The 141,403-nt window shown below is 36.7% G+C and overlaps 30 protein-coding genes and 2 non-coding genes across 32 annotated transcripts in view; 14 read left to right on the plus strand and 18 right to left on the minus strand.

Annotated features, from left to right (window-relative positions):
• PKNH_1469400 (conserved Plasmodium protein, unknown function) overlaps nt 1-1,556 on the minus strand; it is a gene marked incomplete at both ends in the record, with an annotated part of 2,220 nt that extends 664 nt beyond the window's left edge. Inside the window, one exon of the mRNA XM_002262533.1 lies at nt 1-1,556. This exon is cut by the window's left edge and continues 664 nt beyond it. Within this exon, the coding sequence (XP_002262569.1) occupies nt 1-1,556 (1,556 nt within the window).
• A 4,221-nt stretch (nt 1,557-5,777) lies between these two features.
• On the minus strand, nt 5,778-14,435 carry PKNH_1469500 (uncharacterized protein; the record flags this gene model as incomplete). The annotated part of the gene is made up of 5 exons (XM_002262534.1): nt 5,778-6,129; nt 6,778-6,880; nt 7,074-7,190; nt 7,363-7,442; nt 7,540-14,435. 5 exons carry the CDS (start codon nt 14,433-14,435, stop codon nt 5,778-5,780), a joined length of 7,548 nt encoding a protein of 2,515 aa, XP_002262570.1.
• A 2,141-nt stretch (nt 14,436-16,576) lies between these two features.
• Nucleotides 16,577-17,254, minus strand: PKNH_1469600 (AP2 domain transcription factor AP2-O4, putative; the record flags this gene model as incomplete). The annotated part of the gene is made up of 1 exon (XM_002262535.1): nt 16,577-17,254. The coding sequence occupies one exon, from the start codon at nt 17,252-17,254 to the stop codon at nt 16,577-16,579; it is 678 nt and encodes a 225-aa protein (XP_002262571.1).
• A 1,182-nt stretch (nt 17,255-18,436) lies between these two features.
• On the plus strand, nt 18,437-20,901 carry PKNH_1469700 (KIR protein; the record flags this gene model as incomplete). Its single annotated transcript, XM_002262537.1, has 4 exons — nt 18,437-18,445; nt 18,691-19,398; nt 19,601-20,413; nt 20,539-20,901. 4 exons carry the CDS (start codon nt 18,437-18,439, stop codon nt 20,899-20,901), a joined length of 1,893 nt encoding a protein of 630 aa, XP_002262573.1.
• Nucleotides 20,902-24,012: 3,111 nt separating this feature from the next.
• Nucleotides 24,013-26,522, minus strand: PKNH_1469800 (KIR protein; the record flags this gene model as incomplete). The annotated part of the gene is made up of 4 exons (XM_002262538.1): nt 24,013-24,354; nt 24,595-25,428; nt 25,568-26,332; nt 26,520-26,522. 4 exons carry the CDS (start codon nt 26,520-26,522, stop codon nt 24,013-24,015), a joined length of 1,944 nt encoding a protein of 647 aa, XP_002262574.1.
• A 3,331-nt stretch (nt 26,523-29,853) lies between these two features.
• Nucleotides 29,854-31,413, minus strand: PKNH_1469900 (ribosomal RNA small subunit methyltransferase A2, putative; the record flags this gene model as incomplete). Its single annotated transcript, XM_002262539.1, has 1 exon — nt 29,854-31,413. One exon carries the CDS (start codon nt 31,411-31,413, stop codon nt 29,854-29,856), a length of 1,560 nt encoding a protein of 519 aa, XP_002262575.1.
• A 1,051-nt stretch (nt 31,414-32,464) lies between these two features.
• PKNH_1470000 (rRNA-processing protein FCF2, putative) lies at nt 32,465-32,986 on the plus strand (the record flags this gene model as incomplete). Its single annotated transcript, XM_002262540.1, has 1 exon — nt 32,465-32,986. The coding sequence occupies one exon, from the start codon at nt 32,465-32,467 to the stop codon at nt 32,984-32,986; it is 522 nt and encodes a 173-aa protein (XP_002262576.1).
• Nucleotides 32,987-33,572: 586 nt separating this feature from the next.
• On the minus strand, nt 33,573-41,288 carry PKNH_1470100 (osmiophilic body protein G377, putative; the record flags this gene model as incomplete). The annotated part of the gene is made up of 1 exon (XM_002262541.1): nt 33,573-41,288. The coding sequence occupies one exon, from the start codon at nt 41,286-41,288 to the stop codon at nt 33,573-33,575; it is 7,716 nt and encodes a 2,571-aa protein (XP_002262577.1).
• Nucleotides 41,289-44,994: 3,706 nt separating this feature from the next.
• PKNH_1470200 (uncharacterized protein) lies at nt 44,995-48,789 on the plus strand (the record flags this gene model as incomplete). The annotated part of the gene is made up of 6 exons (XM_002262542.1): nt 44,995-47,134; nt 47,267-47,466; nt 47,584-47,731; nt 47,891-48,002; nt 48,197-48,365; nt 48,529-48,789. 6 exons carry the CDS (start codon nt 44,995-44,997, stop codon nt 48,787-48,789), a joined length of 3,030 nt encoding a protein of 1,009 aa, XP_002262578.1.
• A 1,904-nt stretch (nt 48,790-50,693) lies between these two features.
• On the plus strand, nt 50,694-51,728 carry PKNH_1470300 (vacuolar protein sorting-associated protein 26, putative; the record flags this gene model as incomplete). The annotated part of the gene is made up of 2 exons (XM_002262543.2): nt 50,694-50,696; nt 50,838-51,728. The coding sequence occupies 2 exons, from the start codon at nt 50,694-50,696 to the stop codon at nt 51,726-51,728; spliced, it is 894 nt and encodes a 297-aa protein (XP_002262579.2).
• Nucleotides 51,729-52,931: 1,203 nt separating this feature from the next.
• On the plus strand, nt 52,932-54,881 carry PKNH_1470400 (conserved Plasmodium protein, unknown function; the record flags this gene model as incomplete). The annotated part of the gene is made up of 1 exon (XM_002262544.1): nt 52,932-54,881. The coding sequence occupies one exon, from the start codon at nt 52,932-52,934 to the stop codon at nt 54,879-54,881; it is 1,950 nt and encodes a 649-aa protein (XP_002262580.1).
• Nucleotides 54,882-55,944: 1,063 nt separating this feature from the next.
• PKNH_1470500 (AP-3 complex subunit sigma, putative) lies at nt 55,945-57,299 on the plus strand (the record flags this gene model as incomplete). Its single annotated transcript, XM_002262545.1, has 6 exons — nt 55,945-56,013; nt 56,179-56,306; nt 56,504-56,579; nt 56,728-56,799; nt 56,982-57,015; nt 57,205-57,299. The coding sequence occupies 6 exons, from the start codon at nt 55,945-55,947 to the stop codon at nt 57,297-57,299; spliced, it is 474 nt and encodes a 157-aa protein (XP_002262581.1).
• A 935-nt stretch (nt 57,300-58,234) lies between these two features.
• On the minus strand, nt 58,235-59,665 carry PKNH_1470600 (translation initiation factor eIF-2B subunit beta, putative; the record flags this gene model as incomplete). Its single annotated transcript, XM_002262546.1, has 1 exon — nt 58,235-59,665. The coding sequence occupies one exon, from the start codon at nt 59,663-59,665 to the stop codon at nt 58,235-58,237; it is 1,431 nt and encodes a 476-aa protein (XP_002262582.1).
• A 2,303-nt stretch (nt 59,666-61,968) lies between these two features.
• On the plus strand, nt 61,969-62,653 carry PKNH_1470700 (transcription initiation factor IIA subunit 2, putative; the record flags this gene model as incomplete). The annotated part of the gene is made up of 2 exons (XM_002262547.1): nt 61,969-62,106; nt 62,261-62,653. 2 exons carry the CDS (start codon nt 61,969-61,971, stop codon nt 62,651-62,653), a joined length of 531 nt encoding a protein of 176 aa, XP_002262583.1.
• A 1,711-nt stretch (nt 62,654-64,364) lies between these two features.
• On the plus strand, nt 64,365-69,124 carry PKNH_1470800 (DNA repair protein rhp16, putative; the record flags this gene model as incomplete). Its single annotated transcript, XM_002262548.1, has 2 exons — nt 64,365-64,551; nt 64,728-69,124. 2 exons carry the CDS (start codon nt 64,365-64,367, stop codon nt 69,122-69,124), a joined length of 4,584 nt encoding a protein of 1,527 aa, XP_002262584.1.
• A 271-nt stretch (nt 69,125-69,395) lies between these two features.
• Nucleotides 69,396-72,077, minus strand: PKNH_1470900 (conserved protein, unknown function; the record flags this gene model as incomplete). The annotated part of the gene is made up of 1 exon (XM_002262549.1): nt 69,396-72,077. The coding sequence occupies one exon, from the start codon at nt 72,075-72,077 to the stop codon at nt 69,396-69,398; it is 2,682 nt and encodes an 893-aa protein (XP_002262585.1).
• Nucleotides 72,078-73,400: 1,323 nt separating this feature from the next.
• Nucleotides 73,401-75,162, minus strand: PKNH_1471000 (uncharacterized protein; the record flags this gene model as incomplete). Its single annotated transcript, XM_002262550.2, has 8 exons — nt 73,401-73,457; nt 73,669-73,747; nt 73,869-73,907; nt 74,124-74,203; nt 74,299-74,358; nt 74,517-74,598; nt 74,818-74,919; nt 75,110-75,162. The coding sequence occupies 8 exons, from the start codon at nt 75,160-75,162 to the stop codon at nt 73,401-73,403; spliced, it is 552 nt and encodes a 183-aa protein (XP_002262586.2).
• Nucleotides 75,163-77,260: 2,098 nt separating this feature from the next.
• On the plus strand, nt 77,261-78,244 carry PKNH_1471100 (uncharacterized protein; the record flags this gene model as incomplete). Its single annotated transcript, XM_002262551.1, has 3 exons — nt 77,261-77,477; nt 77,887-77,933; nt 78,101-78,244. 3 exons carry the CDS (start codon nt 77,261-77,263, stop codon nt 78,242-78,244), a joined length of 408 nt encoding a protein of 135 aa, XP_002262587.1.
• A 1,341-nt stretch (nt 78,245-79,585) lies between these two features.
• Nucleotides 79,586-81,618, plus strand: PKNH_1471200 (coronin, putative; the record flags this gene model as incomplete). Its single annotated transcript, XM_002262552.1, has 3 exons — nt 79,586-79,619; nt 79,785-79,876; nt 80,062-81,618. 3 exons carry the CDS (start codon nt 79,586-79,588, stop codon nt 81,616-81,618), a joined length of 1,683 nt encoding a protein of 560 aa, XP_002262588.1.
• A 1,157-nt stretch (nt 81,619-82,775) lies between these two features.
• On the minus strand, nt 82,776-84,354 carry PKNH_1471300 (thymidylate kinase, putative; the record flags this gene model as incomplete). The annotated part of the gene is made up of 7 exons (XM_002262553.1): nt 82,776-82,856; nt 82,999-83,108; nt 83,269-83,377; nt 83,497-83,587; nt 83,807-83,915; nt 84,051-84,133; nt 84,278-84,354. The coding sequence occupies 7 exons, from the start codon at nt 84,352-84,354 to the stop codon at nt 82,776-82,778; spliced, it is 660 nt and encodes a 219-aa protein (XP_002262589.1).
• Nucleotides 84,355-85,582: 1,228 nt separating this feature from the next.
• Nucleotides 85,583-86,950, minus strand: PKNH_1471400 (conserved Plasmodium protein, unknown function; the record flags this gene model as incomplete). Its single annotated transcript, XM_002262554.1, has 1 exon — nt 85,583-86,950. One exon carries the CDS (start codon nt 86,948-86,950, stop codon nt 85,583-85,585), a length of 1,368 nt encoding a protein of 455 aa, XP_002262590.1.
• Nucleotides 86,951-88,574: 1,624 nt separating this feature from the next.
• PKNH_1471500 (DEAD/DEAH box helicase (fragment)) lies at nt 88,575-90,917 on the plus strand (the record flags this gene model as incomplete). The annotated part of the gene is made up of 1 exon (XM_002262555.2): nt 88,575-90,917. The coding sequence occupies one exon, from the start codon at nt 88,575-88,577 to the stop codon at nt 90,915-90,917; it is 2,343 nt and encodes a 780-aa protein (XP_002262591.2).
• Nucleotides 90,918-93,089: 2,172 nt separating this feature from the next.
• PKNH_1471600 (conserved Plasmodium protein, unknown function) lies at nt 93,090-95,111 on the plus strand (the record flags this gene model as incomplete). Its single annotated transcript, XM_002262556.1, has 1 exon — nt 93,090-95,111. The coding sequence occupies one exon, from the start codon at nt 93,090-93,092 to the stop codon at nt 95,109-95,111; it is 2,022 nt and encodes a 673-aa protein (XP_002262592.1).
• Nucleotides 95,112-96,009: 898 nt separating this feature from the next.
• On the minus strand, nt 96,010-98,150 carry PKNH_1471700 (tryptophan--tRNA ligase, putative; the record flags this gene model as incomplete). The annotated part of the gene is made up of 3 exons (XM_039113716.1): nt 96,010-96,036; nt 96,162-97,724; nt 97,896-98,150. 3 exons carry the CDS (start codon nt 98,148-98,150, stop codon nt 96,010-96,012), a joined length of 1,845 nt encoding a protein of 614 aa, XP_038970083.1.
• A 1,120-nt stretch (nt 98,151-99,270) lies between these two features.
• PKNH_1471800 (conserved Plasmodium protein, unknown function) lies at nt 99,271-101,391 on the minus strand (the record flags this gene model as incomplete). The annotated part of the gene is made up of 1 exon (XM_002262558.1): nt 99,271-101,391. One exon carries the CDS (start codon nt 101,389-101,391, stop codon nt 99,271-99,273), a length of 2,121 nt encoding a protein of 706 aa, XP_002262594.1.
• A 1,840-nt stretch (nt 101,392-103,231) lies between these two features.
• Nucleotides 103,232-103,304, plus strand: PKNH_1471900. The gene has a single exon. It is a non-coding gene; the product is annotated as a tRNA-Val (tRNA).
• Nucleotides 103,305-105,452: 2,148 nt separating this feature from the next.
• Nucleotides 105,453-105,524, minus strand: PKNH_1472000. The gene has a single exon. It is a non-coding gene; the product is annotated as a tRNA-Gln (tRNA).
• A 1,198-nt stretch (nt 105,525-106,722) lies between these two features.
• Nucleotides 106,723-114,984, minus strand: PKNH_1472100 (rhoptry neck protein 3, putative; the record flags this gene model as incomplete). Its single annotated transcript, XM_002262559.1, has 8 exons — nt 106,723-110,976; nt 111,135-112,379; nt 112,569-112,816; nt 112,945-113,346; nt 113,511-113,633; nt 113,867-113,998; nt 114,205-114,372; nt 114,861-114,984. 8 exons carry the CDS (start codon nt 114,982-114,984, stop codon nt 106,723-106,725), a joined length of 6,696 nt encoding a protein of 2,231 aa, XP_002262595.1.
• Nucleotides 114,985-119,452: 4,468 nt separating this feature from the next.
• Nucleotides 119,453-119,851, minus strand: PKNH_1472200 (conserved Plasmodium protein, unknown function; the record flags this gene model as incomplete). Its single annotated transcript, XM_039113717.1, has 2 exons — nt 119,453-119,491; nt 119,672-119,851. 2 exons carry the CDS (start codon nt 119,849-119,851, stop codon nt 119,453-119,455), a joined length of 219 nt encoding a protein of 72 aa, XP_038970084.1.
• Nucleotides 119,852-126,034: 6,183 nt separating this feature from the next.
• On the plus strand, nt 126,035-134,587 carry PKNH_1472300 (reticulocyte binding protein (fragment); the record flags this gene model as incomplete). Its single annotated transcript, XM_002262561.2, has 2 exons — nt 126,035-126,089; nt 126,276-134,587. The coding sequence occupies 2 exons, from the start codon at nt 126,035-126,037 to the stop codon at nt 134,585-134,587; spliced, it is 8,367 nt and encodes a 2,788-aa protein (XP_002262597.2).
• Nucleotides 134,588-135,630: 1,043 nt separating this feature from the next.
• PKNH_1472400 (tryptophan-rich antigen) lies at nt 135,631-137,973 on the minus strand (the record flags this gene model as incomplete). The annotated part of the gene is made up of 2 exons (XM_002262562.2): nt 135,631-137,655; nt 137,800-137,973. The coding sequence occupies 2 exons, from the start codon at nt 137,971-137,973 to the stop codon at nt 135,631-135,633; spliced, it is 2,199 nt and encodes a 732-aa protein (XP_002262598.2).
• A 2,732-nt stretch (nt 137,974-140,705) lies between these two features.
• The window catches only part of PKNH_1472500 (tryptophan-rich antigen), a gene marked incomplete at both ends in the record, with an annotated part of 1,257 nt that continues 559 nt past the window's right edge, over nt 140,706-141,403 (minus strand). The window contains one exon of the mRNA XM_039113719.1: nt 140,706-141,403. This exon is cut by the window's right edge and continues 127 nt beyond it. Within this exon, the coding sequence (XP_038970085.1) occupies nt 140,706-141,403 (698 nt within the window).

The following is a 141,403-nucleotide window of genomic DNA, read 5'->3' on the forward strand; positions in this document are numbered from 1 at the left end:
GGCGTGGCAGAGACGCTCCCCTGGGCAGTACCGCAATTTGAAACGCTCAACGTGTTGTGGTTTATAATGTTGTTAAAAACACTAACTGCATTATAGTTTGTTAAATTTGTCTCGATCGGTCTGTTCTGCATAGGGTTCATTTTGTTCTCATACAAGTTAGCATACTTTATTCTTATGTTATTGGAATTGCTGTTGTACATGGGCATGAAATTGTTAGCGCTTCGAGTGTTTGATGGTGTTTGGTCCACCAAAGTCTTTTGTCTTAATAGTTTATTACACAGAACCTGAGCAGAATAAACCACTTTAGAAATTCTTTCGATGTTAATTTCTGTGTGGTCCATTACGTAATTTCCTTTGGATGCCCTGATTAGGGCTTTTTGCATCCACGAGATGTACTTTATTAGCTCTATTATCATGGAAATAATTTCGTCTGGGTTCTTCGCATCATGTTCATTGTGGCTAGCTGCGCACGTTTCAGTGGCACTCACGTAACAACTTCTCTTGAGGAAGGAAGCGTTGGCTCCGCTCCCGTTACTGGGGCTATTGGTATTCTTGGAGTTGTATGAACAAATGCGCTGCTGATGGTGGTACTGTCCCGCACTGTTTTCATCCATGGCAGAGGAGCTTGGGCTGAGGCATCCGTTGTGGGGTGTACCAGCAATCGTGGACTTACCTCCGAGGTTCGCCTCACCACTGTGTATGCGAGCGCTATCTCCGGTGTTGTTGCTTACGAAGTTGTTGTTCTCCATTTCGTTGTTGCCTGCTAAAGTGGATGAGCCATTTGGAGTTGCCATTGATGATGCATTCGGTGGTCCGTTTATGCCACCATTTGAAGGACCATCCCCTCCTCCTGAACTGTTCGTGATACAACGGGCGTTACTGGCATTGGAGGCGTCGTTGCAAAGAGGGGTACTCTTCCTCCCCGCGCGAGAGGGGTTAAGAGTAGTGGCCATTTCAGCCACAGCGGAGGTTGTACAAGACGAATCGTTAGTGGTGTTGGAAGACACGGCAAGGAACATCTGTTGCTCCTCCTTAACATTATTCACCCGCTTCATTTTGTTAATTAGGTTCTTCGGTTTCACTCTACAGGTGTCACACCTTACCTTCCTGAGGAATCCTTCTATTGAAAACTTCGTGGCCTTCCTCTTCTTGCGACAAATTTTGCATGTCATTTCAATACCGTCTGCTACACGTAAAGCTTCTGCCTTGGATGTTGTCACAGACACTACAGTGGTTTTCAACATAATGAGAGTATCAGATAAATTATTTTCATCCCCTGGAAAAAATGCATGTATTTTTTTTATTTCTCCTTTTAGATTGTATATTTTGAACACATCTCCGAAGAGCATGTAAGAATTCTGGGTGACATAGTAGCGTTTGGTTTTTACAACGACAGCTCTGTAGTTCACAAAGTAAACGGATTCCACTTGGTTGGTGATAACTGTGGAGGGAGGGGGGAGGTGTACCCCGGGAGTTGTCTTGTCACCTTTGTACAGGGAGTATTTTTCGTACTTATCTTCATCCGAGGGGGTCTGCTCATCCTTGGCCCTCTTCATTTTGAGGCATCCGTGGGGTAAGGGGTTGCGCGGTTTCTTTAGCGGGAAATTTTGGATTGGCGGGAAGGCGAAAAAAGCTGAAAAGGTCGCACTTTTTTGGAGTTGCCTGAAGTGGCGAATGGGCTGAAAAGGTAGACTGGTTGGCCTTTGTGAAAGGTGAAATTAACAAAGCGAACCTTCCGGCGGAAATTGTTGATAGATTAAACATACATTTGCGTGTGTATGTGTGTAGGAGGGGCCATACGTGATTGGGGGGGGTAGGTGTCTGTCCTTTTTTTTTTTTTTTTTTTTTTTCTCTCTCCTTTGCTTTGTTCAAATGTTGAGGAGAGTGAAGAATTCCATTGAGGGGTGTTCACCACAAGGGAAAACTTCCTATGCACTTTTATGTTTGCTCTAGAGTTGGTTGCACACGCAGTAGCATTTATGGAGCAATCCCTTTCTGACGCTATGCACCTATGGGGTAGTCCGCTTGTCCGGGTTCCCTTTTTATTCACAAACGCCCCAAGTGGTTTGTCTGGTAGAGTGGACAGGAATGTACCTTGTCATACGGGAAGATAAACTTAGAGGACAGGACATCCTGTGTAACACGTGTGATAGTAGGAAGATCACACAACTCTACATACACGAAACATGGGCATAAAAAAAAAAAAAAAAAATTATAATATAGTCGAGTGGACACTCCAAAATATACGATCTTATATTAAAACAAGCAGAAACGTATTCATGTATTCATGGCTGTGCCTTCATTGCTCAGGGAGAGTGAAGTGGAAACAATGCCAGAAATATGGGGGAATAAAAGGGGGACTCGCGGGGTCCACGAAATTAAAGTGAGGTGTAAAAAGGAAAATAAAACAAACAAAAAAAAAAAAAAAAATATAATAATAAAAGGAAAAAAATAATAGTAATAAAAAAAAAAATAATAATATTAATGAAGAAAAAAAAAAAAAAAAAAAATGAAAAGAGAAGGCGCAGAATAATACTAAGAGGAGATGCAAAAAAAACGCAACGGAAAATGCGTAGACACGCCTTTCTTTCAGAGTACACCTTGTAAGCGGTACATCCGAAAATCACGACTGTGCAGGAAAAGACTAAAAGGCAATCGGAAGCTTATTTGGAACGACATTCATTTGGAACACTCCACATACGCATCAGTAACGTTCTGTACGTAAGGAATTTCCATGTACACATAGGGGGGGGAGGGGATTTCCCAATATACCACTTTTTTTTTTTTTTTCTTTTTGTGTATATTTTTCTACACAGATTTACGCATCAGAAGTTGCCTTTTTCGCTCTCCTGCAAAGTACAGATGTTTTCATTAGGCCACTTCCCCCCGCGGTGATCTAAAGGAGATGAAAGCGGGTGAGGGGGCACGGAAATGTGCATACTGTATAGGGATGCCTCAAAACGGAGCTTAAAAAAATTTTGCCCTTCTATTCGGCATATTCTGTAAATCTGTGTGGTTACACATATAACACAATTCATCCCCACCACCCCTTCTGGCGGCTCTGGTGCACCACAGATCCGTCGCGTAATGCAGGATGAAAATTTCGCTTTAAAAAAAAAAAAAAAAAAAAAAAAATGAAATCTCAAAGGCCTCCTTAACAGGCATAGCAAAGTAATGTATTAAAATGATAACGTTGAAGTTGTAAGAAGCAGGGTATTCAGTGCAGTCTGTAGGAATGTGCATCGAGGCCGCGAGTAGGAACCTACATGATTGCAGCTGAACATGCAGGCGCCTATGCGCACTTTTGTAAAGGTGCATGAACACTTTTCCTACACCATCGCGGGGTCGTCCCCTTCAAGCATCATTTTGCACATGACAAAAAAAAAAAAAAAAAAAAAAGGGAAAAAATAGGAAAACATTAAGGGGGAAAAAAAAAGAAAAGATATAAGCTAAAACAACGGATTGACAGAAACTTCTGGGTTATTCCAGAGGTAGCCTCTTCATAACGCCACACCAAGCATGGCCGTTGATTGACAAAAAGCACACAAAGAACAGTTATAAAAAAAAAAAAAAAAAAGAAAAAAAGGGACAAAGGAGAAGGGGGGAAATATATATATTACGCTAAAGAATGGATATATGAAGTATGCGCCTTTTCTTGTTTCTGTGTACAGTCGGGAATACACACATCACGTGTACAAGACGATCGTATGGGAGTAGGGGCGAGGAATAAAAGCCATCCCCGGTGAGTTTGCGTGACATTTCCGTAGTTACAGACGGAGGGACAAATAGTACATACACGTTCTCACTACTGCACGATTTCCCAGTTTCTCGGTTGCACATCCACGCGAACGCAGGAAAATTCTGCCAAGCATGTACTCTACTACTTCAGTGTTAGCAACTTGCGTTATCCTTTTTCTAATTTTTTTTTTTTTTTTTTTTTTTTTTTTTTTAAATGTAACATTGTGATATATTTTTACGAGCTGTAAGGATTGTGCAAAAATATTTTAGTGAACATTTTGTGTGATGCGTTTAAATGGAAGATTGGGTTGCGGGTTCGAGGGGTAGATTAGGTTGTGGGATCGAGCAGGAAATTAGTTTGCCCGTTCGAACGATAAAATCGTATGACACATGCACGCAACGCGCGTGCGTTACACATTCGAGAGATACATCTGTGCGGCATATTTCAGTACAGAAGGATTCTCCAGTAGAACCCGTCGATTGTGCAGAAGTCGCCCCCCTCTAAACACACTTGGTATGCATATAAATGATTCACTTGTTAACTCGAAAATGAGTGCAGCAATTGGAATCATATATGCTTATTCCATTTTTAAATTTCAGGCCTCAAAAAAGGCACTGTGTGGTTGGGAGCGATATATCTGTTTAGTGTAATTTTTTTTTTTTTTTTTTTTTTTTTTTTTTGGCAAAATGATGCCGTTTCGACATTTTTTTTTATCGGAAATGGGAAAAAAAAAAAAAAAATCAGAAAAGGGGAAACCTTTTTTGTTTTTTCCCGCAGTGAAGTATGTCTCCAAGGATTTCATCGAATCGATGGGGGCAATAGCAAAAAGCAACGGAAAATAAAGCAAATAAAATAAAACCAAGCACAGAATTAAAAAAGCTCGTGCACGAAATGTCGTGTAAGACCATTTGCCCCAATCGTTGGCTTCCGCTGCAGCAATTTTGTCCGTGGGGGGGGAGGTTTATTTATTATTATTTTACTTTTTTTATATATATTTTTTTTTTATTTTCGCTGTGGAAAGTGGGATGCTCCTTCCCCCAAAACAGGTGCATGTGCTTCTTTTGCAAACAAATGGGTGCGTAAGGAGTTGTGAAAATATATACACATACCAATTCGTGCAGAATAAATTGCCACGTCGATCTGCTAAATTCTGCGCGTTTCGCAGAAAGGCCATGTGTCGTGAATAATCGAATCGTCTAAAGTGCGCAAGTGGTGCGTAACAATTTCGCATGCGGTTTGGCATCCCGTTTGTCTCCCACCTTGCACTTGTAAGTTGCTTTAACAGGCCTCCCCTTTTTGTGGTGAACAAAGTGTCCACTGAGTCGCCCCTTTTTTACATGTCCTTCTGAGGAAGATGTATTTATTTTAATCAAATGGGGCGGAAGAGGGGTCGCCAAAGAGGATGCCAGAGGGTGTGGCCTTTTCGTTCTTTTCTTTGCGCAGCTTTGCATGTGTAATGATGTGACACAATGTGAAGTCTTAATTAACCCCACTTAACCTTAACGTCGCTTAATTTTTTCCCACTTCGTACAAGAGGATTTTCCCCCCTTTCAATAAGCATCATTTAGCTTTTGCACGAGTGAATTTTTTTTTCAAAATAGTGAGGAGGAGTGAACTGCGAAATGGAAAAATTGTCAATAGTGCCCTTTCGTAACAGTTACACTTCACTTTGGGGAGGTGTTCCACTTGGGGAATTTTCCAATTGTAAAGGGCCTTTCTTCCTCATTTTTTTTTTTTTTTTACCATTTGAGTTTTTTTTTTTTTCTCATACTTTGGCTGTTTTTTTTTTTTTTTTTTTTTTATGAACAAGACAGGTAAAAGTGTTAAAAAAAAAAAAAAAAAAATACCAACGAATGGAAAGAACACACACGTATTTAAGAAAAAATCGCTGTTCGCTTTGCAACTAAGTTTTACAAAAAATGCGCCTTAAAAAGCAGCTTGAAATTATGTTCAAAGATGGGTAACTTAATATAGAAAACGAAACATGTAGAAAAATGGTTCTCCTAACATGGGCCTTTGTGTGGGAACAAAGAGGCCCCTATCTTCGCGAGAAGGTGTTCGAATTTCTGTTCGTTTTCATATGACCATGATGCACATTTGGAAAAATCTGATTTTGGGACATGTCATGCATAGGTGGAGGAATGTACGAACGCGTACCCATAAAGTTTTGGGGCATAGTATAATTCATACCCTCATTGTGCATAGGGCGATTGTCCATTCTCATATTTTTATTCATCATATTTTTGTCATTCATATGAACTAATGAGGAGGGATGTGGGGGCGGATAGGAATTTGCATTGCTTTGCATGCCGCCGAAAATATCTCTTCGTTTGTTCATGTCGTTATTTATGTTAAGGCTGTTTGGGTTAATTGAAGACAGGGGCATGATGCTGCGGAGGGGACAGGAAAGTGTACAAGGCGTCATATGTATATGTGCACATGTACGAATGGGCACAAGCATGAACGCACCTACGTACGTATGGATTTTGCGTATGCATGTGCGCAGCGCTAGTAACGGTTGACCCCTGTTCGAAGCACCCTTGTATCAACAGAACCCCCTGAGTTGCCACATGTCGCAATTCCGAGCTTCCCTCTCATGCATAAGGCGCATATGCTTTCGAACATAAACACGACGTTGTCTACTGTAACATTTTCTCCTTTTAATTATTCGGCATATATCGTATTCAATTTGTTCATAATTTATTATACCAATTAAAAAAAAAGAAAGAAAAAATATTAAAAATTCTTTTGTTCGTTCTGCATACACAAGCACGTAAATATATTTTTTTTTTTTTCCTTTCAACCCCTAAGCTAAGAAACAGGCGTACACACGCAGCAAGGGCAACCGTACAGCTCTCCACACAAACGCATAATTACACACACAGAAGGTGATTAACAATTCATCGGACTGAGGACTGAATACAGCACGCATAATGCCTAGCGATATAGTAGGCATAAAAGTGCGTCATCCTTATGTAGAGTAAGTTGTTAATCAACAAAATTGTTAGAAAAATGGAAATCTATTTCTCATGAAGTACTTATTCGGATCCTGTGATGAAGGAATTTTGTTGTTAAATGGGTTGTCCTTCATGTAGGGCTTCGGAGGCATGCTCATGGAGTGTTGCAAAACGGGGTACATGTCTGCGTGGGATGGTGAAACGGATGCAGTGATGTGATAGCTATTCAATTTCGTAATTGAAAGAGAAAGCGGTATAGAAGGGTAACTTTCTACAAATGCACCTTCTTGAAGATCACCTAGCGAATCAGCTCAGCTAGCTATTCATGGTGCAACAATTCGGCTATACGAAACTAGGGATCCCCATTTATTCCTTACTTGTATTGTACATGTTCTTCGTCATGGGAACGAAGTTGGTGTTCGAGTTCATGTGTACTGGGTTGGATGTGTTGAAGGGGTTCATGGTAACGTTTCCTTCTGGGTTTATCGCGGGCGCTGCGTGAAGGTAGTAAATTAGTGCACAGGCGAGTGTGTAGAGGGGGATGTACGCACGGACAGGGTGCAAAAAGTGAAGGATATATGCTAAGGAGAAAGTATGAATGATAAAGCCGAACACGCTAATCGTGCTAATCTCGCTGATCGCGCATAAGGGGGGGGGGGCGCCTACCGCTTGTCTTGGACGAGCTGCCTTTACTTTCCTGGGTTTTTCCCTCGGATTCCTCTTTTTTTTCCTTCTCAGCCGCTTTTCTGCAGGTGGGGGGGGATGATAATGGTGAAAGGTGAACGTACAGTGCATGGAATTAATGCTCATTAACAGACACTAGACGATATACGTCACACTTACCGGCTCCTCTCCATGATGGTCTTCAAGCTGTTGACCGAGATAGCGATATCTTTCCACCCACGGTTCTGCGCAAAGGAGTGCAGATTCTGTAGGTACTTCCTTATAGAATTCTTCACTTTGTTTGAGTAGGGAAAGGAATGAAGAACGCGAAATAGGAAGATGACAACCGATTTTGAATTAATCCATGACTTCTGATAGTTGTCATTTTCGAAGAGAAGAGAAACAAGGAGCTTCTCCCATTTGGCGACCTTTCCAATGATGCAGGAATGTTCGATAGTAATTTTTGACTCGAAGTTCAGTGTGCTACTAAAGCATGGGTTTTCTTCTGAGACGAGTTTAAAATGTTTTGGATCATGACATAGCTGGTAGACGTAGGAAAACAACTCATTAAAAAAGAGCCCAATATTTAGAGCTTCCTTCTCCGTGCAGGCATTTATTATTGGCATGAGCATTTTAATGCATACATAGGTGAGGAGGCAGAAATTGAAAAGAGGTGTTCGGAACTCTAATAACAAGAGTATGAATTTGGAACAGAAGAGAGAATCCTTTTCATTGTTTAATATTCTCGGGGCGATGAGACATTTAACAAAAGCTGTGAAAGTGGTCAGGTCAATTTGTTGTGGGTTAACCCAGTGGTCCACTACATGTGATAAGTGTTTTTTTATTTTTTCTGTGTGTGCAATGTGATACTGGTACTCCGTGTTGATGATTCCTCTTCTGGAACGGAGCTTCTTCAACTTCTTGTGAATCCATTTGTAGTCTTCATTTTTTTTATTGTCCTCATGATGCTTCTCTAGCTTCTTTATGTAGGAATCATACTTCTCTATCACCTTTTGATATTGTTTGTGGGGTACGTAGATATCTGTGATGCTTAGTCTCCAGTAGGTCAGATAAAAGTCGATATTAATTCCGTTGAGGTTTTCTATGCTTAGGTATCTCTGCACTATTGGCATGATGGCTTGTTTCCACTTTTCCTCGTTGGAGTGGTGGAAGGTGGGATCATCATACAAGTGGGGGCGTCGCTCCCCTTGGCTAGACTTGCAATTATCCGTATCGTTTGTGTTAGCGGGGTCGTTTCCATTAGCACGATCGTCTACATTGGGGGGATCATCTGTATTAGAGGGACCACTTGCACATGGAAGAGTACCTTTTCCGCGTGCCAAAGGGGAAGATGACCTGCGCTGTTTCTTTGTAGTCCCCTTTTCATCGAAGAAAGGGAAGGCAAATCTTATGATATGGAAGGATTGCGAAATGTTAAAGTAGGAAAAAATTAAGGTGATGCTTGGAATGTAGGTTAAATAGAGGTAGGGTTCTGTGTTGGTTTGGAGGAAATTGATAAATTGTAGGAGAACTGCATCGACTTTATCGACCAAGGAGGAGAGGTTTCTTAAGTTATTGGTATTACTATCGAATAGGTATTCGTATTTCAATTTAGACAAAGTACATAAGAAGAGGTATACAACATTAGGGTTGGAGAGATTCTTCGTTGCATTTTCAATACAATGTCTTTGTAGCTTCTCATCATCCATCTCAGCTTTTTCTATATTTTCATATTCTACGTTGTTCATATTATAATTGAAATTTTCTTCCAGAATCATTATTTCTTTTTTCAGTACCTTGAGTCCACACTGCGCATTTAGTTGGTCCTCATTCAGCTCCTGTACATCTACGGATGCACTTGTCCCTCCGTAAATCTCAATCAGCTTCTGTAGGTAGTCTATATCAAAAATATATCCGCTCATAACATCTGGGTACTTTACATTCATTGCGCTTAGGATGCTTACCTTGAATTCTTCACTATACTGCAATGGTTGTTTCCCTTCATTTGGTTCATCTTTTACATATCCTTCTGCGCAACTGGAAATAAACCCCTCGTTGCCCTTCTGTTTTTCCATCCTATTTCTAAGGAAAAGTTGCTCCGAGATGTGCAGCTCCGAAAATAGCCTCTTCACGGTGGAGATGATAAGTGGATAGAAATCCACAAAAGGATGTTTAGACAAAAACTTGGCACTGACTAGCGAAAGGTTGATTAATTTCTTCGGTTTGAAAACAGAGTCGTCAAACAAATCTGAACTATTCATACTGTATTGTTTGCTTAATTGATAGTTCCTTACATTTAGCATTTGTTGTCTCTCCACAATTTTAAAAAGAAATATATCACTAGAAAAACTGTGTATATCTTTAATCGACTCGGACAGGGTTATAATCATATTGTTATCGAAGAGTTCACATTGCTGTAAAATAACGTCAGATGAAATGAAGGGGTTTCTATTTATTACCCCTGTTAGCTCCTTTAGGATGTTCTGCACTTTGTTGCTGTATCTATCCTTCAGTATATCTGATGTAATTCTTTTGATAATTTTTCTCAATTTGTTTTTGGCTAGCTCGAAGTTTATACTGGAGAGAACAATAGCGGCCTTATCGTTTGGCAAGAGAGGAGCAGATGTGGTTGTATTTCCTTCTACGTTGGCGTCATCCGTGTCTGGCTTCACATCTATCGCCAGCTTGGAGAGAACTTTGTGGTACTTCTTCACCTTGCTGTAAAATTTGGTGTAGAGTTTGTAGCGCCTTGACACAGGGATGAGTCGTAGTACGTTCCATATATCCTCATTCAGATGGGTTCCCTCGACACCATTTCCTTCGTTGCTTCCGATATCCCCTCCTTCTTCGTCTTCATTTATTGGACATAAGAAAAAAAAACGAATAAATAGCTTATCAAAGTTCCTATGTAGCTCTTCCCCTCGATTCACTTTCCTCCTCACGTAGGCCTTCACTATTAGTAGTAGCCTCCTCACCAGCGATTTGTAAAGGTAACCAAAATAGCCCAGATATTTCACATACTGCAATGTTCTGTTGAAAAAATCCTCCACGTTTTTTATTTTCTTCATGTAGTTGTTGGATCGATTGGACGAGAAGAAGTTAAGAAAGTTATCGAAATTCGTCGCTGGGTCTGCACTGCTCATCGGTTCCATTTTAACAGATGCATCCACCTTGGTAACCAACGCCTGGTTGTCCTGCACCCCTCCTTCATTCTTCCCATTCGGTGCAAAGTCGAGCGAATCCGCCTCGGATGAATCCTCAGATGGTGGGGCGGTAGAGCATAGAAGGAGATGCTTCCTCAAAGGGCGAAACAGGGTCGATGAACGATTGCACTTATTTGAGTTGCTTATCTTCTTCATAATTCCATTTTCTTTCTGGTAAAGGGAGTGACTATCAAAGTTGGTCTCATCACTCTTGACATTCCTTCCCCTGGTGTTGTCCCTGCCACGATAAATAACGCTTTTTAGAATTTGCTTCATTTTTTTTTTCTTCTTTTCAATTTTGTTTTCATTTCTGAACAGGTTTTGTAAGTGTGTCTTGTTCCGGTTCAGAACTTTGATGCACTGGTAGCTGTAAAGCTTCTTGGTGTCGAGATGAATTTTGCAGAAGAAACAGGGTCCATCGTTGTGATCATTTTTAGTAGTAGCACTCTCGTTGTCAGAGGTGCCATCCTGAGGGGAGGTAGGTTCTACTTCATTTAACTTGGTCGTCTTGCGCATATTAGGCACTGGTCGAGATTTTTGTTTTGATCCATTGGTTGTTTGTGTCTCCCTAAAAGATTCGTTATTAAGATATGCCTTCTCGAATGATGTTATTGAGTGCCCAATGAGCCTTGACATAGACAAACTGACGTAGTAGTTGAGGAAGGGATTGCACTGGTAGCTAGCCATATGTTCCAGTAACGTAGCGACATAGCTCCATGCATTTAAATTTATCAGAGATGATAGAAATAGAAACTTGGGATTTCTAATAAAAAAAAGTCGACCTAGTAGAAAGAAATAATTATCATCCTCAAGGAAGAGGTAGTCATATGAATTGGTGTGGGACAAATTCTTCGAGTTTGTCATTTCGTTCCTCAGTTGCACTTCCCTGTCGATGTAATTTTTTACGAAATTTTCTCCACTATTGGATTTGTTGTGAATCATGTCAAAAATGAAAAATTCAATTGGGTCCTTATTCTGAAGATCGGCAATTTGTTCGTTTTTTTTTTTTATGTCGACACTCTTGTAATGCAGGAGATAGTGCACAACGCGGTCGTGCACATTTTCTGGCTTCCCTTCTTCGAAGATTTTTGACAGGCTGCTCCGGGATATGTCAGGAGTGGTAAACGTGTTCGTTGTGTTTGATGAAGTTCCACCTTTGGAGTTCTTTCCCCCTTTGAGGATCGCTCCATCCGTGATGATGTTAGAGCTGCAATTGCTCCCACCATGTGAAGTGACAACCTCCCCCATATTTTCATTTGAGTGCGAATTGCCCTTCTGCAGGGAACCACCAGAGGGTTGGTTATTATTTCCGGAGCTGTTACTGTAACTATGATCCATGGGATTTCCATGTCGGGTAGAAGACCGATCAGAAGTTCTTATTTTCTGATTGTACTTGCGCACTTTATTGTACAGAAGGTGCAGCTCGCTTATATCCATGGGTAGGTGAGGGATAAAAAAAGGAGTCAACCTCTCGGAAGTGGGTTTCTCATAATCTACACAGAGCTTTCTATAGAGCTCTTCAAATGCAGTTTTCAAGAGCTCATCATTTGGGAGTATGTGCTCATAGAAGGTGTTAAAATTGAGTAGGTCATTTAGAATTAAAATGGAACACATCTTGAAGTAGTTTGGAGTGAAGAAATTTTTTTTATTCAAAAAAAAATGATCTAGGAATCTGCTCGAGTCTGAATTGCTTCTTCCCATGTCTTCTTCACTTCGATGGAGATATTTTAATTTTTGTAATTCCTTCTGTTCCTCCTCCTTGATGTAATTATTCTTTATTTTCAACTCAAGGAGAATAATATCTGTGATGGTTTCCTTTGTGTATAGGAAGAAAAGAGGTAGTAATTGTTTCGGGCTATCCACATACTGTTCATAGAAGAAAATGAGTATGGAGAGTACCCTGCGTGGGCACAAGTTGTGAAGCCCCGCGATGGTAAAAATTTTATTTTTTAATTTGATCAAGTCTGTACAGTAGTAACAGTTCAGGTGTCTTTGCCATGACCTTCTTATGCTTTTTCTCAAGGTGTGTTTCCTCTGGGTGAGTTCTTTTTTTGCTTTTGGGAAGGTGATGTGTTCCTCACAGGGGGGCAGTTCTCCATGAGTAAACTGCTCGGCATTCGCTTCTGGTTCAGCTTGAGTGGGAGGCTCTTCCGCTTCAGGAGTGCACAACGTTGAGCGGGAAACATCACCAGGCGAGTGCCCCTCACTGTGGTCTGCGGAAGGTGGACTCTTCCCCTTCAGTTTTAGATCACTACTCTGGATAATTTGTCCTCTACCCTCCTCTTTCGTTTTTTCAATAATCCTCCTGCCGCGAAGTTTATATTTTAAGGAAAGTTCCGAAATAATTTTTTTTTTCCTTAACTTGTCTCTTTGTTTATTACTAGCAGATTCACCCGATGAACAGTCTCTCCTATGGGTGGAAAAGAAGGTTTCCAGGAGGAAAATAATTTTTGAGTAGCCATTTACATTTTCCCTTAATAAATTGTAAACCCATATGCTGTACATATTTTTGGTTCTCATTTTTGTAACCAGTTTGTACAGTTCTTTGTTGAAGATGGTGAGCTTATCGAAATTCCTACACTCTATATATGTGGTGGCTTCTTTGTATGTTATAATCTTTTTGGCCTGCAGTAGCATGAGGCATTTGGAGATGATATCCTTGTACTTGGCATAGTTTGCGCATTTGTGCTCTTTCATCTGTTCAACGACCTCGATCAGATAGTGGAGGCTGTTGAGGATAAGTTCTTTCACATGTCCCGCCAAATTCTCTTCGAGTAGTTGGTTTTCCTCGCATTTCTCTGACTTGTTAATCATCACTCCGTTTTTATTATCCCCCGTGGTGACCACCTCCAATAACTTCCCAAAGGTATCCCGGTGAACAGCAGCCAAATCTTGAGAAATAAAATTGACTGCACAATCCACCGTCACGGTACCTTTTAGGACGCACAAGAAGAGGTCGAAGTAAAATATACACAAATTGCTCTTCACCTTTTCAACGTAGAAATTTACAAGCTCAACTACTCCTCCCTGTTTAGTTGGAAGAGATGTTTGATGTTGGAAGTTATTATTTGTGAAGTTTCCTCCATGGTAGATTCCACTGGAAAGGAGGATCGAGTGGTCTTGTATTTTCCCCTGATTCCTCCTAAAAGATTCTACGTACATTTGTCTATACACGTTGAAGTAATTTTTATCTTTAATTTCGTCCAGAAAATTGCTGAATATTCCTTTTAAATCACACTGTTCCTTTAAGGGGATTTTAAATTGCAGGTCTTCTGCAGTTAGGAATTTAAAATCTTCTTCCACTTTTATAAATTCATTTTCTCTCCCTCCATGGGTGTGTGTATCTGTCGACTTCATTGTCACTTGGGCAGGTGGTGGACTGTCCCTACAGAGGTGAGAATCGTCCTTATGCTTCTTCTTCCCCTTGGTGACATCGCAGTTATCGATGTTCTCACTAACATCTGCGTTACCTTCGTTGTTGCCACCATCTCGTTTTTCACTTGCGTTGTCCTTTTCGTCTCCGCTTAGGCTTTCCTTCTTCGATGGTTCTTCTGATTTCGCATTTCGTTTTCTCTTCCGAACTCCTTTGCTTGATCCATGTGTGTGCGTTTCAGGTATGTCGATAATTTCTTCATGAGCATTTTCATCAACGGAGTGGTCTTGTGGTTTCCCTGTCGGCACACCTTCACTTCCATTTTGATCCTTCCGTCTGATGCATAAATCCGCTTGATAACTTTTCACTTCCTCCAAGATCGATAGCAGTATTCCTTCGTAGGATTGCTTAACCTTTGGAAAGTTATTCGCAACGTCATCTTCCTTGAACTCATTCAAAAGGCACACTTGATAATTGAAGAGGAGATCTATTTCCTCCATTTTTGGAAATGTTTCCGTTGATGGGTTGTAGTCACAAGGAGGAACTGGAGGGGGGGAGGGGATGCCAATGATTACTGGCGGAAAATGGGGATCAGGCGAAATTTACATGGGGTTCCTCATTCGTTTCTATATGGGCTGTTAAAATTGGCAGTTGAATTGGCGGGTACTTTTAAGTGGCGTCCCCTCCGACAGTTCGTATGCGCTACGTTCTGCTGCGTCCCGCCACGTACCGCTACGTTCCCCTACGTTCCCCTACGTTCTTGGTTTCACGAATGAATCGTGATGTTATGGTTGCTCTGCGTGCTTCGAAGTGGAGTGCTGGGAGGGTGTTACAAATTAACATAACAAACAGGAGCTGCAAAAACGCTCCACAAACCCGTGCGTGAATGCGCAGAATCCGCAACACGTATTTACGTACTTCCCTGGGAGAACGTGTACGCGTTCGCCTTCATATGGAAAATCGTAACTCATAAAAAAAAAAAAAAAAAAAAAAAAAAAGCCAAATTTATTAATTAAAAATGAAGAAAGGAAAAATAAAAATAAAAAAAATTCCAAATATCTGTATGTACTTATGAGTTTGAAAAGGAAAGGCAAAATACCGAACTGTTGCGCATTTATTTTTGATATACCAGGGAGGCGTATCGTGCGTTTTCTGTTTTGCGCGGGAGTAGTTTTGGCGTTTTTTGTAGGTGGCCGTGTGGAACGGGTCGCCAAAAGTGCAGTGGGGTTTCTCCACGTGCAAGAATATTCCCCTCATGGAGTGCGTGTATGCCCAAAAGGTATGAACATCACTACGGCTACCTGGTGCGTATACTTAAACTGAGCAGCCCAAATGGAAACCGTGTGAAAGTGGTAAAGCGGCGTTGACTTAATACGGAAAAATTTTAACGAGCCAAGGAACAAGAGAAAAAAGGAAGAAATTTTTAATTTGTATGTAGTGTGCTAATGTATGTTTTTGCCATAACAATTTGTTTCGTTTTGGTCTGCTTAGCCGACAGGGTGGAAATGGAATGAGGGCATAACACCTTGGATCAATGTCCCTACGTATGCAGTTATCCACTACTTGCACGTGACATTTGTCCACCGGTCCGTGTGGACACCTGCTGCGCTACGGATAAGGCGGTTTTATTCATGCACGGAAAAATGGAACAGCCATAAAATGTTGTACGGATTTTGGCTAACCATCCGTGAGGCGTAAAATCAACTCTTCATCCGTTCACACAGACGAGACGCTTTGCACCCTGAGAAGTGCGTTTCGTCTGTGTTGTATTACGGATAGAGGAGGAAGAAGTTCATGAGGAGGGTGCTGTTTTGGAAGGTTCCCTCCCAAATGTTGCTTACAACAGGTCCGAAAGTGTAAAGGGCAGCACGAAAAAGAAGAAAAAAGAAAGAAGGTATATAGGAATAAAGCGCGAGTAAAAATATATTTTCTACGCCCGTTGGATCTCTTTTTTCCTTTCTTCCTTTCTTCCTTTTTTTGCCAATTTTTTGGGCCCATTTTTGGGGGAGGGGGGCGACATCATATTTGTGAACAGCACTACTCAAAAATGCATAAACCCCCTATTCAACACAAATTTCATCACCATTTTTTTTTTTTTTTTTTCCAACACTTGTTTCCTCTATTTTTTTATGCTCATTTTTTTTTTTTTTTTGCAACAATTTTGTGTGAAAGCTTATTGGTAATGTGTGCCAATTGTTCTTTTTTTTTATTGCCTTTGCGCGTTTTCCATTGTTATATCTTTTTTTTTTTTTTTTTTTTTTTTTTTTTTTTTTTTTTCGCCGAGCCCTGGGGGGGACACCTCTTTACGAAATGTTTGCAAAGGGGGCTCCCATCAAATGAGGACGAATAGGAACAGGAAGAAAGGGAAGAAGGTACATTCCAGTGTGTACAGGAAAAATCAAAAGAATACAGAACTCTGCAATGGCTTAACTGATTTGAAAAAACATCAGCCTGAAACTCGTAACTATTCGCCAAATCGTTCATAGGAATGTACCACTTACGAATGGAACTACACACGTTTTATTCTGGGTATAGGCCCTGGTGTTCGCTCCATATATGGAGAAGAGTGTCTGTGAGTGTGTATACATCTCTATGTCATTTCCATACACACAAGACCCAGGTAAGGAAAAAGGAGCCCTCATCATATTACTCCTCCTTCCGAATTTTCCTTAATATATTTACTCGCTAATGTAGCAATGGCACTATAGTTTAAGTCTGTGATATTTTCTGTTTCCTCAATTTGAGATAAAATGGAATTGACTTGTTGCACAGAGGATGATCTGATGATTCTGGAAATGATGGCCAGATTTTTGGCTTTGATTATTCCATGCTCTGATATTTTAAAAGGAACTTTGAATTGTTTCTTCTGTTGCGTTTCCCACCAATTGGCTACATAGGAGCCTTGATAAAAATACACATCAGTGGGTAAATTTTCTGAATTCCTATAGGATGGTTTTACTTTTTTCCTTTCGAGACTTGTTCTTCTGATCGATGTTCGTTTCGATTTTTGTTCGTTCTCCTTACTTGGGGAGTTATTGCTCAGTGAGGGGAGTTGGTTGGGGGGATTGATTAGTTGGTCCACTTGGTGAGTTGGTTTAGTTGGCCGATTAGTTGCTTCGTCCATTTGTTCAGTTGTTCCGTCCGGTTTTCCGCTCAACATATCCGTTTGATCACCTAGCTGTTCCATTGGGACGTTAACCTGGTGGGTTAACCCGCCTGTTACGCCCTTTGGGGTTTGTCCATTGTGAAGAGGAACGTTCCCCATTCCTTTCCCTTTGGGTATGACCTTTCCGTTTGTCACGCCCCTTCCGTTTGACATGTTTCTTCCGTTGGGCAACACCTTATTGGGTGCAACCACCCCAGTTGGAGTTCCTATTCCATCTGGAGGGGCCTTCCTACTTAGAGGTCTTCCCCTCTTTTTCACTTGCACCGCAGCTTGAACAATGCTTCCCTCTAGACTTCTCCAACATTTAAATCACAACCCCTAAAAAGTATACCAATCATCCATCAACACTGAACCCTAAAATCTGAACCCTAAACCCTAAACCCATGAACCTTGAACCCTAAACCCTGAACCCTAAACCCTGAACCCTAAACCCTAAACCCTGAACCCTGAACCCTAAACCCTAAACCCTAAACCCTAAACCGTCAACCCTAAACACTGAACTCTGAAAACTAAACCCTGGTCCATAAACCCTTAACCCTTAACCCTAAACCCTGAACCCTAAACCCTGAACCCTAAACCCTGAACCCTGAACTCTAAACCCTAAACCCTAAACCCTAAACCCTGAACCCTAAACCCTAAACCCTGAACCCTAAACCCTAAACCGTAAACCCTAAACCCTGAACCCTAAACCCTAAACCGTAAACCCTAAACCCTGAACCCTAAACCCTGAACCCTAAACTATATTAGGAATGAGCGCAAGTATTTTTATTTGTGAATAGTAATTTAACATATATCTCTTTGGATAATGCACATTTTTTTGTTTTTGTGCTTGTGTTGTTAGTTTACAAATATGTTTCATAAATATTTAAGATTGTACGCATTGCCAGGAATGAGGGGGGTGGGGGTGCAGATGTATTTCTTTTTTTTTATCTTTAAATTATGCAATATTGTTATTAGCGATTTTTAATCAGCAGTTTCTGTCTCCTTAAGGAATTATTGTATAATATATGTGCTCAAATTTTTATAAGGGATAAATTGCGATACCTTTATATACATGGCTATCTGATATATATATATTACCTTATCGTTGCTTAGGAAAAGGAAAATTGAACAAAACGTATTCATATTATTGGGGGGAGTGAGAATTATAGGAATACCACATATACTTTTTTTTTATGCATAATCATTACAGAAGGAGAGGGGCGGTTGGTGGGGGGGACTAAAATTCTTATATATACTAATTCTGTATGAATGAAGATAAAGGAAGGAAAACATACTTTATTTAGCATATATTTGTTACATATATAATGAAATATATACATCTGTCCATAAATAATGTCGACGGTAATGAGCATATTAAAGGGGTGCTCCTTTTCCTTCCACTTTTTTTAACATAACGGTGGAGCATATATATATATACGTATATATAGTACCTTATGCACGTAGTATAATATAGAATAATGGGAATGTGGGAGATTCATGTATTTATGTCTTTATATATATATATATATATATATATGTACATATGTATATATATGTATATATGTGGATATAGATATTTCACCATCCGTGAATTATATATTTTGTAGGCACCAAATTTGAAGAACTTACCTTCCAAGAAGGAATTCTACAATAAATTCTGGACTGGTAAGTATGAGGGCAGTTATAGGAATTCTTGTGCTCCGGGATGGGAGGATAAATTGAAGGGTAAATTAAGTGATTACCGTGGACTTTCCGCTGTAATTAGTAAAATAATTGATGCTTACTGTTACGTATCCAAAGTGAAGGGGGAGGGATCCGATCCTGATATTCCATGCCTTTTTTTTTATTACTGGTTGGGGAATATGGTCCCCAAGGATGCAAATACATATAAATTGTCCGACGTCCTGGGTGCAATTTACCAGGCGCTCGAGGATACTGACTATAGTCCTAAATGTAAAATTATTTACGAAGATGTTGACAGAATCAATTTCGAGCTAAGGAGGAGGATACATGATTTTGCTTATAACTATAAGACTATACAAGGACTTGTAGAGAAATGTGAATCTGCAGAAGCTAAGGAATATTTGCGATTTCTACAAAGAGTTAGTGGAGCATGTAGAATTGTGGGGGTAGACTGTCCAGAGGGGGGGGTACATGGAAATGGTACATATTGTGACGATTATAATAAAAAATATAAGGAATATTGTGAAACAGAACTGAGGGAACTGCAAGAACAATTGAAGACTTGTCTCAAACCAAATCCAAATCCAAACCAAGCAGGAAGTAGTGGTTCTTTGAGTGATGCTCAACAAGAGGTAACCGTTTTAGCAGATGTGATTAGTGGTGGGGAAGAATAATATAGGTTCCATACTTTCCCCATTTAGCATGCATACACGCTTGAATTAATGTGTGTTTCGCCATTGAATGAATTATTTATGTACACATATAACATTTTACCATTTATGATAATACAGTGAAAACATAAAAACGTACTCATCTTTATAATTGCATTTGTAGGGAGATGATTTGGGCTGGTTACCTTCCAAAAAAGTGTATACTGAAATTGTCCGTATTACTGACCCCTGTGGGGACGATGGTAGCCTCATTTCTGGAGTGGAAGAGGCAGTGAAGGCACACCGTGAAGTGAAGGAGGAGGCTAATAGTATTGCAAAATATATCTGCTACTCACTTGGAAAAAAAGACACCTTATCGGGGGGTGATCCATCTTTATACTATGTATATTATCACGTGGGGAATACGTATTCTAGCTATTTCAAGAAAGATGATTCATCATTCTGGAAATTCATGGGTACAGTCAGTCAACAGTTAGGGGAATTGCCCGTTGATAAAGAGAATAAGTGTAAAATTGAGCTTAGCCACATTGACACGAAGGATTTCATATGGGAGAAAAGAATGTATGATTATTATAAAGACTATGAAACTATAAAGGAAAAATTACAGTACGGTGAATCCCCCTGTAGTACAGAATTGGACCAATACTTGACAGAGGCGGCCATAGGATATAAGCTTATACATAGATACTGCAATGGAAAAACTGAAGGTAAGGAGAAGGCATTTTGTGACAAATTTAAAACAAAATATGATGAACACAAACCTGAGGAACTCCTAGGAGAAAAGTGTATATCAAATCTGGAGGATGAAATTTCAGCATACGCCGAAAATTCAGGAATAATTTACAACGGAGAATCAGGGGAAGACACAGCATCTGCAGAAATCGCCTCCATTTTCTCTTTTGCAAGAGACGGCCCCATTGCCTCCTCCGGATTGGCTGCAGTTGGATTACCTGCCATTGCATATCTTTTATATAAAGTAAGTGGATAAAATTACAACAACCCGTAATATGTACCATATATACTCTATATATCATATATATATGTATATATACACATATATATATGTATGTACATACGCCATCAACACCCTCCTTATCATAGTACACTTCCTTACCTTCCTGGTTACGTGAACAATTTGGTGGAAGGAGTAACAACATCAGCAGGAGTCAAAGGAGGGCGAGAAGATCCACTGGTCCTAATTTTAGTAATTTTACAGAAGACGTTTCTACCGAAGTGCCAACGGAATATTCATCATACCTGTCGACACTATACCCACTGGAAGAATCCATAGAAAATAATTCTACTACATATTATGAAGAACCGCCGCAACCATCACCCAGACGGCGTGGGCAACAACAAGGACAACGAAGAAGACGAGGACCGCCACCACCCAGAGGAAGGCAAAGAGCAAACAATGAATATAGATATGTAAGTGGCCAAAATATTAGTTATTATCGCATGTGACATCGCATATTTCGAATGTAATACACATCGTATGTAACATATATGAATGTGTAATATTTCCCTTTCCTTTCCTCTCCCTACCGAAGGAAGGGGGAAAGGAATTTATAAATAATCATGCACACAATTTATATTCAGTGTGTAAGGAGGGAGAATGGTATTTCTTTCTTCCTTTATTCTGTTTCTTTTTTTTTTTTTTATTTCATTATTCCTTTACTTCTCTTAAATATTATGAATTAATTCAAAATTATATTTTTCTCTTTTTTTTTGTTCGTTGAATTATTAATTTTTTTTTCGTAATATTTCAATTAATGGTTTCTCCTTTATTTATTTCTATTTTTTTTCCTTTTTTCTGCAACATTTTTTTTTTCCGTGTAATTTCACTTCATGCTCATGTCCAAATAACCGTTGCAGTTCGCGGAACAGCAACAGATGTGCCTTATCTCGTTTGCACTTTTCTGCTGCGCGGTGTGTGTCATTTACGCGATACGCGTTGTACAATCGACATAAAACTGTGCAATACATTTTTTTACGTATTTATCATTTTAACTGGTTCCCATTTAATTGGTTCCCATTTAATTGGTTCACATTTAATTGGTTCACATTTAATTGGTTCCCATTTAATTGGTTCCCATTTAATTGGTTCCCATTTAATTGGTTCACACTTAATTGGTTCACATTTAATTGGTTCCCATTTAACTGGTTGACATTTAACTGGTTCACATTTAACTGGTTCACATTTAACTGGTTGACATTTAGCTGTGTTCACATTTAACTGGTTAACATTTAACTGGTTGACATTTAACTGTGTTCGCACATTTTATGCAGTTTTCATCTAAAACTGTGCAATACATTTTTTACGGAGTTATCATTTTAACTGGTTGACATTTAACTGGTTGACATTTAACTGGTTCCCATTTAACTGCTTGACATTTAACTGGTTGATATTTAAATGGTTTACATTTAATTGTGTTCGCACATTTTATGCAGTTTACCATCTAAAACTGTGCAATACAATTTTTACGTAGTTTCCATTTAACTGGTTCCCATTTAAAACTGTGTTCGCACATTTTATGCAGTTTTTCATCTAAAACGTTGTTAACATTTTACGCAGTTATCATTTTAATTGGTTGACATTTAAAACTGCGTTCGCACATTTAATGCAGTTTTCATCTAAAACTGTAAAATACATTTCACATAGTTTCCATTTAACTGGTTCCCATTTAACTGTGTTCGTACAATTTTCTAGGCAGTTTTCATTTAAAACTGTTGATACATTTTACGTAGTTTCCATTTTATCTGGTTCACATTTAACGGTGTTCACATTTAAAACTGCGTTCGCACATTTAATGCAGTTTTTCATCTAAAACTGTGCAATACATTTTTTTACGGAGTTATCATTTTAACTGGTTGACATTTAACTGGTTGACATTTAACTGGTTGACATTTAACTGGTTGACATTTAACTGGTTGACATTTAACTGGTTGACATTTAACTGGTTGACATTTAACTGGTTGACATTTAACTGGTTGACATTTAACTGGTTGACATTTAACTGGTTGACATTTAACTGGTTGACATTTAACTGGTTGACATTTAACTGGTTGACATTTAACTGGTTGACATTTAACTGGTTGACATTTAACTGGTTGACATTTAACTGGTTGACATTTAACTGGTTGACATTTAACTGGTTGACATTTAACTGGTTGATATTTAATTGTGTTCGCACATTTTATGCAGTTTTTCATCTAAAACTGTGCAATACATTTTTTACGGAGTTATCATTCAAAATGGTGTTTACATTTAACTGGTTGACATTTAACTGGTTGACATTTAAAACTGCGTTCGCACATTTAATGCAGTTTTTCATCTAAAACTATGCATACACTTTTTTACGGAGTTATCATTTTAACTGGTTCACATTTAACGATGTTTACATTTAATTGTCTTCACATTTAACTAGTTGACATCTAACTGGTTGACATTTAACTGCTTTACATTTAACTGTGTTCGCACATTTTATGCAGTTTTCATCTACTAAAACTGTCAACACAATTCAGAGTTTTCATTTTACGCAGTTTTCATCTAAAACTGTGTTTACATTTTACGTAGTTATCATTTAAAGCGGTGTTCACACTTAAAACTGTGTTCGCACATTTAATGCAGTTTTCATCTAAAACTGTGAAATACATTTTTTACGGAGTTATCATTCAAAATGGTGTTCACTTTTAACTGTGTTCACATTTAACTGGTTCACATTTAATTGTGTTCACATTTAACGGTGTTCACATTTAACTGTGTTCACACTTTACTGTGTTCGCACATATTATGCAGTTTTTCATCTGAAACTGTGCAATACATTTTTTTACGGAGTTACCATTTAAAATGGTGTTCGCACATTTTACGTAATTATCATTTTAACTAGTTTCCATTTAAATGGTTCCCATTTAAAACTGCGTTCGCACATTTAATGCAGTTTTCATCTACTAAAAGTGTCAACACAATTCAGAGTTTTCATTTTACGCAGTTTTCATCTAAAACTGTGTTTGCATTTTACGTAGTTATTATTTTAATTGGTTCACATTTAACTGTGTTCACATTTAACTAGTTCACATTTAACTGGTTCACATTTAATTAGTTCACATTTAACTAGTTGACATCTAACTGGTTGACATTTAATTGTCTTCACATTTAACGGTGTTCACATTTAAAAGTGTGTTTGCACATTTTATGCAGTTTTTTATTTAAAACGGTGTTCGTACATTCAGTATTAAATGCTTTCTCACCACGCCGATGCTCTGCACACGGCCGGCGTGCAACGCTGTTCATACACTTTGTCGTGGCATTTCCCTTCCGTCTTTTACCTCCTCCTCCCAGCGTCATCGAAATGCAACATACGATGTGTTCCAACATAGAATGTATTAGAATGTAGTGTGTGTTATTATATGCAGTATGTGATCGCACATTGCACAATATGTTTCTGTTACATATATACACATATATATTGGACGTCAAAAATACAAATACGTGTGCACTTTATTTGCACAATATGTATACATGTACATATATATGTATATACATATATATACATATATATGTATATGTATGTGTTATATGTTTTGATAACGTATATTTCGATTTTCTTGTGTATTATATGGTTTCCTAGATGGTGGTGATGATCGTCGTCGTCCTCCATCACCATCCTCATAGATGGTAGAAATATCGGTGGAGCTACCACTTAAAGTGGACGATTCCCCACCACCACCGAGGGTGGTGGAACCGTCGTCCCCTAGTGTGGATGAACCGTCTCCCATTGTGGAAGAATCATTGTCTGTGGAAGTGTCGTCAAAGTGTTGGCGTCCAATGGTAGATCTTCTTCCCCTACTCCTTCCTCCTGTATTATTGCTGCCACCAAAGAGGGATTTTTTTATTCCATCAAATAGGGAAGTATACTGGAAAAAAAAAAAAAAAAAAAAAAAGGGAAGAACATATGTATATACTTATATGTATATGTATATGTATATATGTATGTATATGTATATATGTATATGTATATATGTACATGTATATATGTATATGTATATGTAACATATGTGTATATATGTAGAGGTATGTATATATATGTATATATGTATATATGTATATATGTATATATGTATATATGTATAGGTATTATAATGTAATGTATTTACTTTGTATAAAAAGAAACCGATTGCTGGTAATCCAACTGTTGCCAATGTACTACCAGCTACAACACCAGGTGTGACAGAATTGGTGTCGTTAGCAGTAGAGGAAGATGTAGTGTCTAGTGTGTCCGGTTTGGAGTGACTATTGCATTGTTCTGATGATGGTAGTGGTGTCCTTGCCACTTTACAATGAGATTTTCCATCATCCTCACCTCCATTAGTACAATCTCCATATATTTCTTTAAATTTTGCACACCACTCATTATTAGTGCTTTTCTTATCTGCCGATGGACATTTTTGGTTCATATAATTATATGCTTCATGTGCTTGAAGGAAGTACTTATAGTATGGATCATCACACTTTGAGGCAACGTCCTCACCGATCTGCTGTAAGCGAGTTTTCATATCATCTTTGTTTTCGTAATAATCGAATAAAATTTTACTGTGAAAAAAATAATTTCTTCCCTTAATTGGAAAGCGAAAAGAACAACCATGTTCAGTTTCACTGCGTCCCACAGCAACTTTAATTTTTTCCATAATTTCTTTGAATGTTTGTTTATTTGTACTACTCCAGAACATTTTTCCTACCCAAAAATAGAAAAAATCACAATACTCCTCCGTGAGCTTCCTAGTTTGGTTGTCCTTCCCCTTTTCCCCATATACGTGGCACAAGGCCTTCGAAATTTGCACCGCATGGTCCTTAATCTTATCATCATCCTCTAATACAGCCTTGATTTGATTGGGCCAAGACCAATCTTCCCCATTACATTTGCTCATGCCTTCATCAAACAATTTGTAGTAGTCTTTCCTGGAAGGTAATGTACTCAAAGGTCCGTCTACCTAAAAAATTTGGATAATTAAAAAACAATGTGCAATATATATATATATTTGTTCTTTATGCATGTCCACAGCGGAAAGGCAATGTAGAAGGAAGGGGGGAAAAAAGAAAAAAGAAAGAAGAAGATGTTTTTATTCTTACCTCTATTTCTTCTATGTTCAATAGGGGGTTGTCCTCATCATAATCATCGTCGTCTTCTTCCGATTCTGATTCTTCTTTTTTTGCTTCGACCTTTTTAGATGATGCGTCAGTACAAGTTAATTCTGAAAAATTCTTATACTTTGTACTCAGCTTATTTTTTCTATATTTATCATCAAATTCCTGACAATACGTATACCCTGACAAACTTCCGCACTTCTTACATAACCATTCATATGCAGTTTGAGCTGCAGTAAGATTTGTGTTATAGTTGGTATAGGTGGAAGAGTAGTCATTACAATTTCCTTTTTTCCCTGCCTCGAGAGCTTTAATATTATATTCAAAATCGTGCAGATCTTTGGCATGTTTGAAAATTTCCAAGTCATTATTATCATAGTAGAAAAGCTTGCACTTGTGCTTAGAACTTAAACTGCTCAGCTGCATGTAAATTGCACTCATAGAAGTCCCAAATGGGATCCCGCTAGGCAATTTGCCCCTTATTTGACTGCCCAACCAAAAATAAAAAAATTTACAAGGGTCATAATAATCCAAGTTACTCTCACCCATCATACAGGAGTTATAATAGTTCTTCACAATTATAGGGGCCAACGTTTGATCAATACTCGGCCATAGATTTAATGAGCTCTTCACATTCTGTATTACTGATTGGTTACAATCCGGTCTCTCACCTGATCCCGTAATACAAGTATTGGGTTCCTCAAATGGAGCATACACCTCTTCCGAAGGCAACCTACTAGAACCTCCTTCCTAAAAATATAATGAACAAAGCAAAAAAATATATATGAGTGTATGTCCACCATGATTTTCCAATATTATTACTTAAGAAAACAAAAAAAATGCTACACCCAAAATATTTATTTATTCTAAATAAAGGCATAACTACCGCATTCTACTGTAACAACCCTTACACACCCGCCCCTAAAAAATTTTTTACCATTTTTGTTATCTCTGGACACACTGCTTCTTTCTTCCTATTTTTTTTTTCTTTTTTCTTTTTCCCTTGTCGAGTTCCCCTCGTCTGACTTCCTTTGTCCGGGTGGTCTAGTTTCCGGTTCCCACTATCCGTTTGGTATAGTTTCCGGTTCCCACTATCCGTTTGGTATAGTTTCCGGTTCCCACTATCCGTTTGGTATAGTTTCCGGTTCCCACTATCCGTTTGGTATAGTTTCCGGTTCAAGCTTATCCGGTTGACTTAATTTCCTGTTTGACGGGGTATCCGGTTTCCCTTGTCGGGTTTCCGTGCCATCCGGATTGCCTCACTGTCTGCAAGAAGCTTTTCCTTCTATACCCCCTTTACTCAACTAAAGCTAACCCCCGAAACTTATTCCAACACCCCAAAAACCTTACTCTAACACCCCTAGAACCTTATTTTAATACCCCTACAACCTTTATTCTAACACTCGTACAACCTTTATTCTAACACCTCTACAACCTTATTCCTATACCCTGAACCTCATTCCAGTACCCTGAACCCTAAACCCGGAACCCTAAAACCCTAAACCTTGAACCCTGTAAAATTAATCCCTATGCTCTGAATCACCTTCTTTTCATCCCTTACTCTTCCTTCTTTTCTATATTAAAACATTCTTCTCCTTTTTTCCTTTAAACATTCTTTTCCTTTCACCTTAAACATTCTTGCTACTTTCTTTTCCCTCTCTAAAAGCCTTCCTACTTTTTCCTCTCTTAAGAAACCTTCTTTCTTCTTTTCCCCTTTAAAACAAGTAAAAAAAAGAAAAGATTCTTTCTCCTCCAGGAAGTATGCTAAAGTATCAAGCCATATTATTGTTGTTCTAAAAAACCGAAGAAAGAACGATCTTCCTTTCCCCCTTTGAAAACCTTCTTTCCTTTCTTCCTGAAAACATTCTTTCTTCTTTCTTCATTAAGAAACCTCTTTTCCTTCCCTTAAAACCTTCCTTTACTTCACTTTAGACCTTCTTTTTCCTTTTTCCTTAAAGGTTGTTTTCCATTTCCCACTTAAACCGTTTTTCCTTCCTTTCCTCTTCTTCTATTTAAAGAAAGAAAAACATTCTCTTCCCTTAAAAAAAAAAAAAAAGTAATTTCCACCTCATCCCTTTCTCAAGAGGAAAAATTGAAAATTATATTATTCGACAAAGAATGGAAAAGCATCGCCAACACCCTACCTAAAAAAAAAAATGAAATCTATATTTCACATAAATATAGAACATGTATCATCTAATTGCACTTATTGAATAATTCACTCTTACATACCCGAACTCCCTTTCCCCCGCCCCCTACCTACATTCTTATATTATTCCCTATTTCTATTTCATTAACCCCATTCCCTTTCAATCTTTGTTTTCTTTTACCCTTTTTTCATTTATCATTATTTCCTTTCCTACAATATGATATTCTCCCCATCAACTTAAATTAAAAATTATAAATTAATCTACCTCACCATAAAAAAATATAACCACATTCCAAAGAGATCTTATTCGAAGTGGCCAATACCTAATTGACCCAGGGTTCACGGTTTAAGGTTCTGGTGTATAGGAGTACGTTTTTAGGGTTTAGGGTTCAGGGTTTAGGTTTTAGGTTTCAGTTTTATGGTTCATGGTTTAGGATTAAGGGTTTAGGGTTCAGGGTTTAGGGTTTAGGGTTCACGGTTTAGGGTTCATGGTTTAGGGTTCAGGTTTTAGGGTTTGGGGTTCAGGGTTTGGGGTTCAGGGTTTAGGGTTTAGGGTTTAGGGTTTAGCGTTTAGGGTTTAGGGTTTCGGATTCTGTGTTTAGGGTTCAGGGTTTAGGGTACATGGTTTAGGGTTCAGGCTTCAGTTCTAGGGTTCGGGGTTTAGGGTTCAGGGGTTAGGGTTCAAGGTTCATGGGTTTAGGGTTTAAGGTTCATGGGCTTAGGGTTTAGGGTTTATGGTTTAGGGCTTAGGGTTTAGGGTTTAGGGTTCAGGGTTTAGGGTTCAGGTTTTAGGGTTCAGGTTTCAGGGGTTTAGAGTTGAGGATTTAGGTTTAGGTTTCAGGGTTCAGGGTTTAGGGTTTCAGGGTTTTAGGGTTTAGGGTTTCAGTGTTTTAAGGTTTAGGGTTTCAGGGTTTACTCTTTAGGGTTCAAGGTTTAGGGTTTAGGATTTAGGGTTCAGGGTTCAGGGTTCAGGGTTCAGGGTTTCAGGGTTTAGGGCTTAGGGGTTTAGGGTTTAGGGTTCAGAATTTAGTGCTTATGGTTCATGCGTTTAGAGTTTTGGCTTGAGGGTTGAGGGTTTAGGATTTAGGGTTTAGGTTTTATGGTTTCAGGTTTCAGGGGGTTAGGGTTTAGGGTTCAGTGTTTAGGGTTCAGTGTTTAGGGTTCAGTTTTTAGGGTTCAGGTTTTAGGGTTCAGGGTTTAGGTTCAGGGTTTAGGTTCAGGGTTTAGGTTCAGGGTTTAGGTTCAGGGTTTAGGGTTACGGTGAATGTAGGATCATGTCTTAGGGGTTAGGTTTTCAGGGTTTAGGGTTATGGTTAAAGTAGGATGATGGATTAGGGTTCAGGTTTTCAGGGTTTAGGGTTCAGTGGTTTAGGGTTTAGGGTTTCAGGGATTAGGGTTTAGAGTTTAGGGTTCAGGGTTTAGATATAAGGTTTTAAGGGGTGTTAGAATAAGGTTTTAGGGGAGTTGGAATGAGGTCGTAGGGGTGTTGAAATTAAGGTTTCAGGGTTGTTGGAACTAAGGTTTCAGTAGTTAGCATTAACACCTTTAAGGGGGGGGGGGAGAGAAGGAAAAATTCCTCGCAGACAGAAACCGGATACTACACGAAAACCCCCGATGAATGCCGTAGGCATTCTTTCTGAAGGGAAAACCTTTCGCATGGAAACCAAAAGCGGATACTATAGGCTAACTGGATGGTACAGAAAACGAATATTGGGGAAAATTGTAAAGTACACACCACAACCCGATTACCAAAAAAGAAAAAAGTAAAAATAAACAAAAAAAATGAAACAACCAAAAAATAGGTCCCTCTTTTTGGATAAGGAGGCGTATTTGGAAATAAAGGGAAAATAAATGAATAAAATAAAAAAAGAAATCCCTATGTGATCGAGTTGAGATGTACAGATATTTTATTTTTATATGTATCATATGAAAATGGGGCAACTTGTAAAGGCCCCTGAACATGCAAGGGTGTGTATCTGTCAAATTGGGTGAGAAAAACAAAAAAAAAAAAAAAAAAAGGTCTGGAAAGGGAAAAAAAAAATATAAAATGTGAACTAGAGGGTTGTATGTCCACTCACACATTTCTTTGCCTGGGTCAATGGCATTGCACCCTAATGAGCGATCAATCGCCGTGCTTCTTCTTGCGCCATACCTTGGTCTGCATAGTGGGGTCGAAGGGGTAGGAGCTAAGGGGAAATAAAAAGTTCGTGAGTTCAACAAATTGCAAGGGAGTTAACTGCTGTGGTCTCAAATCGCAAAAAGATGAAGGAAGTTGAAGATTCCCTTCGGTGGAATATTTCGCAAGGAGCCTTTTCAAACTGGACTTAAGTTTCTTCCTCCTCTGCTGAAACGAGTGCCGTAGAATTTCTTTTAGAAAAAGTAAATTACAGTTAAGGTTGGAATGTTTGAAAATAATTTTCATCACAGCTGCTTCTACCTTGGGAACGGGATAAAAGGCAGAGCTCGGAATTTTAAAAAGCAAGTATGGATTTGTGTACAAATTAAAAAGTATACTTAGTATGGAATAATTCTTTTCATTTGGCTTGGAGATAATTCTTTGGCCAACCTCGTACTGAATGGTAACGATTGCTTGTTCGATATAATGATGGTAATCGAGCAGGCAAAACAATATTTGGGAGGTTATGTAGAAGGGTAAGTTACCTATTACGGTTAACTTGGTTCCTTTACTTTTGGAGAGGTCCTTATAATTAATTTGCAATACATCATCGTGGATGAAGTCAAAGCCCGGCATGGTTCTGCTCAGAACGGACAAAGCTCGACTATCTATTTCTACCGCCGTCATTTTCTTATATTTTGCGAAAAGGAATTTACTTATTTGTCCTAGTCCACACCCCAACTCGATGATTCCCTTCCCCTGATCCCTCACGCTTTGGAAGGAACACGTTTTGTTTGCGCTGCGCGTGGTGGACCCATCCGAATTCGCAGGGTAATTATCCTGCATGGTGATTGGGTTATCCGTGTTCGCGGTATTCCCATCCTCCTTAGCAACTCCCCCGTTGCTGTCGTCCCTTGTGCCGTGCTCTGTTCGATTCTTCGGTCCTTTACACTTCTTCTTCCCCTTCCCCTTCGCCTTCTTCGTGCCCCCCCCCTGGTTACTGCCAACCCGATTGTCCTTCATATAGAACTCATCTGCATCCAGCTCAATGGCGCTGATCATTTTTTGTATGATATTTTCATCTTTTAAATAATTTTGCCCTAAACTTCTCTTTGGCTTGAATTCCCTCGATGGTATTTTAGTTCTGAGGATGTTCCGATCTTCATCCGGCTGTTGCAGGGGGTATATGGTTATCCCTTCGAAGGTTCTACCGATGAATTTGTTTTCTCCCTCATTATGACTATCCCCCATATGAGGGGAGTTGTCTTGCAGTTCTTCATTTGGACTGTGTTCTTTGCAAAAGGGGGGGTTATATGGTGTAGAATTGTTTTCACGTTTACCCCGATAGGGTTGCCCCTTTTTACATTGTAAACGGTGCGATGGCCACGCCGTGTGAATATACTGAATCGGGATTTGTCTGTTTTTCCGCGTGGTACTTGCGGTTGCGAAACCGCAACGTGGTTTGAGCAGGTGCGTCAATGCATGGTTAATCTCTTTAAAAAGGAAACATTTAATTCTGAAGAAAATGAAAATGCAAATGGTTAGTCTAACTCCCCCCTTATTCATTCATCCGTCCGTTCGTCTATCCGTTCATGTTTTTTTTTTTTTTTTTTCTACTTCCTTTTTTTATGTATTTTCCGCTTTGCCTTCGCACGGTATGAACGCGGGGGCTGTTCTGTTATGCACCTATCTGGGCTTCGTCCTAATCTCCTTCTGAGGTGGATCACAGCCACTAGGTTAATCAGCCAGTAGTCACCGCGCACTGTGCGAAAATGGAATTCCCCAATTTGGGAGCTAATTTTTTAAGACCTGGTGCTAAGTGAGGGCATTTTAAAAAACGCTTTTACCCTTCCAAAATGGGCGTGGAAGGAAAAAAAAAAAAAAATCCCATCAGATGAGTATGTGTTTTCTTCTTTTGGCGATTAACAAATAAAGCGTCGGTAAAATATATTCAAGGGGGAATTTTATTTTCTCTAGATAGCTTATAAAATTGTGTGGGTTTTCCGAAAAAAATGCAGAGGGTATATATAATTTAACCGCGCGGTGCATATGTGACGTAACAGTGACCCGCATAGGTACGTGGCCCCTTGAAAATTGGCGCATACTATACTTTGCCTGTTCGCCTCCGTAGTGCGATGTTCTATATTATTGTGAAGGAAAAAAAAATGCGACTGGTAAAAGGGGAAAGTGCGGAGATTCCACCGTTTTGAATTTGCTAAAATTAGTACCCCGCTTCTTCCTTCTTTTTTTTGGCGCTATATTTTGCGAGCAATTTTAACTACAGCTTCTTCGCGATTTTTTGATCACCATATAGTAGCATTTCACATGCTTGCTCAGAGAAATATGAAACCAAAAAAAAAAAAAAAAAAAAAGAAAAAGAAAGAAACATAACAAAACAAAGCAAAGGGCAACAAACAATTTGAAGCAACTTTTCCAAACGAAGACGCTTAGTCCACAGACTCGTTGACGCATTGGTGAGTAATTCTGAATAAAAAGAGGAGTCACCTCCTTCCAGCTGAGGTGGACCCCGTGACTCCTCCACCTTGTGCGCTTTTAAGGGGGATCCTTGGCATTGACTACAAAAGGAACAACGCTGCACGTAAGGAGAACAAAACAAATGGCGCAGGCAGAGATTGAGAACAGCTTCACCATTTTGCAACCGGTGGAGGCGGAGCCCATGTCCGTCCTAGATCACGTAAATGACATGATCGCCAAGAAGAAGATGGAGAAGAGGAACAAAAAGGAACAACTAAATGAGTGGGGGAATATGAAGAAGAAGGAAAAAACGGACGAGTTAAAGCTACAGTGGAAATTAATACAACATGAAAATTTAGCCGAAAGGAGTGAATACCATAAAGTTAAAAAGGATGAAAAGATGCCCGAGTTTTTTCAAGTCGCTACATTAATTAATGGGGACCATAAGATAAAAGTGGGAGCTGGACAGGAATCGCAGTCGCTACATACGTCCAACAGGCGCAAGAAGAAATGCCTATCAGCCCTTCAACAATTGGAGAGAGACAAGGATATGAAGGAGTGGTGCGTGAAGAGGTACACGAAAATTCAGAGGGAGAAGAATATCGGTGGGAAATCCTTCGTACGGAAACAGCGAAGGCAGCTTCTAAAAATGAAGAAGTCGTAACTGGGCTGACTTCGCATAGTTCTGCACCACGCAGGGATGCCAAGTAGGATAATTTTTCCAGGTCATTTGGATATCCCCGGGGTGAAAACCTCTCGTATAACGCATCAGCACATGTTAATTTTTTTTTTTTTTTTTTTTTTTGTGGTTATGCCTCATTTGGCGAGACTTCTTTCGTTGCTCATTTTGTTCCTTTTTTTTTTTTGTCTTCCTACCTATTATGGGAATTTTTACGCGTCCAATTTTTTTTTTTTTTTTTTTTTTTTTTTTTTTTTTCCCTTAGCGAAACTGTTAATATTAAAATTGTTATTTTGTTTTTTCACCTTTTGGTGCTGTCCTTTTTTTTTGTTGCATGTGTGGGGATGCAGAAAAGGTTGCGTTTTAAGGGGTAGGTGTAGAAGATGGTATATGGTTACAGTGGTAGGAGGTGGTAAAAACGAGTGAAGGAAGAGGAGAGTGCTGTTGTTGTAAAGCGGGAGGGGAGACGAGCAAAAAATGGTACAAAAAAATGTGCGAGCATGGCTCAAAAAAGTTGCAAAGTGTCGCTATAATCATCGCGTCCCCGCCTTTACGGCTATACCGATCCCGGTTAAATTTCATACAGATCAACACCGAAGTTCTTGAGTGTGTCGACGAAAATTTGGATTACCCCCTGTGTGGTGACGCGCTCGGTGAAATTGGGGTGTGTAATGGCGTTGATGATGTTCACGTGCTTGTCCACGAAAACGTACAACTCAGAGAGGGAGGGGAAGTAGGTCTTGAACTTGTCAATATTTTTGATGAAGTCCATGAAGTACTTAAAAGACATATTATTTTGTAGGAACAATTGCGTAACGTGGCTGTTCAGATAAAACTTGATATTTTGAAATCGGAAAGAAGAGGCTTCCGCATTGTTTGTGTCCATGAAATTTGCTATAGTTCCACTGATAACGCCGTAGGAGGAATTAACTGAATCCGATGGTTCTTTCACTTTTCGAACTTGCTCGAAGAGTGGCTGTAAATTGTTAACTATATCATCCACATTTATGTAAAAGTCCTTGTAACCCATATTAAAAATGTATGACGATGGCATCTTGGACATAACTTTTCGCATGACAAATTTTGATATTTCTGTGATGAAGTATCTGATTTTGAAAGATTCTACTTTCAGTTGATTCTGGTCCATCTTTCCACTCTCTGGTATGAATTCTTTAATAAAGTCAAAGAAAAGATCCTCCTCATTTATGTGGTAATCCAAGTTTATTTGGTTGTTCTGTACTGTCTGCGGGAGTTGCACAAAAGGGGTTTGCAGAATATTCAACATTTTTTGCTCAGGGGAAAATTCCTCCTCACTGTAGTTTCCAAAATTTTGGCAGAGAACCGTATCATCATAGTAGTAAAAGTTGAAAAGACAAGGGAAGAGCTGCGAGAGGAATTCTATATACTTCTGGTACTTGCGTGCAAGCTCTGTGTGCAGGTCCTCCTGTACATGTTCGTTCTTGAATTTAAAGGGAGCAACATAATAATCGAGAAGAACCTTTATAAATAGAAAGTACAAATCGTGGATAGGCTGCGTTACATGCATTTTCTGAAATGTATCATAAAGATATTTGTAAATTTTCAGATAATAAAGATCATCTGCTGTTTTTGTAATTTTGGTTTTTAGGATATCAAATTTTGGGAAGACAAGTTTTTTTGTGTTCATGAAATTTTTAAATTTTTCATTCACTTCATCAAAACTTATTTGTTCTTTTATGAGCGTTTGTAGTAGCATTTTAAATGATTGTTCATCTATGAGATCTGCCAAATGAAGATTCTCTTGGTAGTTACTTTTTTTATTAACATGATCATATTTGACCCTCCTGTTGAAGATAATTTTGGCGTCCTTAAATTTCGGGTCTTCCTGAATCATGGATTGATAGTTTCCATCCGTAACATTTTTATTTTTTGTGAAGAAATAATTCAATTTGAAGAAAGACTCGATTTTGTTTTCCTTTTCCGATTCGAAGGAGCTACTATCATTTTCCAGGAAGGACTGAATGTGGTGAAACAAATCCACTATCAAGTTTTCCGTTATTTCGGAGAAGTCCGTTTCGAAGAAGTTAACAATGTAAGAACGTAAATAGTGTGGGAGGGAATTCACAAACTGGTGGAAGATCTTTAGTGCATCTAACTTGAATGGTCTGGTATACGACAATAGGTTCGCGGGGGCATATCGTTCTAGGTATGGTTTGGAGTTCGTACAATATAGAAGGAAATTTAACTTATTTAATATGTTATGGAAGAGAGAAATCAATTCAATATCGCTCTTCTCAATTAAATGTTCTATCTGGATATCAAAGTAGGACACTGTATGGTAAGACATTCTGGCGAGGAAGGAATAGGCCAATTTGGAGAGCATGGTCCGAGTGTTATCATCAAATACACTGTGTGAGAAGTATTTTTCGACAACAGAACTCACCTTTTCGTAGGTAAAGAACTCCTTATTATCGGGATGTAATAAGTATCTCCATAAGTATACTAATGAATGGGTACGTCCATATTGAAAATGTCCAATTTTCTCATGGAAGAGTTTTATCAATTGGGTGTCACTTGTGATGGAAAAGATATCCTTAAAATCGAAGGTGGAAAATTTGTCGAGACAAGACAAGTCTGCTTTTATGACATGCTCATGCAGCATATTTCGGAGGTCCGGATTTACAAAATAAAAAAATAGTGTCATTAGTGTGCCGAAATTAATCCTTTGGGTACTATATGAAGTAATTCTTAACACTTCCATTTCTTGTTGATTGTACTTATGCTCATGATAATATTTGGACTTGAAATGCTCTGGACTATATGTAGCTACTTTAGCCAAGATATAATTCATGAAATCGCTAATCCCTTTCTTTATTCCGCTTAAAAGTTCTGTTGAAAAATTAGTATTTTCCTTTTTAAATGCTTCGTACAAAATTTTGTTTCCATCCAAGCTTTGCTGAACCCCTAGAAGGAACTCGTGCAGCTTTGGGTTGTAGGATAATGTTGGGAATGCATCACTGGGCCTCAGAAAGCGCAAGACGTGTTTCTTTATTTCTTCCTTAATTTCTACTTTCTTGTAATAACTTTTTAAAATGCTCAGGTAAGTCATCACTCTGGATTTCTTGTCCTTTCTCTGTATGTCGTCCATATTCACCTGCACCCCGAGAAGATCTAAAAAGGTTATAATGTAGATGCTGAGCGTGTCTTCCTTCACGAAGAAAACATTCGAATTGTCTAAAATTATTTCACTCAGGGTTATGATGTCCCGCACGTTAATCGCATTGGGTGTAGCCTTCAGATATTTTAGTACTTCCAAAATGGCATCGTAACTGATGTTACTTTGTTTTAGGTATTCCGCCGCTGTTTGTAGGATGGCGGGTAGATGCTCCTCTGCACTGGTTCCTCCCTCGACGTTTGCTCCTCCTTTTGACATGAACCCCAAGTGGGTCAGGTAATTCTTAACACTGCCTTGAGTGATGTGTCCATCTGGAGTTAATAACTTTAATTGCTTCAGCTCCTCTTTATCGAAGAGGGTTATGGGTGAGTCCTTCACTTCCACGATGTTATACACCTTCACATGCATGTACTCCTTGAGGGAATCCAACTTTCCGGTTCGAACCAGTTTTTCCTTTACAATTTTATCCACAACATATACATCCTTTATTTCTTTCAACTTGTATGGATAGGTCTGCTCTTTCTTCACGACGCGCAGATACTTTTTTTTGTCCGCGGCTTCGCCCCATGCAAATCCCCATGAGCCATCCCATATATCTCCTCCGTATTGAAGAAGGACCGGATGTTCCAAAGCAAGATCGGCCTTATTTTTTATGAATTCTGGTAACAATAAACTGGACTTCTTCTGCCCATCGTAGGAGTTATTATATACCATCTCCGTTCTTTCAATGTATTTTTTTAGGATGGCTAGATACCATAAGACTTTATCTGATGTGTACTTGTAATGTATGCCGAAGTGTAATGCTTTATTCTGTGTGTCAGTGAGTACCTTACCTAGGGAGTTCAAGGAAAGATAACTTTTCACCAAGGATGTGTGTGCTTGTTCGCTTTGCATGTCTTCATTTTTAATTCCCTTATTTTGAAAAAAATCCGGACTCGTCAAAATGTAACTGAAATCTTCTATATGTATTCCGTTGCGTAGAGAATGGATCATATTTTTCAAATGGGCAATGTTCCTCTTAAGGTAGGTTAGAGCTTCTGTTTGCTTGAGCCCTCCTTGGTTCTTCACCAACTTTCTGTATTTTTTTAACTCCACTCGGAAGCTTTCCAATTTCTGTGCAAACATCTCAGAATTTTTATGCACTTGGGCTGAGAATTTTTCATCAATATTTTTTTCATCAGTGGGTAACTGCAAGTAGTCATATGGGTTGATGATGTGGTATTTGTAGAAGAGCACGTCTTTATTGAAAGTCTTAATAAGGTTGGTTAGTGCATTATTTTCGATTTCCGTTTCCATCATAATTTCGATCAAAAAATTCTCTAAATTCTTTTTATCTGTTTTTTGTATAAGTTCTGGGAGGAGGAATTTTATCGTTTCTGGGGGATCTTTTTCGCTATCACTCACGATGAAGTTTAGATCCTTCATGAATATGTCTCTCCTGATGTACAGTTTTTCCAATTTATGTTCTTCATTCTCTATGTCAGTAACTACCTCCTTCAGTTTCTCTTTATTTTTGTCATTCATCGTGTTGATATCTGCTTTTTCCTCCATTTTGTAGAGCTTCTCACCTATTTGTATGTCCAATTCGATGTGCTTCTTCTTCGTTTTGAGTGAATGGAGGAGAATCCTGGTTTCATGGATGTCGTAATTTATTTGGTCCAAATCGTTAAGTAGATCTTTAGTGATACTTTCAATTCTTATGTACTCTCCTGCGTCTTTGTTCGAAAGGGGAACCAGCGCATCGGTGTGCAGGTTGCTATCTTTGTACTCCTTGGCTACTTCGAAACGGAAGAGTCTAAATCGTTTTTCCAAATAGTCTATCGCATCCATCTTTATTAGGACCTGTTCGTACTTCTCTGAAATGGATTGAAAGTGGGTTATAAGACTCGCCGCATCAGTTTTATTCTTTTCGATTGTCGCTTTTAGCTTGGTAATATCGGCATTAAGTTGATCTTTTTTGCTCTTCCCCTCTGCAGTTTCGTCCGCATTGTATTTGGCTAAGGTGCTTTCCAGAAGTTTCAAATCATTTGGGTAATTGGTATTTTGTCTGACGATTTGGAAAACCTTTTTCTTCATTTTCAGTTTTTCATTTTTTATAGACTCCAAATCTATTTGTACTTCCACGTGCGCTATGTTAAAAAGCTCTGCGTAAATTTCATCAATTTTCTTGAGGGCTTCTTGGCGAATTATTTGAAGCTCTTTTCTAATTTCCACGTCTATCTCTTCGTAGTGTAGTTTGATATGCTTCCTGAATGCTATATCCATGTTCTTAGAAATTACTCTCCTAGCCGTAATGTAATCTTTTTTGTAAGACTCTTTTTTCGTCATATAAATATCGGTGAAGGTTTTTGTGTATGCTGCCTCATCGTAACTAGGTGCTAGATCCTGCATGATTCTGATAGAGTACTTGAGAGCTTCTCTTAATTTTTTCAACATTATTTTTTTTCTCGACCCAAGAGATTTTCTAAATTTTCCATAGAATCCTTTTTCACATTGTTCCATAAGATCATTTTGGTACTTCTTAAAATTTTGCATTATAAGTCCTGCGGTAATGTTATATTGTCCGTCTTCATTTTTCGCCATAATTTTCTCCAGACATGTATCTAACTCTGACTTATACTCCAGGATGTTTTTTTTTCTACTTTCTTCGTTCTTCACTTTGGTGCTTAATTCTTCGAACAGCTTCTGGTTGGCTTCTATTACTTCATCTTTCAACTCAGCATAATCAGGGACGCCTTTTCTCGCCAACGTTTTGTAGACTTGGTTCAGTTTTGCTTCAATCTCTGCTACTACTTGGAACCCAGAATCAACACCTTTTTCATACTCTTTTTTCATTTGATCATATAATGCATTCAATGAGGTGCTGTAATAAAATGAGTCTGGGGGTTTGGTAATTTCTGCGTGTGCGTTATAAGTGCCATCTTTTATGGATGCTTCTATACGTCGTCTTGCAGATTCCCTCTCTTGTTCACGACTTGCTTGATAATCCTTTTCAAATTTAGCATCGTCATCTGGTTCCGTTTTTGCTTCTTCTGCTTCCAACGCCTGGGTTTCCAATTCGTGTTTCTTATCCGTTTCTGCGATTTTTTCTTGTTCCTCTTTTTTTATCCTTTCCTCCTCATCGTGCTTCTTTTGTGCATATTCCTTTCTTTCTTTTATGAGTTCTGTTTCTACTATTTGTCTCAGTTCATTGTATTTGTTTTTTTCCCGTGCGTATACATCTGCGTGGTTCTCATCTGCGGTGGCTTCCTCCTGTGCTTCCTTTGCTTCTTTGGACTCTTCATCGTCTTCGTCATCGGGTACGTCATCATCCTCATCGTCATCCTCATTGCTCTCTTCTCCCATGCCGCTTATTTTGTCTTCGCTGAGAACACGTCCACGGGGTTTCTCTTCCACTTGGGCCATGGATAAGAGGGACGAGGGCCACACAGAGCTACTCGAACCCTGGGGGAAGAGCGCCAAGACTTCGTTGAGAAATTTGTCCAGCGTATCTACCTTCTTAGATTCCTTATGCTCCAGTAGGATCTGTTTCATCTTGATGTCTCCTTGGAAAAAGTTTATAATCATGTGGTAAGTGTTGTAAAAGAGAGATAGTCCATATTTCATAGTTAAGAAATCATAGGTGCTCCCGAAATTGGGATAGATTTTCTGAACCCATGGTGTAAGGGCTAGCACCTGGTCTAGATTCTGAGCATTCGGGAGGTCACCGTGGGAGTTGCTAATTCGGTAGAAATTTTTAAATATGTCTCTGTAAATAGACTCTACGAAGAATAGAAGATCGTTGTTCTCCATAAATAACAGGTAGCTATTTCTGGTTTTGGTGGGATAACTGGGCATTAGGTATATATTAACCTTTTGGAGAAGGTAGGCAAAGATGGTAGCTCCGATCCGTGGGGAAATGTCGACCCCTGTGATGTTTACAAGGTTTGTCACGAAATCTACTATATCATTTTCAGTGCAATTGAGGATGAAATTTCTGGAAAAAAGATGATGAATTAATTTAAGATCTAGAACCCGTAGATTCGATTCCGCGAGGAAATCTTTTATCGCCTTCTCTATTTTGTAGACACTTAATTTGTCCTTGGCAGTAGATGCGTACTTGATGCTAGAGGTGACATTTTTAAAAGTACCCCTGTCTTTATTGTTATTATTGGAGAGGAAGAAAAAGTCGTTCATGAACACATCTAAAGAAAAAGAGCCCACGTCGTAAGTATAATCGTAGAAGCTGAATCCAGACACAAGAATATAATTCTTTAACGTGTCATGAATATTTTTGTAAGCTTGCTTAATGAATAGAAGCAAATCTGTCTTGGGGATGTTATTTATTTTGTAAATTTTTTCGACTCCTATTTCTTCATCCTTCCTAAAAAGTATATGTAAGGCAGTTAGGAAGGAGGAGTAATCTTTCGTGTCTACATTGTGGACAATTTTGGGACTTTTCTCTTCAGATGTAATTCCCAAATCATCACCATAAGATGAAGGTTTACTGTAGAATCGTTCATAACCGATCTGGATGTTTTTACACATATCCTTATTTTCCTTATACTGGATAATTTCTTTGACCTTATACACTGTGCTATTTTCCCCTCCAAATAAGTACACATTTTTGTTTTTTTCCTTATCTTCACTGCTCCACTGTGCATCCTGCGGGATGGTGAATCCTTCTACGGTGTGCTTCTCCTTTTCGATGATTACGTTAGTGTTTGTTGCCACCATAATTCCTGTGTCTTCGTCTAAAACCATCTTTATCGTGTCAGCTACCTCTTCCGAGGTGACACTTTCTGGAAGTACAGGAGATACTGCTCCATCGATACCGGGTACTACCGGGTGACACTCCAATGGATTTATGGCTTCTAACTCATTCTCGTGCACGGGGAATACAGGATCAGTTTTCCTCTCGTCTACGGGGGTAATATCTACATTATTGTGTAGGTAGTAGATCTTCCCTTTATACTTATATATAATATAGGGGGGAACTATTTGGATGGCATCTTCCAATGTGTCTGGAATATGTTCGGGGATAACTTTTGTTTCCTTTAGGTACTTGATTATCTGATCAAAGTTTAAGCCTTTCCGGCATTTGGCTAGCCCGCATAGCAGGCACAGGAGCGTCGCGCACAGCGAGAACCTCATGGTTCCTTTCTTTTAGTTGTTTCGCTATGCGCCTTCCGATTTTTCTCTGCCGGGTCGCGCCCGCTGTGCGTCTTACGGAGGCGCAACAAACACGAAGCAGGAATGCAGCAAAGACGTAGTAAGGAAGAGGCAAAAACGCATACGCGAGCGCTTATATGAGTGAACTCAAGCGTCTCGTTCACTGCGGGATTGCTCTAACGTTCTATGGCTTGTGCGGCTGCAGGTGATCTCCCTCATGGGTGTTCCTACTTTTGGTAGGCGCCGCGGTGATGAATATTTAAAGCAAATTTATGCGAGCACGCATGTGCGGTAGGAAGTGGGTTCAGATAAGTATACACCTCTTCATGCAAGCATGCACGCGTTTGGGTGAGTGTGTCTTCCGCCTTGCAAATGCAGTAGGTGGAATGTAGGGGCGGCGTTGCAAAGAATTACGAGAAGGAAAAAAAAAAAAAATTCCAAATGTGGGTACTCATAGATATGCAAAATGGGTTGTATTCACGTCCTGGATCATACACAAAGGGGAGCAAATTATGGATGCGTTATCTTTATCTCATTTTTTGGCAGACAGGGATGAGCGTCTGGACGGTTCTACAAGAAGAATCGCTTGAGAAGCCGATTAGCACATTCGTTGTACTTCTGTTCATACGACTTAGACACATGTGCATACAGTTGTGGGTGCGCGCGTTTGGGGGAAATTCCCGCCTACGGCGTGAAGATACAGCGGGGTATCTTTCCCTCAACCGTGTGTTAGTAATTGTCGGTCTGTGAGCAGGGATGTATCCTTATTTCGTCTTTTTCATATGTAATTTTTTTTTTTTAACTTTTTTTTGCGTTACTTTCTATGTTCGATTCGTGCGTTCGTTTCCTGCTGTCGTTTCTTTTTTCCATTCCTTGTCATTAATTGTTGTCATTTTTTTTTTTTTTTTTTTTTTTTTTATTTCTTAAGACTGAATTTGAAGATATTAAAATTTGGGAAATAAAAAATGTCCACACTTTCATTTTGTTCAAAAAAAAAAAAAAAAGGAAAGAAAGAAGATCATTGAAGATGATCACATGTGAGCACGTAGATCTGGTAGACGACAAACGAGCAAAGCATACACATCGTGGAATGACGTCCTGACCGCAAACAGAAATATACGAAATGAAGAAGAGTGAAAAATGGGGGGGGGAAAATGAGCCGTTTTGGAAACTTTACTCAAATTTCAAGTGTAACGACAGTCTACACAGCCATAAAAAAAAAAAAAAAAAAAAAAAAAAAAAGATCAAATGGCTAGCTGAACTTTTTATAAGCATTTTCCTCACACACAGATTTGTGCTCATCAAGATGCTCTAAACATTTAGCTGTATATATATATATATTTTTTTTTTTTCTTTTCTTTTATTAAGCTTTTATCTCCTTCAAATGTGGGGATGACATATTGGTTCTTTCGAAGACTTCACAGGGGAAACGACGTGGTGACTTCCTTCCACCGGACGTTATTCTAACACGAGAGGGTTATTCCCCCTTTGGATGAAAGGAAATGGAAGTATGCCTGTACATGATCAGATGGAGTTTTTCCTTATGCACATTTGTCTACATTTTGACATTATAAAAAAAAATGTAAATTCACTTTGTACGTACACCTACACAGATGGATTGTGAAAAAGTATCATTACAATGGGTAAGCTGAAGTGATTATTTTCCCCGAGCCTCCACATGGTGTTAATGTTTTTCGCCGACAAAATAAATTTGCTATTTAAGTAAGGCGTGTGGAAGTAGGCGTTGCAAGGGGGCATATGATCCTTGTCGGCCTAATTTTTCTTTTTGCCGTATATGTTACTAACCGGGCGTACCATGTGCCGTGAAATGGTCTACTTCCGACCTCAATTCATACTCTGCTGGGAAGATTCAGAGTTGCGTAGCAAATCTCATATGTGTTTTCACCGATGGAACATGAGGTATGAGGTTGGCTAATTTCTTGTGGGCAACAAAATTGGAAACTGTAGAAAACGCATTTTTTCCGTCTTCCCATTGGCCTCCCATCCTGCGTTGCGACCATATCTTTAAAAATAACCTTCATGTTGCATGTAGGTATGTAGTTATGTAGATATAGGCATATGCACACACACACACACACAAGGGGTAGGAGGGGGGACAATCGAATGGGCTGCGTCAGCGGTGAAGTAAAGCGCGGGAGACAACAAATGCTCAGCAAATAAAAACTCCTACACTAAACAGGCGATAGTCATCCCCTGGTTATGTATGCATCGCGTATGCAAGGTGCGTTTTGTCCTTCTCATTTCAGGTTTTCTTTTTTCATTTTATGCCTTGCAATTGCGGCATTTTTTTTTTTTTTTTTTTCCGATCACTAAGTGAAAGGAAACCATCGTGCAAATTAATCCGTGTTGGTGGAAAAAAAAATAATGCCTCGATGAAGGGGTACATAAAATGTGGTAGTGTATACGATGTACAATTGGTGCAAGTGTTCCGCAGGAGTGGCCTAAACGTGGGGTCAGCGCGTAAAGAATCAATCGCCCCCCGCCCAGTTTCCGTTCGCACCGCATGCCAACGGGCCGAGTTCCCCGCCTATCCAGTTGCGCCCACAAATAGGAAAAAAAAAAAAATTAGCTAATGGAAAAAAAAAAAAAAAAAAAAAAAAAGCGAAATGATTGAAAATAAAATAAAAATAAAACGCAAAGATTAAACGTTAGGACGTAAAGGTGAAAAAATGTTTGGAAGGAAATGATTAAGATAGAGAACCCATTTTGATGGGAACTGCCAATTTGTTTATTCTTTACGCAGCATTTTATTATTTTAACATCGTTTCACATTTTGGGTGCCCCTTGTTTTTGTGTTTCGCCTCTTGGTTAAGTTGCCAGGGGCACATAGCGCAAGTGCTGCATATACGCACCTGAGCGCAAAGGAGAGGGAAGAGCTGCCCACAACTCGGAAAAGGGCAGAAGGTGAAGTGAGGGGGAATCAAGAAGGATGAAAGTGGCGACTGAGGGGAATACTGGAAGAGGAAATCACTTACATACGGCCGGAGTGGGGAAAACAGGTGGGATATTAGGAGAAACGGAAGCAGAATCAACAGAGGTCGTAGCGGCAGTGGAGGGCGAAGAGAAAGTTATCCGCAGGGGGTGGCGCAACAATAGCACTACTCCCTGAATTGACGCTCAGAGGGGTAGCACAAGTGGGGGCACGGACAAAAGATCGGCATTCCGCTAGGTGTAAGCCCACCGTAGGCAGGATGTGATAAAAAAAAAAAAATTCCAAAGAAGAGCACTATAAATTACGCCTCCTAAAAAATTATAACGGCCTGTAAAACGTGGGTAAAACTACAGAGGAACAAATAAAGTAGCTGCATATATGTGGCCGTCCTCATCCTGCATGCACTCCAGAGAAGGAAGAAAAATGTGCCAGAAGGATTAGTAAGGCGAGGGAGCCCCCAAATCAGTTGTTAAATTTGACTGCAGATTTTTTTTCCCTGGAGAATAAGCAGGCACAGAGGAGGGTGCCGAAATATATAGGCACTGTTACTGACCTGTGCAGGGGTTGCGAACCTCTGCAACGCCGTTGTGACTCGGTCCAACGGTGAGGTAGTTGCAAAAGTATCGATCTTACTGCAGTGCGCAGGCTTTTCCCCCATCTTAAAAACTTTGAACTGAAAAAAGAGAGAAAGAAATGTCGAGCGTAATCCGCATGAAGCCAAAAAAATACAAAAAGATGAAGAACGAGACAGAAGACTTCCTAGTAGCATTCCTGTTTGACATTGTCTTCTTTGCAATATGTGTGTGCATATGGTTATACTTAAGAAAAAGGCGCGATGAAAATAAAATAAGTGATAACATATATATACTGAACAACCAAACCCATAGTGAAGTAAAGGCAGACAAGGAATCCTCCAACGTGAAGGACGAAGAAAGTAATGATGTGAGAAGGAAGGGAAATCGTTTCAGAACATTCTTAAACATAAAGGATGAAAAAATTGTTAATACAGAAATAAAATATTATTTATTTTTCTTAAGGGCAAATAGAAACATTATATTTTCTCTGTGTATTTTGGGGACCTTCCTGGTGTTACCACTTTATCTGTCACTCCCAAGAAATGACATTAACAACCCCTCCTTCTTCCACTACATAAGTGCGGGTAGCATCTCTGACATCAATATATTAACGATTTTGTTTTTCATTACGATTATTTATAGTGCCATTTCGTACAGTTTTATTTATCTGCTTTGGAAGAAAATTCGACCTAGTAATAAAAAGACGAAGAAATTTTTGCCGCAGAATTTTACCATCATGGTTTCCAGAATAGATAAGAATGAAATAAATGCATATAAGATTTACAAATATTTTTGCAACTTGACAAATAATAAAGTGGTTTCTGCTTACCTCATTCTGGACTACTCCATCGTGTACCATGAGCAGAAGAAGATTTTCAACGCAACGAAAAATTTAAAAATGCTTAAGGAAAATGAGGAAAAGAAAAGTATCAAGCGAGACAGGTCCAAGAGGTTCCTGTTAGGCTTTCTCAAAAGAAAGAAGGGCTCCAAGACACACCCCAAGGGAGACCCCAAGACAGACACCAAAGGGAAGAATAGTTCAGTGGACGCCCCCCTGCAATTACTTAATGGAGAGGAGGAACTGAATGGAGACAATGCTAACCCAGAGGGGGCTCAGACGGGGGAAATGGCACATATTGGTACGCTTACAAAAGAAGGGGATTCGCCCACACAGGAGGAGGGAAAGGTTAACACGAAGGAAAAAGTATACACCACAGTGAAGGACCTGATGGAGGGGGTAGATAAGCCTAGAGGGAAAGTATCCTGTGAAGGAGTAAATCCGTCAGAGGACCAAGGGTACTGCCAAATTAGGAAGAAGGGGGATGAGTGCGGGGAGTTGCATTCAAGTGGATCCAGTGAGGATGAACAGAAGAAAAAGAAAAAAAATAAAGCATATGGCTTGGTAGACGTAGGAAGTGATATAGAAGTAGTAAAGTGTAAGGACGAGGGAGAAGCATACTATGGACAAACGATGGGGGATAATGTGACAGCTACAAGTCGGACAAAAGAAGGATGCAAGAGAAGAAACAAGAGGTCAGAATTGAGCGGGGAAGAAAAAACGAACGAGAAGGGAGAGGAACAGAGGGAAGATGTTAGAAGAAGGAAAGGAAGTCGAGTGGAAAACCAAGCCAGTTTCCTAAAAGATACTAGTGACGAAGACGACGACATGCAAAGTAGCAAAATGAAAAAAAAAAAAAATTCCAACAAAAATTACACATACAAACTAGACATTGAGGATGAAAATTTAATGAGTAACAACAACGAAATGTTGTTCTACGATTTGGAGAATTTATCCACGAAGGAAAATGACAACATGGATTTAAATTATAAAAAAAAAAAAAAAAGTAGATACAAATCAGAATCGAAAAGAAATATATTTCATAAATTATTTTTCTTTTTAAAAAAAAATAAAAAAAGTCACTGGAAGAAGAAACTTAAAGAACACTTGATTAAATTTTACTCCATAAAAAATGAAACTCCTAAAAAATCCACAGGGGTTTGCTTCGTCTCATTTATTGACACCAAGTCAGTTCATGATTGTATTCATAATATCCCCTTTACGGAAAGGAACAAATGGATTATATCAAATGCCCCTCCGAATTATGACATAATATGGAAGAATTTAAAAAATCACAGCTACAAGGTTTGTGCTCGTTTTATTATACTTAATGCCCTCCTTTTGCTAGCGAACACGATTATCATTTTGACCGTCACATCCATTGACAATATACTCAAGCTCAAGATTAAGAAGTATCGGCAGGAGGACCCCAGCTCCGGCAACCTTAGCGCCATTCTTATAAGTAAGTGTCCCGGGGGTACCTGCATCGACCACGTAATCGTGTAACCGAGTGAGCATCTTTGCTCCACCCCAATATATGTTTACCCGCCACACACACACGCACACGCACATGCACTTTTTCTCCCTCCCACAGCTTGGCTCTCCCCATTTATCGTCATTGTCGTTAACAGTATCATTCAACCAGCTCTAATCGCCTGTGTTTCGATTGCCATTGGGTTTATAAGGAAGTCGAGCGAACATACGTATGTCTTACAAGGAAATTTTATCTTTTTAATTTTAAACACAATTATTATTCCCCTCTTGTCATTGTCTCCGCTGAGTTCGCTGATAAAGGTACGTCAACTCGAGTGAAGCGTGCACGGTATAGACTCCCACCGCCATGTACGCCTTTACCTACCCCCATACACTACTGCTAATCGTGCTTATTGTGGACCCTCCACCCTCCCGTAGGTTATGTACTCCGACGAAATAGGTCAATGGTCCACTCGCCTGGGGGCCTACCTATTCAATTCCAGTGGGTTCTTCGCAATGAGATATTTGCTCCACTGTTGTTTCTTGACGTGTGCAAACCAGTTGCTTCAGATTCCGCAGTTTTCAAGTAAGACGCAATTTGCAGTCCTCAAAGAGGTGTACAAATAAGCATCCCATGATGTGCATGCGATGACCATGCCCGCAATGTGTGGTCCATCTGAAGGATCCATTTTCCATATATAATGTTCCTTTCCCTTCCTCCCCCCCAATTATCCCTTTTTTCCAGTTCGATCAATTGTCAAAACGGTGACGAAAAAGGAAACAGGTGCATGGAGTTTTGATTTTGGTTACTGGTACGGATTCAACACTACCATTTTGGCCCTGATATTGACCTTTAGGTAGGTGTGCAGATTCTGTACACATGGCATACATATATTTTGGCGTGCGCATTGTTTGTGTTCGTAGCCATTTCCGTGAGAGTTGTTTCTATGTTTGTGCTTAATATATTTTCCCCTTCCCATCCTGTTTTATCACTTATGCCTTTTTTTTTTTTATTTCTATGTTTATATTGTTCCCCCTTCCTCCCCTGCAGCGTCGCTGTGCCTTTTATCCTTCCTCTGGGTTCGCTGTACTTCTTCCTTCGCTATTACATAGACAAGTACAATCTGATATATGAAGTATGCCGAACCAATTTGGATAGCCATGGTGCTATCATAAGGACGGCCATTAAGTTTATGCTTTTTTCCGTGGCCTTCTTTCAAGTAAGTTGTTTTGTGCGGTGCGTGCCCCTGCTGTACGGTCTGCATGATCATCACACGGGCGTGTTTATAATCGTCGCAATCATCGTCACAATGACGGCACAATTACGTCTTTATCATCGTCACACCCACGTGTTCATCATCGCCGCATTCCCCCCCCTTGCAGCTCGTCATGTTTACCTTCTTCTCGCGGGTACAAAACAAGTTCATTTCCGTGGGGAGGAACATCCTCTTTTTGTCTTCGTCCCTCACAACACTACTACTGCTGTGCCGATCCACGGAATGGGTAAGCACAAACCACATAAAGAAGAAGAAAGGGAAAAGAACATTCTGTTACCTTTGTGAGAAAAACGTCTACGTGAGTAACTTGAAGGACTTGAATAAATTAAAGTACGCATATGCCAACCCTTACGAAGCGAAGCGGTGAAAAAACTGCCTTTTGACGGGCGTTCCGCGAGGGTTCGTAAGACGGCCAAATATGCCAAAGTATGCAGAAATATCAGTAAATATCCGCTATTATGTATATGCATGTGTAATCAATTATGTTATGCACGTGTATGTATCTGTATGTGCGGGCCCCCCCCCCCCTTTACCTACCCGATCAAATTAACATTTTGACTCCAATCAGACAGATAACTACTTGAACAATGTTTGACGCGAGAATTTGTTTGTGGCCCCCCCTTTTTTTTTTTTTTTTTTTAAGACGTAGTATTCATTTTTTAATCTTATTTAACTTGGTTTGTTTTTGTTTTGTGTTTCCCTTTTTTCTGCACTTATATGTATTTTTCTGTTTATCTTTCTATCCGTTTAGTTGCCATTAGGCGCATTCAACACCCACTCCCTTTGTATGATATACTTTCTTTTTTTTTTTTTTTTTTTTTTTTTTTTTTTTTTTTTTTTTTTGCTTTTCCATTTGTGTAGAGGCAGTATGATCATGCCCCACTCTATCATAACACCACTGTGTTATATGTACATGTGTGCGTATGTGCCATGTATCATATATATAACTCTTTGACGCTTTTTTTTTTTTTAAATAATAGAACAACGATAAAAAAAAAAAAAAAAATCATAATTTAATAATCTCTTTTTGATTTTTTTTTTTTTAGAAAACCTTTTTTACTCCACTCTGCTAAACTATACAACTACTGTGTGTGGGGATGTACAAACAGAACGGGAAGGAGGCCCCCCAAGTGTGCATTGGTACGACACATATACTGCGGGCATCACTTGTTCAGCTTCGAAAATTTCATTCCTTCTACATGCGCTTGGTGACTTCGTCGCCCCGCGTCCGTATTCACGTCATGTTCGTTAAACGGTCTTTCCGTGAAATGCGCTTAAATGTGTTGGAACATGCCACGTAGGAAGTAGCACATACCCTCCGAATTACTCTTCCCCGGCGTATCTTTTTATTTTCCAATGTGCTTAAAAACGGTGTTCCTTTGTGATGAGAAAAGTAACCTGACATTTCCATTTATTTAGCTTGATCTGCTTTTTTTCTAGGGGGGGGAGGGCCCTTTTTTTTTTTTTTTTTTTTTTTTTTCCTATATTTTACCTGAACGGCAAGGTGAAAAAAAAAAAAAAAAAAATTATTTCACCATTTCTGTATGCCGCCCAAGATAACACATTTTGGCGACACCAAATATCCTTATACAAAAGTATGATAGGAAAGGGCACTCTTAACTTTGATAGTTTGAGATCAAAAGAACGGGGTAGTTTTTACAGTGCTGTATGTTTTAAGCAGGACCATCTCGCATACCGACTTCGTTCTGTTCCCTGCAGTTTTTTTTTTTTTTTTTTTTAACCTCCTTGAGCGTTTTCATCTTTCTAATTTTTTTTTTTTTTTTTCGTGCAAATTGGGATGGGGAAAAGAACTAATGGATGTGTACATCACAAGCGCTGTTGAGATATACGGCTTGATATTTACATTTACCCTTTTGAAGGATAAAACTTGACCCATTTTTTTTTTTTTTTTTTTTTTTTTTTTTTCTGTATTTAATGTATCCCGGGAGATAGGGTTGCGAAGCACAGGAGACCAGAAGTTGCAGTGTATGTATGTGTTGACATGTGGATATACATCGCAAGTCCCCACTTGTTTTCGCAGAGCTCGTGATTTGGCCTACTCAAGCGGCATAGAACGGACCGCATTTGCTATTGCACCCTTTTTGTGTATACCCATTTAAGCACCCCGCTGCTTTCATGTATTCCCATATGAAACATCTGCGGATGCAGTAAAGTGGGACATCACCAAACGGGCGTTGGATTATCTATTCGACTTGGTGTGAGGGTATATTCACATGCACCAGGTTGATTTTGAACCGTGCGGGTGTCACGATGGTAAGCATGTCAGGTGTAAACTGCGCCACGTAAGGGCCAAATGAATCTAGTCAGAATAAACAGCTATTACCCATACTGTGATATGGATATATGATCTACGTGTCCTCCAGCCCCACCCCACCCCACCCCCCCTCTGTTCAGCTGTCCAACATTTTCGGGAGCGTGTGCTCGATAGACCTTAAAATAGACGCAGAAGGAAGCCGGAAGTTCGCTTTTTTGCGAAAGGACAAAAAGGGAGAGAAGTGTCCCATATTTTCAGATGGAGAAGATATCAATGGAGTTGCCACGATCAGCCTAAAACCAGGAAAGAAGTTTGAGCATTACGGAATAAAGCTAGAATTGATTGGGCAGATAAATATCCTGAATGATAAGTCGAACTCGTATGATTTCTTCTCCATATCAAAGGATTTAGAGCCGCCAGGTTTTCTAATAGAAAGCAAACAATTCAAATGGAAATTCTCTTCAGTCGACAAACAACATGAATCATATTTCGGAACCAATGTAGAGTTACGATACTTTGTTAGACTAAATATAATAAAAGGATATTCAGGGAGTGTACAAAAGGAAATAGATTTTATAGTACAAAATTTATGCATACCTCCAGAGATCAACAGTACTATTAAAATGGAGGTAGGAATTGAAGATTGTCTTCACATAGAATTTGAATATGATAAATCCAAGTACCATTTGAAAGATGTTGTGGTTGGTAAAGTTTATTTTTTACTTGTAAGAATTAAAATAAAACATATGGAATTGGACATAATAAAAATGGAGACATCTGGAGTGGGTAAGAATTACACCACCGAAACAGTGACCTTGTCTAAATTTGAGATTATGGATGGGTCTCCTATAAAATCGGAATGCATTCCCGTGAGGCTATACTTGAGTGGTTTTGATTTGACCCCCACTTATAAAAATATTCAGAACAAGTTTTCCGTTAAGTACTACATCAACTTAATAATTGTGGATGAGGACGAGCGCCGCTATTTTAAGAAACAGGAAATTTTTCTTTGGCGGAAAAAGCTCGGATGATCGCGCGGGGAATCAAAGAGGCGTCGTCTACGCATGTGACCCTGTTATGTTTATGTGTCTTCGTTACCCATTGGTGTCGGGGGATCAGTTTACGTTTATACTATACCCCGATTCGTTGAGGAGTACCCCATATATTCGAATACTTAGTTACGCGGTTTGAGCGACCCCCTGTGAGCAAGTTGCGAGTTGTGTTTACTGGGTATGTTGCTTACGTGCCGATGTCGCTATTCCGCTTTCATCTTTCACCTTCATTTTAGTGCTTGGTTTTAATTTTGCACTATGTTGTGTGGAGCAATTATTTTATTTATTACTATTATTTTATTTATTACTATTATTTTATTATTATTTTATTATTTTATTTTTATTTTATTATTTTTTTTTTTATTTTATTATTTTTTTTTTTTTTTTGGTGAGCACGTTTTGCTCGCCCTCCCCCCCCCTCCTATAAGTGGTCATAATTCATAACGATTGGGTGATTTTTTTTTTTTTTTTTTTTTTTTTTTTTGCCTTTTTTACGGCATAATGCAAATTTTAAATAAGTACCCTTCCTTTTGGGATAATGCAGCTCGGGAGAAGTGTAGACACGCTCAGTCCATCCCGCGAGGTCTGCATGTACATTTGGTAGAAGTGGTGTATGTACGCATGTGTGCAAAGGGGGGAATAATAAAAACAAGGAAAATCGACGTGTTGGAGTGGCACGTTCAGATTTCCCTATGAAGTACTTGCCTACAGTTTCTCCTTAATGTTGTCCTCAGCGCAATTCAGGTTGATGACTTGACCCGCTGTTTGTGCACTTGTTCACTCAGTTGTCATAACAACGGCAGGGAAAAACATTCTTCGTTTTATTTTATTTTGTTTTATTTTATTTTGTTTTATTATTATTTTTTTTTTTTTTCCATAGCGTGATAAACCCATATCCTTGAATTAGCCATTCAAAATAGGAACAAAGTGCAACACCTCAACTGGGGCTAAGCGGAAGACCATCTATGTGTATTGTGTCTCCCCCGGTGTAAGCATAAAGGGTGTGAAACTTTACCTCCCCCCCCCAAAAAAAAAAAAAAAAAAAAAAAAAAAAAAAAAAAATCCTTAAGCCGCGTTGCAGTTTGTAACTAATACTACGTTGGCTATCAAATCTGTAGGAGGGAAGCCAAGAAATTGAGAGGATATAATAATATAGGCACCACATTCAGGAATACGCGCACCATGGAAAAGACAACAAAGAGATCAAGAGGATCAGTAACAATGTTACTGGATAGTCGTTACAACAACAAACAAAAGGAAAAAGAAATAAAATTATTTGAAAATATCAAAACAGACATCAGCTTAATTATCAGCGAGCAGCTGAAAAAGCGATCAAAAACAGAATTCGAATTGAATAATATAAAAAAAAAATTCTCATACTTAAAATGCATGTCAGAAGAATTGGAAAGACAAATAAAGGAAGGGAGCAGGGAGTTAAAAATGGATGAAGAGTTAATTAAAAATTACTTTGAATACACAACGACCAATCTGAGTTATGTTTTTATTAAATACGAAAATATCATTAATGATTTGAGTGATCAGAATGGATACATGAATGTGAAGTTAAAAAGTATAAAAGAAAATGAGTTATCAGATTTCGAGAGAGCATACGAATTGCTTCTGGAGAGAACTGTTCAACTTAGCGCCACAAAGGAAAATATCATAAGTATGAAAAAAGGAGTGGAAAGTTTGAAAAAGGAATATGACCGTGTTCAGGCAGATATAGAGATAAATGGTGAAGAAAAAAATCAAGTAGAAAATAAATACAAGGAACTACTTTCCAGGATAGAAGAATATAAAAAAGAATTCGAAATGATAAAGGAAAAATGTAACTCCCAAATGAATGAAAAGAAACAGAGTTCAATTGATTTAAACAAAATTGAGGAGCAAATAGAAGAAATGCAAAAGGAAATTTCCAATCTGTCCAATGAAAGGAATATAAGAAATGACGAATTACAAAGTTTAAGGGATCAGCACGACATCATCCTAAATGATTTATATCGGTGTAATTCCCATATGAATGATAAGTGCGAGTTGCTATCTGAGCAGATAAACCAGTTAGAAAATGAAGTAAACGCCATGGAGGTAGAGAAAAATGGACTCAACGAAAGTTACAACCAGTTGGAGATAGGTCTGACTAATGTATCCAACTCCTGTGAAGAAAGCAAAAGAGAAAACGAGAAGGAATCTCTTCTTATCAAAGAATTAAGTGATGAATTAATCAAGAAAAAAACAAATTTGAAACAGACTCAGGAAGAAATTTCACAGATAAGTGACCAATGCAGTATGATTAAAAATGAATATACAAAGCTACAAGAAAATTACGACGATGTCCACAGAAGGATGGAGGCGTTAGGAATATCCATGAATCAATGTCGTGCTACACTGCAGGGACACGAAATCGAATTGGAACACTTAGCGAATGTTAAGTTGGAAAATGAAAAGAGGAAGGAAGAAATTCTACACCTTATGGAGAATTCAGAAAAGTTACTCCTTGAGCAAAAAAATTTTTTTTTCAAATTGTCAAAACTTTTGCAGCTAGTAAATTTGTCCAACGAACAGCTAGCCAACTTAAAGCGCGAGACGGAAGATGGACCAGATAACAATGATGTGAAGAGGACCTACGATGAATTAAAAACACGCTTAACCAAGTTGTCCACTGATCTATACGAAAAAAATGAGATACAGAACTCGCTCCAAAAGGAGATAGACGATATTGCTAAGAGGGTTACCGAAGGGGAGGAAGAAATTACGACTCTGGAAAATGAGCAGGCAGATTTGCAGAATCGACTAGAGATGGTCACGCGTGAAGTAGACACTCTTAATCTAGAAGTGATGAAACAAGATGGAACTTGGGAAGCTAAAATAAAGGAGACGAAATGTGTGCTCACACAAAAGTATGATCAGTTGGTTGAATCAATCGCTTCACAGATTAAGAACAAGCAGAATGAACATAACAGTTTTGTTAAGCAAGGGGAACTGGAAAAACTCGAATTCGATTTTCAGTTGTTTCATTCTGAGCTGACGGCCACCCTCGAGCAGGAATGCGAAAGGAAGAGGCGACAGATAGCAGAGAAGGATGCGCAGCTAAAGGCATATCAGGAGAGGTACACCTCGTTGAAAGGAATCTGATTTGCTTCGATGAGGTTCTTTACCTTCCCTTTTTCCAGGTTATTCTCTCTCATTTGGGTCACTTCTTCCTGTGTGCTCCGCATAGCCCTCATCTTTTTTCCCCCCCTTGCGTTGTTCATTTGTCCGCCTAAGTTAGCGGGGCGAATTTTTTTTTTTTTTTTTTATACATATTGTCGGGGGGTATCTGCGGATGGTGTTGTACCCATCTCCCTTCCCCCCCACACCTAGTCTTCACTTGTTAAGCATTTGTATGCACTCACCGTGGTTGAACGTTTTTTACACATGCGTGTGAGCAGATGAGGGGTTGGGACCTCACGTCAGGAGAGATCCACTGCGTATTTTCGTTAACGAATACATTTACGTGGTGGAAAGTTCAGCTAAGTCCAATTCAATTTGCGTAAAAACTGGATGCGTGGAAGCGTTTCTCCTTCTCAACTACAATGGATGGGTACCACCTCCCCGTATGGCGAACTCGCCAGAAAAAAGGGGTTATAAGAATTGGCAAATAAGGGATAGAGTTGCTCATCTTCGGTAACTTCGTCGCACAGAGATCATCACCACGGGGTGCTTTTTTTTTTTTTTTTTCAAACCATGGCAACTGACATTGGAGGAAGAATTCCGAAAAAAAAAAAAAATAAAAAGAGTTTCAAAAAAAGTGCACTTCTTCATACTACAGAAAAGTGGGCTAAACAGGTCGTATACAACTGTGCAAAAATAACGCGCAAGGGTATACTTGGAAAAAAAAAAAAAAAAAAAAAAAAAAGCTGACCAATGATTGAACCTATTGTTGGCCTTTTTAGCCATACACAGAGGGGGTGGTGGTTGCTTAACCAACAAAGGGAGTCCCCGCTTTTTTTTTACCATTTCGAAGTAATCACGTTAATGCTGGAAGTTTCGCTAAAACGGCTAGGCTCAACTGTAGACTTTCCCTTATGAGCGTTATGCCCATGTACGTATAGCAAGGACGACCGTTCGTAGAAGAAACTGAAAGGAGAAGAAAGGATATTAGTAAGACTTCGAGGCAGCGTAGCCATAGGGACAAAGGCAAAGGTGCATAGGAAAGATGATAAAAGCTGTTCTAATAATAAACAACAATGGGAAGCCCAGGTTCCTCCGATTTTACGATGAAAGTGTAAGTGCAACCTCGAAGGAAGAAAAAAAAAAAAACGAAAGAGAAAAGAGGGAAAGGAACAGGACGATCTATGATCCATGTATATACCTATTCGCAACACCTTTAGTAATACGTACGCACACAAAGTGAACATATGCATGTGCTCCCTTTTTTTTAACTCCACAGAGCCATGAAAGGCAACAAATGATTACAAAGCGAATTCATGAAACTATAAAGAAAAGGACTACCAATGAGTCTTGTTGTTTTTTGGAAGATGAGGAATTGTTCAATTCGGATGTGAAAATTGTGTACAGGTGAATAGGAAATTGAGCAGTGGCACGGAATAAAAAGGAAATGGCGTTATGCGGACAACAACCCTAGCTACTTACCTCCATTATCCACATTAATGCTAAAGCATACATAATCTCGTCGTGTGGAACAGTTAAACAAGGGAATTTATTATTTTATTTTATTTTATTTTTTTTGTATACCATTTTCACACATTCGTTAGGCATTTCGCGACTTTGTACTTTATTTTTATTATCGACTCTATGGAGAGCGAACTGGGTATTCTGGACCTAATTCAGGTAAGGAGTTAATGAGCAATCAATAGGGGTATAGCTCAATTTTAGCAGGAATTCCGAAGATGGAGAGCAAAATTCAGGGGAAAATTCAACCATCATTTGCCCTTTTTTCTTGGCATATTCCACACGGCTCGTTTTATCCATTGTACAGGTTTTCGTTCAAGTGTTAGATGCAAATTTCGAGAATGTGTGCGAATTGGATTTGATATATAATTATGAGCAGGTAATAAAAGGGGAAAACACAACTTAAACGGAATTCCCCAAAAAAACAACGTGCCAAATGGGGGACGCATGTAGGGTCGGAAAATGGCGCATGAGTTGAACTGTGCCAAACTATACACAACTGGGGAATAGACAATAATTTTTTTTTTTTTTTTTTTTTTTTTTTCATTTCTCCCCTGTCAGATCAACTACATACTGGATGAGATCATAATGGGAGGTAAGCAGAACGGAACATAAGAAATCCAATTTCGGGATTCTTCTTGTATTTTTTTTTTTCTTGGTGACTACCTTGTTTTGGTTGCCCCTCGCCTGGGCATGTAACTGCAGACATGGAGGTGCATACGCAATTTCCCGAGTTGTAGCACGTGTGGTCATGCCGCCTCTCGTCTCATCCCCCTCACCCCAGGCATCGTTATGGAAACGAGCATAGAAGCGATAATGGGTTCTATCAATGGCGCGAAGAAGTTAATTGAAAACGAGTCCTCGTTCTTTGGTGACTGAGTGGATAGGGTGTCCCAGTCCACAGGGGGAATTTTCTCCAAGAAAATAAATGTATATATTGAAGCAATCGTACAGGCGTAGACATGTACGTATTTAATGGTGGACGGCGCATCCGCACCAATATTGCCACTTTTTTTTTGTGTGTGTGTTTCGCCCGGTCAAAGTTCACCTCCTTTTTTCCAGACATTTGGGGAGCATGAAAAAAAGGGGGAAGAAAGGTGACTCCGTTGACACACCCCGGAGATGTGTGTGTATACACTGAGGTGTAGTACATTGTGCAGGAAAAAAAAAAAAAAAAAAAAAAATTAAAAAATACGGGAGACGTGCGTCGCACTGATTGAGAAACGCATATTCGTGTGTTGTGTACATAGGGGTTTACAAAAAAAAAAAAAAAAAAAAAAAAAAGAACTGTAGGAAAATCGCAAAGGGGATGGAATGCAAGCATATTGTATTTGCTAAACAAAATGAACATCCCTGTGGGGGTCATCAGAGCGTGTGGAGCAACAAAAGTGGATAGACACCCCTGTGACGACGCCCACCTACACACACATTTTGCGCACGTGCAAGTTGGTGCGTATTTTTTTTTATTTCTTTTTTCGTTACTTTTGTGCAGGTGAAAATGCATTTTTGCCTGAACGGGTCATACCTTTTTTGTACGAATTTGAAAAAAAAAAAAAAAAGGAAGAAGAAGCTAAAATGGGAGGTAGCTAAAGTGGGGGGTAGATAAAGTGGGGGGTAGATAAAGTGGGGGGTAGCTAAAGCGTAAGCCGAATTTGCGCGTATGAAAGGAGTGAAAAGAAGGGAGAACGATGTCGTGTGGACGTGGGGAGTACTTGCAGGTGTATCCCTGAAAGACGCATCACCGTTTGTTCTCCCAATTCGCATCTTCCTAAGCTACTGCTGAGCTCACCGCCATTGCCTGGGGCGCGTCCGCTTCAGTCGAAGCTCAGGTCCAAATCATCTGGGTGGTACGTCCGCTTAGTAATGTTGTACAACTGGAAGGAGTCAACAGGGCCAATTTCTGTGATGTACAGAGTTATCAAATTTTCAGGAATGTAATCATACTTTGGTATGCGTACATACAAATTATCGGTTTCGTTGTAAATCATGGATGGACCTGGCTGAAGTTCATTTTGTCTGATTGGGTCATAAAAGGGGTCATTAATTAATTTAAATAATGGCAACACGACCGTTACAGGCTTCGAATTCAACTGAGCTGAACACGCTATATTATAACCCCCAATTTTGGTGATTACTCCCCCGGAGGAGGAAACTGCCACTGAGCCGAGAACAACTTTGGTCACTTTTGGTATGACCGCAAAAACGGCTGAGTCGGAAATGTACGTAGTGTCTACTCCATCTTCACTTAATAACTGTGCCATTCGAAATCCATTTCGATTAATATCTCCCCCAACAACAATGACTGAAATTCCATCTTTTTTTTTATTTATATTTTTTAAAAACTTCTCAACCCCAACTGAGTAACCCATAGTTAAAATGACATCATTTTCCATAAATAAATCGTAGGAAGTTCTTTGTTCTGTCTCCCCCCAAGAAGTATCAATTTCTGCAATTAGTTCAGTAATCCCTTCAATTATTGAATGTCTCAATGTGTTCGTAGCAGGAATTTGATAAGTATTTTTTTTGTTATTGTTTTCGAAATAAAATGAAAATGATGGCTCGAAATTTTTTATTTCTCTTTCGTACACGTATTTACTGTTTATGCATTTGTTTGTATTCTTGTCGACAAGGAAATTATTATTTTTGTTCATATTGTCAACATAGTTGTTGTTGTACAGGTATAACTGTTTAAAATGCTCCGTGCGAATAATTGTTAATACTCTTCTGATAATATTTGGAATGATGAAATACATTTTATTATTTCTGATTATTTCTCTTCCCAAATATTTGATAATTTCAATCAAATCGTATACATTATTCCAGTGCGATATTTCCACCACTTTTTTTAACACCTCTGCTATTTTTTTGCCTATAAAATTGCTTCCTTTGATGTCTCCATTTTTTAATCCTGCATTTAAAATTTTCACTATTCCTTTTAGCCAGTATGCCACTACGATTTCTTTTTCTCTTTCTTTTTTTAGCTTATAGCTTCTTTTTTTTTTTTTTTCAAATTTTATCTTGTCTTCTTTATCCTTCTCTGTATTGTTGTGCATTGGGGGCGATTCATTCCCTGCACCATCATGGGTAGCTCCTTCCTTTTGGTCATTATGTGGACCGATGTAGTTTTCCTCTTCCGTGCCATGATTTGTATTTACGTCAGAAACTATCCTTTTTGCCTTTTCATTCCCGTTTACACTATTGGTATGGGCGTATCCGGGAAGTACATTTGAGGTTCCCAGCTCCATGGGTGGTTCACGACGGTGTACAATGGGAAGTTACACCAATCGGTGCGTCGTCATATGCGTACCTTTAGGCGTGGTCCGTGTACGGAGTATTTTTGTCTGACGACGATACACCTATTGGTCGTTCTGCTTAGAATTAAACGGAAAGTTTTTTTTTTTTTTTCAAGTTTCAATTTGCATTTTATCTTAGTGTGCTTATTCGAATGGCCACAACTTCGATTCACTCACTGTCTAGGGGCTAGGACCATCTATGCGCGTGTGCACATATTTCGGTAAGCTTCGGAGCGTGAGCAATATATGTGCAGTAAACCAGAGTGTCTATCTCTTCGCGTACACTCTCGTAGGTTAATCGGAACATGACGGAAAAGAAACGGAAAAAAATAGTGTTTTTCCCTATTTTGGGAGGGCGTAGATCATATAAAAAAAAGAAAAATCAAAATGGATCACACTCAGCATGTGGCCCTCTGCAGCTGCAACAACGATGGAGTAGTATTTACATCAACACAGCGCTGGCGTTTTATAAAATGCAAATCGATTTTTCTCCTTTTGCGTCGACTAAAAGAGAATTGTCCCTAGGAATACCGGGGTAAATGCATTTACCCGGTAAAAAAAAAAGGAGGTTAAAAAAAATGCTCACGCTAAGATGGGTTACCTAAGTAACCATAACACACGAAGGGGACCCAGAAAGAAGGGAAGTCAAACAAATGAATACATTTTTTTTTTTTTTTTTTTTATGTGGCTACAGAAGGTCAAACTTTAAATATGAGACTGGAAATGTGCAGGAGGATAAATGATGTTCCCATGGATTTAAAAAAAAAAAATATATATATATATTACAAGGACCGCACCGAAACTTGAGGCATGTTGCAATTTATCTTTTCCATTTCGCTAATGGGACGTTTTCATCATTTTTGTGTGACAGTAGCTTTTAAGGGAGTGATTTCTTTTTGCTTTATTTTTGTGTAGTTAGTTTTGGTCGATTTGTTATACGCGATTCGTTTTGTGGCGTTCATTGCTCATCAAGTTGCCATATTTTATTCCATGCTGCTACCGCTCCGCGTTTACATTCACTCGAACAGGTGGCCCGTACACAAGGGCTCAAGCGTTGATGGAAACGCGGTTTGCTTGCATATGCATGGGGCACGTGATTACGATTTTTAGAAACGGGCAAGGGTCTACGCGACCAACCTTTCTCGCGCCTGCTCATTCGATTTTCCCATTATTGTGAATATAAAGCAGGGTGAAACACATAATTTCTCCCCATTTGACCAATTCCTAGTTCGCCACAAAAATAGGCATATTTTTTCGTGCATAACAAAATTGTGGCCCCATTTGCAATTACTTGGTATATTTCCATTTGAAGAAGAACCCCGCCGTCTTCTCGTCCTCCCTATTTATGTGTAACTACTATAGAATTACCAAATGGTTGGTCGTCCCTCATTTGTTGGCAGTCCAAAATACGTCAAAAAGCAAATGAAAAAAAAAAGAAAAATTATTTCAAAAGGAGCAGCATGTGGAAAAGATTTTTTTAGAAGAATGCAGAAGAAGTTACTCTTCCAAATGATTTAAGAAAAAAAAAAAAGCAGGGAGGATAAAGAAAACTTCTTTGTTATTTAGAATTTTTTTTCTTTTTTTCTGTGTTACGAAGTAAGAACGTGTTCGTCCCTCCTGAAGGAAGAGCGTGTGTGTAATCTTTATGCCTTTCTGCACGGAAAGGGTCTATTTATGTCTGTCCAATTATCGAAGTTACACCAATCGATTGTCGTCTTGACAGGTCCCACCGATTCATGGGACACTATACGTGAGCAACAGTTTTTGTTCATTTATGAGGCATTCATTTAGAAGAAATTTGAAAGAATTTAAAAGGTTTGCACAAATTTAATTCGCACACATGCGATACTTTAACAGTTCCATGCACAGTATGAGCTAGTTGTGTCTGTAAGGAACAACCTATACTTAAGCGATTTCACAGATCATTTTCCATGGGACCTTTCTTTGTGAGAAGAAATTTCCAATTGGATTTTCTCCATACTACAAATTATTTTCATCCACAGGCAGGTAGACCGAGTTTTATCTGTTGTATTCACCCAGGCACGCATACACATTTTTGTACGTATTAGTACGTATGTTCATATTCCTTCAGAAAATCCACTTAAGGTTTTTGTCCCTCCCTCTATACACACCAGCTATATTCAGCTAGCGGGATTTGGAGATTAGTGCGGTTTAAAAAAAAAAAAAAAAAAAAAAAATTATGAACAGTCAGGTAAAGAAATAAGCCTTTTTTTTCAATCGCTCGACAAATTAAAATGGACGAAGGAACATTCGACGAAAAATTTTCTCATTCCATTTTACTGGAGTCATTGAAGGAAGCGCTTAAGCAAATGATTGATGAGTTTTACGTGGAAAAGGAAATCGGACTTAAAATCTATAAGGAGGCATGCGCGGTAAGTTTTGGGGGGGAAGCACTGCTCCTTGTACGCGTGTGTGCCTGTGTACATGTGAATGTGTGTGCATGAGTGAGGAAAGGGCCCCCCCCCCCCCCCCCCTTGACTGGATATTGAGAATTGACGTGCCCCCCTCCCTTATTCCACTTCACAGAATGTAAGGAAAGAAATTTTGGAGAATTCGTCACAACTGTCGGATGTGCATATCAGTGGCCAGATGAAGAGCTACTATTGCAGGAATGACGTGTGGACTTTTTTCTTTAAAAAATCGCTTTTTAAAATTATCAAAAATAAGAAAGGAAAAAATAGTGCGAAGGAAAATAAAAATGATCAACCATTAAATTTAAAAGTTTTTAATAACTTTTACGACAAAAGAGAAGAATTCCTAAAGTACAGCATAGACAATAATAACGTGAAAATTATAAAAAACTTCGGAAATTTATACTCCCAGATTGTACATAAGGAGGAAGGGGAAACTAACGTGGATGACACTTTTCTCTATTATGACGGATTGATAAAGGTGCTCTGTGTGGAGGATGCACTTTAGGAAAGGGTAGACAATGATTCCCTGGAACTTAGTACCCCATGGGAGTTCACCTCATACACTGAACATCGATGTGTGCATATATTTACATATCCATGGGTTTGAGAGGAAATCTCTTTTTTTTTTTCTTTTTTTCTTTTTTTTCCTCACGGAAAAATTCATTTTAAACCCTCCTGTTGAGGGGTAAAATTATGTCCCAATGTGACAAAATAAATCATCCAACAGGGAGGACGAGCGGAGAAGTCAGATTTACTGCATAATTGGGAGGTAGGGCCTACTTTGTATTATTGTAAGCATCTTTTATCATTATCCATTGAAGAAGTCAAGGAAAAAAAAAAAAAAGCAGCAGGCGGAATAAGCACTGTTGGCCTTCTTAGTATAATGTACAAAAAATAGATGGCAAATTGGGCAAAAAAATGAGAAAAAAAAAAAAAAAAAAAAAAAAAACATCCTCGCGTAGCTATTTTATATGTGACATATGCACATGGCCACTTTTTCCCCCGAGGTGCCTGAAAGGGTCAAGAGAAAAAGGTAAGGGGTATACACGCGAACTGCTAAGCGTGAAATGCCTTTCCTGCTAAAAAATTAGGAAGTCCATATTTACACAAATGTGCCAGAAAAAGGAGTTGTCGGTAAGTGAGATCTTGTTTTGTTCCTTAAAATTCTCTCGCGTAGTTTCAGCACATACAAATTTTTCTATACATTGCAGCCTGAGCAATTTAATTTCCAGTGTTATGTTAAACCTTTTTTAATGATGACAAACATAACATGTTCTTATCTCGTCACATTTGGGATTGCGTAAAATTAAATTTGCTTCCTTTGCGACTATTTTTAATCTGAATTTTTATTTTTTTAATCGCCTTACCTAGTTTAGGTGATGTGCTCAAATGGCAAAGAGGGGGAAGCTTTGTGATATGTATATCTTCCTTCAGTTTGACAATTCCGCAAGGAAAAATACACCCACAGAATAGGCGCATTTTTATTGTGCAATACGGAGGGTGATATATTCGAACCTGATATGACACAACAAGGACCATCTAAAAAAGAAAAAAATATTAAAAAAAAAAAAAAAAAAAAGTAAAGAAAAGAAAGAAAAGCCATTTTAAAGTGTCGAAAATGTGTAAAATCTGAGAATGGCAAAAACGAGCAGGCAGTTTGACAACATATTCTGCAAGTTTTGGAAGGAGCCGCTCATCTGTTGATAAAAATCCTTGAGAGAATCCGACTTGTTCGCTTTACGAATGTGCAAGGGGGCAAACGTGCACTCAGGCATTGGGCAAATGTATTTCCCCTCTACTTTTTAAGAAAGCCCCTCCTTTTCCCATGTTTTCAGACTAATTTGGCCACAATCGCAAAATGCGCATGTGGAAATAGGGTACATAAGGGAACATCTAAGTATTTTCCCAATTGTGCAACCCTTATTTGTTAAGCAATTGAAAGGGGAAATGAAACAGGAATATTATACCTATTCCGACCAGTCGTTTTTTTCTGTCAATTTTGTTTAGTTCCTTTTTTTTTTTTTTTTTTTTTTTTTTCCTACGTGATTGGTCCGTTTGGTAAGTTTTCCATCCAGGTGGTGTCCGTAGCGCTTTGGTGGTACGTCAGACACGAGACGATTTTTCTAACACGCCTGAGCATGGCCTCTGTGCTATGAACACCTCATTAGGGTAATCTGAAACTAGACAGGAACGCATAAACATCGTCATCCGTCAAGATGGGTGATAACCTGGATAAAATATTTTCTAAGAAGGAACAATTTTTTAAAGAAATAATTGATACGAACTGCATATTCGTTAAGGAGCTAAAAAACTGGGTTGGCACAAATTACATCAAGAGGTTGAAGCTGAAAAAGGAGTCGCTGAATCTGACCCCCAAGTTGTTGATAAACCGGACAAAGTCGAGTAAGGCAAATTAGCGTGTGTAGTGGGTAGGGGGGGCACGGGGCAAAAGTGGAAGAAGACATGTGCCCAGCACCCCCCCTGCGTGCACATTGTTTTATGTTAATGAATTTTTTCATTTGTACATCTGTTCATTAATTTATTTGTCAATTTGTATATTTTATTTTTGCCTTTTGTAGAAGCCAGCCGCTGTCGAGTGTGCGGATTTGCGATCGAAAAGAACACTTTACGTATAGGGTACCCGACGAAAGATCCCAGGGGAAACTACGGTTTTATAAGTTGTTGGGTCCACCTGGACTGCAGCAGAAAAATCCTTTACGCCATTTTGTATACGCAAGAAAATGAGCCACACTTGAAGGCGTACCTAAACAACGAAGAACACAATGTGTGTGAGGGGGAGTACAATTTGCATGAACAGTTCATATATGAAAACATAAACTGGGAATTTTTTTTTGGAGGATTTGACGAACTGGATGATGAAGAAAAGGAAAAGTTAAAAGAAACGGCCAAGCCGTGTGAAATAAAGAATGGCATGAAGGGGAGGAACAGTTTTGAAGCGCTGATGAATCAGGAGAAAGAAGCATTCAGCGCAAGCAATTTGATTAAACAAGAAAGTCGAGTTATCGAAAATAAATTAAAAATTCCAAAGGAACTTAAATTTGATTTGTTGGAATATCAGAAGGAGGGAGTATCTTGGATGATTAACCAAGAGGAGTCCAGCGTTAAGGGGGGTATCTTGGCCGATGAAATGGGCATGGGAAAAACCATACAGGCCATTACGCTAATTTTGTGTCAGAAAATTAATAAATTAAAGGCAGAAGCGGAGGGGCATTCCAAACAAGACAACGGGGAATCGGCAAAAATGGAGTGCGCAACGGGTATCCAGGTGAAAGTGAAGGAGGAGTCAGACAATAGCGTGGTGGTTATTAACAGCGGGGGAGGGAGTTCAGAAGATGGAGGATGTGTTAAGAAGGAGAAGATTAAGGAGAGAAAATCCAAGAAGGCTACAACAAGAAAGAGGGGAAGTGGCAAGAAGGAAACCGTTTACAAGGGGAAGCCCAAGAACGAAAATGCGGAAGAGCTTGCGCAAGGTAAAAAAGACAAGAGCCAAGGACAGACACTGATCATTGCGCCCATTGCAGCGGTAATGCAATGGAAATCAGAGATAGAAAAATTCATAGAAGGAGATATCCTAAAAGTGTATGTATACCATGGAAGTGTAAAAAAAGTATCATTTGAAGAACTCCAAAAATACGATATCATTATTACATCTTATGCCATGGTAGAGGTGCACTTTCGAAAAATAATAAACAAGTACAAGGTTCCGTGCGAATATTGCGGGAGGTTATATCTTCCCAACACGCTGGTGCTTCATAAGAAGTACTTTTGTGGGCCAGATGCTGTTAGAACGGAAAAATTAAAAAAGAGAAAAAAAAAAAACAAAGATACTGCACTAGTGGCTATGAAAAAGTTTGACGATAATTTTGTGCCGACGCCAAGAAATGTTCTCCTGGAAATAATGAATGAAAGTAAAAGGGATAGTAAGGGGGGTAAAAGTGAAGAGGCCCATTCGGCAAAGGGGAAGAAGAAAAGGGGAAAACCCAAAAAGGAGGAAAACCCTATCACCTACAGAAGCGGAAGAACAGGAAGCGATGCCATTATTGTGAGCTCGGGGGAGGATCACCAAGAAAGCGAGAGCAGTTCCGTGTCGAACAAGCCGGTGTATTCCCCCCTGACGAGGAAAACGTCAAGTAGAGTAATAGACCTGTGCAACTTAGGATTTGAAAAAGATATAATTGACAAGAGGATCAGCAGCACGCATAAGGGAAAAGGAAAGAATAAAAAAAACATAAAGTGGAATGATGTCATTAGGGATATATTGCAAAACCATGAGTACACTGTCGATATGAATAATCGTTGTAAGGATGTGTTGAAGGATATTTATTTAAGTGATAAGATGATAGAAGAGGAGGAATTGAGGAGATTAAACATGGGAGAACTAAAAGTTCTGCTGATAACAATGGGTAAGCATATTTTTGGAACGAAGGTTGAACTTATCAATAGGGTTTTAGTTTCTTCCAGGTATATAAGACAAGAGCTGATGTTAACCAAGGGGGATGCGCAAAGCGAGGTGATGTACAAGGCGGAGGACACAGAGAAAGGGGTGCTCAGTAATATGAGCAGCACCGCTTCGAGCGCAGCAGGAATGGGGATGACGCATGGTGGTAATAATGGTGGTGATTCAACTGCTTCTTTTGGTGGTGGTTTTGGAGATCCTCCTGATGATGAAGATTATCGTGGCGAGGAGAACGGAACGGTGAATCGGAGGAAAAGTGGCAGAGTACGACGGGGAGGGGCGAAGGGTAAGAACAACGTCAGGAGAAAAACGACGGGAGGGAATTCCTGCACATTGAGAAAAAGCAAGAGGAGAAACAGTTCAAGCGCCAAGGTAAAGTTGAAACGGAGAAGAAGAAGCAATAGTAGTGTAGTCGACGGAAGTATTAGCCCAAGCGACAGTGATGAATCGTTTAGGATAGATGAACTTGGGAGCGATGTAGAAAAATCCTCCTCCTTCTCCTCTTGGGAGAGCAATACAAAGAAGGAAGACACAAGTGATGCGTCCGACTCGGCTGAATCGTACGGTTCGATAATTGTTGAAAAGGCGAAAAAGAAAAGAAACAATAAGAAGAGCGGCGAAACTAGCATTTTTGACGAGAGTGCTTTGCACCAAATAGAGTGGAACAGGATAATTCTAGACGAAGCACACAGAATAAAAAATCGGAACACATCAACGACTCAATCAATTTTCAATTTAAAGTGTTCAGGCTACCGTTGGTGTTTGACTGGAACACCATTACAGAACAGAATAGGGGAATTATATAGTTTGATTAGGTTTCTTGAGTTCTACCCTTACGCATATTATTTCTGTTCGAAGAAGGATTGTAAATGTATGCTACTAAATTACGAAATGAAGGACAATAAGTTTTGTTTTCTTTGTGACCACTCCAGAATTAACCATTTCAATTATTTCAACAAAAGGATACTCAGACCGATACAACTGTTTGGTTACAACGGGGAGGGAGTAACCAGTATGTGTTATTTAAAGAGTGAAGTGCTGGACAAAATACTATTAAGGAGAACTAAAGGAGAACGAAAGAAGGATATTAAATTGAATCCATTACATATTACAATTAGAAAGGATAAATTATCAAATGAGGAGAAGGATTTTTATGAATCCCTTTACAAACAAACATCTACCCAGTTTGATACTTATGTCAAGTCCAATACTGTTTTGCACAACTATGCTCATATCTTTGATTTACTGAGCCGATTAAGACAAGCTGCTGATCACCCCTACTTGATTCTTTTTGGAAATTCCTTCCTTAGTGACCCCTCGGGGAAATTCATAAAAAAGAATTCGTCCATCATCCCTGCCATTTCAAATGACTTCGTCTGTGGTATCTGTTTGGAGAATGTCCCGAAGAAGATGAACATCAGTAGCAAGTGTAACCACAATTTCCACAAGCCATGTTTGAAGCAGTATATTGAGAGTTTCCAGGTGGGGGGCACATGTGGTGGTAATGCTGTTGATGGTGATGGTGGTGGTGATGATGATGATGATGATGTGTTCAGTTGTGGGCCTTCCGGTGGCAGGGTAAGGAAGGCACACACCTACCATTTGGGGGAGGAGTCAGACCAAAACGGAGGGAGTCTCTACGACAGAAACGAAATCGTATTCAATGAAGAGCCATCTATGTGTGACACCGCCAACGAAGCAGATGGAAAGAAACTAAATAAGAAAGCCAAGTCCATTTCAGTAGTTAAATTTAAGGATAAAGAAAAGAAAAAGTTCGTTAGTCTGTCAAGTAAAGAAGAAACGTCAGTGCAGGATTTACCTCTCGGTTGTCCAGTATGTTATGTACCCTTAACTGTAGATTTTAATTTGCTGAATCAAGTGGAAGAACAGGATGAAGAAGAAATGATCGTATGCAAGGAGGAAACTACTTATATTAACAAAAGCTTTATTAACCGAATTAATACAAACGAATATCGATCGAGTACCAAGATAGAAGCAGTTTTTGAGGAAGTAAAAAATGTGATTCATACCACAGATGATAAATGCCTAATATTTTCACAGTATTGTTCTATGCTAGATTTAATTGAATACCATTTGAAGAAACACAACATCATTTGTTCGAAGTTGTTAGGTTACATGCCCATGGTATCTAGGAATAATATTCTCTACAATTTTAACGAAGACAAACATTTACGAGTTTTGCTGATCAGTTTGAAGGCTGGTGGAGAGGGGCTAAATTTACAGGTGGCCAATCGTATCTTCATCGTAGATCCGTGGTGGAACCCCGCCGCAGAGTTACAGGCAATTCAGAGAGCCCACCGGATTGGACAGACGAAAACAGTGTACGCCACGCGATTCATCATAGAGAACACCGTTGAGGAGAAAATCGTGCAGTTGCAGAATAAGAAACAACTTGTGTTTGACTGCACCATTGGGGATTCGGGAAATGCCATGCAGAAGTTGACCAAGGAAGACTTGGCTTTTCTCTTCCACGCGTAGTGGAAAACACAAATGGGGCCTTCTCCAAGAGGGAGTTATTTAATGTATGAGAAGAAACAAAGCGTTGAAGGAGCGAAAGAGGAAAGCTGGACACCACAAAAGTGAGTGCCATCAAATGGGTGTCACTTATGAGAGAGATGGGAATGACGGGGGTTTGCTTTGCATATTAGAAGGAAGAAGAAAAAAAAAAAAAAAAAAAAAAAAAAAAAAAAAACAGAAAAAGTGAAGACAAGTATAGGGGCAAAATGACAGCAGAGCAGCTCTACCAATTTCACCAAATGGCAACATTCCCATCTGCGTGAATTGTGCACAGGTTGCCTCCCTGCAAGTAGTTGATCCCGTTTATCTGGCCAAGCTCATCATTAACAACGGTAACGTAAGAATGTGTAACAACATTGTGTGCAATTAAGGTGTACGGGAAGGTGCAAATCAATTCATTCCCATGAGGTGAGAAAACAGGTGCACATGTGGGATTTTCATTTTTTAAAAAATCTGGAGGATTTTCAAGGCACTGAAAAAAATTAATTTTATTTGTGTTTAGCAATTTGGTTTTTCCCCCGATGGACTGTATTGCTATTAGTCGATAATCAGGGGAGAAACTGACACCGGAAATTTCTTCATCAAAAAGGTTCCTTTCATATAGTGCTGAGTGGGTTACCCTTTTGTTTTGAACCCTTACATCATAACATATGACTGAACCTGAACGCGTTCCAATGAGAACAAGTGGCTGCTTGTTTGATTTACATGAACAGGTAATCGCATCGTTTATGGAAAATGAGCTATACAAATTTTTTCTTTCCATATGGAAGAATTTTACCGTTTTGTCTAAACTAGTCGAATAAAAAAAAGGTCTGTCCTCCGTTGGGGATACACCATTTGGAGGTAGCTCGTCGGAGTAACTTTGATGGTGCAAGAAATTAATGGATGTTATTTTTTCATCATGGGAATGATACCAATTTTCAATTTGGCCGCTTTCGTTATTTACTAAGCAGATGGCATTGTTCGTTAGGGAGAGTATCGAATGTTTTCTGGCGGGGTGTACGCACACATTGTTTGCTTCGATTTTCTGGTCCGTTAGTTGAAAACGTTTAATGCACATCAGCTCGTTTCTTTTGATCTTTACAAAGGCCATACTTCCGTCCTGTGCGCAAGTGACGAGCGCGTTATATCGGTGACCATCTGCCGGGTGAGGAACAGAAACCCTACGCAAGTCGACCGGACAGGGGTTCCTCCAGTCGGAATAGTCTCCATCGCTACCATCCCTATCAACGACGCTAACCATGTCCACGTCACTGTCGGAGTCGTTACAATAAATTGGAGTGGTTCCATTCTCATCACGGTTTGCTAAACCTGATGGGTTCAATTGCTTCTCGTTGTGGGAAACACAACGCCGCAGTCTTCCCTCCCATTTTTCCTTCACGTATTTGTATGAATCTATCTGGGGACATGCTCCTGGGAATGCGCCAAAGCAGACAACACTACTGTTCGTGTGAACATTTAAGCGTGCCTTTATCTTGTACAAACGTTGTCTAGGTAAACCGTTGCTAAGGAGTTCAGTTGGATCATTTGATACAGTTCGGTACGTTCCCTTCGCATGGTAATTATTTCGTAGACTTGTTGCTCCCACACGGTTGTGGTTTCCCACATGGTTTTGAAAAAAGGTACCCTTCCTCTGTACCACCTCAACATCCTCCCGTAGGATGCTGTATTTGTTTTTCGCACTTGCATATGATGCTTCTGGGGAGGGTGTGTTTTCTCCTCGCTGGAACTTTTCCTGGTGACAAATGTCCTGAAGAATGGGCAGACCCTCAGTATGGCTAAATCTACTGGGTATAGCTAAGAATTTTTTTTTTTTTTTTTCAGAAATTTTGCTCTTATGATGCGAATGGTGTGCATCCGCCCAAGGGGGGTTGTTCGCACAGCTATATACGTAGTGTAGTTTGTCCCAATAGAGAGTTAAAAGAAACCTTTGTTTTTTAGAAAACCTTCGTTTGGCTGTTTGACTTTTCTCTGAAATAAGAGAATAATTGTCTTTACGATGTCGCACAGATGTGTGCATCTTGATCAGTTGATGTCTGTATGCTTTCTTAATTTTTAACAAGCATTCAAGGAGTTTTTTATTTTCTATTTTCCTCTGTAATAATTCATTTCTGATGGCAAAATACTCCTTCTCCAGATTCTTTTTGCATGTTTTCAGTTGGAAAGCTTCTTTCCATATTTTGAAATACGAAAGTCTCATTGCATCAAATTCGTTAATCATTTTTTGGTTTTTCTTTTGGTTCAATTTGATTCTCCTCTTAAGTGATACGTTACAACTGGTGTAAAATTTTATTTCCTTCTTTTGTCTACTAATAACATTTTGCAGATTACATAACTTCTCTTTTTTTTCGTTCAGTTGTTGTTCCTTTTTTACAAGTGCATCATTTAAAGTTTTATTTTGTTTGTTTAAAATGTTTAGATTTTTTTTTTTTTCATTTATGTTGTTTTTCAGGAGAAGTATCATTTCGTCTGCTTTGCATTTCTCCTTAATGAGTTGATGGAATTCCCTTTTGGAGACTTCGTCTGTGCGCCTGTCCTCCGTTTTGGTCGTAGCTCCTGTCGGGGTTGCCGCCCCCCCTGGAGATCCTTCCGTGGTTGCATCATTCACCGATGCTAGGCTAAGTGACATGTTCCGATGCGTGACACTGTCCCCATCGTAATCCTCACGCTGCGCATAGAAGTTGTTTAAAATGTTCGGAATAGAATTTTCTCGAATGGAATGTGAGATGCTCGAATGTTTACCATTAAGCATGAACACATTTTCTGAGGTAAACGATGCAATGATGGCTGTCAGTTTGTTTTTTTCATCCACTAGGGCGTTGTACGAGGTTAGTACTTGTTCGTATCTCTCGCTCTGCGCAGCATTCCTCTGTTTCATGCGTTGCAAAATTGTGTTTTTCCAATCTTGGGCCATTGTTCGTCAAGCAAAGTGTGAGCGATGTGTGTGATGCATTTGCTGATGCGTGAGGGGGTAGTTAAGGGTCCCATATGTGCAAGTACATAATTACGCTTGAATGTATACATTTAAGGTTGTATGTATGTATGTGTGTGTGTGTGTGTGTGATGATCAACCTTCAAATAGGCTTTAATGAGAACCACGGTTGCAGACAGGGGCATGCAGTTCTTATATTATACCTTCAGGCAATTAAGGGAGACGAAAATTGTTATGCAAAACAGAACTGCACCTTTCAGTTTTGTGTAGGAATAAATGAGCTATACGCTGGACGGTAAAAATAAAAAAAAAAAAAGAAGATCTTCTGCATAACGCGTCACATACGGTTACACGGCGAAGGTAAAATGTACGAATGGTACGAGTAATACAACGCGCGTAGCTAGTCATCTCATTAATTGGGGATGGAGATGATCATGCTTGTTCAAGGTAACAAAAAAATTCCCGGTCTGAACAGTATTTTTTTATTTTACAAAATGAGTACTTAAAAAAATCATCAATTGGTTGTCCACAAATTGGTGGAAGAATGCCCCCCGGATGGCAAAAGTTAAATATGCCTCTCCTGAAGCGTAATTATATGCCCCTTTTTTTTCCTGTTATGGTTCGGAACAAAAAGCAGACTTTGCTTTAACGATATGATCTGCGTTTGGGTAATTAAAAAATTGTGGATGCAGGCATTTCCCCCTAATCAACAATGCATTGTGCTTAAGTGATCTTTCGCTTTGGTTCTTCACAAAAGGGAAAATGCAAAGTGAATGAAAAATAGTGGGAAAAAAAAAACAATGTATGCAAATAAATCGACAGGAAGTTTTTTTTTTTTTTTTTTTTTTTTTTCCCAAAATGGCTAGTCATGCAGTGGCAAATTTTTCGTTCACGCAGCATTCATTTGGCTCAGGGCATGAATAAGTCTGTAAAGAGAGGCATGAATGGGGGGAAAAGTTTAGGCGGTATGATACAGTTCCGTCATCTCCACAGGTACGCCATCATATAGTTATTGGAAGGTAGAGCTTAAGCATACGTGAAAGTGGGCCACGTTGCTCTAACGAGACTCCAAACAATTCAAAATGGAAAAAAAAAAAAAAAAAAAAAAAAAGTCGCACGTGAGGAAAAATACGATAAAAGTCACTGTTTATCAGGTTGAACAAGCCTTGTACTCAGATTATCAATTTTTGCAAAAAATGCTTTTCTTTATTATATGTATAAATTTACATAATGGTCATGGTTACGTTTATGCCTTCTTTATGAATTTTTTTCGTTTTTTTTTTTTCCCCGCCTCCCCATTTTGCGCTAATATTCCTGCAGGGTGAAATTTGGGTGGGCGTCCTTCAAGCTGTCAATTATGTTCTGTTTCGCGGGGGCAAAAGGGGGAGAAAAAAAAAAAAAAAATACATATATATATATATATATATATATATATATATATATATATCCATGTATATGTGTATATATATTATAGGAAGGGATGGAAGACGCCGAATTATCCCCCCTTTGCGGTTCCATCGTAACATATGACCCTATGGCGATGTGCAAATTATGTCATTTTGCTTGCCTGTACGATGTCCTTTTTTTTTGTTGGGTCAACATCATCCGCCCTTGTTGGGGAGTTGTTCAACTTATTTTTCCTTTTAAAAAATCTGTCAAGTGCATAGGGACCAGAAAATAAATTCATCAGGGGGGAGATTCCCGTAATAGGGGTGCAGAACAGACTGAAGGTGCAGCGAAGTCAAAAGCGAAGTGACGCAGAATTCGTCTTACACGTATTCTGACAGCCAGGCTTCCTTGGCCTCTTCACAGCTGCACAATGGGGGAGGGTGGGGAAATGAAAGGGGGCATTTCCCCATTTGTTATGTAGCACGTGCGTTATGCATTATGGGGGAAGCAATATTCATACACCCATCATCAACAACATATGGAAAGCTCTGAACCAATTTTGAGCAATTGATCAATTCATCAACCGATCATCAGCAACCGATGAATCGCATGGGAACGCATTAATCTCTTAATTTTTACTCAGTTGCATTGCTAAGCCTTTTGTCTTTTATCAAAAAATTCACTTTTTTGTTCTTCGTCAAGTGCTTCCAACACGGTTCCTTCGGGGGGATGTTGCAAGGGTCCACATCAAAGTGTTTACATAACGTAAGTGTGAGAAAAAAAAAAATGTGTAACAAAATAATGCACAGCTAACCTTAACCCGTTTCTCAATTTGTAGTTTTAGCCCGCTGTCCAATGAGGTATAGGAACATTTCTGAGTTTAGTTTTATATCGGAAATGTAAAAAGAGGCACAGTATGAATAAAAAGGAAAAAGTGGAAACGTATCCCACTGAAATACGGTTCACCGTGTATTCCTCATTAATGGCGGTGCAATGGAAAATTATTTGTGGAGTACCACCGAAGGTCCCTACCTCTGGGATTATCGGTCTTAGTAAATCCAAATTGAGTTCGAAGTTCTGACCTTGCTTGTTGGACGCTGTAAGGTGTATGTTACTATATGGCGAACGTGTTAAAGAGGAGTGAAGATGCGAGTGAAAGAAAATAAAACGTTGTACGGGTGGAGGAGTAAGCATATCTGCTACGCCAATCTTTTCCTTTCAGATTTTATCAAGTGAGGAAGGACGCGTAAGCATAAGTTATAAACCATGAGAGATAGTTATTTTTTGAAATCGTGTTTTATCTGGTGCTTCCCTTCCCCAGTGGTTTTATCACCTTTCCGTAAATTCCACTTTTTCCCCTTCAACAAACGGGATGGAAATGATGAGCGTCAACTTTTTTGAACTCTGCCCCCATCTAACTGTTGGAAATTCATCTCTATGAATTGTAAAAAAATTGAGCAAGGTAGGATGAAGGGAAAACTTCCGAACAGATGGTGAGGCGCGTGGGATAGAGTCACGATAGACGGACCTTTTCCTTAACATGCGCACTGCTTGAGGGTAAATATATATATATATATGTATATATATATATATATATATAACGGCTGTAAAGCATGAAATTTTACTGCGATGTTGTAGAACCAATTGTGGCAAACCATAGAAGGCAAAGGAACGTCATACCATTCATTTTAATAAATCTGATAATTTGAGGAAGGTACATTTTCTGCATATTTTTTTTTTTAACAGGAAATATTCACTGTGCATATATGACTTGATAGTTGGAGTCACGCAAATAGGTAAATCAAAATTTTTAAATTTTGAAAAGAGAAGGAATTGCTAAAAAAGGAAAATGAAATGCGTGGTCTTAAATCCTTTTGCTTTTTTTCTGTCTATCCCAAGGCAAGCATAAATTTGTAAGAGGAAACCTGCTCCATTAGCTACGTACAGAATATGAACACCGAATATTTTTGAAAAAAAAAAAAAAAAAAAAAAAAAAAAAAAATGTAGAACAACGAGGCGGAACATTTAGCTCACTGAAAAAAAAAAAAAAAAAAAAAAAAAAAAGAGGTGTGTGTGTTCATTACATGGATTTCTTTCCCTTAGCAAAATGATAATGTTATAGACACATTCGACGCAAAATAATGTTTTCTTTTTACAAAGTTTGGATAATGTTTACTAGTTCACACTTTCGTGTTCACCGCGCTTATGCTTTCTAAGAAAAATAATTACGGAGTATATCAGTTCTACGAACTGTCCCTACGTTTGTGTGTGCGCAGTTGCTGAGTCAAATTGAAAGTTGTGTAGTCACTTATGTTAATACATGTGTCTTGATAAGCACAATGACAAAGGAGAGTGGCACACAGTTGGGTGAAGACAAAAATTTGTAACTCCCTTTTGAATTCTTTATGATTTACCCATTTTTTTCCCATTCCTGTATTCCCTTGGAAGGACGGAAACGTAAAGGTGATGAATTAATAACACTGTTTTGTAGTGATGGTGTGTGACTTGTAAAATGTTTTTTTGTGTCCTACTTTGAAGGAGAAAAAAAGAATTCTCCAGGAAGAAACAGGCAAGAATGGGTAGAATAAAAAGACTTCCTTTTTCTTTTTTTTTCCATTCCAATTTTGCTAACACCGGCGCTCTACAAAAATTTTCATTTCGATTGCGCCTTCTTTGCTAACAGCTTAGAGGAGGTAACCCACCGAAAGGGAATATTTCTGTTTTGTTAATATTTCTCTTATACGTTGTTCATCATTGTGAAAATTAAAGTATAGGTGTTCACCTTTTTTATAAACTGGTTGACGTTGAAAATGGTAGAACAAAAAGACGACTGGTATGTTGGGAGGTTGCACAGGAGAAGTTGTAATTCCTCCAGGGGAAAAAAATTCTGGGTGTGCCCCAAGGAAGTGCAATCCATTTGGTACGTAAAGAAGAAAATGGCTTTCTCTAACACTTATCCAGCGTAATTTCTAATTTTTTATGTTTCATTTGTGTATAGTTGTGTGGCGTCACTTGATTTGACAGTTTCATCTGCATTTATTCAATTTTTTCGATGCATGGGAGAATCTATGTATTGGTTTCCCCATGATAGCTTTGCATACGGAGGGCTCGGGCCAGAAATAGCGAGCGTGTTTACACTCTTTTCATAATTTTCTCCACGTTTTAGGAAATTTAAAAAGTAAAAAAAAAATGAAAAGGGAAAAAAATTGTGGAAATGTGGCTAAGTGGGGAAAAAGGTAAAATTTCTTTTTGCATTTTTTGGATCCGTTTTCCCTATTTTTATTTTAATTTTTGGTTCTTTAATTTTTTTTTTTTTTTTTTCTCTCTGCACTTGGGGTGTCCCCATCACTGTGAACCATTGGAACCTTTACAGCGAACCGTTGCAAAGGCACCATTTTTGGAACGATATTTTATAGCAAATGATGAAAAAAATTGGAACAAGGCGATAAATTTAAAGCGTCCAATGAAAAATTGCCCAGCTTATAACTAGGCTGAAAAAAAAAAAAAAACAGAAGGAATTTTGATGGAGTTGTCATTATGCCAATCGTAAAGGGAGGTCATGTGAGAAAGAAGTAAATATATATACGTACAGGTACATGTGAATTTGTTCCAATATATATGAATATATTTATGTTTGCGGAAGGAGGCGAACGTGTTCTTCTCGCGTGGAGAACGCCGTGGAAAATTCCTTCTCCCCTGTAAATAGCACATATTCGCGTTGTTACGGTCACCCGGCACAAAAGGAATATATTAGAGAAGAAATAAGGAAGGAATAAATGGGGAAGCAAAGCGAGTCAAAGCCTTTCAAGAAGAATTTCAACTCGTCGAACAAAAGGAATGGTATGAACTCGGGGAGTCCTACAAGTTCAGATCAAGAAAATTCGGAAATTGACTTCCAAAATAGAAGGAGAGATTTGTTGAAGGAAACAGGAAGTAGAAGGAAGAGCAATGACACGCTGTATTCCTACTCGCGGATGTTTGTAACAGTTTTAAGTAAAAATGCATATGTTTGAGGGTCTTCTGGTGGGGGCGTGTGCGAGAAAGGGCCATTTGTGTCCTTATTGGGACATCAGGACAAATGCAAAAAAGTTTTGTCAATTCTTTAAAACCCACCGGCGTAGACACGTGAAGCGTTTACCACTGCAAGGTGGCGTGTTTTATGAGAGTTGTTAATTATATCTGTGAAGTTGTGAAGCAGAGGAATTGCTCGATCCACGTATTTTTTTTTGTTCATATTTTTTTTTGTTCATATTTTTTTTTGTTCATATTTTTTTTTTGTTCATATTTTTTTTTTGTTCATATTTTTTTTTTTTTTTTTAATTCCTCCGTTGGTCCTGCTCCTCCCCCCCCCCCATTCACGATCACTTTAATTTTTTCATTTCTTTTCTTTCCTCTTTTTCAGACTACATATTTTGCATCCTAGGAATTATATGCGCATGGGGAGCTATAGTAGGAACATAGGGATGGGGAAAGCCCCCCCCCCCCCCTTCAACGACATCGCATTCGTTGTGGTGAAACAGTACACACGCACATGCATAAAAAAAGAAGCAATTAACTTATTCTCATCATTTTCTTTCTTTTTTTTTTTTTTTTTTTTTTTTTTTTGCTAATTTCAGGATTCGCTGGTTCAGGTAATTTCTGGAAGGCAAGTGTACCTGTCGCTAACGTGCTACTCTATCATTCTGTTATTTTCCCTGGTATTCCTAATGTTATATATTTATTTCCTGGATAGGGATTATCGACCATGTGATTTTTTTTAAAGTGATCAATTATTTTGTTTATCCGTCTGTGTCTTATTTTATTATTTTATTTTTTTTTTTTTTTGTTAAAATGGATATGTGAGAATGCCATGAGGTTTGATGATGGACTCACTGGAATGGGTAAATTGATTTTGTTAAGCTACTGATGTTTTTGTTTTTGTTTTTTTTTTTTTTGTTTTTTATTTTTTTTTTATTTTTTTTTATTCTTTTCCCTCCCGCTAACGTTCGGTATGATAATATAACAAACCTGTACACGTGAAGTTTGATTTTTCCATTTAAGGGGAAGAAACAAATGACTGAAATAGGGCGTACGAAAATAGGTAGCACAATTTGGTAGGAATAGACAAAAATAATGTGCAGCTGTAAGGTGGAGGGGAAAAAAGAAAAAAAAAGGAAAATCCGTTGCTTACTCATTCCATTTATAAATTTTTCATTTTTTAGATTCCCCCATTTACGTTTCTTTTTTTTTTTTTTTTTTTTCCCCAATTGATTTACTTCGTTTTTTAAAAATTATGGAGGAAGCCTAAATTTGTTTAGGGAAAAGGGACAAACATGTTTGTCAATCGTTTGGTCGTTCCATTTGGGGGTACCCAATTTTAGGAAAAGAAAAAATCTACACTAAGGTGCGCACGTTTGTGTGTGAACAGTTACATATGTGCCTGGTCTGGATACGACTGTGTGTTTACCATAGATGGAACTCATCCCCAGTTGCCCCTACTTGTGTGTACTGGTTAAAAGAACATAATTTGAAAAGAATTTTTTTTTTTTTTTTTTTTTTGTTCTTGCACAGCAATGGATAGTCCTTCAATCCAAGATGTGCAAAATGACAGTGAGTTTTTTCCCGCGTGGTTCCTACTCAAACGATTTGCTTTATGAAGCATGCGTTTGTCTAACACGGGTGTGGAATTCCCTTTTCTGTTTTTCTTTTCCGAATACGCCTTATCATTAGCGTTATCGTGCTTTATGAGTTAACAAAATGGTCCCTTGTGGCTCGGCCAGACTCGCAGGCAAATATGTACTTTTTACCTTGCCGCATTTTGGATGCATGCTCATTCATTTTTTTGTTCTAATAAACTAAGCACGCCCGCTTTGTACACTTCTACGAACATAAGACAGGAAAGCTGAGGGAAAGAACATACTGCACAAAGCGGTGTATAGTTCTTTCTCAGTTTAGCTTCTCCCTTTCACCGCTGTGGTAACTTAGACCCAATATTTGTGCCTGTCTTGGCAGATTTAACGAACAACATTTGTTGTATGGTCGATGGGCAAAAAGGACTTTTTTTTTTTTTTTTTTTTTTTTTCCTGTTCACACAACTCCTCACCATTTCATGGACCTATAAAATGAGTAGCATTCCGTATCTAAAGAATCTATATCGTAAGAAAATGAGATCTGTGCATAGGAAGGTTTTTCCGCTTGAGGTGTAGAGACGATCTGGCGTGCGGCATGGCGTCGCTTCGGGTGTGTTCAACGGAACCTCCCTAAGCTGAACCAAAAACGTGTATCCATTTTTTTTTTTTTTTTTTTTTTTTTTTTGCGCAGCGGATCCTTCGAACAAACTTTTTGACGACCTGCGGATATGCTCGAGGGTGATCGACTCATGCGGCATTGCGTGTAGCTCGGGGTTCGTAGCGGTAAGTGGAGAGACAAATTCGGAGTGCAGGGTGGAATCACTACGCAGGGTTTAACCCTGTCACTGTGGCATGGGAAGACATGCTCGCCTTACATTTTGAAGTTTGCCCCCAATGGGCGTCTGAAATATATTGTGTTAATGTTTTGTTCCTGATTTGCTTGCCCCCCCCCCTGCTCATTTTGGAAGGTGCCCTGGGAAGTGGAGGGTGGCGGGCTGATAGGAGCCATTCGTCTGGAGAACCAAATGCGGAAACCGCCAGTGATAAAGCTGAAGGGGCACACGTCAAGCATCTTGGACCTTCAGTTCAACCCCTGTTTCAGTGAAATTTTGGCATCAGGTTCAGAAGACCTAACAGTACGTGTGTGGGAGATACCGCATAATGACGAGTCTGTCAAAGAAATAAAAGATCCACAGTGTATTCTCAAAGGACATAAAAAAAAAATATCCATCATAGATTGGAACCCAATGAACTATTATATCATGTGTTCAAGTGGATTCGATTCCTTTGTGAATATATGGGACATAGAAAATGAGAAGAGAGCATTCCAGATAGTAATGCCAAAGAAATTATCTTCCTTGAAGTGGAATATCAAGGGAAACTTACTAAGCGGTACGTGTGTAGGAAAACATATGCACATTATAGATCCGAGAAAAAGAGAAATTGCTTCTAGTTTCCACATTCATAGTGGTGGAAAGAATACGAAAAATATATGGATAGATGGATTAGGTGGGGATGATAACTATATTTTGAGTACAGGTTTTTCTAAAAATAATTTCAGAGAAATGAAATTGTGGGATTTAAGGAATACCACTTCTGCTTTAGTGACTATGTCTATAGATAATGCATCTGCTCCATTGATACCACATTATGATGAAAGTACTGGACTTATATATATTATTGGAAAGGGGGATGGCAATTGTCGGTACTATCAGCATTCCCTTGGAAGTATACGTAAGGTAAACGAATACAAATCCTGTTCTCCATTTAGATCATTTGGTTTTTTACCAAAACAAATTTGTGATGTATATAAGTGTGAAATTGGGAGGGTATATAAGAACGAAAATAATAGTAGCATCAGACCCATCTCTTTTTATGTACCTAGAAAGAATCCAACGAAATTTCAAGAGGATTTGTATCCACCTATTCTACTGCACGATCCTGAAAATTCCTCCCGAAACTGGATTAAAGGGAAAGACAACAAAATGAGTCGCATAAATATAAAGGATTTAACAGAGGATGATTTAAGAATTACTAAAAAGTATAAATTCGTACCGCAGTCTTTTAATAGTATCATTATAGGGGAAGACTACACGAGTAAGAGAACTTCAATCATTAGACAGCTTACAAAGAAATTTACTTTTTTTAAAAAGGGTATCCACAATGATGGTTTTTCCTCCGTGAATAGCTTCAAGGAATCTGTTTTTATTTACCCTAAGAGCTTTAAGGAGAAGTGGTTGCTCACTGAGAAGGGCGGAGCTCAGTTCTCGTCGAACAATTCCCTGGAGAGGGGTGCGGCGGAGGAAGCGGAAGAGGGACAGCAGACGGGACAGCAGACGGGACAGGAAACGGGACAGCAAGATGAGCTGGAGGAGTTCCCTTTGGAAAGCGAACAGCCGTGCGACGGGGAGAGCAGGGGAACAAGCGAGTTGCCCGTTGGGCTGTCGAGGGGGAAGACCCAGCGAGCGGGGGGCTCGAATTGTTTCAACGGGCTGCGGTGTGCGCGCCTGTGCAGGGGTAAGTAACTCCCGAAATGCGTAACCGCCAGAATGGGTAACTTCACATATCAGCAGTTGCACAGATGAAGTAATTGTAAAAAATGCAACAAGTTTGGGGCAATTCCAACTTCAAAACTGATAATGCGCAGAAATGGCGGGAAAAAAAAAAAAAAAAAAAAAAAAAAAATGACCCCATCTGGCGAGGTGCCCCATAGATGCTAGCTAAATGTCTAGCGCCTGTTGAGAGGAAGTTTTTCTCCATGTGGGGAAAGGGTCCCTGGTAGTAAAATTCACCGATATTTTCATTTACATTCTTTGCGCAGCGCCGTGCTGATTATATCCAAGCGATTTTTTTGAGAAAGCACCGAATGGGTATAGCTTCTTTTATGGGTGATGCTTCACTTAGTTATCTCTTGGCCAGTTGTGCAGACATATTCAAACGTTGGTCGAAGGACAATGTGTGTTCACCCCCAATATGCATTAGAAAAAGTGTACACTTAAGTGTGCACCCATTTTGAAGGTACATTTTTAAGAAATTTTTTTTTCGCTTCCTTTGTTTATTTTATTTTATTTTACTTTTTTTTTTTTTTTTTCACTATTTTTGCGACTCTTGGGGTGATATAGGTTAGTTGTGCGCCCTCTCGTTTCGTCCGGCGCGTCCAAGCGGAGTTCACTGCTGCGAGTAACATTACGAAGCACCTCCTTCCGACCCCTTTTTCGACCCTTTTTGCGACCCTTTTTGCCATTTCCCTCTTTTTTTCCCACTGCGCACTTAACCCATTAAGGAATTACCGTGCCTATAAAATACGTAAAAACGAAGTAGGTCTGTTTACCCCCTTTTAAGGGGTAGATGAGGTGAAGGCGGCTCATGGGGGGGTGGGTGAAAGAAAAAAAGGCGAGACAGAGAGGGAGAGAAATGGCATAAACGTTCACGCAAACGTTCACGGAAATGTTCACGCAAACATTTTCACAAAGGGACACATTACATACATTAAAAACAAAAAATACCGCGAGTGTGATATACGATTTTGTTAGACCTACGGTATACGTCGTTACACTTTTTTTTCTCCAAAGCATCACCATGCACAGACCGATACATGCACAGACCGATACATGCACAGACCGATGCATGCACAGACCGATGCATGCACATATGAGGAACTCGATCACACGCGTGGACACCCCTACGACCACAAAAATGTGAACGGTTCTTCATGCACTGGTTCCAGTTTGGTTATCTCATTTACAACATCTTGGTGTATGTCCTGCAAAAGGGGAGGAAAATTCGAATAGGAGATATTCCATTTGCACTTGTCAGCTTACAAATTGAAGTGAAGACACTCTTCTATGGAAAGCCTCTGTAATGAAAAAAAGTACAGGTATAAAAAGAGATACTCTTCCCCTTACGTTGATATTTTTCGTCCCATCAAGGTTTATCCAATAATCCTCTTGGGAGAAATTTTTATATGCTTCGTATATCCTCTTCTGGACTTCGACCTTCTCGTAAATTTCTTCACCTTCGGGGGAGGAAATGGAAATGAGTTTTGCGTTGTAGGCACGGCTTGGCGCAGTTGCCAGTTTGGTGCAGTTGCCAGCTTGTCTACATTTGCCACTTTTGCGGCGCCTTGTGTGATAGCAAATGCATGCACTTGAATCGCGCCGGATATGTAAAGGTACCGTATTCTGATCTCTGCTGGGCGTAATTGGGAGGAACGTTGAGATAAAAAACGACGTCTGGTTTGATGAGGCCTTGGTCGGGGTTCATGCACCAGGTTTTAGACAATTTCTGGATGGGGAAAGAAAAAGTGAGAGTAAGGTATGTATATTGTAGGAAAGAAAAATATAAGGGAAGGAGGAGGAATTTCTCCTCCACGCAAGTGTGAATGTTGGCACATGTAGCCTTACAAGCGCTCCCGAAGAGTAGGCAACCCCAGAGTAAGCATATCTGTCGCAGACAACCCAGACACCCTTAGACAGGAGACGCTTAATTTCACCCCTGAAATGGGAAATTAAAAGGGAAGCACATAAAATGAAGTGAATTGACGCATAAATGAAGTTAAGCATGGGAAGGAGGCACACAATCGGAAGAGGCAAATTGGAGATGAGGAGCATTCTGAAATGCCCACCCATACCCACGCATCGATGTGGAACGTAGGTGAATATAAAAAAAGATACATTTTTTTTTTTTTTTTTTTTTTTTTTTTTTTTTTATTACATTAGCTCCCATCGATTTGCCGAGAAGAGTAGATGGATGGTTTCGTTCGTCATGTCGTTCTGCATTTTCAAATACTTGGCGATTATTTGTCCCGTGGGGGTTTCCCTGTCTTAAGGGGGGGGGAGGAGTGGTTCGTTTTTTACCCAGCTAAGCAGTTTGGCCGATTAACTGTTTGGTCCATTTGTTCAGTTGGTTGCTTTGTTCGGCCATTTGGCCGAATTCAGAATGCGCGTTAGGGCCCTACTAGGGAAACACAAATGGTTGACTTCCACATTTTTCCTCCTCAAATGCTCCACTAGCAGTTTTGACTGAGTTGATTTCCCCGACCTAACAGGAAAGTGAGTTGTAAAGGAAAAGAGACTTAATCACACGATGCACGGATGGATGGGTATACAACGCACTTGAGTGTACTAGCAGTATGTAACTTCTGAAAAAAAAATGGAAAAGATAATTTTATTTTAATTTTCAAACCTATCCAGCCCTTCAAAGACTATAAATTTCCCCTTCTTTTTGGTGCCATCATTGGTACTACTATTCATTGAATCCATTTTGGCGTACGAAGAATCAAAGGTGTGGTATTCCACATGTAACACGCGTTCGCATTATGCTTATTCATACGTTCGGGGGAGAATTTGGAGCTAGCATGTATAGCACATAACTCGTGGACACGAAGGTACGAATACACCCATGTGCACGGAACGCAGTACCTACATGTATGTTACACTAGAGCTTTTCGAAAGTGTGTGACGCATAATTGCTTCGAAGAAGGGTTTCGTAATTTGGGCATGAGTGGGAAGCTGCAAATATTATAACGGGGTTAAAAAAAAAAAAAAAAAAAAAAAAAAAAAAAAAAAAAAACAGTACAAGGGAGTAAAGAAAATAAAGAAATTGTAGGAAGTAGAGGCAAAGAACATGGAGTTATGCTTTCACAGGGTTAGGGGGAGAGTCAGTGAAAACCCCCAAAATTGAACATATTCAATTGTAGCACTTGTGCTGAGCAAGCGGAGGAGAAAATAAAAAAAAAAAAAAAAAAAAAAAAAAAAAAAAAAAATGGCGCACTGCACAGTATGCGCTGTTTATTTGTTATTTTTTCTGTCCCCCCAAAAGAGAAAGAGAGAAAAAAAAAAAAAAAAAAAGAAAGGCACAATTTCCCACATAAAAGTGTAGCTCCCATTTTTGCTCCACTTGTAAGAAGCAGTGAAGCGCCGCCTTAAAAATTATTAACCCTTTGCGGATGAAAGCAAAATTCGGAAGCTTAAAAAGGCTCCTTATGAGGGTTACAATTTGGCACACCTGTCCCATAAGCAGTGTAAAGTCGTGCGGAGGTGCACACACGAGCGTCTGCACAACGATTGTGATGAATTGGAAGGAAACGAAAGGAAGGTTTTCTTTTCCTCCCCTCCCCCCCCCCTTTTCAGAGGGTACTTTTCCTTTTACGTAAGTCACTTTCGGTAGTGCGCATTTGGATCATCAACCCGTTTCACGGAAATAGAAAAGTGAAATATAAATTTGCAAAATTTTAACATTTAAAAAAAAAAAAAAAAAAAAAAAAAAACAAAGTAGGCACATATACCCACAAGGTGCGCTGACATATATGTTTGACCTTCCTACGGCACAGGAATAAAAAAAAAAAAAAAAAATCATTAAAAAAGGAGAAAGGAGGAGAGGTGCACACGTTCCTCAAGTCTAAAACGAATTTGTATTCATCCTGCATACAAGGAAAGGAAGCAAAAAAAAAAAAAAAATGTGGGCCATTTTTCAATTCACCCCTTTTCTTTACACCTCTATGTCTATAATTCTATGTGAAGGAGAAGAAGCTCTCTGAAAATTAGACTTGTAAACCCATGCAGTGAGCGCATAGAACGTGTTCAGTGTAACATATAAAATGAAGGAAGGAATGAAGTAGTACTTGATAAAAATGAAGGGCCAGTGTGGTTTTACATACGTGCCATACGAAGTATATGGATTTTCAAATACTAGGTGTTCAGTACTATTGCTACTTATGTTAGATTCATACCTTTTACATAGACTGAGGTATACATTGTCCATCTCCTCTACCAATTTGTGAACTATATTGGCACTACAGAGAACAAAAATTGTTTTCTTTACGGGTTTTTTATCGAAGAAATGTTCATCATTATTGAGTAGGAAACACCAAATGTTGTTCGCCATGTATTTACATTTTTCCTCCACCAGGATATCATACGTCGGTTTGGACAGAACTTTTAGTCTTTCGTTTAGAGTTTGCAGCAACTTTAATTTTTTCCAATTTTCACTCTCTCCATTTTGGTCGGCATCCTGTGGTGTACTGATACGACCTTGTTCGGGTTCTACCCCTTGTGCTGCCTCCGAGGCGAAGTTATCACGCACCTTGCGTTCATTGTGTGTATCCATACGCAGTTCCCCTTCATGGACACCTTTGGTGGGGGTGTCTCCGGTGTCATTGGGTGGTGTACCACGGTGAAGAGTATCCTTGTCAGTTGCGGTGGATGGGTCATAGTGTTTGTACAGCTTGGTAAATTCCTCGAAGGAGTAGTGCCTGAGCGATATGGATTCAATGCAGTAGGTGAAGAATTTTCTGTAAGCACTGGTGTCATAGAGGAGTCTAGAATCAAGTCGATTTCTAATGGTGTTAATATTTCTATCGAGTAAAAATATTTTCCATTTATTTTTTATGGAATCTTGAATAATTGGTAAAAATTCATTTTGTAAAAAGCCATTATGTATTCTTGGGAGGTAAGTAAATTTACTGTAATTATTATGGTAGTCTTTTTTTTTTTCCTTAGTGGAAAGGATTTCCATTATTTTGCTTAGTCTCTGTTGGCATAGTTCTAGGAGAAGATAATTCGGTTTTACTTTGCTCAAGAGTTCCGATGCGTCCTTGCCACTACACCTTTTTTCATTTATCTGTCCGTGGAGTATGCCATAAATGATGAAGTGGAAATTGGGGGTATCATACGTTATTGCGTTTTCTGGTAAAACCATGTCTGTGGAGGGGGTATTGGTTTCAGTCGAGAAGTGTTTACACAGGGGTTCCTTACGCGCGGGTCTTATTCCGTACGAACGGTTCTTCGTGAGAGAAGTGAGTAGATTCTTCATACAGGGAGGAACCCCTCGGAGGTTTGATACCACGAGGTGTAGCATTGTGGCGTTTGGGATATTTTCTCCGTGGCTTTACGGTGCTTTGAAGCTATATTACGCCTTTAATTTGGCAGCTATCGTGTATAGAGCAGTGCCTTCCCTCTACACCAATTTTGTGAGTGAAATATTCAAGTAGTGCTATTTCCTACTGGAGGAGAAAACCATTTCGTCCTACGAAGAAGAAATCAATCGAGGGAATATTACTATCGGAGAATATTTTGTGCAAGGCTTCTTGCCGATGTACCATTATAACGGATACTCCCTAAATTGTACGAAAAAACTGATATGAAAAAGGACGTGCTCTCCTCTTCGGGTGTAAAAGCACATACTGCAGAAAGCAATGGGAGAAGAGCAAAAACTGTTCAAGCAGGTATAAGAAGCAGAACAACCAAGGAGTTATCTAACGAATGGGTTAAAAATGACAAGTATGCCATTTTAAAAAATTACGTATTTAGGAAAGGGTAAAGGTGAACGTGAGAAAAAAAAAAAAAAAAAAAAAAAAAAAAAAAAAAAAATGCGCTTCACATCATTTTGTAACGTTGCCGCGATAACGTCACCTTTCGAAGGATCCTGACGCTACCGTTCAGTGCATAATTCGTCGAAGGGAAAAAAAGAAAAAAAAAAAAAAAAAAAAAAAAAGGTGGCAAAAAAATAGCCTAAAGGGAAAAGTAACAAAACACGTGCATGAGAACGCGATACAATTACAACGAGATATACGTTTCATTTTCCACCGTCATTTTATATAGCTCCCTTTTTTGACAAGCGCAAAATGGAAAAATAAAAGAAAAAAGCATATATAAAAAGTGAAGGAAACAACATTATAAATTAAGAGGTTAAAAAACAGTTGTTAAAGGCTTGTTCCCAATTTGTGCCGCGATTTATTTTTCTTACATTTTTTTTTCTTTAATTTTCAAAAGTGGCAATTGAGAAAAGATATTGAAGCGAATGCGGAAAAATTTGCCTACCTTGGGAGCTCTAGTTAAGATCAAAGCCTCAATAAAAGGAGACAGAAGTAAAAAAAAAAGAAAAGTAGGAAAGAATGCTATTGCTCAAGAAGCTATTGAGTAGATAGCCATTGCGTAGGTTATCCATTGCGAGAAGGAAGAACCAAAGAATGCTTTTACTTCCACTTCCTGTGGATTAATTATCTAATATATGAAGCAAAATCGTTCTCACCATAGTAGAGAACAATTCAGTTGCGAGAAATATTAGCATATGCAAAAATAACAGATCAGTAAGGAAGAGGTTGTAATGAGCAGCCTGGCTACGCACTAATATTGTTCGCAAAGTCAGAGTTTCCCCTTCCGGAAGAGTAAGGAACGGTGAGACAAGGAACGGTGAAGGAGTTTTATGTAAGGTAGTACTTAACATATATTTGGTGAGGAAGCCTTGGCATAATATTTTCATTGGGCGCTTACTTGTCCATCCATAGGTAGGGGCATTCCCATGGGTACCGAAATATACATGTAAGGAAAAGGCTGCTTATGTGAAGCATAAAATATTGCCACCATAGCAGTAGAACAGAAATCGACAAGGAGGTTAAAGCGGAAGGGGTGCAAATTGCGTATTTTACAGAGGCGGGGAGGCAAAGAAGGTAGAGGAGAAAAACGATAAACAGGAAGAGTGAATGGAAGGGAAGAATATGAAGATGGACGAGGAGGCTGAAGGGATGGAGGCTGAAAATGAGAAAGTTCAGGAGGGCGAAATGGAAAATGCAGAAAGTGAAAATGCAGAAAGTGAAAATGCAGAAAGTGAAAATGCAGAAAGTGATAGTGCAGAAAGTGAAAATGATAATGTAGAAAGTGAAAATGATAATGTAGAAAGTGAAAATGATAATGTAGAAAGTGAAAATGATAATGTAGAAAGTGAAAATGATAATGTAGAAAGTGAAAATGATAATGTAGAAAGTGAAAATGATAATGTAGAAAGTGAAAATGATAATGTAGAAAGTGAAAATGAGGATGCAAGAGGGGAGTGTGAGGAACCCTCCAGTAAGAAAAACCCGAAGGAGAACGACAGCAGCAGCGTCATCGACCGGAATACGTTGTGGAGCGACCTGTACATCTCGAGGCCCTTTCTGAAGGTTCTGTATGAAGGGAAATTGAACAATCCGACATTTATCCAGCGAGACGTGATACCGCTAGCCCTGGAGGGGAAAAGCATTTTAGCTAATTCAGAGACGGGTTCAGGAAAAACGCTAGCATTCGTGTTGCCCATATTAGAAAGACTGCTACACAGCCCCAACATAAAAATGAGAAGTTATAATCCGAGGAGCATATGTATAACAAAGAGTTTAATACTTTTACCAACGAGGGAGCTAGCTCTTCAGTGTTATGACGTAGTGAAAAGTATGACAAAGTATGTGCCAATTACTTATTCACTTTTTTGTGGAGGAATAGATGTAAAGCAACAGGAGCATGAGTACAAAAAGAAGAAAGACATTTTCATTTGCACTCCGGGGAGAATTCTTGATTTATTGTTAAACTCATCCAGTGATTTTATAAACTACCTAGAAGTGGTAGTCTTCGACGAAGCTGACAAATTATTGGAGTTAGGATTCAAGGAGGAATGTTTGAAGGTGTTAGATGTGTGTAAGTTTAAGAAGCAGATTTTATTTTTTTCAGCTACCTTAACTAGAGATATTAAGGAGCTAGCTAATTTTTCTCTTAAGAACCCAATCTTTATACAAAGTGGGGTGGATAATAGGAAAGTAGATTCCAAGGGGGAAATTATTCCTAGTTGCATTAGCAATAAAAAAATCTTAAAGTCTTTTAAAATTTCAGAAAAATTAAATCAAGAATTCGTGAATATTGTAAATGAAAAGTATAGGAGAGCAGCCCTACTACATCTGTGCAGTAATGTGTATAAGAATCATGCCATAATTTTTTTTAAGACAAAGAAAGAGACACATCTGATGTATTTAATCTTTTCCTTGTTTAACTTCAAATGCGCTGAGTTGCATGGTTCTCTTACTCAAAAGAAGAGAATAGAATCCATTTTGAAATTTAAGAAAAATGAAGTGGATTTTTTATTATGCACTGAATTGGCATCTAGAGGACTGGACATAGACCATATTTTGTACGTGATAAATTATAACCTACCTTCCAACGTTATTAAGTATGTTCATAGAATCGGAAGAACAGCAAGGATAGGGAAAGACGGAACGTCGAGTACTCTGTACAGACCTAATGAAAAAACAGATGTGAAAAAAATAATTAAAGGATTGAAAAAAAGCAAAAATGCAAAAATATTTAGGAGGAACATATCCAATGATAGCATCTTACATTGGGATAATTTACTTAGGAAGAAAAAAAAACAAATTAAAGAAATGATAAAGGAGGAAAAGGAAAATAAAGAAATTGATAAAGCCACCAAGTCTATAGAGAAAATTAAAAACCTCATTCAGTTTAAGGAAGAAATTATGAGTAGACCTCCCAGGGAATGGTTCTTGACAAACAAAGAAAAACTCCACCTACGGAAGTTAAACATGAAGAATGACATGTTATGTGATGGCTCCACAGGGGAGAGTGGCGAAAATCATACTAGAGGGGAGAGGGCATGTAAAAATCAAACTGATGGGAATGGAGTACGTAGAAAGGACACTGATAGGGAGGGAGCATGTAGAAAGAACTCCGATAAGAAGAAATCCCGCAAGGACAAAAAGAAAAACCAAAAGAGAGATAAAGAGGAAGACAAAAGCAAACTCAAAAATTTTCGTTCCATTATAAGGGAACTGAAGCTGAACGTGCTGGTAAACGGCAAGGGTAAAATGGAGAAATCGAAAAATGTGAAGGGGGTTAGGAAGAACTGGCAAAAGAATAAGAATGGAGCAGGTGTACAAGGTGGTAAGGTTGGGAAGGGCATCAACCGAGACAATAACGCCAATAGCGGCAGAATTGGCAATGGCGCTAAGAACGGGAACAACCCCCCCCGCAGTGCAGCGCAGTTCAAAAAAAGGAAAAGAAGTTAAAGTAATATATGGTTTACATTATAATTGAACCCGTTGGGGGGAGTATATATCGGTGGGGGGGATGTAAGAGTAGCGCGCTTATTAGAAGAATCCTTGTTTTTATAATTTGCAAAGGGTAAAAGGTGAGAAGCATTACGTGTACTTTTTTTTTTTAAGATATTTCAATGGAGTTGTTAGAGATACCATGTCGCATTTACAACGTCACATCCATTGGGCGAATTGCACCGTTTGGACCCCACCTACCCCCTGCTGTGGACAGAAAAAATAATGGCACGTTAGTAGTTATAAATACGCGATATAAGACCAGGAGCACATGTGGCACATATCTGATGCACTTTGTGTATATATTGGAGGAGAGCCCATTTGTGAGTAATATGAGTGTGGCATTAACTCCCCATACTTCATATAATAGTTGTCCTTCAATAACGAGGTGCATCCATTACATGTTACATATGTATCCTTTTTCCACCTGTAAAAACTGGCAGGCGTTTTTTTGCGTGATATAATAAAACAGAAATAATTTGTTTTTTTTATTTTTTTATTTTTTTTGTTAATCTGCAGCGCGATATGTGCATATATATATATAAACAATTTTGACAAAACTACGTTTGTAAAAAAATTGAAAAAAGGGATGAAATGATACCCACATAAATCAAATCGAAAATTTTCCATTCCGCTTTTATAAGGCGACATAGTCATGACATTTTAAATGAATTCTGTCCATTCCAGAAAAAAAAAAAAAAAAAAACGTTTTGTCTGTTAACAATCATTACTACAGCTTGCGATATCCATATTTTATATATGTGTGTATAAATGGTTGATAATCCATTTGTTCAGGAGTTATTGTGATAAGATAAAATGTGTTTTTTCTTCCTTCATGTAAATATAACGTCATAAGGTGGGAGGATGCAGAGGAAAATTAATCATTTAACTCCAGTACGCACAGGAAAAAAATTATCTTTTCTGTTTCTACATGTTTTTATAGTTATGCCAAAGGGGTACCTTTTTTTTTCTTTTTTCTTTCAATGGTCATAATTTATCCAAATGGAAGCAGTTCCCTTTTTTCCTTTTACCAATTTGCTGTTTTGAAGGAGTTTTTTTTTTTTTTTTTTTTTTTTTTTTTTTTTTTTTTTTTTTTTTTTTTTTTTACTTTTGATCGGACTTATGGCATACCGTTTTTTCTTCCTGCCGCAATTTTTTGTGGTTCCCCAAGGGGAGGGCGAAGAAAAAAAAAAAAAAAAAAAAAAAAGGCACATAAATAATAATTTTGTTCAGATGTTCTTTTCTGCATTGATGGCATATTATCCGTTAATGAAACGGTATTGTTGCAATGAACATGTGGAACGAGGAAATGCATATACGATATAATAATTCCCAGGGGTGGGAAGAGAAGGGGCTGATGCATAGGCAGAAATATGTACAGAAAAGAAACATATAAACGTTGGTGGAAAAAAATAAAAGAAACCAAACGATGAAGCACGTATTTTTTCCTTTTAACGACATAATTTGCATTTAAGCATATGTAGCATTTGACGCTGTGTTGCTGAAATGGTATATCACATATTTTATGTCAAAGTTTTAAGAGGCATTTCATTTGTGATAAATACGCCTACAATTAAGGGGGGGAAAAAAAAAAAACGAACGAACGAACGAACAGGCCTTCAGGCAAGAAAGCAGATACCCTATTAGGAAACTAAAAGATAGAAGAAGAGAGGAAAACGATTTTTCATTTTCCGTGGATGCAAGAAAAATAACTTGTACTTTTTATTCATCCCAGTTAATTTTTGCACCCAAAAATAGGGAATAAGAAATACGTAGGAGGTATGTTTATATTACATAAATTTCCAAGGATTTTTTACATAGGAGGAGAAGGAAGGAATGTTTGAGGAGGCTACAATGTATTACCAAGATTAACGAAGTTTTTTATACAAATCTACGTACGACAAAAGGAACAATCCCAAGGGAAAAAGAAAAAGGGTGTATTGTTGGTTTCTATTACCATTTCCCCACCTCTTCGAGGGAATGCGCTACCTTTTGCGTAAATAGGGTAGCCGCCCCAAGAGTTAGCGAACGCATGGACATCAGACAGGTGTATAGTACTCTCCCCGCCGGCACGTACATAAAAGAGAAGGTTCCTTTCGCTTCTTAGCCATTCAGGCCGGAACAGGGAGAATGAAAAGGGATAGGAACCAACATGCAGGTGAAGGGAAAGGGAAGAGAAAAAAGAATGACCATGGTGATAGGGTTGATGTGGTAGGGCGAAATGGGTCTAGAAAAGAAGCTGCGCCAGGAGGGGGAAAAAGTGGAACTCAAAAAAGTGGGAAGGACATGGAAATGTTTAATCCGCAACTTAGCGCAAGGGAGTTGAAAAAAATACAGTACTACGAAAATATGTTTAAGAAAATGGAACGGAAAAGGGAGGAGCAGCAGAATGAGGGGGAAAATAAAGGGAAGAGCAAGAATAGCAACTCCAGGAGAACGAAAGGGGATACAGAGCTGAGTACCAGGGGGAAGGAGGAAGAATCCAGTGCAGTGGCACATGAAGGGGCAGGAGAAGTGGACGGAGAAGCAGTCGTTAGGGAGGAAAAAGGAGACGACACTAAGAAGAGTGGCCTGAAAGGAACTGCCAAGGGTAATAACCAAAAAGTTGGGAAAAATGCGAAGGACGCGAAGGATGCGAAGGAAGCGAAAGATGCGAAGGATGCGAAGGATGCGAAGGAAGCGAAAGATGTGAAGGAAGCGAAACAGAAGGCAAAGAAAGACAACCCAAAGGCACATCCAAGAGAGACATGTGCATATACAATCGACAAGGAGAAGGAAGATGACTCTCAGTCGATGGACGGTAACCAACGCGGCAAGAATAATAAATACGGAAAAGTAGAAAAGGCGCAAATGAGAATTAAGGAAGAGGAGTTAAGGGTAGACAAAGATATTTGTACGAAAATGAGGGAAGGGAGCCAGAAGGCTGTTACGTTGAAAGGAAAGAAGTGCTTAGAGAATTCGAAACGCGTTGTGAGTGATAATGAGGGAGGAGGAGAAGATGATGAGTTGCACAATGTGGAGAGGAAGAACAACCCCACACGTGGTCATACGTACAACGATCAGAGAAGTGCTTCTCCAAAGCATTATACATATAAGAAGAACGGAATGGCAAAAGGAGGAAAAGTGGATAGGTTAAAGGAAGAAAATAGAGAAAGTAGTGTAAGGCAAAAAATGGATGAAGAAAGGGAACATGAATCAGACCACGATGTAAATTACGATAATGATCCGGAAGAAATGACAAACTTTAAAGGGAAGAGGAAAATGTACACAGAAAGGGAAATGGGAAAAAGGGTTTTAAAGATTAAGAGGAGCTTCTCGGTTAGGTCAAATATAAATGAATATTTTTTCGACACAAGTTCGATAGAGTTGATGAGCGATAATGACCCCAGTGGGTATGGAAAGGAAGAACAGAATTCAGAAAATGACAATGAAAAGAAGCCAACCTTTAGTTACAAGAGGAAAAAACTCTTACAGTTGTTAACGCGTACAGATGGTAAAGACAATGGCATTATTCACCCCTTGGGTGTGACGAATAATGCCAGTAGTAGTAATAACACCGAGGGGGGGAATTACAACTTGGCCGATTCGGAAAAATGGCTAATATGGAAAAATAAGGAAAAGTATAAAATTCGTTTCGCTTCGAATAATAACAGCAAGAAGAGAAACAAATGGCACATAGTACGGAGTTATCATATTTCTCACAGTGAAGCAAATGAAAATGTCGACATGCGTCCAAATGGTAAAGAAAATGTGGTTGATCAGCAAATGAATATGATTGACGCATCAAATGGCACAGACTATTTTACTAACGGGGTAAATGTACCCACAAGGAAGAAATTATTTTGTGAAAAAAAATGTCACGGAAAAATTGCACAAGGTAGTAGCACCACAAATATGATGATACATGCTAATAAAACATTTGATGTAAATTGTTGCATTAAAAAGTATCTTGATAATATGCGATATACAAATTTAAAAAAATTAAAAAAAGTGAACAGAAGCAATTTAAAGTTGTATGTGGAGGGGTGTACAAATTTTTTAAATTTTGACAAGGTGGATAGTGCCATCCTGTCCATGCGGAAATTTCAGGAGGCACTCCAGCGGAAGGGTGGAGTAGGAGGTAGTGAAGAGAAAGGCTCAGCGCCTTTGTAATTAAGGAGAGCTTGTGAATGAACTGACATCACAGTTGTACGGATAATCTTCTCATCCTTTTACAACACTGCATGTGTGTATGCAATAGAATGTAGGGCGGGGTGAAGCGAAGCAGCTCGCCGGATCCTGTTAATGCTGTGTCTTCACTTGCTCCATTTTGTAGTAGACATATAATGTTGCACATAAATTTGACGAACCCCAGAGAAGGAATCACAACGATGAGACCATCTCTTTTTAAGCTTGAGTCAGAAGAAATTCGATGGACCTATAAACGAAGTCGCAGGGTGTAATACCCCAGTTGATGAATCTTAATAATCTTTTCCATTATTCATATGTCTGTGAGACTAGTGGAATCTCTGCTGGATTACGTGGGATAGAAAATTCCGCACAATTATCATCAGAGTGGCGATGGGGGAATGCTTCTTCGACTTGTCAGGTGCATTATTTTCTCCCTTTTTTTTTTTTTTTTTTTTTTTTTTTTTTTTTTGTTAATCCTTTGTAATAATTTGCAATTGTGTTTGCCAATGCATATACATATGCCTGTACAAAAACATAAGCACCTGCTCCCTGCATATGCGTTGCGCGCAGACGTGGAGTTATGCCTGTGGAGGGGCATTTTTTTTTTGTAATTTTTTTTTTTTTATTTTTTTATTTTTTTTTTTTTGGTGAGTTGTATTCATTTAAAATTTATTCCTATTTTATTTATTTTATTTTACTTTTTTTATGCCTCCCCGGTTTTGCGCTATATAATCATGCGATGTTGCGGGAGTGCATTGTCTTGTCAACTTAACGGTGGATTAACACGATTTAACTCTTTTCGTCTCAGAAGTTTCTTCATATGTGAATCTAGGTTGAGCGTGTGTGAACACACCCTTCCCTTCTTCTTTTGTCGACTATTTTAAATGTTTAACCTTTTTTTGAAATTCTGCGTGGAAGGGGGGGGGAAAAAGAAAAGATTTGATGTGGTAATATGGCGAAGTTGCGAATTGGAGTGAAGTCAGATACGGACTCGACATAACCTTCTCTTTTTCACTTTTGTGTCACTCTCACCTGAAACGTCTTGGTAGCCCTGCGCGAGAGGCATTTCTTTCCTTCCCTCAAAACATGATTAACCAAGTTACCACTGTCTGATTGCAAAACGGAGTAGACAAATTTCGGAAGAAGGAAATGCTCATAAATCAGATGTGACAATTCATATTTGAAAGTGGCATAATTATTATTGTAGCATGATAGAATTTGATTTGCAATTTGTGGATTAATGTTTGGGTTTATGTTATTTTTTGAAGAGGGATGTAATTTTTCTTCGTCACTTTTGTTTGTGTCCACTTCAGGATATATCTTATCTGAAGAGGTAACATGTTGGTTGTAATTTCTATCATGTGAGCAATCATAGAAGGATGTAGAATTATTCTGTGTATTTTGCTCTTGCTTGTTTTGGAACAGTTGATCTGTAGATGGTATGTAACGATCTGATTCATTCACAAGGCTAAATAAGCCCCTCATTTTATAATGGTAAAAAAAGAAGAACAAATTTATAAGATTGTTAATTTCTTTCCTGTCAGATTGGGCGTAAATTAATTTGTTGTAATTATCCGTTTTACTTTTTTTAATTTTATCTTCTATTATTTGTTTTTCATCAAAAAGGTAAATAATGTTATGTGAATTATTATCATTTCCCGAAAGGTCATCATGATCATGTTTGCTCATTTTTTGTTGTCCATCAAGATTCATTATTTGGACATAAAATTTGGAAAGGAATATTTTTGGTAAACCTATCATATGGGGAAAATAGGAGTTTATTTTTTTCGAAATTGTTTTCATCACTTCGATATTTTTTTTTTGATCTACTCCCACTATTAAATAATCTGGTTTGTAGAGTAAAATATCTGCTAACATTAAATTGGGGTATGAAAGTAGAGCCACCGATTTATTTTTTGATACGTTTTTCACATGCACATGTTTGTTGAGCATGTTAACTGACGTGAAGGAGTTTATCAAATAATAGAGTGATGTATGCTGTGCAATATCCGATTGTCTAAATATGGAGAAATAATGTTTCTGCTTTATTTTGTTTTGGAAGTTTGTTCGTTGATTCTCTTGGTTATTTCTTTGCAACTGTAAGTTAAACGGTGTATCTTCATCAGTGGATGGGATATTCTGCTGGTGGGATAGCTCATTATGATGCTTAAAATATGAGTATTCACATCCTGATAGATTTTTCAGAAATGAATAAAATTGATAATCTCGACTAGTGCTTCTACGTGACAGTTGTTGGAACACTTCTTCGTTCAAAATCCTGTTCATGTTACCCCATTTCAAAAGATGCTCTAATTTCACATTATTTATGAAAACCTGTATGTATTTTTTTTTTTTTACATACATGTCTATTATTAAAGAGAGAATGGTGTTAACTGAATCGACCACATTTTTTCTTAAAGTGGGAAGATTATCTAAACTTGTTAAGGAATGCAAATCTGCTATAAGTATTATTTTATGTATCTTCACCGTCTTTTTTGTTTTACTTCTCTTGAAGTGAGTGTTCCTTTTGGCTTCCAAGTTTATGATTGGGTTTAGGCATCCGATGTAATTTCCCAGGTGGATGTTGCCGCTTGGCTGTGTTTAGCGAAAAAAAAAAAAAAAAAAAAAAAAAAAATCATGGAAAAATTAAGACATGTAGAGGGATACGTACAAGCAAAACGGTAAAGTTCGAAACGGTCCCATCTGCTCATAATTGAAAGTTAACCCCATTTTACACGCGACATATTTTTGTGGACAAGTTTTTACCTTAATCCCCGTTAGATAGGTACACTCTCTTTTGAGCTTAACTTTCAATTTTGTTCTTTTCACTTGTGGAATCTTCGAAAGAAAGGAAGTGCAGCCTCCCTTGCGCACCATTTTAGCATATGCATAAAGGTCAATCTGCGCAAGTATGAGGAGGCATAGAATGAGAACTCGTGCGCTTCTCATTATGCACGTTTTCGATAGGAAGATATTTTGTGTGCTCATACATCTGACCTCAAGAGTGTTGCGAAAACGCATCGAAGAAGTCGAATGCCGCAGCCATTTTTCTTAAAAAGGAATAAAAAATGAAGAACGCCCCCCAGAAGGATATGTACAAAATGTAGTATACCCACTTTTTATACATTTCAAGGGGCATTTTTTCTAGGACGATGCTTTCTCGCCACGTAGTTGTTGGCATTACGTGCAGTCCTTTCCTACATGGAAGTGTAAAATTCGTATTTTGTTCCTTATCCAAGGAGATGTGTTTTTTTTTTTTTTTTTTTTTTTTCCTTTTTTGCAAGTTAATTCGATGAAGAAGGGGAGTGAGTGGAATAGAATAATGAGCGACCTCTATGCTGTTATCTTGACTGCTATTCGCCCTATCATGAGGAAAAAATTGCTTCTGTGTCAGAATTGTGCAGAGATGGTATATATGCCAATTTAAGCAAAAGGAAAGCGGGGAAATGGAGCTTTTCAATCGGGGAAGATTTATGCGAAAAAAAAAAAAAAAAAAAAATAGCCCATTTGATGAGAGAAAAAATAAAAAATTGATCGTTCATTTTTTGCTTTAACAGAAATTATGCAATTATTCGCTTTCTTCCCTCTTTGCCCCATTACCATTTAGGGCTTACAATTTTAAGAAAGAAAAATCATGATTCAGTATCTTGTGAGCAACCACACACAAATGCAGTCTTAATAAAGGGCATTTTTATAAATACCGCAAAATGAGTTTCGCACAAATTTGGAGTTAATTTAAAAAACTGGTGAATGAAACACTTGGGGTGATGAAGAAATGCATATGACAGGAAAAATATCGACACATCATACATACGTATGTTTATGTAGCCACGAATAAGCAGCTTTTGTTTGGACAGTTAACACAAAAAAGGGGAGGTAGGTTTGAAAAAGGCGCCTTTTGGGGGAAATATACACTCTGCTGCAAACAGGCATATACACGAGCACGTGTGCTAGAAGCACGTATGGAATAGCACGTGCTAAAGGGTACCACATAAAAAAAAAAAAAAAAAGAAGGTTGTGCATTTGCACGTGCTTCTGTAAGTGCCTCTGCGCGAGTCCACATACGAGAACAACGCACGAAATCGGAAACAGTGCACACAACAGGGCTGGGACAAAAAAAAAAAAAAAAAAAAAAAAAAAGTTAAAGCTCGAACAAATCATCGAGTGAATACTTCTTACTGTTTACACAACTCTGCAAACTATTGACACTTTTTTTTTTAATCTTTTCATTTATTTTGTTAATTATAATTTGTCGTTTATTTAATTTCTGATTTATATTCATTTGCAGAGAGTCGTTGCATAGGGGAAGTGCTCCATTTTTGGAATCCATCTCTTTCACACTTTCTTTTAAATGTGTTTTTTCCTGGTTCTCCGAGTGTGCCGTAGCTTCGATGGTATGATTATGAATTAATTTGCTAGTATTAGGGGTGCTCCCCTTCAAGTTGTCTGGACGTACACCGTTGGCATTCCCTTCGGTTATTTTCTGGTTCATAATTCTGTTTACCAATTCCTGGTTATACAAATTGGTTAGGCACAAGTTGATTACGTCTGGGGTGTAAATAACTTCGGTGCCCATTTTGTCGCCACCTTCTGTGGTACATTCTCGTCCATATTCACCGGTACTCACATCACCATTATGAGTAGTCTCCTTTTTCTCCGCTTGATAAGAATTATCTAATAGGTCAATGTCACGAGGAAGCTCCTTCCTTTGATCATCTTGTGAGTTTTTCAAGCTAACCGACTTGTGCTTCGGGGAGCACATTCCTGTCTTATCTTTGCCTGGGTCGTTTTGCATGTTAACATCATTCGAGGTGTTGCCCCCAACGATGTTAATTTCTTCAGTTCTTTCTGATGCCCTATTTTCATGTACGCACTCCTTTTGGCAGTTTCCATTTGGAGTATCAATCCCATCATTCGTATTTTTTTTTCGCTTGTCTGTCTCTGCCTCTTTTGTAAATTCCCTCTTCAAAGCATAAATGTGGGAATCATAAATTACATGGTCAATAAATGTTAGAAAGGACAAGGAAAGAATATTAAGCAATTTGTTATCCACGTCAATGGAAGAGGAATTTTTTTGTTGACATTCTGTAATTTCTTTTATGTATTTATTCAAAATTTGAATTTCGTCCGTTACGCTATTTCCTGTGTTGATAAAATATTCTGGTTTTACTTCCTTCAACTCTTGTTTGGTACTTAATGAATTTTTATAAAAATCGAGTGGCATATCCGATTGGCAGATATTTTCATAGAATTCTTCCATTGAATCTATAGAGCTGCCTCCCTCTTCTTCTGCTTCTCTTTCACTTTCATCCATGGATTTTTCACTCCTACTTGAGTAACAAATGTCTATGTTAATTTTATCGCTTTTTATTTTCGGGCTCTTTTTTGCAATTCCCTTAAGATATTTTTGTTTTAAGAATTCACAATTCCTTAGGTATTCAATTTGATCATCTATAAGGGTGTTGTTCGTTTTGTTAACTTTTGCCAGATTGGCCAAATATGCGGGATGCAACGGATGCATTGCCAACGTAGCGTATTCTGTATTGGGTCCATTTTTTAACTTCCTTTTTTTGGGGGTTCCTTTACTTAAAATTGTGGTACTTTTGGCATCACTGGAAATATTTTTTGTTTTTTTATATGGTCTTCCTGCGCCCTTCTTACTGCTTACATTTTCTTGACTCTGCTCATTTGGAGCAGCATCTGGATTGTTCACTTGAGCATGGCTAGCGTTTAACTCCTTTTCCAAAGGTTCCCCTTCCACTTGGGTTTCTTCCTTGACTAGTTTCTTTGCATTCTCCTCTGTACTGTCGTTATTGTTGGAAACCCTTACTTCTTCGCCGTGTTGACTTTCCTCCAACGGTACGAAACTTTCATTAGTTGCGTTCTTCGTTTCTCTTGCGTGGTTGTCTTGGTTCGAGGGCTGCGTGAATGATTGCTGGTCAGTGTTGCGGTCCGGTTTGTCGCCATCTTCCCCCTCAGCGGCGTGCACATTTTGATTATTCTGTTGCTGGAGCTTTTCATTTTCGGATAGGAGATCCTTTTTAATTTCATTTAGCATGCTTAAAATGTCATAGTTCTCTTCGTCGCTGTTTTCATCGCCGCGGTACTCACCATCGTTCCCATTTCCCTCATTTTCACCATTGCTTGCTACATTCTGTAATGCCTGTGCGTCCTTCGCGGCGGGGGCGTCATCCTCATTCTCAGGAATGTGATATTCACTCGTCAATTCGTTTTCATTTTGATTGAAAAACGTTTCGCTCATCCTATATTTTGGCAGGATATATTAACGTTCTTCTGTTGGCTTCTTTAAAACGCGCAAAGTAATGCAGTACGTACATTCGCGTACATATGCATGAGGAAAGTACATATAAAGTGTACATATCTATGTACTCGAATTTATTTTGATGGTAATATATAGGAAAAGCCTCAAAATAATTTAAAAAAAAAAAAAAAAAAAAAAAAAAGAAGGGGATGTAAAAGGATAATTATATAGTTAATTTGCATATACTACCCATGTAAAGTATGTACATATGTATCAGAATATACATGTTTATTTATTTATTTTTTTAAGCACACACGGAAGCTGTATCGCCTCCAGCATTTTGTGTTCACCGTTAAATAGAGAAAAGAAGGGACAAAAAAAAAAAAAAAAAAAAAAAAATGAAGCTATTATAACGCGCACGAATAAACATAAAAATGGCATAAAGGAAGAATCTCCCAAGTGAAATATAAACATGCATAAACGTGACATATATATATTCTTTATAATTATGTATACTGGTGGACGACAATTTTGAAGTCCATTCCGTTATGAACCAAATACTTGGGGTACAGCAAAATGCCTAAATGAGAAGGAGAAGCTCATTTCTCTTTAAAATGGTCTGCGACATGGCAATTGAGACGTGTATGTTAGTCAAAGAAGGAACTCGGTTGTTGTGAATTATTTTTAAGAACCATGACACGGGTGAAAGTAGCAACGTGGATGGAGCAGTATGTCTCTATTTTGGAGCTATATTAAAATGTGCCATCGGGCGTGAACGGCAGAATTAACCAGTTGTGAAATGAATGTGACCTTGTTTGGCATTGAAGACGAGAGAGTTGCGCACCGCAAGAGGGTACACATGTATACATACATATGCATATATATATATGCATATATATATATGCATAAATATGTTTACATAATTAGATACCTTCTCGTGTCACAACGTGATGGAATTCATGAAAGGAAAACACAGGAGTGGTTGTTTAGGTCCATTCCTTTGTACATATCGTTCTTGAGTAAAGAAGGATCAATTAGCGAAAGATGAATTTGTATATGCATAATGTATAAAGGTGCAACGTCGTATGCGCATAGGAGGTGGGAAAAGTTGCGCTCTTATCATGGTTTCACAGACAGACCTTCATAAAATTTGTCCACAGCGTGGTGTTTGTTAAGGAAAGACGATTAAAACGGCAAATACCAATTTAATCATTCACATTTGGCACAGATATACTGTACCGTATGGTTGTTTTATTTTTGTATGACCATATTATTTGCGATGTCGTAGGCAGAAGCAGATGATAAGCATCTCCGCCTTTCACATTATTGTTTTAAAACAGTAGTGCTGTTTTCCTTTTTTTTTTTTTTTTTTTAATCTCTTTTCCGCCAGTTTCTTTACCCTATTTGGTATACGATAATGAATAACATATCGGCATTTGGAAAGTGATGGAGGGGCAAATTTCACTTTTTTTCAGTAATACAGTATCATGGCTATATATGGTTCAGATATCCCTAAAAGAAGGAGAACATTTTTGCGTGATGATTTCTTTTTTTTTTTTTTATTTTATTAATTTGTATACATAAATGCAGCGGTCATGTTTTTTTATCCATAGGGTATTGCAAAAAGTTTATCATTTTTAAACAAAAAATGAAATAAAATTTTGTGTCCCTTTGAGAGAAAAAAGAAGGGGAAATAAAACTTGGTTGTTGTTTCAGTGCTGTATATGGGAATGGGCCGAAGGGTGATGTGCTTTTTAGAGCTATAGAAAATGCGTATAAGCACTACGATAGAATGCCAAGTGTACAGCGCATGGCTTTTCCTTTGGAATTAGTACATGGAGCGAGCATGGTCTAGTGGCTATGACGCCTGCCTAACACGCAGGAGATCCCGAGTTCGATCCTCGGTGCTCGTACAAAAAATAAGAAAGGAAAAATCTTTTCTTTTCTTTTATTTTTCTGCACAAGTGAAAGGAAAATAGTCATTTAAAAATAACCTTTTTTTTTTTTTTTTTTTGCGTTTTACATATTTATTGTAGATTTATTGAATTTTTAATATTTCTATAATAATATAAATAATTTTCCCCCTTAATGCATTTTCCTCTTCAAAGGGAAGGAATATGCCACATTTTTTACTTTGTTACCCTGTAAAAGTTTGTATGCCTGGTCATTTCATGAATAATCTTAACTCTTGAGTTGCGAAGCGACATGTATAATAATGTAATGCAAAAACGGAAAACAGTTTGCAGTAATTATTCCTCTTTTCGGTTTATAGCATTTTTTCGTTTTTCCTTCAAATTGGAAGAAATGAATTACCATGTATATAACCTTCAATGAAAACAATTCCCCAATAACGACGATGTTAACCATGCGCAGAGGGATTATTAAACATATAATATTATAACAGGACTGTCCCAGCGCATTGTATTTACCGAACTGTATCATTTATTCATAATCTTGACATGGGAAAATACATCCATAAAATGGTGAAAAAAAGAACGTTAAAAGAAAAAAGTGAACAAAAATTATGTGTGTTTTGTTTTATTCGAAAAAAAAGGCACGTTTCATGCATCAACTAGGGGCAATATTAAAGGAGGAAAGTTATGCAGAAAAGGAAGAGTATATGTGATAAACCCATTTTTCGCTACGCATACATATGTGTAGTATATTTTTCATTTAATGAAGCAACTGTGTGTTGCTGTTTCAGGGGATATTCGCTTCCTTTACATCATGTATGTACATTAATAGTTGCAAATTTTGTCTTAAGCTCACTTTGTTACCCCCCCTGGACAAACATCCTTTCTGGAGAAAAGGGAAATATTTATCAGCTGCCCTTCAATTGATCGCATCGTTTTTTTTTTTTTTTTTTTTTTTTTTTCTTACCTGATTTTATAATACATGAGAAAAATAGCTAGCTAAAAATACGGACATATATTTTGACCATATTGTGTATATTTCTGCACCATAATTCACCACAAAAAGGTGGATTTCGCTTTCTTACAAAATATGTGTGAATCTAGTTTGGTGTAATAAATCCCATTATGGATATCTTTCATATTCTGCGTGCACTTACATTTTTCGAATGGCACGCTGAAAGTGTGTGTGCCATCTGGGAATAGTAACATTTCTGTGGATGAATTATGATAGGTTGTAAAAAAGTTCAAAGGAAAAGAAGCAAGGTTTACATTTACTCACTACAGAGTGGAAGAAATTTTTATTCTTCACAATTGCAATGTGTTGTCCTTTATTTCACTGATACAGTTTAAATACACACACAACAAGGGATGACCTTTCACTATTTGAAAGTTTCTATTGTACGCTGCCCAGCCTGACAAAAGAACTGTTCATTTCAGAAATGGCAATTTGAAAAGTCTTTTTTCGTTTTATACAGTCCGTGGGGAATTGAAAAAAAAAAAAAAAAAAATCATCTAAATATAATTTTGTTACATATATATATATATATATATATATATATATATATATATATATATATATATATATATGATATGCTACAAAAGAGTAATTTCTGCGATTTCTCACGCTATACCGCTTTCTATATATTCCACTTTGTCATACGTGAGAATCAAAAATTACCACTGTTGTGTGTGCACAAGTTGTAGTAACTTCGAAGAGTACACAAAATACCATAGAGCTGATAATATCGCTGCTCAAGAGGAAACGCTAATATTGTCTCTATTTCTACACAGCAAAATGAGCTCTTCAGTGAAAAAATGGTAACAATATAATATATACTATAAGATATAGTAATAAAAATATATTATCTATTCTTTTAGGGGACCTAAATTTATTGTCACTTTAGTATAAAAAATTCCAAATATTATTTTTTTGTAGCAGTTGTATTATATATATATATATATATAATAAATAGAAATTTTTTGTAAGTGGGCATCATAAAATTTTTTTATATATTTATTAAATTTGCTTAAATTGGGTAAAAATTAAAAGTAAATAATTATTATATATTAGTTACTATATATGGTTTTATTCTTATTTTTTTTAAAACAAAATTATTCCGCCCTAAGATTTTTTTTATATACATAATAAGGTCTCGCCGGGACTCGAACCCGGGTTGGAGGATTCAAAGTCCTCAGTGCTAACCACTACACTACGAAACCATATGTACACAAGTTGTTACGCAAAAGTCACTTTTTTTTTCTATATGATCAAGCAGTTAGTAGCGGTTATGTGATATTTGAATATTTACATTTGCAAATATTTTTTAAGCTGAAATGCCTCCTATTTATACTAAGAAATAGTCAGAAAAACATACTCTTAACATAAAAAAAAAAAAAAAAAATAGAAACCGCTATTATCATTAAACTCATGTACCGAATTAGTGCAAAATAAATGGAATCCGCAAAGACAAAATAATTTGCGCCAAATACATATACACAGTAATTATATCACGACAAAGTAGGTAACTAATTATATGGTACTAGGCACCCCCCTTTTTTTATAATGAGAAAAGAAAGCTCAAAGGAGTAACACTAATTTGTACGCGTATGTTACACATGGTCATATGGACCCTCTGTTCGTGCCGATCCTTTAAGGCTACTCCACGTCAAAAGAAGTAGAAAAGGAAAATGTGGTTCAGTTGCTCATCTCTACATGTAGCTACCCCGTTTTGGAAAAGAAATTATCCTAAATTAGTTTTAACCAATTTGTACATGGAAATTCGTTCCAAGGGTAACTATGGATGCGCGTATATTAATGCGAAGGGGTCGAGAAAAATGGAGAAGCTTTTTTTTCAGTTTATTGCACCCCATGTATTAGAACCACACACGTGCGAACGTAGATAGGACATGTTGCATAGATACTATTTCTGCACTGGAGCAAGTATATATGTGGGGGAATACCTGAATTGAGTTTTCCTTTTTTTTATAAAATAATTGAAAATCGAGTTGACGATTAGCGTGAGGGAAGAGCTAATCGGGAGGAGGACATGTATAAAAAAAATGCATATAAGAAGAAAAAAAGTTGTAACAACGAATGCTTAAATTAAAAAAAATTAAACCTTAAGAAAAAAAAAAATAAGAACAAAGCGGAAAGTCGTTTCCGTGATACCATAAACTCAAGTGATGGTGATACCAAAAAAAAAAAAAAAAAAAAGAAAAGAAAAATGAGTGTCACATAATTAGTGAATGCTTAGAGAAGTAATTAAAGCTCGTGCATTCTACTTTGCTACTGAGCATATGTTTGAAGAAGAAACGGACGATGTATAGACAATGATGAGATATTTTCATGTAGAAATTATGTGGAGTGAGGATGCCTCCACGTTGGAAATTCAGCATTCCATTCTGATTAACCCCAAATTCATGGAATGTATATTTCATCCCTTTTATTCTTCCTGAGCCATCCAAGGAACTTAAACGTATGAAGGAAAATCCTGTGGGATCGCTTCATTTGATACTTAAATCCAAGGAGGAGGTAACCAATATTGACATATATATGTCTTATGTTAAATAGGGTATACATAGAATTCCATATTTCTATTTTTTTAGATAACTCAAGTGAACTTAGTAATAATTCGTTATATGTTAATTTAGGGTGTAAAACCACATTACTTTCCACCTGAAAATTTTCATACATATTTTGTCTTCTGGTTGGTTCGATATAAGTCTCATGTACTTGTACGCGTACTTCCGTCAATCCTTCAGGATTTTTAAATATTTCTCCTAGTACATTAAAAGTTTCACTTTTGTTCGTTACGTGCATTATTATGTTATTGTAACGATGTGTTATGAAGTTGTTGAAGAGGAGATCGAAACATTTTATATCTTTACAATCTAATGATTCTTGGAACATCTGCACTAGTCTATCTATGGCTGTATCGTCGAATAAATTTCTATACTCTTTAAATGTGTTTAAAAAACGCACAATTTTTTCCTTCACTAGAACTTCTCTCTTTAACATGGACTTTACCTTCATTATGTGGAAAGCATAACCTTCGTTAATAACTTGTAACACATAATGCAGTTCTCTATCTGTCAGTCTTTTTAATGGTGGATAAATTAAGAATTCGTTGAATAACTGAAACTCAATTATTCTGTATAGCGATATTATATCCGTTCTGGATCCTATAAATCCTTTTTCGCTACTTGACTTAAGTTTCTGCACTACATCGTTAATGTCTAGGAGCATTTTGTTAATGAATGGATTCAAATGGTGGTTCTTTAAAAATTTATTTTTTCCCTTCATAATGCTGAGCCCCTTTTTGATTATCTCGACTGGAGAAACAACAGAAAATTTGTTTAACGAAATTATCGTATGCACAATTTTCATTATCACACTGAAGTTTCTAAATATGTTTGTCTTATTAACATACATGTTGTATGGTCTGTTAAAATATCCATATTTTTCTTTCTCCATGTTACTTCTTTCATGTATCATGGTGTCCAGAAATGGGAGTGGATTACTTTCACTTCTTTGCAGGAAACTTAGATCGTTTGTTTGTTTGGAATTCTTCGTCCTTTCTGATTCTTCTGTTGCTTGGAAAATTCCTTTCTTTCCATCGGTGTCTTCCTTCTTGGCCATTTGTAGGAAGTTTCCGGTCTGCAGGAAGTTGTCCGTTTGAAGGAAGTTTATCGATGTTCTGGACCCGGGGATGGTGCTTCTGGTGGATGAGGCACTTCCAAGAGTATTGGTAGAACCCATGGATGAAGCACTTCCATTAGTAGTGGTAGAACCCATGGAGGTGGCACTTCCAATAGTAGTGGTAGAACCCATGGAGGTGGCGCTTCCAAGAGTAGTAGTCGACGCCTTAGATGTTGCACTGGCGAGGCTTTCGAACGATCCGGTAGACAAATCAGACGCGGCGCTCACATAGGAGAGGGAGTCTTCATCTTTCTTGGAACCCTTTCCATCGTGGAGAACATCATCTTCGAATTCTGTCTCTGTCATATCTGCTCCAGATGCGAATGTATCGTCCAAATTTTCAGCCTCATCCATGACACCATCCTCCGCTTCCACTTCTTCCTTAAAGAGATCCTCTACAAGTTGTTCATCACGCTTCTGTTGTTCTAACTTTTTTTCTTCATCTGTTTTGGATATTAAATCTTCTTCCTTGATAAGTCCAACGTTACCTACAGTTTCTACGCGAGGTTTTCCTGGATTCAAAACAAACCAGTAGTACAAATTAAAAGGGTAGGTGACAAAAGAGCACTTAATCTTTTGGTAATATTTTCCTACAATAGATTTTCCGATAATATCAAATTGGTCAAGAATATTTTCTTTATAGAAAGGTGGTGTGGTAGCTCTGTTGGTGAAGGTAAAGCTGACTCCATTAACGTCTCTCGCGATGTTAAAATCGACAAATGGTATGGATGGGATGTTAGTTTTGTCTAGAAATTTTTCTAGATAAATATAATTTTTCACCGTTTTATTTATCATTTCAACATCGTTGTTTGGAATGATTCTATTTCTTTTTCTTCCACCAGGAATATATATGTCTGACATGGGACCGATATTGTAATCAGTAGCATCTGCAATTTTCTGGTAATAGGTATCTAAATTTTTTATATCTAAGTCATCGTAAAATAGATCTATAAGTAAGTAGTTCTTGTAAAAGTTGTTAATATCATACGATATAATTTCGTAATATTTGTTAATTTTTTCCTTATCTTCTGGAACAAAGACATAGGTTTTGATGTCATCCACCGCTTGACATTCCGTGTAGAAATTGAAATGATCGATCGGGTACTTCTTGATATTGTTGTTTCTTTTTATTTTCTCTATAAACTTTTTAAAGTTCTCAAATTCTATGATAGAGTTGAGAATAAAGTTTAAGTAGTTTCGACTGGCTAGGTAGAATACTGAGCTATTCATAGAATAATCTAAATCTCCTGTTACTGCATAGAATTTTATGAAAACGTAAAAATTTCTCAAAAATAAAAAGTTGGTAAATCTCATATCTGTTAACAATTTCATGAATCCAATTAGCTGAGATAGGTACTGATCGACTACAGGCTTAATTTTGATATCATTTAAAATATGTTCATTTTTATTTTGTGAATGTACATCCAAGTATTTTTTGTCTTTTCTAAGTTCATTTAAATCGTAATTATATTTTTTCTTTATTATTAAATTAATAATATTGTAAATTCGCAGTATAATTTCTTCATTATTTATTGAAGTGTTAGGAGAGAGCTTGAAATTGTTCAACATGGTTCTGACCGTTTCTTGACTGGAAGTATATCTTATAATAGGGAACTTGAATTTTTGAAAAACATTTGAGAACATCATTATATCTTCAAATTTGATGAAGATCCAGGGGTATACAGAATTCATATTTTCAGCATTTTCTAAAATTTCAAAGAATGCCGTGTATCTTAATATGTTCAAGAATCTCTTTCCCTTAATTTTTTTTCCTAAAGACATTAACAACTTTCTGTGGGTAAAGCCGAAAATTCTCTTCACATTTAACAATTTTAAGTACAGATATTTCATGGGCGTTTTATATATCCTTTCCCTTTGATCTAGGAATTTTTCCAAAGTTAAGAATTTTTTCCATGTGTATCGATCAGTTTTTTTCTCTATTCTCAGTAAGGATATTATTATCAGCAAGTGCTTCACAGCTTCATTCGCATAAGTGAATTTGAAAATATCATCAATAGAAATATTTTCCTTTTTTAAAAATAAGTACGTACCGCATAATATTTTTATGAGATTTTTCTCATCGATTGATGCGTACTTGGTTTTCTCCGTTTGTACAAGATTCATATTCCTCACATTTTTCATATCGATGGTACTTCCCGTTAAATTGTTGGTGACTTGTTCTATGCCTTTTATGTTGTCTTTAATAAAGGGTGCAAAATCGTAGTATAGGAGGAACATACATTTCGTGGGCAAATGGGAGAATTTTTCCTTATGTGGCAATTGCCCATGCTTTGATTCTATTTCGGCTATAATTTTGTTCCTTTCTTCTTCCCTTGATTCCACTTCTTGTTGTAGGGACTTTGTTTTTTGCACAAGCTCATCATCTAGGGGTAGTTCGATGTGCACTTCCTCTTTTTGCGATTTGGGAGGTTTTTCCGATTCTTTACCATCCTCCTCATCCTTATCCTTCTTATCATTTTTATTTTCGCCTTCATCTTCTTCGTCGATGCCATATTCCTTTTTCTTCTCCTCGAGTAAGTGCAGGGTGTGTGCCTCATAATTGTGGGCGTAGTAATCAACTCGATAGTACACCTCTATCAGTTTCTGCTGATACAGCTTGTAGGTTTCACTTGTAGGTATTTCGTGTTTTTCAATGTTCTTATAGATAGAATATAATGTTGACATCATCAAAATTATGGTGGCCTCTTCTGTGTTGAAAAAATTTACCTTATTTAGCACATTTTCTAAAAATACTTTAAACATTTTCGAGAATGATGTCTGGTTTAGATTGAATCTATATTTTCTAATTCGCTTTATAAATATGTTTTCTGATCTGTCCTTCGTGTGAGGAGTTTTTTCCATGAACAGCCTGTGCACTTCATAGAACTCAGAGGGAAGCATGTTTAGCAGCGCTCTGTTCCAAGAGACCCCTTGGTGGAAATATTGCTTCACCGCTCCGATCATGGAGGAAAACTGCAGGGGGATTGGAGGAGGGAAATAGAGCGAAATGAAAGTGACACGTTTATCAGGAAGAGAATTTTTTTTTCAAAAGAAACATTTCTACTAAGGCATACATACGATGAAGCAAATTTTAGCTTTCTCGCACATTATCTCTTTGTCAATAGACTTACAATGTAGGCGCTAAAACGGTCGACACCAGACGCCCAGAGAACGTGATGAATCAAGTCGACAACCAAAACATCATCGTCCTCCTTTAGGCACATATAGCATCCGCTTAACTTTCCTTCAAATTTATCCATGAATGATCCCACAATCAAATTTCCATCGTCGCTGTTGGAAGGTTCGAATTTAATTAATGGAACTTGAAAGGATAAAGGGTTTCTATAATCGTGCAAGTGTACAAGTTTAGAAAAGAATTCCTTTTTGTAGCTATCCTTGAAGAGAAATTTAAACAATTGTCCATTTTTATTGTGCAGATAAAGATCGTTATTTTTCATGGAATAATTACTAAAAACTAGAGAACTACTTTTTTCATTATTTACTTCATCTATGACTTTGTGAATTTCTTCCAAAATAATTTTATCAATTTCCTCGTCGTAATTTATTTCTTCCAAATTTTCACCTTCCGTTTTCTTTATAGTGTCTACTACATTTTTTAGGTAATGATAAAGGTATAAATCTTTAGAATCCAAAATGACTTTAAAAAAATTGACCATATGTTCTATTATATTTTTGTTTATCATAATATCGTTGTAATTTAAGAACAGAGGAATTAGCAGATTGATAAAAATGTTCAATGGGAAAAGCATTTTTTTTACGTCAAAGCTGCCGTAGTTACACATTTGGTTTAGATTTTTAGCTATTTCCAGGGGGCACTTCTTAAGTATTTCATATTTCTCTCCATAATTTACAAGGTTGGCTATAATTCCTGTTGATCCTATGATAATCAATTTCATGGAAGCGTTTAACTGTTTTTTTAAAGGTTCATCGAAGTACAGACTGGCGTACGGAAACTTTAAGGAGGATTTATAGTGGAGAAGTTTTATCTTGACAAGGGAGAGAGTAAATTCTATACTTCCTCTATTGATTCTTTTAATGTTTCTTTTTATAAATGGTTTTCTCATAATATCAGAAGAGATTCTTTGTAAGAACATTTCATACACTTGATCCTCATAGATGTATCTAAATTCCGACTCCACATCAGCGTGAAAGAATTCCTTGGGGGGCATCTTACTGATATAATTTACGTTCACGAAGAGGAGCGTGTAAATTTTTGTTAGAAGATTAGCCACGGCTAGTCGCACGTACGACTCCTCATAGTAGAGCACTTTTCTCGTGATTTTCAGAATCATCAGGATCCTCTTGAACGTTTGAGTGTTGTACTGGGCTTCCTTATCGAGATCTGCCTCTTTCGTCTGCACGTTGTAGGAAGGTAATTATGAAGTTGTTATTATGTGTGGTAATATAGTAAGTATATATTATTGTTGTAATGTTGGAAAATAGTTATGACATCAGTACGGTGTTAACTGTTGTGTTTGTGAATTCGCTAAGAACCCCCAATCGTGCACCAATTGGAAAACACTTAAAAGTGCACACACACTTACACTTATCAACTGCATGCCCTCCATGGAATCTATAACGTATTTAAAGAGCGAATTGCTAAACTCAAAAAAGCCAGTGCCAAGATTTTTTTCAAACAAGTTGTTCAAAATGGGGGTTAAATTTTTTCCGCTCAAATGCTGAGTGACATTTACGTAAGATAACTTCCAAATCTTGGATACTAAGATTAAGGCGTCTCCATATAGCAATTTCGAGGCGTACGGTTGCAGTTCCGGAAACTTCAATACGTTGACTGTGGGCAGGGGGAGAAAAGATAGGGAACCGGTGCGGAGAGGTGATGGCAGGTGTAAAATCTCGCGCAGACAGACGAACACATATACACATATATATTCATAACCATATATGTCATTTTCCACTTACACTTCAAAATGGTGCTATACAACTTTCGGTATGATATTCGAACGAGGCGTTTTATATTTCTATAAATTAAGAAAACTATTTTGCTCAACTGCGTAATGCAGAAGGACGATAGGGCAAAGGAAAAGGCTCCACGGAATGGAATCACGAGGGGGTAGAAAAATAGTAACAGCGACTTGAAGACATAAGAAATGATAACCCCATAAGTGTTGTTCATTATAAGCTTATCAAAAGAGGCGATCCCGTTGTACATATATGCTTTTGAAAAACACAGATCTATCAACTCGTAATTTATAACTCCAATCATTCCTCTCAGACTTTGGACGAATGACACTGACATAAAGGTTCTTGCTAAGAGCAGCCCATCATTTTTTAATGCATCGACCATGCCCCAGTACGCGTCAGCTACGGGAAAATGTTTTGGGGTGTAAGGGAGACGGATGGTATGAATGAAAAAAAAAAAAAAAAAAAAAAAATATATGCGCATTGTGTAGTGGTAAGTGTAGGTTGCATGGTTGTGGTTCCACCGAATTTGCACGTTCATGCACTTTACTACTTTCCTTCCTAACTTTTCGCTTTCTTGTATATCATTAGGGCGTGGTCCATTTCATTTTTGAAAGCATCGTCCAGTGGGAAAGGGGGGCTGTCAAAGTAGTTTATGAGTTGCTTTCTGAACACGTCGTGTTTTTTCCCTGCATGGGGGTTGGAAGGCAGATGTGGCAGATGTGGCAGATGTGGTAGATGTGGCATATGTGGCAGATGTGGTAGATGTGGCAGATGTGGCAAATGTGGCAGATGTGGTAGATGTGGCAGATGGAACAAATATGAGGAAATTGCTTAAGTGTGTTTATATAGTAAAAACGCATTGAGTATATCTGAATCGTTAAGAACGTTTTCTTTTCTTTTCTTTTGCGTGTGGTAATACTTGAATCGTGTGCCATAGATATTAATTTGACAATGCTCCTCACATTTTTCTGATTCATTACAGTTAGGTAGAAAAAGTAGTTGGTACGAGAGAGAGACTCATAAATGGCAACATTCTTGTGAAACTCGCCCTCTACAAAAGGTAAGGATTAGTAGTATTAAAGTAGTTTATTCCTTTTTAGCGCGCCGCTACACATGCTGAGAATAATGCAAATTTCTAAATGGCAAAAAAATATAAAGGTGTAATTTGCAGAGGTTCATGTGTCTCTACCTTCGTATGCACGCTTTGAACTTTTTTTTTTTTTTTTACGACCCTGCCTCTATCTTTTCTTTCCTTACTTATGAGGAGTCCCCTATATAGTATAGTATTAATTAACTTGGCTACATAGTACTGGTTAAATATAACACCACCCTTTAACGATAAAAAAGAGTATTCATTGTAATTTGACCCATTATTAATTTTGACATGATGATCCCCTTCCGCTTCTCTATTTTTAAAATCATTTCCTGCAAGAATGGTGAGGTGGTTCTAACATGAAGAAGAATGTTAGTGCTAAACAGCGTGAGGGTGTCTGTGTCTACTTGAGAAAACACGCACATGTAAGTGTTCATTCGTGTGTATCCTATTAGAATATATGATGAGTCCTTTTTTTTTTTTTTTTTTTTCACATGCTTTTGTGTGCAGGAAAAAATAGGAAAAAATTGTGGTATGGAATATGGACACATTTGGAGAATCACATAAATTGGAAGAGGAAAATGTGGGCACATAGTGTCTGCACAATCAGCAGAACGGGAATATATTGTTCCATGCACTGGAAATGAAAATAAAGTAGGTGTAATTGGAAATGCGCCCTATTTTGTGGTGTTGCTGGAGAAAGGAGGAGAATGTACACGGTATACATACGCTCATGCGTACGTGCATATGGAATTCGACAAAATAGAAGTATAAGGTGCGAGAAGAGATGTGTCTTCGCCCTGATGCGGGCACTTGTTACCTGGGCTGTCATCCCGCTTGTAGGCGGCCAAAGGTTGAAGATTTTTATTCTCTAATTCTTTACATTTTGATAGTATGTTAAAAGATAAATAAAAAGCTGAAATGCAAAACCAATACTTTTTCATTTCAAAAGCGGAGGGGAAGGAAAATATATAAAAATTCCCGTGTATTATACTTCTATACTCAGACTTCTTCAAATATTGTTCTAAGTGTTACATATGGTAAATTAGCTTAATTTGGATGGTCTAGGAAGGGTGATCCATGCGTACATACTTATATATGTACATGAATGCATGGATTGTCAAATGTATAAAAAAAAAAAAGTTACGCTGATGAGAAAAAAATTGCTTTAGTTGTAAAAATTCGTTCAAAACATTGAGAGCGCGTTGGCAAAAAAGACTAAGTGCAGATTGAACATTTTTTTTTTTTTTTTTTTTTCTTTTAAACTCACAAAATCTGCGCAGCGCGGATAAAGGAAAAAAGGGAAATAAAAACTAAAGCCATAGGTGCATGCATACGTGAATAATTACGTACATCTTCACGTACGTGTGTATAAAAAAAAAAAAAAAATTAAACTGAATTAAACAGAGTTAAACAGAGCTAAAGAGAGCTAAGCAGAATTATAATTGTTAGAACAAATTAAAATGCAAATTTTATTTAGAATTATGGAGGAAAAAAAAAAAAAAAAAAAAGTTGTCCCTCTCCGAGTCTTCATAACCTATGTACGCGCGATTTGACCATATTGCATGTGTGCGTATATATTTAGCCATGAATAGCGTTTTAGAAAAATCCTTTAATACATAATTCAAGTTACAGACAAAATATGAGTGGTAAGAAGGGTTAAAAAATATATATATATATATATATATATATATATATATATACGGGTATTTATGCACTTATGTACAGCACGTGCATACGCATATGTACGTTACACGTGTAGATTATTTCTCGCCCAAAGGACTTTTTTCCAAACTGCTATTAGTAGAAAGACATACACTTTCTTCGTAAATGCCTTTTTATTTCGTAAAAAAAAAAAAAAAAAATTTAAATAAGCAAAAAATATCTGAAGAAAATATTTCCCTGATGAAAGATATGCCTATAAAAGAAATACATTACTTTGGTAAGAAAATTTAATATGACCCATATGTTTAGAAAAAAAAAAAAAAATTTTGTAAAAAAGGAGCACCCGTAGCCATATGCATTTAAGTGCATCATGCATTAGGCATATAAAATGTTTTGCATATTTCTAATTAAACATTTTTTCGAAAGGATAAAATTTCTCAAATTCATTCTGATGGGGCATATTCCGAAGTTTACGAAAAATTGAAAAAAAAACAAAAATTTCCTTTGTCCCTGATTATGTTGATACTTTATAGCACTTCATAGTGCTCGTATTTGAATAGGAGGATAATTCCTTTCACCACCAGTATTTTCATTGCGTGTTTATTCACATAAACATATATTCCTTCATTCTTACCGTATTTCTATCATCTCTTGTTCACTGAATGGGGAGTTCATCTGGAAATATGCTAACCGTCTTTGTGGACAAAATAATTGTTTCTTTTAGGGGGGGACCTAAAAGCGATCATGCTTTCTGCAGAATTTTGTCCTTTCAATGAACTCTAAAAAAAAAAAAAAAAATCTATTTTTTTTAACGGCATAACTAATTTTTAATGAGCTATTTTTAAATGCTTGAATCTGAAATAAAGTACGCACGTAAGTAGATAAATAGGTAGGTACATCCATATGGATATACACATTGATTAGCATCTCTAAGAATTTTTTTTCACCTCATCAGTGATGCCAACCGTGCGAAAATGTTCATTCCTACAACTGCGTTCGAAAAAACGCTATTTTTTATGTACCTAAAGAGGTTCATAAAAAGGTTAATCACTCACTGGAGTAGTATCACATGTTGTTCTTAAATGATATACATCCTAATCCCCGTCAGATGGTGCAACCTCTCCTCTACTTAATAAATATTAAGGATGGGTAGGGGCCTACCAGAAGGTGCAATCCAACCGAATGAGAACTAAATATTCATCTTTCTTGCCTTTTGTGTTTGTAAAGAAGGGAATGAATTGCGCGGTACGTATACATTACTTTGCAAAGTTATTGCTACTGTGATAGTATTGTTGATCTTTCCTTTTTTTTTTTTTTTTTTTTTTAGATATGCTTTGCGGAAAGGGGGAGGTTGCCTATAAAATTGTTTTTCTAGCGAGTCCATTACATGTAAAGTGATAACCATAATGCGTTCTGAAATCTTTTAATAGAATAGACAAAATTGGACGAGCGGTTATCTCATATTAGACCGTGAAAATTTTACTCCTCCTTGTGTACATGATATTAAGAAGACAACATTTGGGAGTAAGTATTATCACCTTTAGGTGATGACATATGTAGTGATGTTTTTTTCAACCATTTCCGTTGCCTGCTTGTTTAGGATTCTGGTGGTTATTCATTAGAGGCGAATTTAAGTGACTATCGATAAACCGAACCTGTCGAATAATATTTAACGACGAATCGTTATACAAAAGTGAAATATGGAAGCTTTCAATGGTGCATAAGACATTTATTTGCACTTAGACGTAACGGTGTTCACCTTTGTCCACCACAGTTGGTGGAACTGTCGTATGTGTATGTTCCTTTTCTAGAATTCTTAAAATATAAAACTTTTGTGAGTGTAAATGATATTGCGTGGAGGTAGGATTAAAAAGGAAATTTATTAAATATTTTTTTTTTTTTTTTTTTTTTTTTTTTTTACCACATATTCGCATGATGATATATGTAGGAATATCCTTACTTAGACATTTCCCATTCACTTTTTTGATTCATTTATCGCTGATGTTTCACATTGCTGCGATATGCTTCAATTCCTATTTTTTAAAATGATTAAAATGAAGGTAAAAAAGAAGATTATTTCATGAAGGAAGGACAAACCAGTAGGGCCCAAGTATGGGTGCGAATATGTAAGCAGTTTTAGTTGTTTCATTAGGAGGGGGTTAATATATTTTCGCGGAAGGGGAAAAAAGTTTTGCACATTGCATTTTTTATTTCTAACAAGTGTAGCAGGATTATTCACTAGCTATAAGGTAGTTTCTTAAAATTAAATACCAACTGTTGTGTGTATGTTCTTCGGATTGTACGTTGTAATGGACGAGCCATCAGCGGATTAGCAGAGGGTATACACCTGGACATATGAACAGAACCTTCCTAGGTATCACACGTACAGCCGATTTTGCATGATGGGCTTACGATAAAAAGCGAAGAAGATACGGTTGATGGCTGCTTGATTCTTTAACAAAAATGAGGATCTTCTTACAAACCTCTAGCCAATCTGATATGCATCATTGTGTGTGAAAATTACGGCTCTAAAATTGGAGATAAAAAAGTCCCCTTTCAGCTGTTATGCCATTTTTGTTACAAATAAAATTGCTTCTAATGAATATAAAAATTGAAGTTATTTATTGCCTTTAAAAAAGTCACACCTCCTTTTTTATTTTCACAAAGCCGTTAGCTTCAACATTTACATATTTAAGTTGCTCATGTACAACTGTCGTATTGTATTATACATGTACACTGTGAAGTATATATATATATATATATATATATATATGTATAATAGATAAAAATCTTTTGTTTCATACAATAATATATTTTTATCAAATTTATAAAAATAATGATGTTCTTTGACTCCAATAAAATTAATACATTTATAAAAAAAAAAAAAAAAAAAAAAAAAAAACAATCGAATTTTTAATATACATACGAGGATATATCTTTTATTGTTTTTGCATTTTTTATGAGAAAATAAAACTGATATAACATATGAGATATGTAAGAGAACAAAAAATTATATTTAATTAAAAGAAATAAATAAAACACATCTGTTTCAACCTTTTGATGAATTAATACGTGGAAAAAAAAAAAAAAGCATACATACATGCATGCATATATTATTTGCGCAGTTATCATGTACGTGTGTAAAGATATATATCATCATAAAGAAGGTTTAATGGAAAAAATTCAACATCATATATTGTAGTACTGTATATTTCTCTATTAAAATAAAAAAAAAAAAACATGTACATAATAGAGCTCTTAAATTTTAGTTCATAGAAGAGTTTTTTTTTTTTTTTTTTTTTCTATAAATATGTACACAAGCACTTCAAAAATAATCAAGGTTCGAAAGGAATATAAAAACATAATATACTATTCCAAAAATTCACCTTCATTGGGGGGAATTGTAGAAAACATCAATAACGAAGGTTTTACACACATATATATATTTATATGTGTACATTATATAATAGGATATGTGTTTGCATAATAAAGTTTGTACACTATATATTCCATGTTCTCCTCATGAAAGCAGGGGTAAACACACCCCTGGTTCCTCAAGTCACAAGGTGTGTTCTTCTCATTTGTTGCGTGCGTCCTTCTTCACGTGCACGTGCACATATATACATGTCTACAAATATACGTACGTCATCTGCTACGTTTTTAAAGTCAGTTATCAATTATACAAATAATGCATTTCTTCTTGTATATATATCATCCTAAAGTCCTCTTTCTTTTTCTCTTATCCATTTAATAATATCCGTGGTATTTAAGTTTTTGGAAGATTTCCTAAAATTCAAACAGGTGGAAAGGGAACGTTAATTGTCAGACGGGTGGTCCACAGGAATGGATAAAAATGAGTGCACCACGATTTGTACACTCATTTGTATTACGCTCATATTTATGTACATACAGTATATATATTTGTCATTTGCCATGGTTGCTATTTTTTCTTTTCTGCCTTATTACCTTTTTACCAACGATGTAGGACAAGTATAACATCACATTGAATAACATCAATCCCAGAAAAACGTTCAGGGCATAACTGCATGAGCATTCACCTACAACGGTTGGTTTCACCATATAGTCTCCGAAGGTGTCATACAAGGTGGCAGCAACTTTGGGGTCGTAGCTTGGTGATTCACTCATTTTGAAGGATTGAGGAGGAAATAAAAATAAGTTTAATTAAAAGGTTCTAGATTGTATTAAAGAACAGGAATTTCCACGCGTTGAAAGTTTGCTAGAGTAAAAACCTTCTGGTTTTACTGCATGAGGAGGGTGGGGGGAGAATTGGAAAAAACAATAAATAATGTATAGGGTATATTATATACGTAGTGTACGTAAGCAATATGAACCCATGATGCAAGGCAATCTGGGTGAAGCAAGAAAAATTGGAGCACCGTCTTTTGTTAGCAATACGTATGCACAAAAGTTCATATAACATTATTTATTTATTCTCCACGTATGAATTATTATTATACGTACATATCATTCACGCAATAAACAAAACGAACGTTAAGATTACACAAAAACATCTTTAGGCTTTTCTTAAAAATGTTTTTTACGATGGCATAAATATGAATATATAATAAGATTAAAATATACTAAGAAAATTATATTAATTTGTACCTGTATTCCCAAAAATTAGTATAATGTTTACTTGTGCTTTTTAAATTTTTTTTAAACAATTAAGAGTTACAATATTGTTAATAGTTACGATGTTTCTATGACTTACAATTTTTAAAAGAAAATGTTAAAAAAAAAGATATAATAAAAAATTTTATTATATGTGAATGTTTTGCAAAAAGATTCTTTATATTAGGAGCAATAAAGTAATATTACTATTTTTATATATTTAAGAATATAATTTTCTTACAAATATTCTTCTTCTTTTTTCTTTTTATAACTGTAATAGGGATTTCCATCCAAATTAAGGGAAAAAATACTCTTCTCATGGAAATGATAAAATGTCAATTAATATTCCGATTTTATTTATACGAAAAATGTTGAGTTTTAAATGAATATCTGAAAAAAAAAAATTTGTTTTTATATTTATTATAATATTATATAAATATTCGCATATGATTTGGAGTAGTTTATTTTCTTTATCAATTTTTGGTGCTTTTTTCCAATTAATATATATTTTCTCTTTTTTTAAAAAAAAATATATTTGCACTTTTATTTTTTTTTTTTACAGCCCTATTCTCTGTTTTGCTAGTGTGTTTTATTTTATATTTCTTTTTTTTTTTTTTTTTTTTTTTTTTTTTTTTTTTTCCTAGTTTACATATTTCCTGCACTTGTTCCTTTTTAAATGAATACACTGTGATATATTCTATTTTTTTGCGCTATACTTTTTCATAATTAGGAAATAAGGAAAATATACCTTATATATTACTTTATTTTGCTTCAATATTAATTGCATATGTTGAAAATAAATGCAAATGAAAAAAATAAAATTTGCATTCCAACATGGAAATAAATGAAATATTTTATGCAATTTTATGATAAAAATTCATAAATATAATTTTTTTAAATTTGAGGGATAATTTTTTTCTAGTTTTCTTTGGTTTTTTTCTAATTTTTCAATCTTTTTTTTTTTTTTTTTTTTTGAGTATACCGAATATATCATTTCGTATTTTTCAGTTCAATTTTTAAGTCAATCATTTTAGTTAAACTTTTGTGTTTATGTTTTAGTAATTTTTAACTTGTTCTTTCTTGCTGCATTCAATTTTGCCTCTTCATTTCGCAGTGTAAAATTTATCATCATGAAAAACAATTCATGTCAGGGTCGAAGATTCACTTTTTATTTACAAAAGATGATCGGAAAGAATACTGCTCATTTTAGGGGAATAAAAGTAAATAAATTCGAAAAGAAAAGAAAATATCAGCTTCCCACATATTTCATAAAGCATTCCTAACATATAAAAAAGAAAAAAAAAAAAAAAAGACATTGCTGGAAGAAAAAGCAGGGCGCCAGTAATTATACCTATTTTATGTCGCATTTTAAATTATGAATATTTGCTTCATGTCATCATACAGTATAAATATTTTTTTTTGTAAATATATGGATTCAATTATCGCCGATTGGTAAAAATTTAGACATGCGAGAATATTACTACGGAAAAAAAGAAAAACTAGGTATTTTATTGTTTGTTAAAAATTTGCCATATAAAATAGACAAAGTGGCAAGTAGGGAATTATTTTTTGTTCATCTTCTTTCCAGCCTCCTTCAATGAAAATATACATTGTTAATATATTTAGGTTTAGGGTTTACAATTTGTGAAAATAATTTTCTAAAAGGGTTATTTTTAACTTTATCTGGTTTTAGTGAGCGGGTAAAAATTTTATACACTACCATAAAATATAATATTAAGTAAGAATATTTGATAAACCTGCTTAGCTGATAAGCCCTCCCTTTTTGCCACGAAACAACAAAATTGGTTAATTATACATTTAAAGTAATAAGGCGTCTGTGTTTTCTCTAGTGAATATGTGATTCAGAAAAATAGGGCATAGGGCGAAAAGTATATATTTAACTTTTATTAAGGAGTATGCGCGTTCAACATTTTATGAATCGCTAATAACTTTTCCACTACTTCATGTATACATATGGGGGTTATAATAGCGAGACTTCTTTTTAACGGTTTAGCGATGTGCAAATTTTCATTGATGCACAAAAGTAACGCTTAACTTGGGGCTCTTTGAAATTCTTTTCTTTTTATTCTATTATATTTATACGCTATCTTATTGAATTTTACTAAAAAAATATATTTTCCTTTTTTCTGATAAAGAAAATTGTTTTCTTTGGACTGAGGTCGCTTCAGAACTGCAACGAAAAGAAAAAGCTGTGTATGTTTTTTTTTTTTTTTTTCCTATTTACAAACAGTGGAAGATGATATGTTACACAATTCAGTCCAACAGCACTTTGGAAATTTTGAAAGGAAAATGATAAAAGCAGGTTCTTGGAGAATATTATGAATTTAGCTTTTTTATGTGGCTGAAGCGCTTTTTCCGTGGATTCCTCTGAACTCTGTTGTACTAATTCTGCTTTCGAGAAACAATTTTCGGTAGAGATAAAAAAGGAAAGCTACTTGAGTGATAAAAATATATCTGCCTTTTGAAAATCATGTGATGGAAATACATAGGCGTGCCTTTTCATTTTCTTAATTAACTTCATTTTACTTTCTTTTTTATTACCACATGTTCAATATAATATTATTCATCCTACAAGCTAAATGGGTCTTGTAGTAGTAACATTATGCGGTGAGGCACTTTTCTTTTCTTTTTTTTGTCATAATATTCTCCTTTCAGAGTTTTATTTAGACCGAATGATGGCACCATGTGATAGGCGAAATGGTTCATCACATGGTACCCCCCATTCTCTTTTGTCTAATTCGTACAGAATGTAAATGAGCATTTTTTTCTTCCTACATGTTTTCCTACATGTGAGGAGTAACTAAAAGAGGTATAAAAGTGAGTCCATACATTATTCACCCTCTCCATAGTGAACAATGAAAAGCATGAGAACGGGAGGGGGTAAGTATACCCCTATACCATTTTGGTTAGTAGGACGTGAAAGTTTGAACAAAAATAAAAAATGAAAAATAAAAATTAAAAAATGAAAAAAGGAAAGAGAGCGAAAATGTAACTCTGCTTATCGTGTTTGCACTTATGCGAAGAGCTTTTGCATATAACACCAAATCGGGTTCTAAAAAAATGATGCACCTCATAAGAAGGTGTCAGTGTGGGGGCTCTTCCTACACAGTTGTATACACACTACGCGAATTATTTCCCCTACCTTATAGTTCACATATATAAGTATATTAGAAGGGTTGGCCAATGTGACTGCATCCGTTTTCTTTTCCGTTGAGTTCCCTTCTTAGAGCTTATTCGTTGTAATTCCTGACGTTAGAGATTTTTCATTTTATAAAAATTTAGAAAAATTTAGAAAAAATTTAATGTTATAAAAAAAAAAATGAATTACGTTTTATTGTCCAGAGCGTGATCACACTTTTATTCATGTTTAATAAAATTTGATTCTGTTCTTTGAATATATTTTAGTGCTATGTATCTATGTGAGGAACCCTTATTCCTGTGCACCTGAATTGCAATGGAGGCTTCGTACATGTGCAGCATGTGAATATTATTATCTATACTAGGAAAAGATTCATCGAATGAGAAATTTGAATTTTATGGGGAAGTTTAAAAAATTTTGTCGCTTTTTTTGAAGCAAACCCGCAAATATGCACGAAGAGTTAAGTCAGTAGAAGTAAGTTTTGCCCAATGAAGGTAACTATAAAATGAAAACAATATATATGAAAAAAGGAAAAGAACTAAAATAAAACGAAAATTCCAAATGGCCCTGCAGAGCGAAGTGTATGATGCCTATTTATGAAAAATTTCCCTTAACAGTGACAATTCCGTAGTTACGACATTAGGTATACATTGATTGACTGCACTTATCGAGCAGTAAAAACGTAAACTCCAGACTTATGCTTCAAATTTTGAATGAACTATTTTTGAAGGGTTAGAACGCGGTGGGGGCTAAGAGGAATGACAAGTGGAATTTTGCAAAAAAAAAAAAAAAAAAAAAAAAAACTTTAAAATAGATAATCTAATTTATTTATGTACCAATTCGTACAGTTGTGACGGAAATGAGGGATCTCATAGTACAATGGAAACTAAGAGAGTTGAACTTTTTTTTTTAAACATTGTACATGTGAAATTTAATGATGAAAGAGCATTTAAACTGTGTTAATAAGAAAAAGAAGCAAAAGAACTTGAATATTTCTCTCCTAATTAAGCAATTATCTATTTCTGAAATTTTCATGGCAGCGTGAAAATTAAATATTCGTACATGGGTACAAGTACGAATCCACACACTTGTGCCGGCGTGTAATAACAGAACAAATCCTTTTTGTTCTAACGTAATTTAGTTCTACATGAAGAACAAAAAAAAAAAAAAAAAAAAAAAAAAAAATTCCTTTCGTTTTTGAAATAAATGGGCGCGAAAAATCATGTTTTTTTTTTTTATCTTTTAAACAATTCGTTTTTAATAACTAAATGAAAAACTCGCATTGCTGATATGAAATTTCTTCTAGATTGTTACACATGCTTTGTGATGTTGCAAATGTGTGAAGCGAAAGTGCTTAAGAATTAATCCTAAATTTTGTATCCTAAAACGGAGAACATTAGTATATATATTTGTGCTTAGCATTCGACTGCCACTACCATGTTTGGCCTTTTATTTTTTTTTTTTGTATAATTTTTCCATTATCTTAATATTTACCCCTTTCCCAGGAACAAATTGAAATTTTTAAAAAGTAAAGGTTCAAATGGTAATTCTTTTTTTTCCTCTATGTTTAGCAAAATGAATGAATTCGTGTAAACACATTTGTTTAAATTTTCCTTGTGGTGCTCTTTTAGCTAGATTTTCCTTGTGGTGCTCTTTTAGGTAAATTTTCCTTGTGGTGCTCTTTTAGGTAAATTTTCCTTGTGGTGCTCTTTTAGGTAAATTTTCCTTGTGGTGCTCTTTTAGGTAAAATTACCTTTGCATTTTAATTTTTTTTTTTTTTAATTAATTTTTTTTTTTTTTTGGAGCACGAGTTTTTAGATCCATGTAGATAATTACACAAATTAAAAAGAGAACTTTTTTTTTTTTTTTTTTTTTTTTTTTTTTTCTCTAGAAAAAAAATTTTCAGTTGTAAAATATGGAAGCTGTTTGAGGTAATCGTGTGCATTTTTCTTTTTTTTTTTTTTTTTTTGTGGGATATATTATTAATGTTATTTTTTGAAAACCCTTCTCTTGTGGAATTGGTTCTGTTGTAAAAGAGAAAGAAAAGGTAGAATAGAAACAATTTTTCCATAACTTTATCGAATGAGCACTGAATATATCAGTGTAATGCGATAGTTAATGGGATATTTTTTCTCAATTTTAAATTGACCCTATTAGGTCCAAGAAATGTGCAAATGGATTTATTACCTATGTTCTATAAGTGTACACACATAAGCGTACACGCGTGTGTGTGTATATATATTTATATTCACATACACCCGTTGTATTTTTCCCCCTGAAAATTTTCCATAATTCTTATACCTTCACGGCAGGTGTTTCACTATTGAAGGATAATTTTAGGAAAGGTATAATGTATGGAATTGGTAAATCAGTTAAATAATATATGTAACAAACCAGAAGTGCTTAAAAAGGGAGAAGTTTACAAAGAACCAGATTATAGGTGAAGGGGAAGAAGAAAAAAAAAAAAAAAAAAAAAAAAAGGAAAAGCATAAGTGTAAAACTGCAAACAGTAGTTTCATATATTTACAGCTTGTAAAATGAAGAAGAATGGATTGTGGGGAGCATCCTTCGGAGTTCTTATCCTTCTTATGGGTACAATTTCACAAAAGAGGGTAGAAGTGGATTTTCATGCACACATGAATAGATGCGCAAATGTGCAGTTGTAATCGGTGACAAATGGGCAAATTCATGAACCCCAATTAGGGCTGATCTATATGGCATTATTATACATCCTATGCTAAACACCCCTTTATGTTAAACCTTCCACATTTGTTGTAGGTGCAAGCTGGGAACAAGTTATAAGCGAATCGAATAAGCAGCAGAAGGAAGAAACGAATTCTTCTGTTAATTATTATTGGGGTGGTAGAAATGACTCAGGGTACCCTAGAAGGAAGAGGAAAAATTTGCAAAAACATAGTTTGTTCCCAGGAAAGGAGGAATATAGGAAGAGTAACACACCCAGCGGGAAAAGTGGAAATGAATCAGAGTTATATAGAAAGAATTCACTTATACATGTAGGAGATGGCACATTTGGAAGGAAGCCATCACGCTATGCGTATATTAAACGTAACAATGAAGACAATTTTTATAGAAATGCTAGTAGTACTAAGGATGCAAATAATAGGCTTAATGGAATAATCAGTTCCTTTTTACAAAATATGAAAGCTCCTACGATAGACAGAATTTTAGATTACTACGAAATAGTGAATAATAAAGGGGAGTTAGTCTTTTCCTTAGAATCATACTATGTGGACATATACACGTGCGAAGAAATTGTGAATTCTATAAAGCGTAAGGGGTCAACGAATTCTAGGGATAATCCTGGTGACGAGGATCCGGAAAAAAAAGGAGATAAAGATAATAACCATAATTCTGGGGACAAGGAAGATTCCATGATAAAAAAATTGTATGATAATATGGAACTGTTGAGGATGTCTTGCTTTTCTATAAAATCTGAGTTACAAGGAAAAATAAATAGTTTAGAATACGCACAGACAGAAGGTAACGAACAGGTTTCAGGAACAAGTAATTCCAAAACATACAAATTAATAGAAGATGAATATGTAAATTGCTTAAAGAATAATAGTGAAAATGCTAAAATGATAATATCCAATACTATGAAAAGCATCGAAGAAGAATATGGAAAAATATTTTGCCCTAAGGAGTGCAATTCGGCTGTCTATTTCGAAAACGCACGTTCGTACATATCGTACGTGAGTAATAATACCGATGTTTGGTACAATTCTAATATCAGCGATGCGAAGGAATTTTTAAAATCTGCAAAAAGCATTGTTAGTATTATTGAGAGAGAAATGAGATCAAGTAATATGCTAAGTTCTATAAAGTTCCTACAAAATGAAATTAGTAACATCATAAATAACTACAATTATCACTTCGAGAATATAAAGAAGGCTATCAGCAATATAAAGAAGCATGAAAATTATGATAAACCTAGCAATCTTGATAAAAACACTTTGGTAGGGAAAAGTTTGGACTTGGCAAAAAATATGTCACTGTATAAATTTAACAATGAGATGTTCAAGAAGATGAAAGAATTGTACGATTTTAAAAGTAATAAATTTAAGAGAATATTTACTTTCTTAGCAGACGCATTAAAAGATAAGATTAACTTGTTTACTGAGTCGATGATATATGAGGAAAAGTACAACTCGATAATGGTAGACTGGAAGGTTATCTGGGAATATGTAGTAGGTGAATACAATAAAAATTTGAACGCTATACAAAGTTACGAAGGGAATGAAAATGTAGAAGTTATCATAGTCAGAAATAAGATTAAGGAAAAGCTAGGAACGTTTAAAAGTATGGCAGACGAGCTACAGGGCCTATTTAATATAATAGAATTGAAGTATGTAATTATCAAGTCAGAGAAATCACTCGTTGAGGAACTGAAGAATGACTTTAAAAAAGATGAAAAGGGGGAGTACAAGTTCGATGATATAATAAAATTAATGGAACAAGTAAATAGCAAAATGAATACAGTGCAGACAAGTTCCAATATTGTAAATAGCACATACAGCAACATTAAATCTATAGAATTAAAAATACAGGACTTAGTTAGTTCTATCTATGAGCACATGAACGAAATAGAGGATTTAAAGGTTAGGGGATCAACTAAGAATTATATTAGCGATGAAATGAAGTCGGAAATGTTGTTTATAATGGAAAATATTATCAAATTAAAAGAAATACTTTCCTTGGAAAAAAGAGCAGACGAAAATATTAAGGAAATTGATGAATTAATTATGGGAACACCATTAGATATGGAGAAAATTATAGATAAAAAAAGTTACGCTTATAATAATATTAAAATGATTATTAAGGATATATATAAAGACAATTTGAATAAAATTGTACAAGAAATATCTCGAAATATGGGCAACTATACAGATTCTATCGATAACAGTAATTCTGAGGACGAACTGGATGAGGTGTTAAAAGGTATAAAAGTTGATTATGAGAAAATAAAATCTATGAAATATGATGATATACCAGAATCCGTGGAGAATATAACGAATTTGCTAAAAATTATTTCAGACGCCAGAGAGGAAATCTTAAAAATAAAATTCGGAGAAACTAATAAAAAATTAACAAATTCATTAGAGCAACTTAAGAGTGTTTACGATAAATTAAAAGTTAGCATAGCAGAATATACTGCGGAAAAAAGGAAGATTGAAGAAGACAAAGCGGTTATACTAAAGAGGGAAGAAGAATTTTTTGGCAAAGTTTATGATAAGGATGATGATATGTTAGATGTAAAAGATGCTTACACAAATTTTCTGAAACATAAGGATAATTTCTTCAAGAACAGAAACAATGTGTTTGAAGAATTCCATACAACCAAAGAGGCCTTAAAAGTGGTAAGAATTAATTTTCTATACTATATAAGTATGCCGGAAAAATATAACATCATCTATCAGAAAGAAAATGAAAATTATAAGGAGTTAATAAAAGAAATTAACGACAAATATATTGATACGAAATTGGAAGAATACGAATCAGACTTCAAGAGGAATAACAAATTATGCGATAGCATCATAAAAGAAGTAGACCAATCAAATAAAAATTTGCATAACCTGGAAATTTTAAACAGGTCTATTAAAGAATGCACCATTGATAAGGATATGGTCGAAGAATTAATTAGGAAGAATAATTCACTAAAGGAAGAAATTATTTCCGAAAGGAATGAAATAGAAAAAGATAATTTCATGGAACAAAATGTAAAGATAAATTTAATAGTAAAATTAAACGACGCAAATATCACTCAGAGTAGAAAATTAAATGACAACAACTTGACGAACTTAAAGACACAAATGAAGAACATCGTCGATTTTTACACACGCTCTAAGGAAAAATATAAAGAATTAAACGAAACAGAGCTGAAGAAAATAAAAGAAAATGATGAGTGGAAGAAAGCTAAGGAATTGATATACACTCTTAATGTCGAATATGAAATATTGAAAAAGCAAGCGGATGATCTCATCAGCAGCAAGAACAGTGAAATTATAAAATCGATAAGTAACAGAATAGTGGAAAAAGACAAAGAAATAAATGAACAAGTGGAGAAAGACGTAAATTCTTTGGATCAAATTATTGCAAAATCTAAGTCGCCTATTTTTGTCAGGGATATTAATCACTACAAAAATCATCAGAATAAAGAAAAGGCAAATCAAATTAATGCGAAAGTGGAAGCTTTTGTTGTGAAGATAGGAACAAGGAAGGATACTTTGAACAAAATTAAAGCAAATTCTAATCAATACTTGGAAGAAGCAAATGGAAAGAAGAATGAAAATATAGAATTTAAGGCCAAGGAAAAGGCCATGAAAGAATTGTACGAAAAAGTTAGAGACACATCAGAAGAACTGAATAAGACACTGAAGGAAATACATACCCTGAAGGATTTACAAAATATAGAATTAGAATTTGAAAAGAGCGAAATTCATGATATGGTTAATCAGATTATCAGTGAGGAGCAAAAGTCTGAGCATGAAATTGGAGAAATCAATTCATATATAAATACCATAGATGAAATGAAGAAGGCAAAATCGGCAGAAGAGCCTTTAGATGCCCCTTTGTTCGTATATACTGAATTTTATGAAAAAGCGGTAAGCAGTCATAAGATTATCAAAGGCCTTTTTAAGGAGGCTACCGAGTTAAATGGCAAGTGTGAGAATAACGAAAGTATTAAAGAAGTAAAGGAAATTAAAAAGAAGATTGATGGTTATTTGAGAACTATTTTAACAAATAATATAATTTTGCATGAAGCATTGGAGGATATTAAAATTGTGAAGGAAATGCTCCTTAATATGAATATTCCAGAAATTGCGCGTCTTATAGAGAAGTATGCGGCAGAAGTGGAAAAATATTCCACGTTGTTGAAAACTGAAGAGACCAAATCAAATACACTAATTGAAGAATTAAATAAAAATTTAGAAAATGCATCGAACTTAAAAAAGAAAATAAATAAAAATTTACCCATCGAACAAATCGATGAAGTCGTGAAGGAAGTTATGAAATATAAGGACGCAATAGCAGAGCGCGAAGATGAAATGAATACGTATTTGAAGAAGTCCAAAGAGTATAGGGATAATGCTTCTCTGTATTACCGAAACGCAAGTAGTAGAAAGAATAAGCTAGAATATTTGAAGAAAAGGGGGAAAGATGATGTAGAGCAGATTGATATGGATAAAGTAAATGCGAGTGTGGAGCAATGTATGACTCTAGTAAATAAGGCAGCGGAGAGTGAAGAAGTAATAAGAAAACATGGTGAAAGATATATGGAATATGAAGGAAAAATGAACAGTCTCATAAATGAAATTTCCGTTTTGCAAATAAGGACCATATATGCAAAGAGGAAGGACGAGGCTAGCAATATTATGGGAGAAATTCAACAGTTGCATACAGACATGGGAAAAAAACTTAAGGAGTCTGAAGAAAAATTAGCAAAGTGTAAGAGCGAATCCTCAATAGATGAAAAAGCATATATATTGAATAATGAGAAATCAAAGACAGCATACATGAACGTGAAATTAAATTTAGAATTAATCCAATCTAATTTAAGGCAGATAAAAAATGTAAAAGAGAGTATGAATAACATTCTAGAAAAATCGACTAATTTAAAGAATTCCATATTAGGAGCGTCTATAATTGAAAATAATAACTCTGTTGATGTGCTGAAAAAGGAAGAAGTGCATTACATGCAGTATTTGAAAAATATTGAAAATGAGAAGAAGCGCATGATGGATGAGAAGAGCAACGTGGATGTTATACATGATAATGTCCTTAAAATAGAAAAGGAATTGGAGAAAAGTAAAATTAATTACGAAGAAGGCATTTTGAAATTAGCTAAGGAAAAGGCTGATGAAAAGAAAAAACTTATTGAGGCAAGTATGGAGTCGTTAAATTCGCAGGAGGCATATTTTACCGAAATGTTTAATGAATCATATATGCAGTTATACAACATAAAGGAAAAATTTACAGGCTACAAAAAGAGCATGAAAGATTTGTATGACGAGTTTGTCAAGTCGTACAAAGTAATCGAAACTAATGCTGGAAAAGTTGCAGAAGGGGTGGTAAAGTATGAAGAAGCTAAGATACTAAGGGAGGGAGCACAAAAGGAACAAATAAATATAAACAATAAGGAAGAAACTGCAAAAACGAATTTGCAAAAAATGAAACAGGATGAATTTATGAACTTTCTATTTCATACAAGGGAATATGTGGATAAAACTAGAAAAACGTGTGAAGAAGTAAATACCAAAGTGGGCGAAGGACATGGGGACATTAAAAAAATAATTACAAGAATTGGAAAATTAGGAAAACAAGAAAATATATTCGATATATTAAAAAAAGTAGAGGAAAAAAATAACAAAATGAAAGAAATTTCAAGGCAGTGTAATACGAATGAGGCAAATAATGCCTTTGGAAAGATGATAGAAGCGTCTAATTTTATGGGGATAAAAATATTAAGAACCTTAGGATCCGAGTTAAGCCCCGGGATGGAACTAGAAAAGACTTCACAAACAAATTCAACGTTAAAATTTGAATCGGAGGTAGAAATAAAGCCTGAAAATGATGCCAAATTAGATGCCTACGTAAACCTGCAGACGACCTATGGATATATTCAAAAAATATTTAATGATTCAGAGGAGATAGACAAGAAACAGGAAGAAATGGATGGGTGGTTAAGGGAAGTGAAAAATAAATGTCACGATATAAAATCATACAATGAATTAAAAATTAAAATTAACTATACAAAATATAAAGGAAGTAATGTCTTAAATAAAATTAATGGTGCTTTTGGGAAGTATGCTGAACTGGAAGCTATCACGTGCAGCATCGAGGACGATAACAAAATAATAGACAACTCCGAAATTACAAAATTGAGGGAGTTGAGTGACACCTACAATAGGAAGAAGAAGGACCAAGTATTCAAATCGCAGATCAATGAAGTAAATGAAGAATTTCAAGGTATCAAAGGTAATATAGATAAATTAGGAGAACAATTTGAAACAGTAGAAAAATCAGAATCACCAAGCGAAAAACGTATCGATGTGAACTCCGTAATTCCAGAAATTAGTGAAAAATTATATAGCATGAATAGAAAAATTAGAACAACTATTACTAATCTTAACGGGTTGCTAGAGGAGGGGAAGACATGTGAGAAATCGTTTTATGCTTCCATGATAGCTGGTATTAGTTCCCAAATGTCGAATGACTTAATATTAATAAATAACCAGAAGGAGGAAGCGGAGAAGTACGTAGAATATATTAAGAAAAATTCCAACTTAATGATTGATGATATTGATGAATTAAATAAATACATTGATTCGAACAAGATAAATAATTATCAGTTGAATATTTTAGAAGAAGTAATTAAAAGCGCTGCTGATTTAAGCGAAAATGAAAAAGAAGCAGCTGGAATAGATAACGATATAAAAAAAGAACTCGTAGACGTAAGTGGGGATTTCGAAATGAATTCCTTAAATAGCAGTAAAGCAAAAATTATGGAACATTACAAGAAAATGAAGGATAAAATAAAGAACATTGACGATATTAGGAAAAATATAAAATTGCTAAAATTGAAAGAAATGGAAAGTAGGTCAGATAAATATTTAGAAATAGCGGGAAATTTTAAAAATGTTTTAGATAGTCAAATAACAAGATTGTTGGATTATGACGTGGTGCTACAAGATATGAAAAAAAAATTAACGGAAAATGAAGAGGAATTGAAAGGTATCAATACTACATACACACTACAGTCCATCCAGAAGTTTAACAATGTGTGTAACAATATTGAGACAAATATGCAAAAGATACATGATGTAGAGGAATCTAATAACAATGAAGAGAAACAAGTAAATGCCTATATAGAAAATATTTCCCATCTTATAAGCAGAGGAAAAGGCTTGTTGACCGATCTGGATGATTACGATGCAATAAGCAATAGTGAAACGAAAGAATTAACTGATTATACGACAAAAGAGTACATTGAAAATATTAAGAGAAAAGTAAATAATGGCATAGAAGAATTTCAAAATGTGTTGAATCGCATTGAGGAGAATAAATCGAAGATAGAATACAATAAAAATTTAAATGAAGGCATATACGAAATATGGAAAAGAGCTAATGCAATCAAAGAAAACTTCTCTGAAAATCTTCCAGAAAATGATAACTACTTTAAACTGGAGGAATATGTAAAGGATATAAAAATAATTCTGAACGAAATAGATGGAGATGGCAAGATAGAAGCATATATCGAAAACATTTCTCAGAGGATTCAGGAACAAATAAAACATGCACATAATAATGGTAATATAGAATCTATTTTAGAAGCCAAGAAAAATATTGAATCCTATAATGAAGAGGCAAGGAAAAAATTACAATCTATGAAGACTGCTCATGATGAAATTTTATTAAAGAAAAAAGACATGGATAATATATTTAGTATTATATCGGTAAGTAAGAAGAATGGTGCGTATATAAATGCGAAAGCATATATTAAAGAGGTGGATGATTTATTTGACAAGTTAAACGCGGATATACATAAGTTGGAAACCTTCATAAATGAAACAAAATTGAAAATAAATCTATTAGAGGAAGAGGAAGTTAAGCTAAAAACTGAGAATGCAGTTACTAGCAATTTGAATGAGCAGTCTGAGAACACTTCTCGTGATGGGGACGATGAACAGTTAAGTGAAGTCACACAGAATCCAGAAAATTCGGAATATTCTTCTACGAACTCATTACATAACGTGTATGAATTGGAAGAAAATGATCAATATGATGCTAACCATTTTGATGATAATGCGAAAGAAGAATCTGATGATGGAAGTTATAATTCGAGTGAAAAAAGCTCAGGGGAGGGTTTTAGATATGCTGCAGGAATTACTGTAGCATTTTTTATTTGTTCAACTGCCGGATACACAGTCTTTACATATAACAATGATGAAGTAGAGGAAGCTGATTTCGAAAAAGACAGGGAGTACTTCGAGTACGATATATATTCTAATAAACGAGATGAAGAAGAAATTATTGAAGTTACCTTTGACGAAAGTAACGAATATATATGAGTAAGGGGGATAGAAGTTTATACAAAAAGAAAATCTCTCAAAGATGAAGATCCCTTAGAAGAAAATACTCTATATACTAGTATTGTATGTGAAAAAAAAATATGAAGATAGAACTGCTTCGTAGACGGGGGGGAGGGGGTTGCATCGTTCCCCCAGTTACGTTAAAACATATTAACCGTAATACATTTCGCGTAATGTATTATGTGCGGTGCATTGTGTGTCGTGTAGTTAACATTATTTCTTCAGTACACCCATGATGAAATCGTTTCTATTGCACAGTAGGAATAAAATAGGAATGGAGAGAAGGACGAATGGAAAGAATTTAGTTTATTATAAACCCCATGCTACTTAAAGATGGGAATTTATATCAATTAATTAGATAATCAGAGAAACTAATATATAAAAATTTAAGAAGAAACCAATATAAAAATTCAAATAATTATGTTTATTTGCTGTATGCATTGACGGTGCCTAAAAGACATATTTTGAAAAACGAAAAAAAAAAAGATAAATTTAGTATTTTCAGGGAGACTCATTTCCTGAATATTAAAAAGATATTCTGTAAACAAACAAATAAAAAAAATTGTGTATAGGAATATCTATTTTAATATATGCACATATGTGAAAATACCAAAAAAAATTCTTTTAAAATAATTTGCTTTAATGTTTTATTAACATTAATATACTATTTGCAAATTTAAACATGGCGTTTTCATAATTTTCATTTTTTCCTTAAAGTTTAAGGAAAATGCGTTTTCATTTTTTCGCTTTTAAATAATTTTCCTTTTACTTTTTTTTGTATCGCATTCATCTTTATGGGGAAATACGAATAAATTTTAATAAGGAAAATAGGAAATGTGGAAACTGAAAAATTGCAATTTTTTTGGGGGGGATGGGCCCTGTCTGTGACTTGTTAATGATTGATCTGTTAATTTAGGTCGCTATTCTCCATTAACAGTTGGAAAAGGATATTACAAATTAACAACAAATTACAAGGTGATAATCCTTTTTTTCTTTATTAATAATTTCGACTAGACCGAATATTAATATGAAGGTGATTTTTTTCGGGAAAGTGCATTTCGCCTTTCTATAACCCATGTATTCCACTGCTTCTTGCTGATCCATGTCTCTATGAAGTTTTCTATCCAATCGTTAAATGATAATTGTTTTTCATTTTTCCATTTCATCCAATTACTGGTTTTACTTTTTAGAAGTAATAGTTCTTTTGATCGAGTCCAACTGTCCCATTCCGACTTTTCCCTTTCGATCCTATTTTTCCATGATAAATATTTTTTTTTTTTTTTTTTATTTAGCAACATGCCCAAATTTCCATTTTGCCATTCGGCCCAATATTCGTATTCATCACTTTTCCATTCATTAATTTCCCAATTAAAAAACTTTAGGGATTTCCATTGGAACCAGTCATACTGAACCCATTCATTCAATTTAGATTCATGACCGTTTATCCACTGAATCCAATCTTTTCCCATTAGTTTTTTTCCAACTGTTCTTATCCATGTCTTCCATTCATTTTCCGACCACGATGGATACTTTTCGTATAGATCAGTGTTATATTCTGTATCCAAATTGTGGTTGTAATTCATCCATTTAGTTTCTATTTCTGTTATCCATGCTTTGAACTCTTTTTCTTTTTTTTGTATCCAGTCGTCGGTTTTGATTTCCTGAGCTTTAAAGAAGAGATGCCACTGTTCTTCTAAATGACGCATCCATTTATTCCATTCATTAACTTTCCATTCTTCTGTTAGTTCTTTTTTATTTGATTTATCAACATTAACACCCTTTTCACCGTTATCTTTATCCTTTGAAATCATACTTTTAAGGTTTAAGGTTTTTTTCTTTTTATCATGATTTATTCCGGTACTCGTTTCCTGTGTCATATTCATTAATTGTTCATTTCTCTTTTCCTTCGCTTGTCCGCTGTTTTGGAGTTTCTCTTTCCCTGATGTTTTATGTTCAGAAATCTCCGTCTTATCGTGCTTTGCTATTCCGCCGGTTGCGTGTTTCGATGGTTCATCCTTTTCACGTTTTAATTCTTCACCAGTTCCTGATTTGGACTGTTCTTTTGTGTCACGTTCTATTGTCATATTTTCGTGGTTTTTTACTTCTTCATTTCCATTGCTATCTTTCTTATTTTCCTTTATGTCTTTTTCGGCGGTTCCTTCTTTATTGGCATCTTCCGTATTTTTGATAGGTTTCTCGTCAGTTTTTTCTCCGGTAACACCTTCATCACCTTCCCTTGTAGAACTATCCTTTGGCTTATGTTCCTGTGTGTCTTCCAATCCAACCTTAGCAAGACTATCCTTTGATCCTTCTCCTTCTATATCACTGTTAACTTTTTCTATGGAAGTATTACTTAATCCGTTTTCCATAGAATCATTTTTCTTTCCAACCTCTTCTTCCTTTTTCACTTCTTCTTCCCTTTTCTTTCTTTCTTCCTCTTCCTTTTTCATTTTTTCCTCTTCCTTTTTCATTTTTTTCTCTTCCTTTTTCATTTTTTCCTCTTCCTTTTTCATTTTTTCCTCTTCCTTTTTCATTTTTTCCTCTTCCTTTTTCATTTCTTCCTCTTCCTTTTTCATTTCTTCCTTTCTTTTCCTTCTTTCCTCCTCTTCTTTTTTCATTTCTTCCTTCCTCTTTCTTCTTTCCTCCTCTTCCTTTTTCATTTCTTCCTTCCTCTTCCTTCTTTCATCCTCTTCCTTTTTCATTTCTTCCTTCCTCTTCCTTCTTTCATCCGCTTCCTTTTTCATTTTTTCCTCTTCTTTATTTACTTTTTCCTCCATGGCTTTATCGTCGTCACGTTTATCATCATGACATGAAATCATTGGATTATCCCGTGTTTCACACTGCTGAACATTTTGGACACCTTCGTTCGTACTTTTCAATTTTTTAATTATTACTCCTAGAATAGTACTGAACTCATTCAATATGTAAAACTTAAACATTTTCAGGTATCCCTTGACACTGTTCTTAAGTTCTTCCATAGATTCTTTTCCATTATTTACGTCATGTTTCAGAAGCATCCAAAATTCATCTGCATGTTGAAGCATTGGCTGAAAATGGTTTAAAAAAAAAAAAATGCGATTTTTAGATCAATTGAGAAGGACAAGAATGAATTGAAAGTATGTCTATGTATATATATATAAACAATGTACTTATACATAAAAAAAATTTTCCGTGCACTTCCTTCAACTTACTACATAATAAGTCTTTACTAGAACCCTCGTGGACAGAACCAAAAGTGTGATATATAGGCAAGTAAGAAAAAAATTTTCTTTTGCAAATGAAAATAAATTGTCATTTTTAACTGCCCCTAACGACGAAGCGACATTATTTGCACTATATTCCTGTACATCCTGAAGCTGCTCCATATTTCAGTATATTTCTTTTAGTCGGAAGAAAAGGCTTCCTCAACAAAATGAGTTCGCAGAATGTTTGGATACAATTTGCAATGCTCTTTTTATAGATTTCTTCATATTGCTCGTATTTAATTTTATTCGTGGGGAAATATATTATAAGTGCTATTTCTTCTAATATGTTTCAGAAAAATGAGAAAATAAGTATCGCTGATATTGTACCTCTCAAATGTCTTGATAATTCCTATTTCGTTTAAGCTAATGTTATATTGTAAAATGAGAACTGCACAGCGTGTATGATTTGAATGAATTATTTATAGTATACTTCTTCCTTCGATTTTTGCACTCATTTGGATGTAAGTCAAACATTGAACGATAAGAAAAAAGAAAAAACTTTCGTTTACCAAAACCTTGTTACTGTACCATTTATTATTTATGTACATAGATACAATTTTTAATGACACAATGCACTGTTTTGGTTAAAATGATTGATTTATGTTCCCCTTTGTTTGAAAAGAAATTTTATCAATGTATTGAGACAGGGAAAGCATCAACAGATTTATTAATGATTTAGGTATTTACATAAATGAATATATACATGCATATATAAAAATGCGTGTATATTAATTTTATCTGTATGGTTAACAGAATGCATAAAATTTTCCCGTTTCCGTAAAAGTCTCCATGAATTCAGGAAAATTTTTATCCATACTTGCGCAGAAAAATATGTTTTTTTCGCATTCCCGGTGAATCGTTTTCTATGGTAATATATTTTAATAATTCCTCGGGAAAAAAAATCTAGGCCTTTAATATATATGCACTCATATTCCTTATACCAGAAAGTGGTAAAAAAAAAGAAATATAAAAAATTATTTATATAACATAAATTATTTAAACATTTATTAAAAGAATAATCATAAAGGAAAATTAAAAAAAATAAAGATATTAATTGGAAAATTAAAAAAAAAAAAAAAAAAAAATGCGGAGGCATAATGTTCTATAATACAGAAATATAATTGAATATGCAATACTATGTATTATTTTTATTTATGTTTCTAATAGTACTTTGGAAGTATTGATAAACTTAATCACAGAGTTTTTCTAACTTCCTAACATTTTAAAACATGTACAAGATAATTTGTCTGTGCTTTATATTAATTGGTGTATTTATCATTTATTTCTTTAGTTATATACATGTTGCTTTTTTTCTCCTTAATTTTAATAAATGTAAAATTTCCTTCAGTTAAAAATACTCAAAAAATGGATTTTATTTTTAGTATATATAAAAAATGAACATTTGACAAGGAAAATTAATTCAAATAAAAGTAAAAATGGCATATGGACGATTTCTTTTCCTTCTTCTTCGTTTTCTTGATGTTCTTCTTCCCTTTTTTTTTTTTTTTTTTTTTTTTTACGACTTTATTGTTATATAATTATTTCACGGAATAAAAAGAAAGGAATAGACATAATTTTGTTATGGACAATTTTAAGGATAATTATGAAGATATCATTTTTTAGCACTGTATATATTATTAAACGAATGATAAGTTTCCACCCATTTATGAAAATAATAATAAAAATGGATGTTACATTTGATAAGCCCATTTCTGTATGTAAATAAGCATACGAATTTGTGGGGAATGAAATCATTAAGCCTCAAAGCAACATATGGACATTATTCCATATGACGCGAAAAATTAAAGGAAACATAGGAATATATTAATTCCATAGTAGGAAAAGGCTTTAAAGGGGTAAAATAATAATTTGGAAGAAGTAAATAAAGGGGGAGGAAAATGTTTCATCGATATATAATAATAATTAAATATAATGGAAAATAATCACAGAATATACATAATATAATATCATTAATGAATGATCAAAGTAGGGGGAAGTAACTATGAGCCCTAGAAACAAATGGACAGATAAAATGTAATGGGTATATTTTATTATTTAGTATTTTCTAAGTAGTTGTATCGCAATTGTCTGATTAATTATGGGATTTTGCTTTCAAAGGAATTCATTCCACCAGGGGGGGGTTATAAATATATTTTTAATTACTCCGACCATTTTGGTCTATTATATTATACTCCATTACATTCCACTTTATTTCGAGGCACAGGAAAATAAAAGTGAACACTTGTATTTTCCATACCCCTCACACCGTTATGATAATCATCCTTGCAAGTATGACTCTACATGTACAGATAAAATTTAAAAGTTTAATATAGTAAAAAGTAGAGAATTCGTTCTTATTTTATTCTTATTAAATAAAATGAACAATGAAAAAAAATAATGATAATAATAAATAATTATCAAGAAAAATACAAATTTTCTATACGTGAAATATATCATGTAAGACAAATTCAACCACAACAAAATATATATAACATAATTACACGTAAGGTAGGTGTCAAAATAATGAAACGCTATACGTACATGTGGGTTCCTATTTTATACGAAGAACTCATTTTCAGCATATATTTTACAACACAAATATATACTTCCGATCGGCTACTGATGGTTCCCTTAACTTTGTACATAAAAAGGGTTCGTAATGTGACAAAAGTGTAAATACTACACGGGTTATCGTACGATAATAACTCTACAAAAAAAGAATATTATAATGCATTCAAATTAGCGTATTTTCATTCGTGTTTACACATATGTGTTTAAGTATTGATAAAAATTCTATATTGGATGGTAAAAAAAGAAAAAAAAAAAAAAAAAAAAAAGGAATAGAAGCGATATTATAATGTCACAATATGATCTTCTTCGTAATTTTTCTGCTCAGGATGCGCTTTCACTTTTTTCTCTTTCATCCAGACGTTCCACTTTTTTTCTGCTATCCATGTGCTGATAAATGATTCTACCCAATTGTTAAACAACACGTCTTTACTATCATTCCATTTCTTCCATTTTTTGCACTCACTGTTTTGATAAAATTCATATTTTTCGGCAACCCATTCTTTCCACTCTTCTTTTTCTTTGTATAACCTTCTATTCCATTTATTCCAGTTATTTTCTGCCCTTTCAAATAATGGTTCTGGTAAGGTCAAACATTTATATTTCTGCCAGTATTCAAATTCTTTACGTCTCCAATCTTTTAATAACCAGGTGCGAATTTTTTCGCTCTTCCATTCTTCCCATTTTTTAATAATCCAAGCATTATAATGAGAATAATTATCACCAATCCATTTACTGTAATTCATTTGCATCATTTTCTTTCCGTCATTTTTAATCCAGTTTTCCCATTGACTTTCATCCCAATTTTCTGAATTTTCTAAAATACTGGATTTAAATGCTGCGTCTATATTTTCGTTATAATGTGTCCATCTGTTTTCCATATGCTGTAGCCACTCTTTCCATTCATTTTCTTTTCCTAGAAGCCATGTCCATTTTTCACTCTCGAGAGACGCATTGAAATAACTCCAGTCTGTTTCCAGTT

This window comes from Plasmodium knowlesi (genome assembly GCF_000006355.2).
Source record: "Plasmodium knowlesi strain H genome assembly, chromosome: 14".
Taxonomy (NCBI): Eukaryota; Apicomplexa; class Aconoidasida; order Haemosporida; family Plasmodiidae; genus Plasmodium; species Plasmodium knowlesi.